The 126,253-nt window shown below is 35.0% G+C and overlaps 2 protein-coding genes and 1 long non-coding RNA gene across 3 annotated transcripts; 2 read left to right on the top strand and 1 right to left on the bottom strand.

Moving 5' to 3' along the window:
• Positions 1 to 14,207: 14,207 nt before the first annotated feature.
• LOC133523711 (collagen alpha-1(I) chain-like) lies at positions 14,208 to 119,925 on the top strand. The gene is made up of 23 exons (XM_061859395.1): positions 14,208 to 14,415; positions 36,345 to 36,676; positions 55,941 to 55,989; positions 57,891 to 57,922; positions 59,247 to 59,384; positions 59,897 to 60,073; positions 60,503 to 60,643; positions 61,550 to 61,667; positions 62,941 to 63,024; positions 66,416 to 66,471; positions 69,475 to 69,681; positions 71,939 to 72,082; positions 74,015 to 74,104; positions 76,586 to 76,817; positions 77,418 to 77,492; positions 77,906 to 78,018; positions 79,637 to 79,729; positions 82,539 to 82,661; positions 84,456 to 84,586; positions 87,064 to 87,243; positions 87,982 to 88,125; positions 114,050 to 114,130; positions 117,515 to 119,925. Exons 2-23 carry the CDS (start codon positions 36,488 to 36,490, stop codon positions 117,588 to 117,590), a joined length of 2,673 nt encoding a protein of 890 aa, XP_061715379.1. The 5' UTR covers positions 14,208 to 14,415; positions 36,345 to 36,487; the 3' UTR covers positions 117,591 to 119,925.
• LOC133523704 (uncharacterized) lies at positions 89,528 to 96,124 on the top strand. Its single transcript, XR_009800270.1, has 2 exons — positions 89,528 to 90,556; positions 95,851 to 96,124. It is a non-coding gene; the product is annotated as an uncharacterized LOC133523704 (long non-coding RNA).
• On the bottom strand, positions 101,693 to 110,711 carry LOC133523703 (uncharacterized). Its single transcript, XM_061859386.1, has 3 exons — positions 109,843 to 110,711; positions 102,454 to 109,743; positions 101,693 to 102,354 (listed from the first exon to the last, which is right to left on the bottom strand). Exon 2 carries the CDS (start codon positions 108,470 to 108,472, stop codon positions 107,201 to 107,203), a length of 1,272 nt encoding a protein of 423 aa, XP_061715370.1. The 5' UTR covers positions 108,473 to 109,743; positions 109,843 to 110,711; the 3' UTR covers positions 101,693 to 102,354; positions 102,454 to 107,200.
• Positions 119,926 to 126,253: the final 6,328 nt, after the last annotated feature.

The following is a 126,253-nucleotide window of genomic DNA, read 5'->3' as shown; positions in this document are numbered from 1 at the left end:
CGGGTGGTTTCAAGGAACTAATTTATTACTGAAGCGGTTTAAACATATTTGTGCCATTGACCACTTCAACTAAACGCGATTTTAAGAAATAATTGTATGAAGTTTGCTAAAAAGGAAATGCCTTCTCAATAAGTAAAAATAACCTCTGCTTTCGCCAGTCATGCAATATACAGCATTTGTTTTTATCACGTACTGCTAGTTGAAAATTTCATTGAACCGTATATTATGAATGTGTAAAACGGTGTCACGGTTGAAAAATATGTTATCGTGAAAATATCGTGTCACACGACATGAATACTGACAAATTGATTAATGGTTGCTTTATTTTTTACAATATAAAGCAAGTACCAGCTTGTAAATATTGTTCGCGAAAATATGGGAAGAATACCCGAAAGTTCTATAAATCATTGCATGTTAGAGATATACTTTGTATATTTAAGTACACTTAGTTCTAACAAATATTACTTTGTCGTATTCAATTACAAGGGTTAAAACTATATTTATAGGAGGGGTAAATAAATTATAAAAAATTGAACTTCATTTACAATCGATTTAACGCTATGCAGTGCATTAACTCGTCCTTTTGTACAACTTAAAGTGTCAAAAAAGTGGGTTAAGTGATGATTAAATTATGGGACTGATCAGAAATTGATACAGTAGGCAAGAAAAAAGTTTCATTTTGATTTTGATGTTAAGTTAGGTAATTAAAAAATTAGGTAAAATTTCATATATTAAGTCCTAAATAAAAAATTCAAAACATATACGTAACGCATTGGTTCATTATAGAAACCTACATATAAAGTCCACCTTAAATACTTAATTACTACTGCGACGCAGCGATCCGAAGTGGATCTTGGCTTCCGACACAAAATACTGCCAACATGCTTCTTTTTCCAAAGGCGTTTCAGTCCAGTTGAATTCGTCTCTCCAGCGGTACCTCTTAGGGCGCACAGACGGTCTTCGGCCATTTGGAACTCCAAAGTACGCCCTCCAGACTGCACGATCTTCACTCATCCTTGCCCTACTTACAAGACTTAACTCAACAAAGCAATACAAATACTCGGTCAAATAACGCAAAGGTAGATAAGTACAGTTATGTGCATTTGTTTTACACGGCGGCAAAGATGTTGTTTAACCCCTCGTGCTAATAAATTGATACTCGAGCAAGTGAAAAATCCCAAAATTGAAACAAGAAATATTGAGCGTTACGAGGATTTCAAGGCGTGATGTTTAAACAAACTTTGCTACCAAGTGAAACACATTCTTTTTAACACATCAACGCGCGAAGAAAATATTAACTGTAAAATGTTACAAATCCTATCCTAATGAAGCCTATCAAATATTTATAATAAAAAATCGCCTTCCTACGGCCGGATTCGAAGAATAATTAAGACACGTTTCAGATCTTGGAAAGATCTTTAAAAGATCGATAAGTAAACGACATGTCAAAATTGACGTTTATTTCGATTCCGTTGTGATTCCAATAAGATCTATCTACGATATTTCTAACGTCAAAGTGACATTGATTGCCCGAATCGAGCTGCTTCTGTCATTTATACGTCATACAAACGATATCTAAATGGGAACTTATCTAAACCAGAACTAATTATCGTTATCATATCTTATTCTTCGAATCGGACCGCTATTCTAGTATAGAGGATAAAATCCAACTTTCTCATTAGTTTATGATGAATAAAGATAGCCTTAACTTTTTTTAGCTCGTGCTAGCTAAGTGAAAGATATCTATTTCCTGACTTTAGAATATTTTATCACTATGTTCTAATAATAAAATAATAATAATAATTCAGCCTATATACGTGCTATTGCTGGGCACAGGCCTCCTCTCGTGCGCGAGAGGGCTTAGGCTATAGTCCCCACGCTAGCCCAATGCGGATTACAGGAAATTTCCATTGAAGCAAATTAAATTCATAAAATTATTCTATGAATTTTGCATTGTTAATGGCATGCTGTCATATAACGCCACAAGAAGGCAGTGTCTAAAACCTCAGAAGGTTTAATTTGCAAATGAAGCGTTTTTTATCTAAAGCCCACTTTTTCCTTATTGAACGGCGAATTAATTAAAATTTAATTATTCCGCAAAAGATTAGAACTTCATTTCGGCCATTTGCATAATTTACTGCATAAAAAAACCGCTTTCCATTAAATTCAATAAGTGCTTAAAACTCAAAGTTTACCGACGGAGTAGACCTTGGCCTGAATTAGTAATTACAATTTATATTTGATCTCAATTACGAATTATTCTGTAATCAACAAAGTTTCTTGAAGCTGTCTTGTTTGGCGATGCTCTTCAGTAAGCGAGCGTATACAACTACAATTGGTTTTCAATAATTATTCATTCGTTGGTATTATACCTCTAGTATTGCATAACTGCATCCAGTTATCGAGTATATCTTTCAACAACGCTAATATTCGCTTCTAAATGTCCAGACAAACTAAAACTATTTCGGCGTTTAAACTGAGCAAAATTCAACATATTTTGAAATTACTAGCACTAATTTTAGCAAGGTACGGACACTACCGCACATTACCCCTCGCCGCAGCGGTCGCCGTACCGAGCTCATTTCCCGCATCCGCGCTAGACTTGTAGGGATGTTGGTGTTCCTGACTTTCCTCCACATTACGGGAATATATAATAATCCTTGCTCATGGGGACAAATATGAACGGTGTATTTCAAAATACATAGCACGATACAAGTGCTAAAAAAGGAAAATCGAAACGAGTGGCGATAAATTAAAATACGACCGCAAGTAGTGTTTACACATTCGCTACGAACGTTTTCGTAGCGCTACGCTCGTAGCCAATCCCAGCGTTTTCCCGTTTTGTAGAGGAAAGCGACTACGAACAGGGTTCCCGGTACTCAATGTGTTCGACACGAGTTGCGAATTACCTATTCGCAAATGTATAGTACAACGTTTCACAGTAGGTACATATGGCCCTTTAAACTTTCGACAGAGTTACTTAATGTGTTAATTATTGCAGTAGTGTGGTAAAGTAGCGCCAGATGTATTGTGAAGTTTATTTATAAACCGACACGCAATTATTTATTTTTCAATACCTTCAACACTCTGTTATAATTAATTATCTTGTTAACTATTTACTGATTATCGTTAAGAACTTTAGTAGGTATACATATCCGCCTTGTTTGGGGTAGTTAATCACCAGTCACATTTTTAGTTAAAGCGAAATTTTCTACTGACCAAATTGGTTTGCCATATTATAAGTTGCTTTCTACTTTTTCACAAAATTTAAACATCTAATTACGAATATTAATATCACTAGCATAACCTATACAACTTCTGACGCCGACCACCGCTTACCAAGTCACGTAAACATCTTGTTTCAATAATTAAATGAGGCCGAGATGCTAGTAAGATGCATTTGAGGCTGAACCGGTGAGCTCCATCTTAGGCCCTGTCTTCACTTTCCATCAGGTATGACTAGAGCCAATCGCCGATCAGTTTTTAATTAAAAAAAAGAGGCGTAGTAAGCTCCTTGATACAGCCAATTATAACTATTTTTTAATGGATAAATTATACTGACCACATCTTTTGTTTTTGGAAATATCGTAATCCCGGTATTTCATAAAAAATACTGGTATTATAAAACGGGATCTCGGTATTAGAAGCCCTAATTGTTACCCGAAATATTTTCTGTATTTGCGCATGTTATTCTAGACATATTTAAAGAATAAATTTGAGTTATGGGTAGTAACGCAACGAGAGAGTATCATTATTAAGCTTGATACGAGTATAACAATACTAAGGATAGCATTATGTAAATAAAAGACAAGCTTGGTAATTCGCCTTGGTATAATACCTACTCAATGAAAACATTGCTCAGCCAAAATAATGAAGCGTATACAGTATTTCCAGGAACAGGAAAGGCACGTCACTATAAACTAGCTGCCCAATCCTGTTCAACGTAAAACTATCCCCTATAACAATAACCATAGGGTTCACAAAGATCACTCCGTTGTCTCTGTCTCGTAGCTTTTAAGCCGAGTTTGCAAGCCCTCTGAAAAATGCAGTTTTCAATTCGAAAGCTAAAGAAAACTTTATATGAGCAAAGTTGTCTTTGGGATTTTTGTTAATTCATTTCCGCTGGGTGTAGCGTGAGAGTGCTATATTTTGTATAATGTAACATTTTTATGTTGAGCATTTGTAAGATTTTATATCTGGTTACCGTAAAATGTTGGACTATTCGTTACGCTCTTATTATTGTATTATATGAGAGTGATTGGAACTTCCAATAACGATTTTTTTCAATAAAGGCATTTCTCTAGATCAATATCTAGCTTTTGTTAGCCCCTACACCATAATATTACCGAAAAACATAAATAAATATTGTTATGGTACTTGTATACTTTGTCACATCGAAGTAGATGCAGTGTAACTTGGAGGACTATTCAGATATTAATTTCTTGTTACCAAATGGTTAGATATGATCTGCCAGATGACAACTGAACAGTGGCATTTCTTCAACTAGAAATCATAGTAGCTAAAGAGAAATATCAGTAAACTATCAACTTACGGCCCGATTCGAAGAATGATTAAGACACGTTTAGGATCTTGGAAAGATCTTTAAAAGATCGACAAGTGAACGACATGTCAAAATTGACGTTTATTTCGATTCCGCTGTGATCCCAATAAGATCTATCTACGATATTTCTAACGTCAAAGTGACATTGATTGCCCGAATCGAGCTGCTTCTGTAAATTATACAACATACACTAAACCAGAACTTATCGTTATCGTATTTCATTCTTCGAATCGGGCCGAGTGATAGTTTGCTTATATTTCTCCACACCTGGTTGAAACCAGACCTGGTTTCCGGTTGACAGATCATATCTACTCGTATATTCATGTGATAACAGTAAATTAAAACAGTAAATCCGAATAGACCTCTTGATCTTTGTCCCTGTTGTACGCTGTTGTTGTCTGGTTCTCGTTTTTATATTACTTAAGTAATAATCCTCATTTTTGGGCTACGAATCTTTAATGGTACCTACATTCAACTAGAATAAAAACACTTGTGTTACATGTGAGCCCTGTAACACGAGCACATATTAATTATAACGTATATTTTACTCCTCAAGTGATAAAACTTTTGATAAACAACTTTTTAAAATTACAAAATTTTTAGAATTCCTATTTTCCTATTAACAGCTGAAGTTCCTTCAATCTGGAAGACAGCCATTGTTCGCCCAATCCCAAAAGTAAACGATCCTAAGGATCTTAAACACTTGCGCCCTATAAGTATTTTGCCGTACCTGTCGAAGATCTTGGAAAAAGTGATCTATTATCAGGTGTCCCAATATTTGGAATCCAATAATATCTTGCCCGAAAATCAGTCGGGCTTTAGAAAAAAAAGAGGTACTTCTACAGCTTTGCTTAATGTAATTGATGAGGTTCTTCCAGCGCAGGATATAGGACATGGCACAGTAATGGTTTTACTGGATTTTTCGAGGGCGTTTGACTGTATCAATATTAATCTCTTACTCTCAAAATTACGCTATTATGGTTTTGATAATCACTCAGTACGTTGGTTCTCCAATTATTTCGAACACCGTAAACAAATAGTCAAATTAACTGAAACAGACGGGGTTTCCTCAATGTCCAGTCCTTGCCAGGTGAAAAAAGGAGTGCCTCAAGGATCCATTTTGGGTCCTCTTTTGTTCATCCTGTATAGTAGCGACATCATCAGCTGTATAAAACATTGTAAATATCAGCTTTATGCCGATGATTTGCAATTTTTTTTATCTTTTCATCCCAATGATACTGCCACAGCTATCGAGAAGGTCAACGGCGATTTAAAACGATTGTCAGAATGGTCCTCCACCAACTGTCTAGTGCTAAATCCATCAAAAACCAAATTTATGGTTCTTGGGTCTATAAATCAGACTAAGACTATTATAAGTAAACGTCCAAATATTATTGTTAATGACGTGATAGTTGATCGTGTCGATGAGGCCCGAAATCTTGGACTATTATTTGACACAAATTTACGTTTCGAAAATCACGTGATAGAAACCGTCCGGAACTGTCTTTATCGCCTAAAAATATTGTACAATTTCCGGAATCTTCTCAGTGTCAAACTTCGAATGAGACTCTGTGAGTCCCTCGTTTTATCTAAACTTCATTATTGCCTCACTGCTTACGGCCCATGTCTTCTTGCTCGTTCACAGCGTCTCATTCAAAGAGTGCAAAATGCGTGCGCTAGGTATTGCTTTAAAATCCCTCCCCGGGCACACGTTACACCATACTTAAATAACTCGGGTCTTCTAAAAATGACCGCGCGTCTGGATCTTATGTTCGCGTGCTTACTCTTTGATACCATACAGACAAAACTGCCCACCTATCTATTTAAAAAACTTGTATGGCTCACTAACAACCACCATCAACCTAGAACGTCACGAGCAGCCGTGCTACAAGTCCCTAAACACAAGTCCGCTGCTTTTAGAGGGAGTTTCCGCTACCGTGCAACAAAATGTTGGAACAACATTCCTCCCCCAATTCGTAATTTAAAAAATAAATTCAATTTTAAAATTAAATATCGGTTACACCTTTTAAACCATCAAAAACTTCAAGGTTGAAACTCCCTCGTAGATGAAGTAGTCTCATTTATTTATTTAAATTCAAATTTTACAAAATCTTAGGGTCAAATTGTAACATATAAATTAAATCTCAATAATGTAGCTACCTACTATATCGAATACACAAAAGCACACGCCATTACACACACAACACAACATGAGCATAATTAGGTTATATTAATAAGAATTAAGCGTTGTACAGTCTTTTTTGTTTTTGTAAGGTCCTGGCAGAATATCAGCGATGTGGCTTGCCGCGTCATCATGCTGAGCCAGCGCCTATTCTCTGCCACGACACATGGTTTTGCATTCAAGAATTGTAAACTAGTTTTAAGAATAATTCTAAGCTGCATGTTCTTCTTATTGTCTATACCTACCTACCATGTATGTTGTGGAAACGAATAAAGTTTTTATCTATCTATCTATCTATCTTCCATACAAATTTATTATTGTCTTCAATGTAGGCTAACATCATAGTAACTGACATTGCTTGTCACGCTTTACACATAACACAATTCGCAGTAGGGAGCGTGCATGAACTGTAGGAGGCAGCACAGGAGCCGTCAGATTTTTGGCGCGAGGCGTAAATGTGATGTTTATTGTTCCGATGTAGCCCACAAGATGGCAGAACCTACTATGCACAAGAAAACACGTGACGTGTATATGTGCATGTTTATGGTTCCGATTCAGGCCACAAGATGGCAGACCCTCCAACGCGCACGGTCCCTGTACCTACAATGCGTCTCAGTTCGAGGAGTACAGTTTACAGTTTAATGTATGGCTTCTGTCACAAGGCCCGGTATGCTATTTAATTTTTTTTGTGTAACCCGAGGTAGTTGTTCTTGTTCTAATTGAAACAAATTCGTATCTAAAAGCATTTAATTTAGCAAAGTTTCTAACTCAAATGACAAGCTACATGGACAAGAAAAAACCGAGTGAAACTTTTTCCGTCTTAAAGAGAACGTCCGAACCCGCACGTTTTATACTCGTACGTCGTGCACTTTGAGAACTTTTTTAATTTTCTACGTAACTTCAGCCAATACTTTTTTCTAAAAGATCACACAGAGACATTAACCATCTGGCTTTTTATTTGAACTAATTGCACTAAAGAGAGTTACAATAGTTATATGTGAAGCAAGAAAGTACCCTTAGATTTTGCTGCAGGAGCTGATTTAGATATAAACGATTCACTCGCAAATGTAGCGACACTAATATCTAAAGACTACACATACATAAAATTAGCTTCTTTCTCGAATCGGTATGCACAGATAACTGATTTCCAATTACTGCGATCTTGGCATACTTCTTTCGCTTCCTTCACGTCCATAATATTACAATAATATGCCTCATACTCTTACATGCCCGACGGCTTAGAGTATATTTTTTTAGGATTTCCCCAATGTAATAGCAGAAAGTTCCCTTACAATTCCTGCTTTCACTTTACTTCTACTATACTAAAGTTTCACTAGCTTTTCACAAGGCACTGTAGTCACTAAAAATACCCTGCAAGGCACAGCAAGTCGTGCTTCTTGCCAAACTTCCCGGCTCGTAAGTGCCAATATACGCGATTGTGAATACCAGTACGCAATTAAACAATAATGAATAAAAACCTCATCTTTTTCGATAACAGACCTATGTATTTCACACGATTGTATTGTCTGGGAGCCCTCAGTGCGGCCGTCAGCCCGACACACGATACGGCACGGCGTCCACGATAAAGCATTATTTATCGTCGCCACTGACACGCGCCTCCATGAATGTTTTATTGGACCACAATTGTATTCGTGCCTCGATTTGATCCGTAAATTGAGTGCTAAACCTTGATACTGCAATCCATGTTTTCTAAAAGGAACTTTTTTGTAAACAATATTTGGCTAGGCTAAATATAAAAAGGGGAGAGGTTCGACAGTTCCTCGAAAACCATTAATTTTCGCTGACTATACATAGAAATCACATTGGTAGCCCATAAGATCCCGCCACACGACACACGACACACGACACTCTGTAAGTATGTTACAAATAAACAGTGTCCTTCAAAAAAAACTAATTAAAACATATACTTGACATGGTCAAAATCCGTGAGGAATCATTTGAATAAAGCAAAAACTAATTGTTGAGTTCGGGCCGTACATATGTATACCGTTTATATAAATAGGTATAGTCACACCAATCTAAGTTGGCAACGATTTTGATGGCCAAGTGTTAAGTGAACGTCATAATTTCATAGATGTTGGACGTTTAAAATAACACTTGCGCTGTCTGGTCTATCAAAATCCCTGCTAACTTATCTAGGTCTGATTCTACATTTAATTTGTGGAAGGTAGTTTTTTAACAACAATAAACTAAACATATAAGTAATTTTAATAATAAAGCATACATAGCATTGTTATGGCAGGTGTCGGACGTCTTTGCAATAGCCCAGTCTCATTGTCCACCCAAACTTCAATGCTCGCTGAGATCGGTTTATAGGTGTCTATTTTTGCGCCTGTGAACGGGTTCCTGCAGGCATTCTAAATGACATTAAAGCTCTCCAAAGTGGCTCTACGTATTGGATCTATGTCCCCACGCAAGCTTATCAAAAGACCGGGATATATAGGTCCGTTAAATCCAAAATGGAGATAAAAATAAGTGATGCGAATGTCTGAATCATAACCAGTCCGTAAACTACTAACTTATGTTTATTACCGACTATTTTTGTTATACCTTGTATTAAATCGTCATCTAGTACATTTCAAGCCCTATTAGTGCTTACTGTAGTACCTATTTATAATATAGGTTTTTAGTTATTTAAATCTTTACTACCATAAACAATTATTTTCAATGTACGAAAAACTCCGCTACTCAAAAAGTAGTCCATTAACTAGTCAGGACGCAGTAAACAAACCCCGAGAATCCATTTCGTTATAACTTTTAACAGGCAACTTTTAAATCGGTTAAAACTGGCCCAAAGTTTGGTGCAATCGCGTTGCATTTAGCATTGTTTCGGTCCAGAAACGGAGTGTCGTGGCAGACTTCGTGAAGAGCGAAGTATTTCAGTTGCAATAGAAGTTCTGGTCGTCTAATTACTGATAAGTTTTGTATTATTTGTATGCAAGATTACTACCTAAAAGAACTCAGTAAGATTTTAAATTCTAGAGAATGCAGCGTGATAATCCATCTCCATTAAGGTGGATCGACGATCTGAATAAAGTCTCAGTGAACCGTCGGAGCATACCTTAAAAAATCTTCTATACTACGGCCACTCTAAGCTCCTTGCACTGCTCCTCGCTCTGCTCCTCGCGCGGCGGAGGTGGAGTAGCAGCATGGTTACATTTTTATCATCTCTCACTATGCCTGTCACTTTCAAACTTACATTCTTGTTATAACGTGACAGACATGGTGACATGCGGTAAAAATGCGACCGTGATTAGCCCGCAGCTGTACTCGCGCGATTAACCGCGACGCTCCAACTTCATATTGCCGGTACTTTGACTCGCGCTATAAAAACGACGAAATGGAAAGCGGTGGGCATGACGAGGAGCCTGACAGCGGCAGGTGGCCACATTACGTTTGCTTACTTCCTTCGCTACTTCCCATGCCACTCATCGAGTATGTAGCTGGAGTATTAAGCCACATTTGCCCGAATTGAGTAACGATCGGTAGCGAAGAGCTGGCCTACACCAGCAGCACACGCCGTCCTCCAAAAGACGTTCCAGTGACCTCCCCACATCGCTGGGGAGCGACCCGTCACAGCCGAAAGGCGGAAGCAACCACTCATACCTCCTTTCCAGGGAGGTATCGAATAGCATTAATTACGCGAATATGTAGGCTTCTAAGTGTGAACATAAATACGCGCTGTATGTACGCACACGGTAATAGAAGTAGTCTGCGTTATTCCAATATATTTTAAGCACACTTCAATTCATAGATACATACTCGTACATACAGTGTATTATAACACAATTACAATATAAGTAAACGCGATCCAAATTGTCCACATCTCGGTATTTGGTACAATACTAACATTTGATTTCAACAACTAAACCAGAGTTTACACAAACACTTACGGCTTGATTCGAAGAATGATTAAGACACGTTTAAGATCTTGGAAAGATCGATAACAAAGCGACATATCAAAATTGACGTTTATTTCGATTCCGCTGTGATTCCAATAAGATCTATCTATGATATTTCTAACGTCAGTGACATTGGTTGCCCGAATCGAGCTACTTCTGTCAATTATACGACATACAATTACAATCGATATCTAAATGAGAACTTACCTAAACCAAAACGTATCGTTAACGTATTCCATTCTTCAAATCGGGCCGTTAGTATCTTTAGAGAGGTCACTTATTAATCCCATTCCACAACAAACTCAATTTAAATCCCTGTTTAACCTACCAACTCGATTTAAAACGGAATACATATTTGTCTTTGAGAAAATGAAATCAATGGAACTTTTAGGTTATTTAGTTAACACGATACTTAGGTATTAAATTAATTACCTTTGAGGTTTGTAAGCATTGAGGTTTGGGTAGGTACATTCCTGTAAGTTTTCGATCGAGGGTCCTTTCGTTCAAAGAGAAGGGAGCGAGAATAACAAGGTCAGAAAACCGCATATTTTAGGTAGCATACAATAGAGAATAATGTTGAAGATGTTTCCCTTTCATATCAAAGGGCGCTATTAAGTATAAAAACAATAAGTAATTTTTTGAAATACTTTTTTATGGCACAATTTTCGAAACATTCATAGTAAAGAATGCACGAAGGCCTAATTTAGGAATTTCAATTTACTAATTCTGGTTCTTCTGCTAAGTAAATAGTAAAAATATCTAACAGGATTAATTTATCTCACTTAAACATTTTCTTTACAATACAAATAATTCACGAATCCAAAAAACTGAAATCATATCATCTCCGCATATATAAATTATTTGTCTATAACAAAAAAAAACTAGTTTTTGTTATCTAATGTTAATAAAAAATAAAGTCTATTTTTTTATTCCGTAGACTAAATTGACAACCACAAATGTCAAACGTATAAATAATGTGACCAGCTTAAAACAAGGAATGAACAATGCAATTACACTACTTCTAACCACCAAGACCACAAAAAATTCCTTAAATTAAATATTAAAAGATTATGGAACAGCCATTGGGTAAATAATAAAATTAGCGCCTTATATGAGATAAGGAAATCAGTTTTCAAAAAGAGTACATTGTATGTAATAGAAGGGATCAGGTGGTTATGAATAGATTAAGAATAGGACATTGCAATGTGACTCATTTATATCTTATAACCAAGGAAACTAAAAAGAAGTGCTTAAGGTGTAATAGTGATATATCTATCAAACACTTGTTAATTGACTGCCCGATGTATAATACAGAAAGATTACTTGTTAACCTGCCCAAATGTTTAAAAGATTGTTTGATTGCCTCAGAATGTACTGTAAAATTTCTTAAACTAGTTAACTATTATGACTTGATTTGATATAATTGTATATTTATAGTGGTCGCTAATGACCTTAGCTGTTTGAGCGACCTTAAATAAATAATTAAAAAAAATAGTGCTGATCTTTGATTTCGGTTTGTGAATAACCGATAAATATTAAATTAATTTTAGATGCAAAATAAACAATGAATGAAGTCTACTCACTCACTACATGATAGGAAGTAAACAATAAATAAAATCTACTCATTACTAATCCACTCAAACATTTAATAATTGCATTAGGAGCTCCGAGGAGACTGTTAATCTTACAATAAAATCGCTTTTATATATTAGAAATATTGTGTATAGACCTGGATACAAACTTTTTAAATGCCTCAAAATGGTGTTATCTTCCTATATAAGTAATTCCCAATAGTTTTTTTCGGTTAGTACCGGTTGTTGCACATCACTATTTATAAGACGTAAAAAACTAGCAACACATGAAATGTCATTTTAGTCTACGGGATGAAAAATAGACTATACCTTCACCATAATAATTTGACAAATATTTATAAGTTTAAAATGAAATCTTCAAAGATGATTAAACAGTTTTTCTGCAAGCTTACCTTGCACTCACTTGAACAGAACATAGTGTGGAAGTGTATTACGTTATACTTTCATACAAATTGGACATTAATGATGACATCGCCTCACTTTGCAGAAGCCATGTGGAACCTTGGTCCGACTCTAGTTTTGAGCCCCAAGCAATAATTTTAATAACAGTATCACGAGTATAGTTACTACAAATATGTTGACAAATGTAAAAAAAATCTTAATATTATTTCCGACGTAATTTTATCAAATAACTTAATGTTTTATTCTGTTATCATTTGGTCGAGCAATCTTTCTTGTTCTGCGTAATTCCTGACTGACCTTTGTAATGGGATCCACAGTTCAAACATCCAGTATTACATTCCAGTAATAATGATCTGGATTTTTGTGAAAGAAAAACCCGCATTTACGCTCGTTACTGCGAAAAATGAGAATTATATCGCCAAAATACTTATATGATAAAAAACGATAAATACAATAGCGTTGTAAACAGTAGGTATACATTTAAATTATAAACGACTATCAAAATGCCTAAATACGTAGTTTAGTAAAATACTTAGGTATTTGACTTTGCATTTTGGTTTGAAGTTTGGAGATTCAAATGTATTCAAAATATGGCAAAATTATGTATTCCAAATATTATAAATTTTATTTCACATAATAATGTGTTACAAATGGTTGGTTAGCAATCCGTTTACTCTCATTCGAAAATAGAATGAATTATGAACAAGAATTAAACATTCCTTTATATTATATCAGAAAACAATTCCAGTTTTATTTACATGCTAGACTTCGTCTCTTTTTCTGAAAAAGAAAAGCCGCAATTATATTACGTAATATTATGATTCGTATGCACACATCTTTTTTTAATGATTTTCTTGCCAAACTAATGTTTTCACTGCTTGATTCTGTTGTCACCATCGTAGTCTAGAGATTATTACAATATTATACAATTAATAACAGTCCCGTTTCAATAAAATACACTCCGCTTTGTTCTGGGTCAAAGTACTTTAAAAAAAACGACGATCTTTAAAAAGTACAATTATTATGACAGTGAAAACGTAGTAAGATTTGTCACAAATCAGTCTGTTCTATTGTACTTAAATAAAAAGTTTCGTGACCGAATTATTAACAAAAGAACTCACGAAAACATATAGTTTACTAATATCAGAACAAGCAAACATCTACTTTATTGGTATACCTTAAAAGAAAAACACTCTAGGGTAAATATATATTCTACTTTCACAGGTGTTATTATTGCTAATGGGCGATTTTGGTAATCATTGGGTATCTTTAACACTTTATTTCCAAGCCAAAAAAGTATAACATCTTTCTAATAAAACCCCACATTAAAATTTCAAGAGATTCATCCTTGGCATTAGCTTCATATGATGGCACTGAGAGAAGAGACGAATTAAAATCGAGCTTTATTCATATCTAAATTAAGTAAATTATTTTCTTATAATCTGATTTATATTCATGATTTTCTATAAATTGTGTTATATAATCGATTCTCGAAATCTGTGTTACGGAGTAATCTAAACTGTAGCGCGGATTGTAGCACCCCGCGTAGCCAGTGCCGCCGTAGCGACGTTGCGAGTCGGACGCACGGCTACGAGCTACGAGACTGTCTCGCGCGGCTCGAGCCAGCTGAGATCTCGAGCCTTCAAATAAAATATTTAAAAAACAAACGTGCACAGTGTACTCTTGTGTGTGTTGTGAAACGTGACTTTGGGCATACTTTTATTTATTATGCCGTGATTGTTTTTCTAAGCACAGGTAGCGTTTTAGGGTGGTCGTAAAATGTTTCCCGCAAACGTTCTTACTTAAGGTCTATTTTGTTTTATTCGGTGAACGTTAACCATTTGGAACAAATGGCCTGTTAAGATAGCAGCACACGAATTAAACCCAAAGTTAAATAAAGGCTGTAAGTTTTAAGGATTTTCACGTCGTTTTCTGATTTGGGTTCGTGCTATAAAATTTATAAATTTACTTTTACTTATGTTGATAGGTACATTCTTAACGTAAAAAGACATCAATGTAGCTAAATTTTATAGCAATATTTAATTAATTCGGAAATATTTTTTCTCATATCCTAGTATGTACCTACTAATTGGCGTAGTAAATAACTTCTTCGACATATGTTGGTGTTCGTTTTGAATTTGAATGGATATTTCATATTAATAATGTTTGGGGTTATTTTTTAATTTTTAATTTATATATACTTTATTGCACGATATAAAATTGTGCAAATGGCGGACTTAATGCCTTAAGGCATTATCTACCAGTCAACCATTGGGTCAAAGAGAAACTTGGTTACTGAATATACCTATTTCGTTTTGTGTGACTGCGAGGCTTGCTCACCAGAGGTCTTAAGTTCGAACCCCGACGAACGTACCAATGAGTTTCTAAAAGCTTAATTAGGTACGAAAAGTTTATTATTGACCAGTGCTTACGATGATATCAATGGAACCTAGTTTCCTCTGTGGAATGGTGGTAAGAACATGGCGGTCGGTCTTGCAAAACTTTTAGTACCTACGCTAATTCTTGGGTTTACGTTGGCAATCGGTCCTAGGGCTATTTAGTATGTAACTGGAAAAAGCGCTAAGACAGGAAATGTATGAGAAAAAATATAACTCTTAAAAACAAAAGTTAACTGAGAGCAATCCCTTAATCGGATACGTTCACTTTTGTGCTGAGTATTCATTGCCATATTTATATTTTTTGTGTTATATACAAATCAGTATTAATCCATAAGTACGTATTTTAAAGCTTCAACTTTAATAAATAACACATTTTAATGATTTAATATTAAATGACTTCATATTAACAGCATATATGAGTATATCGTTGTATAAAATCTTGCCTTAATCTTGGCGGAGGATGTGCAAATGCTTATTAATTATGATATTTTAAGACCAAGGAGAGCGTTCAAGAATCAAACAAAATATAATCTCAACGTTTTGCCGTATCAGGCTGTCAAAGAGAAGGCAGAGGACTGCCAAACATAGAAATCCACCGACAAGAGTTTTACTCTTAAAATATATGATGAAAGTGATATTTTAATAAAAAAAATCCTAATTAAAACATTAAATATTATCATTCATATTTTGGCACTAAAATCTTACTGCCAACTTGTGCCAACTGTACTTTACACTATGAAACAATTACTTATTCAGACGATTTAAGAATAAATAAATAATAATAATAAAAAATAAGTATTCAGAGATACTTGTGATAAGAGACACCGCTCTTCCGCAGTAAAGTATCTTAACTAACAAAGGTGATACAGAGTAACTTAAAATACAGAAAATGCTATATTACTACATGATGAGTTGAGTAGAAAATAGAAAAGAAAATGACTTAATAAATTTACAGGGTAAAGATGCCAGGTTTCCAGTTCACTTAAGAGGGGAGTAGGGGGAGAGGTGTGTGTATGTGTGTGTGTGTGCGTGTGCGTGTATGTGTGTGCGTGTGCGTGTATGTGTGCGCGTGTGAGTGTGCATGTGCAAGTGTGTGTGTGCATGAGCGTGTGTGTGTGTCTGTGTGTGTCTGAGTACACGCGCGTGTCCGTGTGTATGGGAGAGTATCTGAAATGTCTATAGGTATAATCTATGATAGCAAAAAGTGTATATAATAAAAAGCAACAGGATTTATCATATTACACAGAATTTGATTTTATGATTAATGTATGGTATCTTACTTAAGTTAAGAGATCTTCAATTTCGAGATAGCTTTTATCTTTAAGCCAGTTGATTAGCATTGTCTTACACTCTTTGAACCTCACAGGGTAGATGTTAATATTTTTATTTAACATATTATATAATCTTGTAGATTGAGCAGTAAACTGCCTTTTCGCATATGCTGTGTTGGTGATAACTACGAACAATACGAGAATACCAAAGTCAATGGGATTGTGTTATTTTATTAGGTACTTAGTTAATTACTTTAAGTTAAAATCTGACTAATGTTATTGTATTCTTTAATTGTAACTTAATGATCTTAAGTATGGCAAGTTTTAGACCATGCAGATATCAGCGTATACGTTGTGCCCTTACTAAAAACAACGTTTTGAATTGGCTACGGCTTTTATTTTCTGATATTTTAATATTTCTTTGAGACAAGTTACCTTTATATAAAAATCTACGAAGACAAAACGTGCTACAGTTAAAATATGATTTGAATATTTTGAACCAAGCAACAAACTTATGTATGTATGGTAAGGTAGGGTAAGACTATCACCGGGACAAGACGAACACTTGTATGGAATCCTCATACTGTTCGTCTTGCCCCGAGCAAAATAAACTATGTTCGTCTTACCCTACCTTACCTCACATTATATCGTATTATACCGGGTGTGGCCTACAACACGAGCAAATAATTTAAACATATATTATACTCCTCAAACGATGACACATTCATTTATTTATTTTTTTAATTATGATTTCCTTAAGCTTTCCATTTTTCATACAAATTAAATATTATCTTCAATGTACGCTGTTTTCAGTGTCACGGGCGTTGCTTGTCACGCTTTTAACATAACAAAATACGCAATACATTGCGTTGTAGAATAAATTTTAAAGTGTGCTAAACATCAAAATACAAGTTATTTTAAAAAGAAGCTAAACAAATGTTTTAACGACGATTCTGGCCTAGTGGGTAGTAACCCTGCCTATGAAGCCGATGGTCCTGGGTTCGAATCCATTCCATGTATTTGTGTGATGAGCACAGGTATTTGTTCCTCCTGAGTCATAGATGTTTTCTATGTATTTAAGTATTTGTATATTATATATTAATTGTCTGAGGACCCAAAATATAAGCCTTCTTGAGCTTACCGTGGGACTTAGTCACTTTGTGTAAGAATGTCCCTATAATATTCATTCATTTATTTTAAATGATAATGAGTTCGAGAACCAAAGCGTATATTTTAATTTTCTGCTCGTGTTACATGCCACACTCGATATAGGTACGACTATTAGGTGAATGGTTTGCGGCTTTTAAACAAAAGGTACCCAAAAACATTTACAGTCTGATATTTGACACATATTTACATACATTGCTCTTACCAACATGTTTACTTAATGGATGTTGGTATTAGCGGTTTACCCATACCAATTCAGTATCTGTATGAGGATTGGAACTATTGGAAGTTTTACATTATTATTTACTCAGATGCCAATTCGAACGTACACTTTGACATCAGCATGATATCTAAATAATATAATTTAATTATGAATACTGCGTGCATTTTGCTCATACTTATCCGTACATGTATTGGGGCGAGCGAGACGCACAGGCGAATGATAATGTCAAGACTTTTTGACGTTAAAATGTAAGTATGAATTAGACTCCATGACTGAATCGCGGCTAATTAGGTTTTTTTTTAAATATTTACGACGCATCGAGGACGGCATTGTCCCAGTGATCTCCAAGAAATACTAAAACTTATACGCGATTAAGTCATATTTAAATATATTAAAATAGTTATGAAAAAATTGTGATATTTAAATCATTGTGCTATTGTTAGTTGATGAAATAACTGCAAAACAATCTCGAAAAATACAGGTGCAACTTGAAAGGTTGATTACTATAATTTTTCATTTTTTTTGCTCATTACTAGGTATGTTTTTTTATGATCCTAGGTGCCATGTTTGAGAAACCTAGCCTAGTTCGGTATCCTTTCTCTCATAGGTACCTATGCTATTTCTTCGTGGCAGTGGCGCCATCAGATTCGCCGTTTACATGAGTAATATTTTCTCCAGGTTTTTAAATATGTATTATATACATTTTTACTTAATACTTACTTTTACATAGGCTACGGAGACTGCCCACAATCAGGCGGGTCGTATGCTTGTTTGCAACCGACGTAGTATTAAAAAAAGAAAAACTTGCTTAACTTTGTAAAGGGTACAGTCAGCATCAAAACTAGCGTATTAGACTATAGTTCGTGTCATCCACGATGACGCGCAGATTTGTCAAATCTAACATTTTATAACATACAAATAACATTTCATAACATATAAATAACATTTAATAACATATAAAATACAAGTCAAGGCACGCGTTGTCATGAATGACACGATCTATACACGTCAAAATTATCTACCGTACCAGAGCCCCTAGTGTAAATTTATTCGATAGCGAAACGTTATGTACGCGTTTGTGTTAAGTTTCATTTTGTATGGGATTATGAAACAGCGCGCCAAGCGGGACGTTTTGGAAACTCAAAATCCCATACAAAATGAGACTTAACGCAAACGCGTACGTCATGTTTCGCTATCGAATAAATTTACTCTAGGGGTACAGTAAGGAGTAAGATGCACACTGTTTGCTAACGTTTGTTTATTTTTTAATAACTGCAGTAATTATAATTTAATAGGGTAGCTAATAATTTCATCCTTCCTAGCCAAATAAACGTAACTACTGTACCTAACTTAAAAACAAACAAAGAATAAAAAACGGTAAAAATAAACTAGCGCATTTGGCAAAAATCCGAAAACTGCAATAACGCACCTGCACTGGGCGCTAGCAGTGTTCGGGTCAATGGATATTTAAAATATTTGCTCTACGAGAGAATTGTGAAAAGCTATTTTAGGAGCAAATGAAATGAAATTTTACGTAAAAGAAATACTTGCGTAGCATTTTACAATACGCTTAATCATGTTTAAAGATAATCTGGCAAAGAAAACTCGAAAAAAGTAAGCATGAGAATATTTTATTTACTAAGCTTTAGAGTGCCAAATGCTATACGAAACTAAAATCAGGCAGCATGTGTTTAGTGATAAAAATGTAACACGAGTACATAGGCTACGGAGACTGCTTACCATCAGGCGGGCCGTATGCTTGATGGCCACCGACGTAGTATAAAACAAAAAAAAAAAAAGAAGTCTAATATGATTTCAACACTTTTATGTCGAAGTCTAGTCAATGGTCCCACTTTGTCATTAACCATAAGGACGAATTTGCTAAATATACGAATAACCTGTCAAAGCGTCCTTATGGCAAGCGACAAAGTGGGACTTTTTGCTTGGAAACAATACAAATAAGTATCAGATGATCCTCTCTATCTCCTTTTAACGCTTATCCCGGTTGTGCCCTCAGGTACTGCGTCACAGCCCAGAGTTGTCTTCCAAACTTTTTCTATACTATGGCATCTTAATAGATCCTATTTGGTTCTAATACATGATATACTTACAACAAAATAGCTACTAAATAAACAAAATTCGACTTTTACTTCAAATTAAAATGAACAGTATCTATATAGTATTTTTCAGTTTCAATTTGTTTTTAAAAGGATGATTTTTCAGCTACATTATTCGTATTCTTAGAATTACGTTCACGAAATTCATTGAACATAAGGAAGATAACAAATCTCCTATAAAAAATAATACGACATCTGCTCGAGCGAGCGAAAAATTCGATACAAAGACAACATGGTTCACCCCGTTTACGAATCGTAGTATTATTACACGCATATTTCTGTTTTATTACTCCGTGATTGTTATTTGTTTAATGTGTTTTTATTGTTTTTCAAAGGATATGGAAACAAGCACTGCGTAGTTATTCCCTCGTGGAGTGGTGATTTAATGACCGTGATAAATGTATGATATTCATAGTACCTAATCAAGCAATTGAGGTTATTTTTATCCATTTATAATCGAAGGTGACAAGATGACTACTTTTGATGAAATATAGTTCCATTGTTTAAATAAATAAAAAAACTCATTACCTATTCAAAAATAAATATTTTACCTATATGCCCTTACCGGGATTTGAATCCAGGACCTTCGGCTTCATAGGCAGGGTCACTAGCGACTAGGCCGGACCTGTCGTCACTCATCATCATCATCATCATCATCATCATCATCGTCTCCTAGCCGTTTTCGGCCACAGCAACTGCTTTCTACCGCTGAGAGTGTCGCTGGTGCGCTCTCAGGTGGCTGACGTAGCCAATCTTAGCAGCGAATGTGCGGCCACACTCGCTGCAGGTCAGCACCTCTCCGACGTAATTATATGTTATGGCCATAGGTGGTCTGGCCTTTAGCTCGTCACGCTTATCGTCAAGTTCTGTGCGTCGCCTGGCTACGAATTCACGCACTGCGTCGTCACTAACCAGTGATCGGTAATATAAAGTCAGCGTTATTTTACTTAATGAGCATCAAGTCTTTCTTTAGGTTTACGTCGTTGTATTTGGCAAAAATAGCAACAATCGTAGTTCCAAATATACATTATACATATGACGTAGGTTTGAAATCGTTATACTAAAGCATTCAACTGGACTAACAAATAATACAAAAGAATATACGTATACGGGCAAGGTTAAATAAAGAATAACTAACAAACGTCGCGCGGTGATATTCCCTAGTTGGTTTTCAAACACGCAAAGTTCTTCAAATAATACATCTACTTGACACGCGCCAGTCATAGGGTGAGCCTTTGTTCCTATAGTTATCAAATGCCAGAAAATCATTATTTATTTATTTATTTATTTCAAGAGAAAACTTAAGTGGTAGGTATAAATATTTTTTCGCCAAACAGAGGACAGTTTGTTGAAATCATAAATAGACATTGAAAAATATCTTTATGGAAACATTTTTTTATTTTATATTCAAACATTTACCTTTGTCTCATTAAATTTGATTATAAATGACAGCGAGATGTTACCTTCGAGAATGTCTGCCTTTTATAAAGTTCAAATAAAATGTATAGGTAAGCTTGGAAGTAGAGATCGCGATACTTGATCGCGGATATTTGTTTATCTGCAGCTTATTTAAAAACTTAAATTAATAAATATTATAGGACATTATAACACAATTTGACTAAGTCCCACAGTCAGCTGTATGTGTTGTGGGTCTTAGACAAAGAATGTATATGTAACAAATTAATTTGAATAAACAGAAACGTCTGCGAACAATGCTTTTAATCCAAGGCTGTAATATTTCCAGTTTTTCTCTAAATTGAATATATAAATACTTAAATACATAGAAAACACCCATGACTCAGGAACAACGTGCTCATCTCACAAATAGGTCGTCAAAACTTGGTCGTTAAAAACTAAAAACCACGATGTTTTACAGGACATTTGCCTTGATTGATAAAATACAATTGAAATAATTAATAATAGGTGACTTATTTATTATAATATTCAAATTAGCACCCGAGCTTGATGAAATAGAGATGTGACAGACAGAGTGGTTTGTTAAGGGTACTTTTTACCCTTTTAAGAGCAGGGCATTTATGTAAATTTCCATTCATTCCCAAGAGACCCGTTCCGATTGTTCTTTAGTATGTCTAAAAAAATATCTCCTATTTCTTCCAACAGAAATCGATACAAATGACGTAAAGAAAAAGAACAATCATTAGTGAATTTTCAACGAACTATCAAATCAAAGTTGCTGGTAATAATAGCTCATGTAGTACCTATTTACGTAAAGCGATCCGCATTTCTATATATAATTCTAGTATTTTTATCGTTCAGAATTTTGTGTACGATATTTAACACAAAAGACGACGACCATTTAAACAATATACTTATATTAACAAGTGATTTATTATTCAACTTGATTTGAACATTAGTGTTAAACGTTTATGTAAAACTTTTCAAATATACTTCCCTACATTTATAAATGGTTTACAAAACCACGAACTTTTGACATCTAATTGAAATACAAAATGTTAATCCATAACCCATAATTCATGATTCGCTAAGTGAAGAATTTGCGGGTTTAGGGAAAAATCAGCAACAAGACGCTTCCGCAATCTCTATTCTTTTTGATTTTGAACTCCTTCTTATCGCAAAGTTGCACGTAACATACTTGCCGTTTGGCATCTTAAGTAGCTCAATAGAATACTGTACATTGAACGTCTGTATGTTTGAAGTTTATGTTTTGTCATATCTGTTTGTGATAGTTTTGAAGGGGGAAATACGGGTAATAGAAATTTGAGACTATTCAAGTTATGATTTGTGTTTTGTATAATTGACGCTATTATTTTGGTAGGACCAATTATAGATTCTGTCATTCACGACGCGGCGTGTCTTGACTCGCACTCGTCGTAGTGAATGACACGATGTATAATTGGTTGACTAGTATTGTCATTTTATTAAAGGTTAGATTTGAGAAATCTGCGCGTCATCGTGGATGACACGAACTATAGATAAGTATCGATCGTAAAGATGCAGTAATATTTCATAGTAACGTTATAGTCCAAGATCCCAGAGCCGCCAGACCTTGCTTATTTTCTCATGAATAAAATGTATGGGATAATATAGTGTTAGCATGTACTTTTTAATATATGTATACTTGCTATATTGGCCCTACGGCCATTTGACCGGTACAAGGTGCTAAAGGTTGGTAAAAATGGCTGATTTTTATGCATGTTTTAGAAAATATTGATAATCAACATTGCCAGACTATTTCCGCCAGCGGTAACTTTTACCAGACGCTTTGAAATCGTCAAAAAGATAAAGTTTCACATAGACAGATATACACTTTATGTGGGTCTAGTGGATGGTTGGACCCCTCCAATTGGTGTGGCTACTTACAAAATATAATAGGAGTAGTTTCCTGAGTATTATTATATAAAAATCAAAAGTGAGAAAATAAGTAAAGTTACAATATTTTTTGACAGCTTTAAAGCATCTAGTAATAGTTACCGCCGGAAAAATGGTCTGGCAACGTTGGTTACAATTAAAAAAATATATTATATTAGTATGTAATTATATTACATACATAAAAATCAGCCATGAGAATTCAAGAAAAGTTAGTAATATTTTTACCTACATTTAACACCTTGTACCAGACAAATGGCTGTCAGGCCAATATAGCAAGTATGCAGACATTAAAATTACATACTAACACTATATTATCCCATACATTTTAGTCATGAGAAAATAAGTAAGGTGAGGCGGCTCTGGGATCTTGCTCTATTAGATCTATTAGATGTCATTAGATAACACTTATTATTTTTTTAATACAACTGGACTAATTATATGAATAGTTGTTACACAATAATACAAAATATATTGCTTATTTTCCTTTGCTAAAATTTATACGATATTGAATGTACGTAAATGGTTGACTGGTAGAGAATGCCTTTAGGCATTAAGTTCGCCATTTGTACTTTATTTGTTATATTGTGCAATAAAGTTTAAATAAATAAAAAATAAAAATAAATGTGTGTATGCACATAGTCTACAGTATTATACAGTTATATTATTTCAAGTGGATCTAACTCCACCCTTCCGAATACCTAATATACATTTCAAGCCGGTTTTTATTCCCCTCATCCAGTAATATCTGTCACGTAAAACAGATTACACCGCGAATAAACCCGAATGCCTGTCATAATATCCACGGTTTATAAAAACACACCTCATAACAGTTTTAGGACAGAAATCCGCCAGATTTTCCTGCGAACGACCCTTCAAAGTAAGAACACTTTGAGTGCTTAATTATTTAACTTTGAGTGCTTTTGACATTTTACTGTAACCGTTTTCTTCGAGATGGTTATTTTATAAGCTTAATGACTGCTGTCGCATTAGTTACCTATTTTATACTGTTATTCTTTTTTTTCCGCATTTTTTCAATTACCATTAATATGTTTTGGGGCATTTTTATTTCTTTTGCCGATTTTATTTTTCCGTCAGATTTAGATAAAAATAGGTAAGTTTGAAAACCTTTTTATTCTGGTCGGAATAAGCATGATCTACTAATTTGGGACATTAAAAATTAATTTTAGCTCAATATACTAGTAATTACTATTAAGGTAGAGACAGACAAAAAAGCTTAAGCTGACTTTTAAAAATCAGAAGATATTTAGCATGTCTTTTTTCTGGCAAAGTATTCCATGACCATAGCTCGGAAGGTATAGAAGTTGTTATACAATTTTGTAGTATATGAGGGAGGAGAAAGAATCTGAATCTGAGAACATCTGATAGAAGACAGATACTTGAAACGCTTTTTGTGATAAGGTGGTGTAGCGGGGTTGAATAGAGTGTCATAAAGGTTGCATACGAGAACATGAAAGTCACGGCGAAGACGAATAGGAAGCCACTGGAGCTGAGAACGAAACTGTGATAATTGGTGATATTTGCACAAGCCAAATATAAACCTTATACAGAGATTTTGGAGGCGCTCGAACTACTATTCAGCTGATCCTCCGTAAGGTCTAGATAGCAGGTATCAGCAAGATCTAAAATAGGGGATAAAAGGGATTGATCTATTGCAATCTTAGTAGCGTAAGCCAAGAAAATTTCAAGACTCCGTACTATGTAACTCAATGAATCCAAACTTATTTCCGAATTATCTTCCTACATAGAAACATGTTATTAAAATCTTTCCAGTTTGGTATTTATAAAAGCATCAAGTTTTATTCCGCGGTGAGTCTTTATCACTCGCGGCTAAGTGCAGGATATCCTATCGCGAACTTCGTAAACTTTGCGAGGAAACGTTAGCCGTAGAGTAACTTTGTCTTTCAAATAGAATTGAAGCCAGTAATAGGTATAATACAATATTTGATGCTTTACGGAAATAAAGTAAGAAAATAGGCGATTTTGATGATCCTTATTAATTTATACTTAACGTAGCTTTTATATATATATATATATTTAAATGCAAAAAAGATTAGTATTTATTGCTTAAACCTGTCCAAACTATTCCTTTTTAGGGTTCCGTAGCCAAATGGCAAAAAACGGAACCCTTATAGATTCGTCATGTCCGTCTGTCTGTCCGATTCTGTCACAGCCACTTTTTTCCGAAACTATAAAAGCTATACTGTTCAAACTTGGTAAGTAGATGTATTCTATGAACCGCATTATGATGTTTACACAAAAATAGAAAAAAAAACAATAAATTTTGGGGGTTCCCCATACTTAGAACTGAAACTCAAAAAATCTTTTTTAATCAAACCCATACGTGTGGGGTATATTTAGGTTTCTAATATCATTTTTTTCTAAACTGAATAGTTTGCGCGAGAGACACTTCCAAAGTGAAAAAATGTGTCCCCCCCCCCCCTGTAACTTCTAAAATAACAGAATGAAAAATCTAAAAAAAATATATGATATACATTACCATGCAAACTTCCACCGAAAATTGGTTTGAACCAGATCTAGTAAGTAGTTTTTTTTAATACGTCATAAATGGTACGGAACCCTTCATGGGCGAGTCCGACTCGCACTTGGCCGCTTTTTTTAATGTTAAATTTCACGTATTTTTGTAGATACATTATATTAGAGCTAATTAAATGAATACACATTTATTAATGTTTTAGTAGCAGAAATTAAAATGCTTTGGACGTAATAATTTATTTAGATACTAAATGAAATTTTAAAACAGTTTTTACTTTAAAAATAATCTTTTTTTTTTTTGTTGGATCAAGTATCAACTATTTTAATTATAATTACAAGATAATAAATTACGAGAATAAATTGTATCGATAATATAACCCCTTTTGATTACAGTACTTTCAGAAGGTGATGAAGAAGTCGTGAAAGCTACGAGCATTTTATAAGTATATTAAGTTGTTAAAAAAAGCAATACAATGCAATGCAATTGCTCTATGCATGGAAATGTTAGCCGTTTTTGTTGCGCTGGACATATGTTTTAGAAACCTTCATAGCTCAAAAACAACATTACTTATAGGTAAATAAATTAAAAAATATATCATTAATTTTGGAATGCTTCTAATCAAATCTGTAAAATATTGTTATGGTAATCATATGCAATATAAATTAACATAGTAATAGCTACTCCGCGTGCCAGAATGTCTCATCTACTCTATCCCTTATTCGTTTCGTAGTTATATCCGTGTTCATCACACAAATAAATGCTGTTGTGATTGGATTAGCAACCCACACTACCAACTAACCAGGAAGCAGCAGCACTGCCATAAGGCGAATTAAAATTGGCTGTTAAAGGTAGGCTAAATTAGTGGGTGGAGGTGGTGTAGTGAAACTAATCACGTATAATGTTATACAATCGAAAACATTTTCATATACAATGTTACAAAGACGAGACCATATCGCTCGTACTGTCATAAAGTTACCAGATCTCATGTATAATTCCTATCATCCACGACGACTAATAACCGGAATTTTTTAGATATCATAAAAATTGAACTATGCACTTGAATTTTTTTATTTTTACTAAGTTTATTATTGACATCACATCCCGAGATTTTGTTTATTTGGTATAATCCAAACTCCAGTTTAAAAAAAAATGACGAAACACATCGAGAAAAGGTAGGTAGTGCCCTTGCCCCAAGAGAACTTTGCTCGTCATGGCTTACATCTTTCTCAACGACAACTGGAAATCAATTACAAGGTAGATACCGAAATTAAAAGTATTTAACCAAGAAATGCATTAATCATTGCTAAGTAGAATATAAACTGGGTGAAAACGGATAAATTTCTAGATCTAAATTCACAGAGCATCCTCAGCTCCGCTCTCAACAATCCGTCCAAAATTTGCATCGTCCAATTCTTCGCGAATGCCCCTATTTCCAAGAAAAGCACTCGTAATCCCAAGTACGGATAGCATCCAAGACGCTGGAAGGATCGGGCTACAGATAAGAAAGTAAATTATAGCCACACTGTTGACCGTAACGATCCTTGCCACCAATCGATTGTCCGAATGGTGTCGACTTTTACGAGTTCCCTGTTTGTGTTGATGACAGTTTTAGGGTCCATGTTGGAGGGTCAGCGATGCTGACACACCGTTTTTATCTTGTTCAGAGATGTGATTTACTTTTGTAACAATTTGCCCATCTGAAAATGTTAAGATCGTCTCGATATAAGATTGTTGGTTACGCAGAATTTGCCAAAATAAATCCGTTAGATTGAACGCACTGCGACTATATCTACTTTCCCTATATTTCTATCGGCTATTTTTAAAAAGCTTTTGTATGTCCAGCATTTACCTTGTTAGGTCTTAGATACAGACGAATTATATTACAAACTTGGTGGAAATCTGGAAACCAAAGTCGTAAAAACGGAATAAACAAATGACCAAACTCAATAATAACAGAGGTATTGGTGCACCCGACTAATACCAATTAGTTAGCTCTGCAGCCTACAATCGTGTGTATTTACATCGAAGCCCACTTTAAATGAATTGTGACATCCGCTTCTATTGTGAACGAATGCGTGTTTTGAGTCAACATTTTACATAGAAACATGTTATTAAATGTTTGTTATCCATGTTATTAAATAAAATAAAAATTTGCAATTTTATAGTTTCTAGTTTTTGGGGTACGACAGTAAATTGGTAGTATTTATTTTACGATAGAATGCTGAAGGCACCGGTGCAAATTCGAGTTGGGGCATTCTATACCTTGTATATTTTTTATCATGGCATCAGGAAGTCAAATTCAAACTTATTGGGGTAGGATTAAATGGTTTTTCGGTGAGATGAGTAGTGTTGCGGTCGAACCAGTATAAAACAAAATGTAACTCACAATACACTTTCGTATTCCATCGATAACAGTCCAGTAATACTGTACTAATAAGTAAAAATACTTTCTAAAAATACTATTCTTATAAAAAAGACTAGGGGAATGATGGCGAGATAAGTCAGTCTCTAAATTCGTAATAATAATCGGAAATAGATAGCGTTACGAACGTTAAAAACTCAATATGAACTCTCATGTGAACCTTCCTTAAGATAAAGGAGAAGTAAAGTTTTAGCAAAATATTTATTTTACGAGTATTCTTACCCTACCAGGATATACAGTAGTAGGCTAAGGCCCTGATAGTACAACAGATACTTTGGCAGTATCAGTACTGATGACATACGATAATTTTGATACAAAAAAAATGCATATTTTCATCTTATGCCGTGAATTTTTGCTGGGTCAAGACGGAAACGATTTGTAAATCCTAAAGCACAGCCTCATTGAAATGTAATAAATCAAATTAAATTTAAAAACAAATCCATCGTTTGTGTATAATACTTGTATTTTTTGTTACTAGAGGTGGGGTAAGATTGACAATTGACAAATTGAAGACGATAATGCCACTAGTAACAAATTTGTCCATAGTAATCTCCACTACGGACACAACTAAATGGCAAATGGAACAATGTTGTCAACACCAAAAATATTACACGTGTTCCAATTCTTATACCTGTTTTCAACTTACCCCAACGCATCATAATTATTATTTTGAAACCTTTTGCTCGTACTTTTATACGATAGCAAACCCCGTACAAAAAAATTTGGAAGTACATTTGCAATGAAGGGCTGTACCAACCTCAGGTTGACGGACTGGCCAACTTCACTCAGCAGAGAACTATGAAACTTCCCATACAATAAAATTGAGTGAACACTTTAACGGTGACAGACGGTTTGGTGCAACCGACCCTTATATCAATTTGCTACTGATGTTTATGTAAATAAACTAAATCAATTGGCCTAGACAAACTGTCTCGGAACTAACTAACCAAGCAGAGTTTACAGTGTTACACAGGGACAAATGTTCACTGAGAGAATATGTAATTAAATTGGCATATTTGCAATCAGTCTGATTGTATTAAAAATATTAAAACGGGTCACTCACGTATTTTAACTCGAAAACGCTCGATATGTTTCACTCCATACCGCCGGACGTCAGCCGTAGCCGTGGGTGTCTGCGCCGGTCCGTTAACGTAAGCTCCTGACGACACTCCTCGGTACGGATTGAAACATGCCGAGCTTTTTCGACTTAAAATACGTGAGTGACTCGTTTTAATATATTTAATATGTCTGTGTCTCACGGATGTGAAAAATAACTATTTTTATACTATTAAGTTATAACTGTGTTTGATGTGGTGCCTCGAGACGCTGAAAAACTATATAATTTTTTTTGTGCGTTTAATATTTCCAAAAGTGCACAACCCAAATTGATAATATATTTTTAATGAATGATAATGTATTATTATTGCTACTAACATGTAGCAATAATAATACATTATCATTCATCACGTCGTTTACTAACAATGTTGTATGGAATCTAATATTCTGAAATAAAGATAAATATGTATTTTTGTAAATCTGTTCCCGAAATATTGGGAGTAATAATTTGTGTACAGTCACCACCAATAATTGATTATTATAGCCTCTATTGTCAAGACGTTAGGTGCGTGTTCAGATATTTTTGACCACCTCGGCCGCTTTAATATATCTGATGGCGACTGTACCTGAAGTTGTTCAAAGCAACCCTTAAGCCTTTTATTTACGGCTGGAATAGTTTTTAACCATTTTCTTAATAAATTTGAGACGAGAAAACTCGATTTAATTTTTTTTTATCAGCCAGTTCATTGGAAGCATAAAAAGAATCAAAAGATCTTTCAATATAGAAGAGCGTTTGTACGAGTACTATTGAAAAGACACGCTCTATTAACTTTTCAATGGTCTGATGTAACCATTTCACACTGGTCGATGTCACCCCGATTTTACTTTATATTCTTTTCGATTTTAATTTAATTAATTAACTGTTTCAATTAAAATGTTGAGATTCAATTTTAATTTAGAATTAGAAGATCCAATATTGACACATCTGATCACGTGGTATATTTATAAAAAAATCAAATAATAATTATAATTATTCAAAAATGTAATTGATTTGAATTAGATTTTTGAATGATTTTGTATATAGCCACACAGATTAAGCAACGTGGTCTAATTGTTTTTTTTAAGCGATTACCGCCGCCCATAGACACCCATTAAAGATGGGAGTGCGCTTTTTCTTGAAGGTTTGAAGATTGTACTGGTCCGGAAATAGGCGACAGTACATTTTACACTTTAACTATGCCAGGCAGGAAGTTTTTGGAGAAACACACGGTTGAGAACTGCCAACCGTAAATATGGAAATGTTACACCCTACACGTCTCCTGAGCGTCGGCGTTGAGTTAAATCTATGCTGGTGTTCGACGCAACGTTGGCGCAATAGTTTCCATAGCGCTGACAGGACGCCGACGCTCAAAAGACGCTGTGTGTGGTGACCCTTACTGATGCGGTTAGATTGAAATCATCATGTTAAGCTATGGACTGATGGCTTGGATATACTATGATATAAAGAGTCATAAATAGATAAAATACTCTTTATTAGCAAATCTCAGGAAAAGAAACCGTTTAAAGAACAACAATTGATAATGATACTATATTAAGGGCATGTTTCACAATGTCTAAATAAAGTATCGGATAGCTAATTTACAAATAAATTAACTGACAGATAAAATTTCATGCAAACCGTAGCACTCTATCTTTCAGTTAAGCTTATTTGAAGATTGTGAAATGACACGATGACTTTATTCGTCAGATAAGCGGCGAGTAGCTTATTCAGGACTTTACTTGGACATTGTGAAACAGGCCATAAGTAAGTACATTTTTGAGATATGTGGTAGACCCCCAACTTTATTAAATTTTGCTGTAATTTTATTTTGATCGTATGGTTTTGGAAGTCTTTTAAAGATACATTTTTAAGAGAGTTTACATTAATACAAGACATGATAATACACAACGCTACAGCACTTTTTAAATTGATCATTTTCCTGAATTTGTACGAGTACTTCACGTGGAATTCCTGACAACCGAATCCAATCCACTCTAGAATTTTATTTGGTCTTGTTGTGCAAACAAACAAATAACGGCCAAGTCTAAATAAACAACTATATCCGGTGAAGAAAACGTAGGGTTAATAATATATTGCCCTAGATTTTTTCCATTAAAGATGAAAATATACACTTTTATAACGGCACAACGTTATGAGAAACATTGATATTTGAAGCCTATCCTAGTAGAAAGTAATACTATGTAAAAATTGTTATGAAGTACATAAACATAAGTAGTTGAAGGTTTTTTCTACTCATCGATTGTAATGGTTGAATTAAGATTTCGTATACAAAACTATAATTCCATTATTTTCATGTATGGGCTCCAAACTCAACTATAATATTTATTTCGATACGCTGTAGTCAACTATAAAAAAATACCAATCACGTGAAGATGCGCTCCCAAAGAAAAGACAAACGGGTGACAATAGTCACGCGTTTATGTCTTTTGTACTACATTTTTGTCTACTGAGATACTTACCAAATTTCATTAATTCTGTAGGTTTTATAGTAAACAAAGTATTATTTTAGGTGACTCGTAGAAAAAACATTGTATACAATAGTGACATAATGAAGCTTTTCAATCCCGTGCTCTACTTAGGCAACTCAGCAAGGTTCGTTGCCTAAACTTGGTTTTCGACTGAAAAATCTCTATATTATAATAATATCACGACTGTATAAAATACTATTATCACATATATATCTTATAAAATAGTAGAGAAAAACAGACTTTTTTCTAGTAGGTAATTTTGTATGATTATTGTTACTACTGAGGTCCATGATCATCAATATCATCATTGTCATCACTTTATCAGACATTATAAAGAGTACAACCTCACTCGTAGGAACATAAATATATGTACATGTAGATAAAAAAAAAACCGGCCAAGTGCGAGTCGGACTCGCCCACTGAGGCTTCCGTACTTTTTAGTATTTGTTGTTATAGTGGCAACAGAAATAGATCATGTATTTTGTGAAAATTTCAACTATCACGGTTCATGAGACACAGCCGTAATAAACGCATGGACATCGGGACAGGTATGGAACTCTAAAAACGGCTCCTTAATAGACAAGAATAGATAAATTGCGCCGTATAAAAGTTTAAGAAAATAAATACGTTTCATACATTTTAATTAAATAAACGTCATTTTCATGTATTTGCATCCCACGTCTTGTATTCAAAACAAGAACAAAGCCGTTAAACAAATACAAAGAACGATTAAGCACTGGTTATAATAAGCCACAAATAAAAAGACAAGACAAAAGAACAGTAACACCAGCCTAAGTAATACAGAAAGCTATAATATCCACTGCTTATGAAGAAATATTCTCAAAGGCCCCGCTTTATTCTTAATCCCGTGCAAAAACTGTCCTTTATATTGTACTTTATTGTGTTAACGCATGGAACAAGTCGCATAAAATAGATTATGGCGGTTTTTTCATGTTTTTGGGCGTTATTGGATGGCGTGTTTGTCGCTCTAATGTAAGGTAGTCTTGGGAGCCGTCAGCATAATAGCAGCTATTTTTGTAATTGTGGTTTTTTATCTATTCCAATATGAAAGAAGTTTTTGATTCGGCAGAAATCTTTCTACACCCTTTTAATATTTTTTTTAATACTACGTCCTGTCTGCCTGATGGTGAGCAGTCTCCGTAGCCTATGCACGCTTGCTACTCCGGAGGAGGAGGAGGAGGCGCATGTAGCGCGTTACCGACACTAACACTCCGCACCCTCATGCGGCAATCTTACTCACTGTAAATATATTTTATTGATTCATATTTTATGGGTAGGTACTGCCTGCGCTGAGCTTTAAAAGTTGGCAGTAATATCGTCTTAGAATACAAGTGTAACAGGGTCGGCAACGCGCAGGTAATTTATCTGGTTATTTGCCACTGACGTGGTATAAAAAAAGTACAGGTAAAAATCAAAAAAACTATAAAGTAAGAAAAAAAAAGTTTGTACGTAACCCTCAGTCGGCGAGACCGGCTAGCACTTGTATGGTTTTTTCTTCACTGAAAGTATAAAATATTTTCTCTACCATCATCATGGAAAACAAACAATAAAAAAAAACAATGAAAATAAAATGTAAGCGAAAACACAACAGCAGAATGCCTTAATAAAAGTAAACTTAACTGTAAGTAGGTTTCATAAAAGGAAAACAAATGTTTTCTCTCCCTGCAGATTTTTCTAGGGCAATCGGAAGCTGTCTGTGAGCGTTTCAAGTTTTTGCGTTTGCTAAATTATATAAAAATCATGCAGGGATCAGCAAACTTGGAAAGCAAACGCAGGTAATACGCTCCAATGATTTAGCGTCTCAAGTTTGGATTTCCTTGTTTGAGAACGTTTGTAACTTTAAGGAGATGCTAGGGCTTATAATATGTATTTTATAAAAGATGTATGTTGACAAGTCCTCGATTAAATTTAAGTAAGTGATAATAAGTTTGTATACGTGGGTCAAAAACATTCGAAAAAACCGCCATCTTTTCTGCGAACATTGCAATCGTTAACGATTTGGATACATTTTTCTAGGACTTATATCATACGAATTATAAAGAGTTACATGCCGATATGGATAAAGTGCGAAGGCTAGGCTCTGTTTATTTTATAATGTCCTCAGGAAAGTCGAATAACAATAACTCATATTACAAAGGTTTTTGACCCAAATGCATAACGCTCATAATACACGGTGTGACAGAAATAGTGAATCCGTTTAAGGGAATAATTATCAGATATCACGTTCTGATTAGGAAAATGTAGAAAAAAAAAATCTGTCGGTAAATTTTTTGGCCTTTGTATGGAGAATTGGCAGACTTGGACAACCTGCCCAATAGAAAAAAAAAACTCACGTCAAAAAATGTTTTCTTCTACATTTTCAATCCACAATCTCAAAGGATGACATAATCTACGTATATTTTTTATTATTTTGTTACTCGCGCCTTTGCCATTTTCGGGGTATCAGTGGCATCACGCGTCATATAATTTCCCGGACTAATTAGCTTTATTAAGCCCAAGATAACGTTTTGTAAAACCCGTCCTACCGCGATAACATAAGCGTACGAGCTCATTTGAGAATAACATCACATAGGTACATAACAGCGAATGGTTGAAGTCGTGTTTTCTTAAGATGTACCTTCATTTTTGTAATGCTGTTATAATGCAATACTCTTCTTCTACTTGTCGACTGTAATTTTTGAATCAAGATAGCATATACCAAACTATAATTTCGTTATTCTCATGTATGGGCTCCCAATTCAACTAAAATATTTATTTCGATACGCTGTAGTCAACCTAAAAAATGACCAATCACGTGCCGCCACGCTTGCATAGAAAATATTAAACGGGTGATAGTAGCGCGTTTATGTCTTTTGTACTACATACTCTATCTATTGAAATATATATACTTACCAATTTTCATTAATTATTAAGGTTTTACAGTAAAAAAGTATTATTTTAGATGATTCGTAGAAAAAATATTGTATATAATAGAGATATAATGAAGCTTTTCATTCTCGTACCTTATTTATGCAACTCAGTAAGCTTCGTTGCCTAAACACGGTACTGGACTGAAAAGCTATCTATTATATCATGATTGTATAAAATGCTATTATTGCACACCTCATATAGTTTACAAGACATGTACAGAATCAAATAATGACAATTGAATCTTAAATTATGTTAATGTGAAAGTTTGCATATTTCTTCTGGGATGATGCCCTTTAGCAGAACCATATTGCAACAAGGTTTTCAAAAAACTAGGCATGTAGATTTTTTTTAAATGGTCGTAGAATTTTGCTTAAGCACCGCAAATACTCGGCCATACTCAACGACTATGAGTTTGCGGCGTTTGCTCTTTCAACGTATCTCCCTTGCGATACAGAGAGGTAACGCCGTCAGTTTCATGGGGTGCATGCCGCAGGCCGATTTATTGGACGGGGTGTTCTCTTTGTTATTGCCTCTCCCTCTCTCTCTCTCTTTTTCCTTTCTTATTTTCTATACGTAATTTAATTTCTTACAAAAGTAAAATTTACCTTTTACTTTATACACGAGTTCCTAAGTTTACCTTTTCCTTCACAAATGTAATTTCATCTGGAAATTTCAAATACAAACACACCTTTTAATGGTAAAATTCCATACTAATCCAACAAAATCTTCTTAAATACCTAAAAAGTTTTGATACCATTTTACGCCTCCACTCTGAGTTGGGGTTTCGTAAAGTTTTTATGTGAAGATTAATTACAAAGGTAGATAAGGTATTCATATAAAAAAAACACCTTTGCTTTTCGTGTCTTAGTCCCACTGAAATATTAAAAAGTTTGTTTCATATTTCAACTTCAGACTTTCATGGCATTAATCGACACGTTACGTAAAACAAAAGGAGAATTCTGATAAACCAGGAAGTTTAATAATCAACAATTCATAAGACTTATAAGTGAAAGGTTGTGTTTCTGTTGAGTGCGACAACTCAACATTAAATTTTATTAATGAAAGTTAACAAATGACGCAAATTACACCATCACTAAAGTAAAACAAATCAAAGCAGATGAGGGTTTTCAATTAATCATTTCTCATGAAACCAAACCGCTTACAGACAATAACACCCCCTGTCGACTGAGCTTATGAAATACAATCAGAAACAATGGTTTCTCTTATCAGGGGTTATTATGTATCATACAATTACGTCGCGTGGAGACGTCTTCTTTGTCATGTTTGAACGCCTATTTACCCTTTATAATGGGTATCTGGGTTATCGTATTCCTTGCTTGCATTCAATAGCTCGACGTCAGTTCTGTCCTTCTTCCGGCCTCTTTGTATTGGTACGCAAACAGTGCGGTCTTGCAGAAATTTGCATATATCAATTTAACAGAAATAGAAAGGGATAAACGGGTCATACAAAGTACACAAACAAAAAAACCTTCCTGTTAATCGAGGTTACGATCCTTTAATTTATTTAGCTTTGAAGTTATCGGTAACTGTCGAAAACAGGTAAAACCGAATAAGGAAAGGACTTTTATGCCTTTATTATGTTTTCAATCTTAGAAGAAAACCAGATTATTTAAAATAAAAAAGATAAGAACCTACTTACGGGAAACGTTTCAGATGTGTATAACGGCCTTCAACCTTTTCAGATGTAGTTCTTAGAAAAACAACCAATGAATCTTTAAAACAAGTGCCCAAAAATGACAAAAATACATAAAACAGTGCGAACTTAAGAATCTCAAGATTGAACTAGAATTAAATAATGACGTTGAGGTGATAAGTGCTCTTCAAAATGGCTATGGTGATATCTCAAGCGACGAAAGCAGCGATTGGGGGGTTTTTGGCGCTAATGGTGTTGGGCGCTGTGCTAGTGGTGGGGGCTGCGTTTGGCTGGTTCGACCCTAGGAGAGAAGATGAGGATTCTCCGGCGAAGATCAGTGCGAGACTGCAGGGCAGAACATCTTTTGTCACGCATCGTGCTGTAAGTATTATTTGTTGAACTAAGTTTACAAACTTAACCTTTTGATCGCCAAGAACACCAAAAGTCGTCGTTACTAATAGTACCCACCGCGTCATTTACAACTAACTATAGGTGACCTGTGGTAACCTTCACACTTTTAAGTAAGGTTTACATTAACTTGCTTGCGTCCGGGACCTTAGCGTGTCAGGGACGTTTTTGTTTATAACGTAAAGTGTTCAAAGGGTAAAAGGGCGTTGGAATATGATTGAATTCTCTTAAAGAAGGTATTATGTACCACTAGATTCATGGTTGACATAGCATTACAGTATATACGAAATATGTGTCTAATGCATCATGCGCGGTCTTTGAAAAAAAAGTATACCTACAACATAATAATTACTTTTAATAATAATAAAAATATAGAAAGAAGAAGAAGAATTGTATTGTTTTGTGTTTTTATATTTTACTTTTATATACATATTGTAAAAAACCTAACGTAAGAGAAAAAATTAAATAAAGGGAATAAAAATATAATAATTCAGCCTATATACGTCCCACTGCTGGGCACAGGCCTCCTCTCATGTACGAGAGGGCTCGGGCTATAGTCCCCACGCTAGCCCAATGCGGATTGGGGACCTTCACATACACCTTTGAATTTTTTCGCAGATTTATGCAGGTTTCCTCACGATGTAATAATTAATTTTATACTCTACAATTTTAAATAAATGTAAACGTCATTGGATACATAAAAACCTTAATAATTTTGTAAACTTAGACCTTGAATATAGCTTCGAACCTAGACACGAAATTTTCTGTGACTTTTAGAACGCCATAATAAAGATACAAGATAAAACTCTTTATCTGACCCTAGTCAAAAAGTACAGCATCTCATTCATACATTTAAATTGTTACGAACGTTTCTATAAATAAAGTGGCGTCGAGGTGTGACCTATTGCGAGGCAGTCTAGTCGGCGGCTAAAAGCGATATATCATTTCTGCCAAAGATAAATGAATAGGCACTTATTTATGTGTGAATAAATATCACTATTATGTCAATTTGTATTAAATGTAGGTAGCATAATGCACAGATGATAACACAACCTAAATGATTATGATATTTTAAATACAACAATTGCTATTTTATTTAGGAACGTGTTTCTCTTGCTTTTTTACGAGATTTCTCGCCCAATATTCATAGAGTATTATATATTCAACGTTATTCAAGCTTGATTGTCTGAAATAAAACAAAATAATGTGAAACAACACCAACTGAAGCTAAAAATCTTCTCCTTTGTTGTCACTTCGTCTTTGAAAAACAGAAATGCATCATTTAAACCAGCATACGGCTTTGTGTGTGTCAAATTACACACTTCTTTTTCCGTCACGAACTCTAAACTACGAGCGAGTCTCACTTTAAAAGTAGTGAACCCTTTGAAATGCAGATCTTGTGAAAATAAAGTTGCAAACTATAAATAGTAATAAAAAATCTAGCACGGTTTTCCCAGCAGAAGCCACGCTAAGACGAGTGCTCAAGGAACGAAACAAATTCATGTTAGTTTATACCTCTAGTATCACGTGTCTCTTTTTTGCCCACACTTCATTTCCTTTTAGTCGCACCGCGAGAATTTATAGCTTATACTGTTGCTGGAAAAAAGGCAGTCTAGGAGATTTTCTGAAATAATTTCACCTTACTTCACTACAAAGAGAGAAATATGCGATAGTTTAAGAAGATCAATATTATGAAGCATTGGGTAATTAAATAGTCGCGTTCATGTATTTAGAGTACTTTTTTATTTAAGCACTTGTTGTAAGTAACGTCAAAAATGCAACGAAAAACTAAATTCTCTAGTTAGGATAGGTTTTATTTTTAAATAATAATAATAAAAAGAGAATAATAATAAACAATGAGAACTAGGTACCTCTAAGTTAAAATAGCGATTAAAAACGCTCAACGCTTAAAGTTAATCGAATACCTACTTACGTCACGAATAATTAAATAAATATCTGTATATTTTTGATGTCGAACAGGATATTGATTTTATATACGGTGTACGACTTTTACTCGCCTAACCATATTAGTTTAAAAAAGAACTATGACACCACAAAAATACATGCTCAAAAAGCACTTTGCACCTCACGATATTCCGAACGTGGTAAACGTTGTAAAGTTCTTTTTGCGTTCGTTATTTTCTCACTAAAATCTCTTTATTGCTCATGGCTAGGATATTCTCCTGACTGACAGCATAAACAACCAAAAGCAACGAGCCTGGCGGTCTAAAGCGATAAGTTTGCTGCCAAATAATAAACGTTGGCACATTGGCAAGGCATGCAACCCACTGGGATTATGTATTCTGAACATTGACGCTTAAAAATTCGGATGAAATTTTAGCCTGCCGCTGTCTAAAAATTTAACCAGCAATATGATAGCACAAGAGAAAAAGTATAATGGAAAATGATGGCCTCGGTATTAAGGTTATGAATTCAAAGTGGTGCTTTATTAGTTTTATTCCTTTGTCTATTTTTGTGCTTATACCTACATAGCTCATCAACCAATGAAATGTACAAAATATAGTTTTATAAAACTTTCTCGTTTGCATGGGCAATTTTATCGCTGTCTATTCTGGGCCTCGATATTACTGCGTAATTTAAAATTAGACGTATTTTTAATTATAAATGATTTGATTATCTATTTACCAGCATGTTCTACTCAATTTCACACTTTTGTATTCACGAATACGATTCAGATCTTAAGTTAAGACGTCTGAAATTATAAAGAAGATTAACTCACTGCACATTCAATTTAAACATTATCTTTTGTTTAAGTTTTGGCAGCTTAAGAATGAACCGAGCTAAGCTATACATTATATATTAATAACGATAGAGTGTGCTTGAAATTTTGATGACATCAAAGATTTTCTCAAAGAAAAATAAAATCGAGGTATTTGCGACACATTGCATGTATATTCAGGAATTTTTGCTTTTCCCACGGTGTATCCTATTCTTAGAAATAATTCAATATAATTTCAGTACCAATCATTAATTAAAAATAAAATATTTAATTGACAACTAAACCTATTTAAATTAGTTATTAATGTGCTGTGTTTAGTCCAGAACAAAGTTAATATTAATTTGCCACAATATATAACGTAAGCGTATAAATTATTATTAATTGAATTGAATTGAATTGAACTATTTATTTCAGGTAATATACCCATATATGTAAATTAGTTACAAATTTTCTTTAACGATAACGTTATTAATGATAACGTTAGGACTTTTAGATTGTAAAAGATAAAGCTTAAAAAAGCTCAATGAAAAAGTCTTTGCTCTCTGCTGTAATAAATCACCATTAAAAACTGATAATACCTGCTTAGTTCAGGTTAATTTTAGTCGAGTCAGTGGCACGTCAGCCTTTAAGAATTTATTAGAAGTTAAAAGTTTTCACTTTCGTGAACAATTTTCAAAGATTACTTATCTACGCCAAACTAGGATTAAGTAACAACTGAAATAAGAATGCGAATCTTAATTATTACAAAGAATATAAGATAAAAAATTTGAACTAAGTAAATGAAAAAGTATTGATCAATGTTAAAAATAAAATTGGCAAACATGAATCTGGATTTAAAAATACAATTATTATTTACTTATACCGGGTGTTTCCTGTAACAGGAGCAATAAATTAAACAGTAGGCTGTACTCCTCAAACTCATCAACATTTTTTCAGCAACTTTTTAAAATAATTTGTTTCGTTTTTATTACACATTGAAGTTAATTCTACGATGCAATGTATTGCGAATTTTGTAACGTTTAAAGCGTGACAAGCAACGTCAAACACACTGATGTCAGCGTACATACATTGAATATAATATTAAATTTGTATGAAAAACATAAAATCTAAAGATTTCATAATTTTTAAAAGTTGTTAATCAAAAGTTACATCGTTTTAGGAGTACAATATACGGTTGAAGTATTTGCTCATGTTACAGGAAACACCCGGTATATTATAGTACCTACTATGTTTATTGAATTACATATCAACTTGTTTCAGTTATCTACTTAAGCAGCAGCAAAATGAAGATGCAAATTTATATCAAAATCAAATTGAGCCTAGGTTTTGAATACAAATTATAAACTTCGTGAGTCCTGTTAATTAAAATACGCTTACACGAACGAGTTTTGCCCAGATTGCGGTCAGCATACAAATTTTACTTTTTAGGGTTCTACACGAAAGGAAACGCTTATTCCGCTTTACCTTATCTCTTTTATAATCTGTGCAATGCCTCGAGAGAAAATTCATGGAAGTTACTGTGTTTTAGTTAACATTGCAATTTGTTGAACATTATGCAAAAAAAGGCACAGAGTTACATCTATTATAAAAGTTGAAGAAGAAGAAGAGAAATCATTTATTAGCACAATAACATAACCTTTTGAAGGATTCACGGTTAGTCGACAGCTCAAATCAATATAAAAGGTAATCACGGTTCATATCCCGGACAATTTAAAGTCTAGTGACAACATAAGCCTATAAACTAACTAAAAATAACTACACAAAATTAAAAGTTGCTTACCATTTGGTCCGCACTCAGCTTGGTGTCACGGTATGAGCCACATGGCACGCTCCGCGACGCTAATTTTCAGTAGAATAGTGATTTCAAACGAACAGTGTAGTGGTAGGTTAAACAAGTGAGAGTTCTGTACAACGACAGGAATATGGGAATAGTCTTTACAAACAAAACTCTCACAAAGTTTTATTGTGCGTTATACTACTCATAGGCGAAAATTTAAAAGTATTATCTGCCATATTTAACGTTGCATGACAGCAGATTACAGTTGCCAATGAGAGAACTTTGGGATATGCTTAAGTCAATTTGTTACTTCATGATATAACGTAACTAGGCACACCCAGCAGCAAAAATGCATGGCCACATTATGAAAGAATACTATTCATAATTGTGTTCATGCAATATCGCAGCTTGCTAAACATTATAAGTAGGTACCCTATCCTACTAATATTTAAATGTGAAAGTCGCAGTCTGTCCGTCTGTTACCTACCACGTCACCGTTAAATCGCTGAAGCAATTTAGATGCGATGAAACTTTGTATGAAGATAGCTTAAGTCTCAGGCAAGAGATAAAATAGTTCATATCAACGAACTTATTTAATTGATTGAAAGATGATGAAAAAGCAGCTCAAACCAAAAGTGCTAATTCCACATAAATGAAGTCTTAGATAGACAGGATAGAAGATATATTTGTATAGTATTGGAATGGACAAAAAAATAAAATAATAATAATTCAGCCTATATACGTCCCACTGCTGGGCACAGGCCTCCTCTCATGCGTGAGAGGGCTTGGGTTATAGTCCCCATGCTAGCCCAATGCGGATTTGGGACTTCACATACCTACACCTTCGCAGATGTATGCAGGTTTCCTCACGATGTTTTCCTGCACAGAAAAGCTAGTGGTAAATATAATTTTTATATTACATAAAAAAACAAGATTGAAAAATATTGTCATTTTTTTCATATTCTTTAGGCCTCAAATTTTTTATCAAGTATCTTTTTTTTTTTTATTTACAGCGAAACCTAATTTCTAGACGTCACTATCTCAACAGCCGTGGAAAAAGGACAACTTAACACGAGCACAATCCATTTATATCGGATTTCGGTTAAGATATCCCTAAGCTCAAGATGCATTATCTTCGAGGAGGCCATTGAAAGCAGACCTTTCCCAAACTGACTAGCAGATCAATTGTACACTTTATACGTACACATTATATACAGTCAAAGGTTTTTATGATTTCAGTAATTGCTTCCCGTATATGCCTTGAGCCCGATTCAAAGGACCATGGGCACTTTTGTTTGAAGCCTGGTCTCAAAACCAACAGAAACAGAGTTCTAAGTCATTAAATAGATAGGTATTTCTATGTACTTCATTTCGTTCTATGGGCACTAACGGAATTCCATTGCAGAACTGGGGTATTTATATTTTAGTCTAATTGTCAACACCCTTATTACCTTAATTACTTGCTGCAGGGTAGAAGTTCGCGCACCGTTGCGAGTACGGCAAATCATTGGCCGCGCTCTTCCAGCGGTGGACTCTATTGCCTAGGTAATAAGGGTGACACATTTTGACTAAAATAGAAATATCTAAGCTCTGAAATGGAATTCCACTTAGTGTCCATAGAACGAAATAAAGTACATATAAATACCTATCTTAGGACTTAATTCTTAATCCTGTTGGTTTTGGACTATTTTGGTAAATAGTCTTTTAACAATTTGTTTTGAACTGTTTTTGATAGAACCTTGACGATTGTCTTGGTGATTGGTGTGCATCTCACGAACGACTTTTATTACGTTTCACATGGCCTAAATCAGCGTCACGATCTCGAAGGTCGTGTCAAAATAATATCAAAAACGTAACAAAAGGTTAGATCAGAATCGAGCGGGAGCTCGAAGTAAGGGATTACTACTCCATTTGATTAATGTTCCCATTTGTTTATTCAACAGTTGTCATTATGTGGCTTCCTTATTTGGGTACCTACAAAATTATATGTAGCTTAAAAGCTATTTCTTTTTTCAAATCTACATAATATATGTCTTTGCTACTTACCTAAATCAATGTTGTAGCTTGATTGGGATTAAAATATAGGTAAAGAAATAAAATGTATTTATTTCATTACCTTTCTTTCATTTCAAAATATAGTACTTTGACCTGCTCAAATTGGCATTTCCATTTAAAGTTGTACCAAATTTTTTAACACGAGCTTTTTCTATTTTTACTAAGAAAGAAAGTGTTTTTAATACAACCTTCTATGACCGTAACAAAACGGACAAAAAAACTTGTATGTAAAAGAGCTCGTGATTCAGAAAATACTTAAATCTAAAATGCAAGTTTTGGGTAGATACAACTTTAAAATATAAATGTCCAACTAGCAAATGATCTTAGTTAGGTTCTTCACATTTGAAAATAAATAAATGTCTAAACTTCATTAATTATATATTAATAGAGACAATTTATTCAAGCCAATTATTATCAAATATGAATTATGTACAATACCAATTATTGTAACATAAATTATACCAAAATCTTCATAATTCAAAAACGCGTGTATAAAAAGATCATTAACAGTAGAATACTAATAATTTATTTAAATCAGTGTGACTACTGATTTTAGTGTAACGGCTTTCGTGACTGACATCGTTAAGTTTCCTTTTGTGTATCACTCAGAACTGAACGTGGTTGTACGGTCCAAGATATAACGGGACGCGACTAATTTTAATCTACTTGAAACTTCGAGCAACACCGGCTTCCGACGCGTCGGAAGCTAGAAGTCCAAGCGAACCACCCTATGAGTTATTGAATTATCATATTACCAACATAATAACTATTTTCTATCATTCTAAGGTCAGAGTCTAACATACCATTGCAAAATTGGTTGTTAAGAGATCTATGCATCTACCTGCCCGTTGGTCAATTATAACAAATCATTTAGTTACGCTTCCATTTTATCACTCAAATACAACAGACTACACTTAGTTGCCGTAAGCGTTAGAAGGCATTATCTATAGTTAATATTTTTACATTTGTAGAAGGGACATATAAATGACAACTGGTGAATTATATATCTACTCGTATATTTATTAAATGCATGCCTGCATGTCTGACTAAACGACTCATCAAAGCAGAGCCGAAAGTACAAAGCTGCAAAGTTGAATTTTGCACAGTAGGTTACTTTTATAATATGTATTACTTTTATAACAAGAAAAATTTAGTCGTAGCACCTAAGGGGTTAAAATGTGGTTGAAGGTTGGTATAGGGTAAGGCATTTTTTAGGATACTAGACTTAAATCGACCGGGATATGAACCGTGATTACCTTTTCCATTGTTATTTTTTAGAATTCCGTAGTCAACTAGGAACCCGTATAATTTTGCCATGTTCGTTTGTCCGTCCGTCTGCAACTTTTCTCGGTGATCGTTAGTGCTAGAAAGTTGCAGTTGGTGGCAAAATAATGAACAAAATCTCATAAACAACTCCAAGAATTGAGCTACTCTTATTTAAAGCGGGTTCACAAAAGCCCAAATATTGAAACTGAAACTTGGAGGAACTGACTTAAAAATGTCACTAAGTCCAAGTATCTGGGGCACTGGGTTACCGATGACCTTTCTCACGACAAATATTTCTTGATGTGGAGTGGAAGCGTAGGGCATTGGCGGTGAGAAGTAGGAATAATAATATTATGTTGGTTCGCAGGTATGGAAGTTTTTTAGGGCATTTTTACCAGACTTCTTATACTTGCAGCCTGTGGTTCAAGTGTATGCAGAGATCTCTCAATGCTTTTTTTGTATAATAATGATCTCCACAACAACCAAAAAATATCCACGTGTAGGAAGTCACCGGTAAGCCGGTAACACCTAGTGTTAGTGTTAAATAATGCTAAATGACGGATTTTTTTTTTAGTTTATTCAGAAACCAAACATTACGTATTCACGTTTTCTATAAAATGGTAATTGTAAATACCTATCTGGTATTGGTATTTGTTTTATTTATGAGCAGACATAGAAGTGTTAGTGGCAAAATAAAGTGATTGACAACTTGAAATGTCTGTTATCGATATTACCTTAACATTAGATATTTTTGAATGAGAAGTTAGCTACCGCGAAATACACAAGATAATTATCTTCTTTTATATATTGGTAGTTTGCTATTCTTTTGCCCTTGTATACTACAGTTTACGTTTTTAATTTTAAGTACTAAATATATGTAATTAATAAAGAAATTATGTAGCGATTTGTAATTAAATATTTATCGTTTATTTACAGCAAGTAAAAGTTACATATATTAATTGTTAATCTATGATAACTTATTGATAGCAGATTTTATCAATGTTAAATTTTATCAAACACTCATTTTTGCCTCAAAATCTTCTAGTTTATGAACCTAATATTTACGTGTTCTTCACGCCTCTTTCCGTTCACCATTGCATGGCTTGTGTATGTTAAGGTAAATATTTTACAGTATATATTTTTCTCCTCTACGACAATTTTTTATTTTATTATTTTTGCGGTGGGTATTAAGTTTGTATTCACATAGTATATTTGTATTCACAAAATGTGTTAGAGACTCATAGACTTCTTACATAGAGATAAGATATTTATAATTTTTCATATAATGTTCTATTTTTGTGTAAATATTTTTTTTTTATGAATATACAGACTAAGACATGTGCTTAACATGATATGGAATGTTTATATGCAGTCAAGTTGAAGCCATGACTTAATAAATATAATAACAAATAGTAAAAATATAATAGGTCTTAAAGTAAAAATCACAAACTAAAATTAAAAATGAACTGTAAATAGAAAATTTGCCCTAAATCACCGTCGACGAAAATATATCTAAACATAAAACTAATGAAAAACTAAGCTTAATCACTGGACCTAATTGTACCTGAACTTTATTATAAATATATCCAAAATATATATAAAATATATCTAACGACAGTTTTAATTCAATTATGTATAAAATAATTGAATTAAAACTGTCGTTAGATATACTAACATTAAACTAATTCTACGGATTCCACTCACTTGTTTCTCACTAGTCACTCGCGCGACATGTTTCGCGATATGTCACGCGAGTGACTAAAAATGGAATCCGTAGACTTAGTTTAACATAAAATAATTACCTACCTATTGATACCAGCTCCGGGCTGCCGCCATTGCAAACTTGCCCATCAAGCTCAATTTTAGTCAATTTGTGTAATGTCCTATAATATTTTTTATTTTTTTAAGCTCGCTGCGTTGCCATGTTGGATTGCGATGGAAAGCCTTTGAAGTAGAAATCATAATGTACCAAATGATTTTTCTGGGATTATGGCTGTTTACTGGAATATATTATATTTGAAAATCTCGATAATGAGAGATTGGCTAGTTCATTACACTTGCCGCATAATAAATCAACCGGAAATGATCCGGCAAACGGCCGGAAGCTAATCAGCATGGTATTTGCAATGCATGTTTATTAGCTATGTGTACTTACCTAATGTTTGTTACATCCATGTGTTTCTGAAAGTACTCGAAAGAGGTATTCGTTTTCAAAATATGTATAGCTATATATAGCTAATAAATCAGGATTTTTACCCTTCTTGGTATTCTAGAAATTTGTTTTGTACGCTACTCTTCTTACAAATGTAGGCGTTTTACAAGCTTTTAATAAATTTGCCCTGTTAGTATGTATGTGTGTTTGTGTGGGTAAAATCTTGGAAGGTAAATTTGACCCACTTCCCGGTTTTCGATTGAGCTGAAATTTTGCATATATAGGTAAGTCAGGTGACAATGCATTATTATGAAAGATGAGTCAATGCGCGCGGGGTTGGATTGGCTGGAAGCAAGCTGAGTTTGTTTCATGTTTTCCTTCTCTGTTGCTTTCTCTTCCGTTGAACAGCAAAAGGATCACGTGCAAGCAAGACAAGCTGGGCCACAAAAAAGTTAGTCGTCTCACTCCCTCCTCCTCCTGTAATTGTTTATAGATACTTTTAAATCATTACTATATGCATATTTTATCTATCACTAAAAATCGTAGGTACCCACTATCTGCACTGTATAATAAAATTCAATAACCTTATATATCCCACTTAAGCTAAAGGGCCTCCACAGAAAAACTCTTCCCCTCACTTCAAAACGAAATTGGCATAAGAATCTTTCGGCGAAACTTAGTTATCCCTTCAGCCTGAGTCTTTTCACGAAAAATAAACAACTATGTGGTATAATGTAACACCGCGTGAAGTTGTTGATAGGAAGCAAATGTGTGGGTCTGGGGTATATTCTAGATATTAAGTGGGAGTGCTTAATGATGGCGTTCCAATAAAGTAGGAAGAAAAAATAAGATCGATCACCTTGGTTGGAGATGGATCGTGTTCGTGGGGTTAGGTAAGGGCAAAGTAAGGGTTTGAGTAATTGGATAAGAAAAAAGTGCAATTTCTTATGTTGTATTAAAGACAATGTTAATTGTTGTGTTAGAAATTAATATAATTGAAAAGGTTAAAAAATACATCAAGATAAAGACTAGTCCTAATTTAAACCTTTTTTAAATACCGCTTACTACTTATTTCTTGCTTCTGTTTTTTATATAATTTTGTTCCTACTCTTAAATATTTCCATTTAGACGTGGAAATCGCTTTCCCACATATCACGGTTTCACTCGCTTCTCCTTAATCCAAAAACACCCGAAAAGGCATACTCGAGCGGATTGTTTCAATATCGACACGGCACGTATGAATTATTTATATGTTTCGCGACTATCTAGGCTTGAACAGAGTGCTCGAGAGCGTGCCTCGCCTACAAGCCGAGATAAGAATATCAAGAAACTATTCAAATGAGTCTTGCATTAAATATGAAAGCTGGTTCGTTTACCTGCTGCGGAATGATTGAGGAGTGTAGCCGACCCTTCGATGTTATTTGTGGATTCATATCCAATATAAATTTATTGTGAGGAACTCTTACTGAAACTGTTTGGAGAATATAGAAGAGGTTTGGCCTGTTGCTGAAACGTGCCTTTCTTAAACTAATACCATTCAATATAATACCTCTATATATATTATAAATTGTTCCCATGTTTTTCACATTTTATTGCTTATATACTGATTAATCTCTTTCTTGGTCGTCATTTGACTAGGGAGGGAATACTTCACTTGTCTTGATGCCAATTGCTGCGGAGACTTCACATGATAGGTATACGTGGAAAAAAGAGGAAGGATTTTTCCCAGTAGTGCCATTCAATGGACTTGTAAAAAAAAATACTAACGTTAAATCATGGCAACCTTACTTTTATAGTTTAAATATGATATAATAGTAAGTATAAAGTGTCGTATATACATACTCGTATAAAATATTTTATAGTAAATAAGTATCAATAGGTATAACTATATTTACAAGGAAACTTGAAGAAAAACGCGCCAAAATACGTAATTTATGTTGTACAATACAAATATATAATAATTATTATAAGATAAACCGGCTAAGAGCATGTCGGGCCATGCTCAGAATAGGGTTCCGTAGTTACTCTTCCGTCACAATAAGCTAAACTGGAGCTTAAAGTATGGTAGATTGTTAACCAAGGGATGAACTGTGGGTGTACTCGTACGTCTTTTTACTATGAAAGGGAAACTTTTTGTGATAACTCAAAAACAGCTAAACTGATCATATCCGCTATAGTTTTCATTTAATATCTTTCTTATGCTCTACTTCCAAGATTGTTTACATATTTTTTGGACCTATGGTTCAAAAGTTAGAGGGGGGGGGACACATTTTTTTCTTTCGGAGCAATTATCTCCGAATATATTCACTTTATCAAGAAATGTTTGTTGAAGACCCGTATTAGTTTTGAAAGACCTTTCCAACGATATTCCACACTGTAAGGTTGAAGAAAAAAAAAATGTTCACCCCCACTTTACGTGTAGGGGAGGGACCCTAAAAAAAAAATTAAGTTTTTAGATTTTATTGTATGACTTTGTCGGCTATATTGATTTATATATCCATGCCAAATTTCAGCTTTCTAGCACTAACGACCACGGAGCAAAGCCTCGGACAGACAGACAGACAGACAGACGGACATGGCGAAACTATAAGGGTTCCTAGTTGACTACGGAACCCTAAAAAGGGTGTATTTTTGCGACACCTACATCGTTTTAATAACTGTAGTTTTTGCACAAAAACTGATTGCCGGCTCAACCAATCATTTTGTGACTTTTTTCTAGTTTTTTATACGCTCATTTATTTTCAAAAGTTAGGGGCGGGGACATAGTCTTACGAACCGGGTATAGTATAAGTAAATTGCAAGCCAAGAGATAAAAAGGCGCCCATTACTGTCAAGATGTTTAGGCGCTCAGGCGCTAAGTAAAACTTCACACAGTTTACAATACCTACAGAATCAAATAAAGACAATTGGATATATGTAACAACAGGTGGTCTTATCGCTAAAGTAAAAAAAACTTAAAGCCTAAGGAAAAGTAAAATGCTAAATGTACTATTAAAATAAAAATAAGAATATGTATATACAAACTGACAAATGAACCAAGCTGAATACACTCACCGCTTAAATATTTTTATTAAATTCTGGTTTACCCCAAAAGGAAATTCAGTAGCTCTGAATGAAAAATTTTACTTCCTGCAGCCCTGTTAACATTTACGAGTAAAACGATTTTAATTAAAGTACATCAGATAGCATTCTCCTTTTTGATTTTGAAATTTTTGCGAGCGAGAGGTGAAATTGAATTGTAAAATTGAAATATCCAACACTTCACAAATGTAGAAACTCTGGAATTAAATCCTTTAAAAGCGTTAGCGGTACTTAAGCCTAACTTTAGATAAATACTACTAAAATGTTTTAGCGAAGTACTTACAACTTTGACTTGGATTGGCAAATAAACATTAGTTACTTGGGAATTGTTTTACGATTAACTGTAGCGCGAAAAGTGCGAAACAAATATCAAAGACAGCTGTTACTTTCACGTTCTAGATGTAGTCGCCATTTATTTAAAATTAAAGGTATTTGTAAATGATTATCATTTATAGTAATAAGTTTGGTATTGCAGTAACAAGCTGGCGTAGGTATCATCATCGGATTTAGCACGCATGAAAAGACATGAACCGTGAGACAACATTCTTCCTTACACCGCTTATTAGTAAAAGACGAGTGCTGTTTAATGTCAATTCATGCGCAATTAAATAGTGACGGCCGTAATACGCCTGCAGTAAATCTGTTAGATACATTTTGATACTTACAAAAGTCTTATGATTAGGTGAAATAGAAAACAATTATAATTAATGTGACATTATTGTTGATTATCGAATGCAACAGGTACCCTTCAAGGAATATATACAGTTTGGATCGAAAACGTTAGCGTTTTTACAGATGCTAGCAAAAGGTCATATACCTTTAAGTCTAAGGAGAGACTTTGCCTCCTTATGTGTGTTCTACCGCTTGTACAATGGGCTGTGCTCTCAAGAATTGTTTGACATGATGCCCACGGCTACTTTCTATCACCGCACCGCCCGCCGTCGGCAGGGTGCGCACTGTGCGGTTTAAGAGGAACTTCCTCCTGCGCACGCTCCGGTTGTGGAATGAGCTACCTGCCGAGGTTTTCCCGAGGGTCTACAGTATGAGGTTCTTCAAAAAAGGAGTGTACAGATTTTTAAAGGGTCGGCAACGCGCATGTAACACCTCTGGAGTTGCAGGCGTCCATAGGCTACGGTGACTGCTTACCATCAGGCGGGCAGTATGCTTGCTTGCCACCGTCGTGGTATAAAAAAAAAAACACAAAACAAATTTAGCTCACCGGTCAAACTGAAAAGAAACGAGTTGCTGGAGGTGGAGGATATTTCTTATCCAGGAGTAAATACTGTGCATAAAATACATGCTTTCTTTTGTATCCACGCCAGAAACCTTTTAAGCTGCTCCTGCAGCCGGCATAACAAATTGATTTTTGCCTCTGAGAGCGTACTTATTGCCGTGGTGGTTTCAACGGGTTAAAACGAGAACATTGTACAGGCAATGGCTATTTATGTTTACACTAAATCAATAGCTTTAGATACGGTAGCTTTATTGATGATCATTTAGTTCGGAACTTAAGTAAATTTTGGTGGCGCTAGGGCTCGGACCCGGTATCGAAATACCTGTGTATATCGTTACCAAAACCGTTATATTATTTCGTTCATCAAAAACCGGTTGATTGATTGAATTCGCAAAAAAAATCCGCCCTCTCTCCTAACCTGTATGAAGAGGGAACTAAATTTTATGGTAAGCGGAGAATGAAATGACACCGGTTCGGGATTACGCTTTCGGTGACGCTCGGTTAAACTCGTTTTCATACGGGAAAGAAATAGAAATACTTTCTAGTTCTATCTTGCTTCGATATTTTATTATAAAAATATAATAAAATAGAAAATAACATATATTAAAAAATCTGCAATTTGTATTGGTAATTTGCCTCATAATAGGCTTTCGTGTAGTCCTTCTTCTCTTCTGACACTAGGTGCTTCAAGAATCATTCTATCCCAGCAGCAATCGGTTCTACAACCAATATGCCCATACTAGACTGCAGCATGCTGCAGTAACTAAGTTAAATTTAATACCTCTCTCAACTATTGATATAATTCATCATATTCAATACACGTCTGCCAACAATTAACGCTTCGATGATCCGCACATAACACGAATAATCCCAAATATCGATTGTTCTCGCGCCCGTGTCAAATGCTGCAAGTCGACTGCGGAATTGGTTGTACTGCATCGCTTTACAGCCACTTGGCTGGAGTGTTATGTGATGTAACGGTGAATTCTCCATTGTTTCAAGTGTAACTGTTGCTGTTAGGTTTGTTCACTGTATAATATGCGTTGTCATTTTTGGCACTGTGATATGTAATGATTAGAATGTAGAATGGCCATGTTTAGGTTGCAATATTAGATGTTTCCATAAAATCTAAATCCAAAATTATTGTTTTCTCAACAGCGATGAACCTGACGTCATAGTCGCTAATCGTATTGATTGTTCGAAAAAAGACCTTGATTTGACATAACAGTCAACCAACTTTTATAATTACAGCACAGTAGCAATAAGTATACAACTTTTAAGAACTATAATAATATAACATGTAGAACTATTGTTTGACTGCACACCGCTTTTTTCAGCCCGCTTTTTTTTATCTCTTTGCATAAATAAAAGATAGTATTAATTGCGTTAACCTGCCTGCGTTAACATTATGTATGTAATGTTATGTTATGTTTGTTCCATTTAAGGGGTTTAATAATCTACTTGGGCACTTTTTCTTTAACTGTTATTACTAACAGACGTAAGACCATGCTATGCGAATAGTTTTGTTTTCAGAGCCCCTAGTGTAAATTTATTCGAAAGAGTAACGTGACGTACGCGTTTGAGTTAAGTCTCATTTCGTATGGGATTTAGAAACAGCGCGCCAAGCGGAACGTTTTGGAAACTCAAAATCCCATACAAAATGAGACTTAACGCAAACGCGTACTAGAAAAAAATATAAATTTACACTAGATGTACTGATATATAATGAGGAAACTGACTAAATATTCGCTAGAATAGTACGAGTACCCTTTTCGCGCTGTCCAGTCTTAATAAAACGAATTTATTTAAAATACATGTTTCATTTTTATTTCCTACTCAGTTCACGAAAAAAAAATCACTTTTCTTATTAAGTGTTATTGTGAGTGCTCTTATAAGTGCTGCAAAAACCATACTAATAGATATTTAGGATAAAAATGAAAACCAGTATATTGTAGTTTATTTGTATAGTTTTATACTGATAGTAATAGCACTTTTCAGCCAGATTTCCAAATAAGACTGGATGAACGTACGAATCATAATCATTTTCTTGGCTTTGCCCTAGCATTTTGTCACGGCTCACTTGGAGTTCCTGGGATTTGTTCTGCAACCTAATCCCATGAATTAGCACAGGCACTAGTTATTACGAAAGTGACTCGACTTAGACCACTTGAAGACGTCCGGTATTTTCACCGGATAATTGTCCGTGTCCGGCGACGATGTCTTGTTTCCTTGGGTGTAGCTGTCGGTAGCCACATACGAAACTGGACGTGGTAGCGTAACACGGACCGTTGTCCTGTAAAAATACCGGACGTCTACCAGCGGCCTTGGTCTTTCAACCCAGAGGGGAATTTCGATAAGTTCTAATAAATTCAAAGAACGAATGATAGATCCAACGTTTTGTATAAATTGATTATAAGTACCTATAGATTCCTATTCCTTGGTAATTACTACCTTGTACGATATTTTCAGACGTAATATTGACGGTGTACGTTCAAATATTTTTTTCATTAAAATAATTTCCATTTATGGTTAACTTTTATATAAATGAACATCAATAAAGATATCTCATTTCATCCATTACGACCGAGATCCGAGATCAAAGAAAATTGAGGCACTAAAGCAGCTCCATAATTAATCGTTTAGATTTATTGGATAGGAATTATGCCTGTTCACGAATACCAACATTTAAAGTAAATATAAAGTTATAGAAGAGAGTCTTGAAACATAATACATTAAAACGGGAATTTTGTTTGGAAGAAAATGGGACAAATATTATGCTCTTGACAAAAGGTAATATTTAGTACAACTTGCTTTTGCAGGCAGCTAGGGTTCTGAAGGTTATAGCATAAAAAAGTGGGGCACCGAATAAGTGCGCGATGTTCGTACGTTTCTTAACTTATGCAAGGGTTGTCTATCACCATTTAACTTGGTGATGGAGCAGCTTAATAGCTTTGCTTCCGTTACAACTCGCGGGGCTTATTTGACTAACTTATTTATAGACAATAAGCAACAATATAAAGGTCGTTAATATAGCACGCAGATAGTTTCAGGCTTAAACGATAGTAGGCGGGACACATTTTTCGTAGAACAGATGGTTGCTGAGACAGAAATCTGCAGTAAAAGTCAAGGTCTTCGAAGTAGCTCAGAGATAGTTTCAGGTTTAAGTGACATTCGACGGGCCACGTTAGAACGGTAGAACCGATGCCTGCTGGGGCGGACAGCTCTGCTTCTTGCATTGCAAGAGCTCAACGAGGGCGCGGGGTGTTAGGGTCGGCATCGCGCATAATAGTAACACTTCTGGAGTGACAGGCATCTATAGGCTACGGTTAACATTTACTATCAAGCGGGTGGTATGCTTGTTTGCCACCGACGTGGTATTAACAAAAACCGGAAAACGGAGCGCGAAATTGCCGTCAACAATTTGATCTAGAGACTTATTTAGTTATGATTGTAATAACTGGTTATTAATGATCTGTCAGCTGACAACAGTAACATGTCTTTTTTTACCAGAAATATCATAAGACAGCTGAAAGATTATATCGAAAACAAATCCAAATCAAATTCATAACCAGTTATTACAATCGAAATAAGAATCCCAGTCAAAATCGAGTAAACCGTTAAGTTAAACGTTGTAAAGGAAGTCTTTATCTTTTCTAGATGTACAAATTATAATAATATTCAAGAGTATCGATTAGATTTGTACGCACAAAAATGCTTGTTAATAGTGCTCCCATGTCGGCTGTTATAAAATGTTATAAAATATAATATGTTAGGGACAACAACATAATATTGATAGTATTTGATTGACCATAATAAAATACTATTTGCTACGAACTACCAACATTACCAACTACAAAATGTACCAACATTATGGTAACATGTTCAAACAGCCAATGTGGAAGCACCGTAAATACATAAATCTATGGTTTAAGTATTACCTACGTCTATGACCTATACACAGTAAAGTTCTACACAACTGTGTAGGTAGCTCACGGATATCCTACGTTCTCACAATCCTTAGCATTATAGTGAGCTTAACCAAGACAATAGTTCATAGAAACTGTCATCATATTGTACGGTCCATTATTTAGACAAGAGGACCGCATAATATATTTGATAGGTACGAGTACATATTATATTGTTCAACATGTGACTTGAACTTATAAGTCCGAATATATTATTCATTAAGAAAATAACTGGGTTATCAAGGTGTAAAAAAAATAGTTGGGACCCGTTTACGGGCTAATCGGTATAGTGTTTTGTATGGACAAAGTAGAAGAAAAATTTTTTTGACGCTAAACGTTTTTTGTATGCAGAATTGGCCGACTTGGACGAACTGCCCCATAGATTTTTTTTTTTCGTATCAAAAAATTTTTTCTTCATCTTTCCATTACATTCTGTATGAAAAGAAATCTTTATTATTTTATTATCATTTTAATTAAAAAAAACTGTTTAAACGCAGATTTTAATTGACATTATGACAAAATAATTTACGAAATTCATGTCCAGGAACATTAAATTGAAATAAAGTATGAATGAGTATATACTTTTTTTTAAAACAGTGCGCAAGATTCACCCATCTAGAGGATCTGCGACACCTAAAGTGTGGTTCAATAGTCATTGCAAATAATTTAAACAAACCGATTTACCTTATTTTTTTATTTTTGTGGACAACCATGATTTTATCAATATTATTACATATACATATCTTTTATTTATATCAATTACTAGTGAAAATATAATTTAATTATTAATATTTCAATGAAACAACCATCGTAAACCTTTTAGATTATATGTCAAATGCTAACAAAATCTGACATATTTAAGTACATTATTTTCAATTTCTATTGAATCTCACTTTGCGTTTGTTTCACTGTAATAAAATTTACATGTCTATGAATTAAAACTTGATAAGGATTTTTTATTTCACAGGTAAACCCAGATGAAAACCGATTACCGGTCGTATCCCATTCATCTCCATGTAAGTAAATCGTTTAATTTTTCTCCCCACTAAGGATTACCCCACTCATCAATCTGACCTGGCACAGCGCGAATACAATTTGTACATAAAGGCTCAAGTATGCGTGAGGAATTCGGTACGCATTCGTAGCTCTGCTCTCGATATCGTAGTGCACAAATCAATAACGACATATGTTCATACAAATGTCTAACGGCCCGATTCGAAGAACGATTAAGGCACGTTTAAGGTTGGAAAGATCGATAACTAAACGACATGTCAAAATTGACGTTTATTCCGATTCCGATGTGATTCCAATAAGATCTATCTACGACACTTCTAACGTCAAAGGGACATTGGTTGCTCGACTCGAGCTGCTTCTGTCAATTATACGACATACTCGTACAAACGATGTCTAAATGAGAACTTATCTGAACCAGAACTTATCGTTATCGTATCTCATTCTTCGAATCGGGCCGATACTCGAAGTTAATATGCACGTCTACGTGAGCGTTTGAATACAGTACGTGTATTCTTTGAAGTGTACTTTATATGATACATATTTAGTCTACGAAAAAAGTTAAAAATACTTCGAAATTCTGTATGGTCAGATTCGGATTTATTTAACTTTGTTTATGGGTAAACTTAAAATGTTCACTCTTCGTACTTGAGTGGTTATCAATATTAAACGCTGATTTTCATCACATTATAATTACAAACGTCTCATGAGCGTCAGGTGAAAAACAGATTCATTACTCATAACTTTTCTGTTATAAGTACAGTAGTTTTCGTAATAAGGAAACGGCTAAGCTACATATTTTGACTAAGGTGTAGAGGTTGTGAAGTTACGGCGAGTAGAGTTAGACGCTTGGCGCTACATTAGATCTGATAACTTTTTGACAGTGGGAGCCAAATGGAATTGTCATGGCAACATTTTACATGAAAATGTTTATGAAACTTTAAATAAAAATTCATTTTATTTGTTGGAAATATAATTATTCTGTATGTCGACTGAGATTATTAACATTTTTATGAGTTGTCATCAATGCACGCCAGTCATATTATAAAAACAAATAAATCAAAAACCTGATGGCGACAGAATTTCAACCTGAAAAAATAAACATAAAGAAACGTTCATGTTTAATAACACTAATCTTTACTGAGGTTCATATAAAATATAAAAGAAATTGTTACTTATATATTCGAGGTTATAATTATATTGATAAAAGAAATTAGGTCGCGAGTGCCACTGAAATGATATATTTAAATATAATTTAAAGAATGTATAAAACACTTGCATTAATAATGTGCCGTATATTTTAAAATTGTTAGAAGCAGCACTCTCAAATTACTGCTTGAACTATATAAAATATTTAATTGTCGGGCTCATATTATTTTTGCCTTGCCTTGAAACCAAACCAGATACAAATCTACCGGTGATTTATAATATTATGCCTACATAGATGCTACCAGTCAATGGTTGTAGACTCGCTGGCGTGTCAATGCTCCCGCTAGTATTGGCATCGTATGTATAGTTAGTTCCCTAACATAGGTATTCGCTTTTCTTTAGAGCTACTCGTAGTATGACAACGTAGGTATTTAATTAGTTCACTGACTGTAGGTACTTAGATTTTGTAAGATGTTCAAATCATAGGAAGAACTTCTGAATATAATTTTGACTTGTTGCAAATATCTTAATAAACATCGTGGGCTGGAGAAACCCAACATATTTTAAATAAATAATAAATGAAAATCCGTATGAAAAATTGTTTCTCTAATATCTGCCGCGACTAAGCAACGCTGCCACTATGTGACTTGTTGGTTTAGATATACCTACTGACAGGTATTAAAGTTTTAAAGGAAACTCGGTTTTTATATATAAATAAAAAAACGCTTTCTTTCAAAATAATTTATTAATTTTGCAGATTTCACGGAAACCGGGGAGAAAGGGGCGCTTGTAAGTAACACATTATAAATACTTATGATTACTTTCCTACTAACCATTCTCATAACAATTAAATAATATAAATAATAAATTCGTATCTACGAGTATCTGGGCCCTGGCCACACTCACTCAAGCGCTGTCCTTAGCCCTAGATCCTATATTCCTTTAGATCCCTGGATCCTTTAGACCTCTAGATCAAAAATGGCTATAATAAACGACGTTATAATTTACTTCAATCTTTTATATTTATGATTTTTAATTTAAACAAATTTGGTATTCTAAAAGAAGTAACAATTGCAGCAACATAATTGCATTTATGTATTTGTTTTCCGCCGCTCATTATTATACTCGTACATTTTACAATACCATATTCTATTTGTCTATGCATAATAAACTAATCTCCTTTGCACGACCTCAACCTACATATTATATAACTATTTTAATGGATTTCTAATGGAAATTGTATTATTATGCTAATTGAATGCGCTGAAAATGTTCGTGGAATCATAATTATAATATTTACTTTAAGAGTCGTTTCCCTCCAAAACCTAATCATTAAATTTTCGATCAACATTGTAATAAGAAAGGCAGAAACGACGATAGTTGGTGCTTACTAGTGAATAAGAATACTATCTCTTAATTCTTCTATCCCCTTACTGTAATTGTACCTATTAAGGTATTTTACTTATCCGTTACCGTCCAAACAATAGAAAAAAAATGTATGTCTTTTGCCAAAATGTCAAAGATATGACGTAAATATATCACTCGCTTTGCAATAATCATAACCACGACTAACGGCCCGATTTGAAGAATGATTAAGACATGTTTAAAATCTTGGGAAGATCTTAAGATCGATAACTCAACGACATGTCAAAATTGACGTTTATTCCGATTCCGCTGTGATCCCAATAAGATCTATCTACGATATTTCTAACGTCAAAGTGACATTGGTTGATCGAATCGAGCTGTTTCTGTCAATTATACGACATACAAACGATATCTAAATGAGTGCTTATCTAAACTAGAACTTATCGTTATCGTATCTCATTCTTCGAATCGGGCCGTAAATAATTTATTTGAAAAGAAGTTCAGTATCCGTGTCCAGTTAAAGGATAACTCATGCTAGACCGGACTGGGACCGGACCGCAGCTTCGGTTGCTTCGTTTTCTATGGAAAGCACCACGTGATCACCGATCAGCCGTCGTAAAAAATTACGTATCGGACGCCTCGGCCCGAGCACGGGGCGGTCTAACGTGAGCTATCCTTTAATGGGGTTTAGTATACTATATACATACGATCCTTATATTTTTTAATATCATATTAATATTCAAACCAGATCCCCTTGTCCGGCCAATGCAAGTGCACAGTTAACGACTTGTCACGGCTACTGTCGACGGTGCCCGGCCTTAAGGGCGCCCCGGGCCCCCAAGGGCCAACAGGCGCGGATGGCACCACTGGCGCACCGGGTAAAACGGTAAGATTATTCACATTGACTTTCACGTTTTTTACATATTATTCAGTCAACCGTTTGTAAGTTAACTTTAAAAACGATATTAATGTTATCATTACTGTCCTTACTGTCCTGTGTGTACTTATTTACTTGGTTCGAAAAATTCGTGCACTATACCATAGCTCTCGCGCTGAATGATGGTTGCTATGACAGTTCGTTTTTATATGAAGCAGCCCTCACGTGGAAGTTTAGGATTAGTTAGAAATAGACATTTCAGTGATAAAAATACGGTATATTTTTTAAAATGAAACCTTCGTGCTACTCGAGAGGTTATAGATATCGATGTAAACTTTAGTCAGTCTTTTTCTAGAACCACGATGACAATATCATCGTCGAAACGTGGAATTATGTCCCGTTTAAGTGAATAAGTAATAAGATTATTTTCATACTCGTACCTACTTGATTTTTCAATAGAACATTTTTTAAATAAACCGAGTAAAAAAGGCGATAAATGTATACTAGTTTTCTTTTGACAGGGACAAATGGGTGATCCAGGTCCTCCGGGCGCAATAGGGCCAAAAGGTGACAGAGGAGAGAGAGGAGACATTGGCCTTTCTGGACCAGAAGGTCAGTCTGGGCCAAAAGGCGAGCCAGGAGTTGATGGAACCCCCGGTCCACAAGGACCCCCTGGACCTCCTGGACCAACAATCATGGTAAAATAATGTTATTACTTAGTATCGTATTTTCAAACACCGATATATTATTTTGGTTGTAATTTAGACTTTATATCTGTGCACTATAGTACTAATTACAACATTTTTTTCCACGTAATTAGTACCATTGTGAGCTAGAATATCGATTTAATATAAGTATTTATTTAAAAAGGTACATTGAACTAAAAAAATATAACAAAATAAGCATGTTTATAGTATTCGCTTTTCTATTATGATTTATTATATCACGTGTCAAATTTTGATTTACAAAGATTAACGAATTCTAAAAACTCACACTTTTCCTCCATAGATTGCACTCTTGACAATTTTGACCTTATGCAATATAATTCAAATACACATTTTTACCTTGTCATTTAGTCACAATGAGGTCTTAGTTACAATATAGTAATTTCTATTCTGATTTCTCAGGAATCAACCGGATTAACCGTAAATGGTCTACAAACCGAGAGAGGGCCAATGGGACCCCCAGGCCCGCAAGGCGACAGGGGTTATCCTGGTAACAAGGGGGAGAGAGGATTACATGGGTCCAAGGGCGACAAAGGAGAGCGGGTAAGTGTACTTGTGTGGTGATTAAATAATATGAAATCATGCACTTTGTGAACACTTGTAGGCTTAACACGAGTGCGCCGTGACAATATCTCGCGAACAAAATACTCTCTTTAATATTGGATAAACTTTCGGCCCAATTCTAACTTTAACATACGTCAAATATTAGGTCTAGATACAACATGGCTCGGATATATCAGTGTAAAAAGTGAGGTTTTTCTTTAAGGAAACGTCATCTTAAAGTATGAAACGTTTTATAAATATCACTGCGGTTGATACGATTTGCATTTATCGAACGTTAATCTCTTGCATTCATTCATTATATAGGTATTTTTATGAGCATTAGCTTGGTGAAAGCATTCCTATAAAATCAATATAGTGTACCTATATTAAAAATTAGAATACGGAATTTATGCCTAAAATCACAAGATTTAATATGCGGTCACGATTGACAAGCCTGTGAAGTGAAATCATTTATAACGCTGGCAAATGTGTTTTAGTTTTTGTTTGGGATTTGATACGAATTATAAACTTTTTGAAAAGGTGCTTTTTTATTCAATGAAAAGCAAACTTTTTCAAAATTTTTAGTTTAAACATAACAATACCATCAAACTAACGTTTAGAGTTAAGCTCGTAAGAAATTAAATAATGTGGCAGTGACTGTTTCTAGTGGTACGATCCACTTACAAGACTTTCACTTTTATGTCGATTTTGTAAAATAAGATTAACCGGTCCTTCACAAAACACTTTGTCACAAAAGGCGAAATCAAAATAAAATCTCTTACGACCCTCGCTAATTTAGTAGGTACGCGTAGAATAAATTCGGGGCTAACGCAATAAGCGCCGGCTTGACCCTCGTAACAGGACGTTATGTTACTTCAACCCGTGAGCTTATAACTGTGTTACTAGGGTTATGTGGGGCTGAGGGGCCCTCATGGAGCCAAAGGCGAGCGTGGACAGCCCGGCCGCGATGGCACGCCCGGTCTACCTGGCCCTCACGGCCGGCCAGCAGAAAAGGGCGAGAAAGGTAACAAACTAACTCAACCATCAAATTTTATGTTACACTATGACCCTTATTTATGCGCGGGGAACTCGTTTGCAAGATTTTAGGGCTATATTGCAACGATTTGGAAAATCTTTATTTTTTACGCCGGACCTTTTGAAGTGTCAAACGTACAGGTTGCTAGCTTTTTATTGCCTTCGCACGTAACTTTTGCTCCTTATATTCTACCGAGACATTTTATTTTTCTGCAAATGACGTTATTTTCTGAAAATGAGTTTTGTTATTCCGTAGTTACAAGTTATATTGCTGTTTGACATAGTTCACAGTATTTTTATTCAATTTGTCAAACTTTATACCTTGATTCGTGTTTTGCCTTTGTTTACGAGTACGCTGTTTATCTACAAATGTTTCTGTATAGTTGGATGAACATCACATAAATAAATAAATAAATAAATAAATAAATATTTGGGAACAATCTTACATAAATCGACCTGGCCCCAAACTAAGCAAAGCTTGTTCTAAGGGTACTAGGCGACGATATGCGTACGTATATAGATAAATACATACTTATATACATAGAAAACACCCATAACTCAGGAAAAAAAAACTATTTTATCACACAAATAAATGCCCTTACCGGGATTCGAACCCATCGGCTTCATAAGCAAGGTCACTACCCTCTAGGCCAGAACGGTCGTAAAATTATATCTATGTATTTACGAGTCTGGTAAATAAAACAGACAACCTCCATACAACCCCACGAGAATCATTAATGTTGTATTTGTCATTAAATATTATTCTCAAGTTTTAGTTATTTGCGTAAGAAAACCTACAAGTTTTCATATCTGTGTTCTTCAAAAGCCGATAAAAAAAGTCACATTTTATCCACAAGAGCGGTAAAGTAATGTGATGTAAATTTTGAGTTCTTTCTTCATATTGGCTGGTGGAATTGACTAAGTAACGATTTTGAATGATAAATATTTCGTAGTGTTCATTTGGATTTGAGTTATAACTTATACTTATGTTTTCTTCCTGTTTGTTTAGTGATTCTGTCACTGAACAAACAATTTGGTGCTTCAGTCTGTACCCAAGTTTGTTTAACCCTCGTGCCTTGACACCCTCGCAACACTCAAGATTCCAATTTTCGAACCATTTGTTACGCTCGTCGTTCAACTGTGGATACTTTCACTTGCTCGGGTATCAATATTAGCACGCAGAGTAAAAACAACAACTTTATCTCCTTATAACTACTACTCCTCACAACTATTACCACTCTTAAATTATTTACTATTAACAGGTGCTCAAGGAACTCCAGGTCCGCCCGGGCCCCCTGGACCTGGCATTAGCGACAATTTAATAGCAACGGGTACTGCAAGCAGTAGTAAGTTACACCTATTTATCATCATCATCATCATCCTGCCCTTTTCTCACCTGCATTTGGGGTCTGGCCTTCTTGTGCGTCTGCGCCAGGACAGTCTGTCCTGTGTTGTGAATGGTGGGATGTTTTGCGTCTTCACGTCTCTTTTGATAGTAGTAGACCACCAGGAAGCCGGAGATCTAAAGACATCTGCCCCCACTAACTTATTTACATGTTATATGAATTATGCCAATATACCTATGTATTTTGAAAATGTTATCTGAAAATTGATAAAAAGTTTGACATATCAGTTTCGGCCCACTTAGTCTTAACTGCATATGATGTATGCTTAAGTAAAATATATATGTTATAATATATATAATGTGCCTAACTATATAAAAAGCAGGTTCTCACTTACTTTATTTCTGCCAAAAAACATTATTTTGAAATACCTAAACCATTTGTTGGCTTTGTACTTATTAGACTTCGGTAGATTATCACAATCGAATAGAAAATAATTTTAAACTTAGGTAATATAATAATCTAATAGTCGAGCATATTGTACGTGTTTTTTTATCAGGTGTAAATCTTTATTACCTATTCAAATATGTACTAAAGACTTAGGTATACAATTAATAATGCGAGTAGATATCATTACAATTTTATAGAACAGTGGCTTTTAGATATAATAGATGTTTTATTTTTGTTTATGATTTTATTAATATTTTAAATATAAGATTCTATTTTCAAATGTTTGTTAATTAATTGCTTAATATTGCTGAACAGATTGAAACTGGCACAAAAATAAAACCTGAATTAAAATAAAGGAAAATATGAATCCGGAATTAATTACGATCAAAACCCCGCCCTTAATCGTCAATTGGGTGAAAATTGACTAATTACCTACATTTCCCATCTGTAACTTCTAAGCGCATTAAAATTATCATAGTAATGTTTACCTACACAAACATATTTATTTTCTGTATCTGTGCTCGATGAAAGAAATGTCAATACGAAAGAATGATAAAAAAAACTAGCCAAATGGCGCAAACATTCAGCATAGCTTTAAATAATTCAATTTATTTACGTACAAGCAAAAACAAGTGGAGAGTAGAAAAGCATATTTTTCATACCATATTTTGTTTGACAAACTCTGGCAAGAAATGAGAAACTCCTCCCGTTTGACGTCATAACACAACTTGTACATTTCCTAGATTTTATCAGAGACAAGTTTATTAATAAAGTCTGTCTATCTTTAAATAAAGAAGTCGTCCTTGTACTCGTAACTAGCGCTAGCTTAGCTACGTAGCGCTTAGAGGGTTCGTAGCAAAATTTTTATATTGACCCTTTGTTAATTATTTTCGCCTAGTCATGATACTAAGAAATAGGCAGGTAAAAGCACTTTTCAAAGTAAGTGAATAAAACTCATACGATGAATCAGTCTCACGATTTTGTGAAGTTCCTATAGCCGTACCACGAGTTGACACTTGACGTTTACGTATGCGACTGCGTAATCTCGATCGCGAGAGGGAATGCGATCAAGTTCACGCAGACGCTAACGTAAATGTCAAATGCCAACTCGGGGTAGCCGTGCTAGTAGTTTAGTAGACAAAGATTGACAGGTCCGCTTAATTTGTTTATATAAGTATATATGTAACTAGAGGTGACCAATCAAAATGAAATTGATAATAAATTTAATAGAACACAAAATATCAGCTATGTAGGTATTGATTTTTTTAACTTACCGGTCTCTGATTTTATCTTATCTTCAGTTATTGGATGCATACCGCGTCGTGTAGCTGGCTTTACAACAGTTTATTTAGTGTCCAAGCTTTCGCAAAGTAAAGAACGCTGGTACGCGACGCATAGCGTTAGGTTTACGAGATTTCAAGAGTATGATATATGGATTTTCACCATAAATCTAGCAATTCAAAATAGTAATTGAAAAAGTTGAGCGTGTGATATTTGCAACGTAACTTGACGCAAATTCTATGCTCTAACATTTTTGACTGGATGAACACGTCATTGGAGCTATAGAAACCGTTATTATTGAAAAAAAAAATCCGGTGTTTGTGACCTTTGACCTTGAATAACTTCCGAAGCGCACACAAGATTTTCTGTATCTTTTAAGACATCTTATAGAGTGCCATAATGAAGATGTATACAAATTTCCCGCTTATTATTTCTCATTCTGAGGAGAAACTCTGTATTTGACTGGATTAGTACAATAATGGTATAGAAAAATCATTTAAAGTATGCGGCGTTTAAGTGGAAAAATTAAAAAACAAAGTAAACGAAATAAAGATTTGAAGCAAATAAAATCAACCTTACTGTAGATATAACTGATATTTATATGTATGTGTGATATTTATTTTATATTAATAAAGATCGCTATGATAACAATTGTAAGAATTAAACTTGTAATTTCATACCTTACAAGGAACCTTTAACAAAACAGCCCAGCAGACGATACAAAAGAGGCTTTTCCGTTAAAGAAACCTTTTCAGTGAGTACCGTTTTACTCAAGACAAAATCCCATTCTAAAATTGTGAAATAATGAGGTCGGTTACCGGTACAATAGGTTCTTACGTAACGGCTGTTTATGTAACTAATAACTCTCGTTGTATTTTATGCGTTTTCCATAACAGAGCACGACCTCTGTAAGCCTCTTGACATTCTCAGTTTTGGTTGTCGGCTAGGAAGAATTTTGTACTCTGTTTTCACATGTAAAGGTTCCATTTTCCATTGATCACGATACAAGTTCGAGTTTCCTTAGGGAATTTCAGATTTCATCTTGAAGACTCGCCTTTATCGCTCTTTATGCTGCTGTGGACTCATAAGTAGCAGCGCATTTCAAATGCGTTACCTACTAAATCACAATCAGCTAAATAAGTATTAGTAAATTAAACGGTGGAATACGCAATAATATCTTAGGACAAGTACTCATGACTTTTTAACTAAGGCTTAGAACGCTTTGCGATTAATTTCTTACGGTTTTGAGTCTAATTTCTTGCGGTCTCAGTCTTGCAAGTGCGTGCGCTTGTAAAAAAATAATCGCAGGGCATTCTAAGCCTAAGATTGTCTTAGGAAGTCTTTGCGCGTTTCGTCATGTAAAATTTTATTACTAAAGCCTTATTAAAAATTAAATTTTCATAGCGAAATTTCGTTTATTTTTAATAATTCGCCTATGCCTCTCGGTCGCGTAAAATCAATGGTGTACGACGAAATACGAGCAAAATGTGACATCATTTTCATATTAAAATTGGCTGACGTATAACCGTTTGAATTTTACACATAAATACGCATGACTTTTATATGCACATTGTGAGTGTTAAACGCAAGTCGTATATGCCACATCTAGTGTGAAATAGTGATCCGTGGGTGGAATATAAATTGGTATACGTAATGTTCGCAGGCCCCCGAGAAGTAGCAGCGCTCGTGAAGGCGGTAAAGGGGGAGAGAGGAGAAAAGGTAATTACTTCCTTGTAAATGTAAATATTAGCGTTTTGCTCTAAGTCGTACCAGTTTTATGTTCTAGTATAAAGCAAACCAAACCAAAGTAGCTGATGTTAAGTGGGCTCTTAGTGTAGATATAAAATCTCCAGTGATAACTTGGAATGTTTTTTTATCATAGTGCAGATAAGGTCATACTGAACAACGTTTTGTATAGATTTACATAGAAATTGGTCGTTTTACGAGTTTTCTCTAAGGGACACCCTTAATTTGATGAGTAGTATTTTGTATGGAAACGGCCGCTATTTGACGGCACCGCTTTCCTAGGAAACCAGAATAAGTTCAAAAAAATAGTTTAAGTAGTATAATGAAGATCTGTCAGACGGCGTGGAAATAGAGAGAGCGGAGATCCATGGCCGTTCGCTCTAATATGCTCGCCCGCAAGTCTGCACGATGTGCGAAACAGGTTAAGGTCACTCTTTTCAGAGTTTCTTCACGTGCAGCTTGTGGGTGAGATATTCTATTAGTACCCTTAATACACTAAGGGTACAATACAACAACGCATTTAGGATGCTGATAGGTTGCCGCACTACTGCAGTGCTTCAGCTATGTTCACGGAGTCCAGGACAGATGGCTTTCACGCCATTATGCGTAAAGGTGCGACATCCTTAATGCGATGCGTGGTCTCCAACAGCCTCCTACGCGTGATGGCCAGCAGGCTAGATTGCCCGTTCTAGCACCACTGGATGAAATTATATGTCCGGTGACAGCGGGCAATCTAGACTGCGCAGTTAGGATAATAAATTATTTTTTGTTTTTGTTTAATACTAACACTATCTCTATTGTTTTGTTACACTGTTACTAACTAATGTTATGGATAATGTGTCGGAAATAAAGTTTTTAATTTCAATCCAATTTCAATAATTTACCTTACAGGAGAAATAATACGTAGTAGCATAACTGGTGCGACCACACAATAACTTCAGCAAAACGATAACAAGTAATACATTTTGACGTACATATAGATTACGTAACCTGACGATAACGCCTGACTTATCGGCCTCGGTTCAACTCACCTTGTGAAAATGTAAAACAATGTCGGCGGCGTGGACCACATAATATAAAGCGACAACTTACTAGTTTTGGGGTGTTAATCTGCTAAGTACTTTGACACGGGAAACTCGCGCTGAAACAATGACGAAAAGCCTTTTGATCACTATTGCCGGAATTGACTTGTAAATGCAATATACATATATATATAAATGAATATTAAATAAATTAATATTATAGGACATTATTACACAAATTGACAAGTCCCACAGTAAACTCAATAAGGCTTGTGTTGAGGGTACTTAGACAACGATATATATAATATATAAATATTTATAAATACTTAAATACATAGAAAACACCCATGACTCAGGAACAAATATCCATGCTCATCACACGAATATATGCCCTTACCAGGATTTGAACCCGGGACCATCAGCTTCGTAGGCAGGGTCACTACCCACTACGCCAAACTGGTTGTCAAATATATGAATCCCTATATCCGTGCACGTGAACGGCTGGGCCAATTTCGCTAATTCTATTTTTGTCGTGTTTGTTATGGTCATAAGAAGGTTCTTATGAAATAAAAAAAATAAGAAAGTGCGTAAGTGCAAAAAAAATGTACGTGAAACAAAGTTCGCCGGGTCATCTAGTTATTTTTAAATGAAGCCTTGAACGAGGGCAAGAACCGATAATGTACATTTAATGGGTCATTACACAAACTTCTATCACAAGAATAAAATTTACTTCTCAAGTTACCTTTATATAATATTTTTTATTATCATCTTCCCAAAAATGTACCGTTAAGAATATATTTTCTAACTAAATGAATGACTGAAATGAAATACTGTCGAAGTGAAATAATAATTTAAAAGTATTCAATATGCCTGAGTTAAATTACTGTAGATATATTATTCCACTTTTATTTTTTGTAAACAGCCATTGCTTTATATTTCAATTATTTTACTGAAAAGCCTTCTACGTTTTAAAGTAAGTTCATAAATTAACACACGCAACTTACCTTCTTTATGCCTTTAGTATAATAAAAGCATACAATATCGACAAACTAATTGATGTAACATTAAAATTCCATTGTTAGCAAACAATTGAATTACATATAACATGAAAAGCGACATTTATGTTGGAGAGCTTTTATGTCGATGAAAATTAAAGTGATATCGATTAGGTACCTACATCTATTATTTTGTTAGGTCAGCTGTATAAAGTCTACATTAACAAATAATGTACGTAACACACAAAATAGCTATCAGCCCATAGGTAGATTATTGTTTTTTAAGTAAAGGGAGTAATTTTCGTTGTTATCGGTATGTTTCGGAAAATTATAGCTTAGAACATTGACCTGACCTGACAACTGTGATGACTGCGTTCACAAATTATATATTATGAGTAAATACATGCTATGAAATCAGCTTTAGTTATTTATATGAGGTTACCTTCATTGTCATACATATTAAGATAAGGTAAAAAAAATAGCATTGACTAGGGAAAACACATTTTCTATATCAGATATACAATTACTCATTTATTACTAACATTTTCATTGAGCAAACTAGTCAGACCAAGATAAGTTGGCAGCGATTTTGATGTTTCAGACGGTGCAAGTGTCTTTTAACCATCCATCTTATGACGTTTACTTAACGCTTGCATACGCTGGGCTATCAAAATCGCTTACTTAGCTTAGTTTGACTATTATCGTGACAACTATGTTAAAAGTTTTCAACTAGTGGTATAGTTATATATAAAGAAACATTTAAACAGTAACACCATAACTTATAGCTAGCTAACTTAATAGAAAATCATTAATTTTAATAATTCTACCTAAGTAAAACTTACCATAAGCTTATTATAATATAGTTTAATTTTTTTGTAAAAAAAAAATATTCCAATGCTAAATACATAAAATATAAACCGCTTAACTATTCTTTTTTCACTGTTTGAATTTATAAACAGGGTGAGAAAGGCACAAGAGGCATGGAAGGGCCACAAGGCTTCCCTGGAAATGACGGAAAGCCGGGAGAACGTGGCGACATTGGACCATCTGGTCTGCCTGGGACGCAAGGCCCTCCTGGCCTCACAGGGCCAAAAGGGGACAGAGGTGAAGCTGGGCCACCAGGCCCAGTAGCTCTTTCGAAGGAAGAAGCTTCAGTGTGGACAAAGGTAAATGACATCTGGTGTATATCATGTTTCATGGCACTCTTTTTCCAGAATTTTAATTTCGTAATAAATACCTACTCTGTTACCCTTTTGATTTCATGGGTTTTAAATTAATGTAAATTTATTTCGGACTTTTACAATATCATTTATTTAATCGTGAATAATCTGCGAAATGAAAAGTTTGTTTCAGTAAATATGTTTATACAAAATTGAACCTCATGGGGAGGTGGAGTGAAACTGGATAGGCAAGGAAGTTAGATTATGATAAACTATCGTGGATCAACATATTTAAAACTGATTTAATAGCAAAATTAACAAAGAATTGACTTTTTGAGAGTTTATTATTTAAAAATGATGAAGTTTGTTACGGATATCATCATTTGTTTGCGACGAAATATGTTGCTCATTTGCATTTGTAGCCAGCTAACGAAGCCTGCTTTGTAGATATCTTAGGAACAAATTGAATTATAGTTTTGTATATTTAACAAACACATTCAATCACATTCATTCATTTAAACACACATTTAATGTTAGTAAGCTTAAGAGATAAATCGAAAATTACTACAATATAACTCATCCGATTTCAGCCCATGTATGCGAGTTAAACAGGATAGCTAAAATTCTATGAGTTAATCAAATACTCAACTTATCATTTTTAATAGGTATGCCGAAAGATAAACTATGTTCGTCTTAATTTGATACGTGTTGAAAATACTACTGACTATTTAGACGCAGTTTTGAATTTTGTACAAAATTAGTCCGTTTGTTCAAAATGACGGGTGCAAATGCTGAACTTACCCCTAAGGAATCACAAAAAAATCATTATCATTACTTCCCAGAGCGAGTCAGCGCTAGTAAGAAGGGCAAATGCATCTACCCATGGACATTTTCTAGATTTTGGCCTTAGTTTGTTCATAAATCATAAACTATTGATAATGTCACAAAACTGTTTTTTCTTTTAAACAATTATTAAATGGCCTATAGTTGCAGACTAGTTTTATCACGTTAGTTACAAATTTTCAGCAGTTACTTTGGACTATAGTGTCTCCAGGGTCTACAAGGACATCGGAATCATAGTCTGTAGTACGCAACACTTTAGACTAATAAAGTTTGATTTTTCGTAAGTCACGGTATTCATAGGTACACTTACCTCCTTTTTATAACCATACTATTTAATTATCAATTAAACTTCTAGCGAAATGCGAAAACTGAAGAAAACAATAATGCAACCTTGAAGCTTTTTTTGTGATACACACTTGTATCCATTTACCGATTTCAGAAAAAAAAATTATATTATGAGGATAAAAATTTACATATAGGCAAAAAAAAAATCAGCCCCAAAAAATATAATATCTCCTTACATTTATAAATACGATGACAAACGGCCCGATTCGAAGAATGAGATACGATAACGATAACTTCTGGTTTAGATAAGTTCTCATTTACATATTTATCGTTTGTATGTCGTATTATTGACAGAAGCAGCTTGATTCGAGCAACCAATGTCACTTTGATCTCAGATCTGAGATCTCATTGGGATCACAGCGGAATCGAAACAAACGTCAATTTTGACATGTCGTTTAGTTATCGATCTTTTAAAGATCTTAAACGTGTCTTAATCATTCTTCGAATCGCCATTTAGCGATAAGACCGCCCGTTGTCACCTCTGTCTTCATGTAATATGTATGTCACTATGCAAATGTTATTTTGAGGTTGTGCAATAAAGAGGATTTGTATTTGTTGTATTTTGTAGAAGACAAATGTATTTTTTTGAGTTGACGATGGTAGTCTATCGTTAGTAATTATTTAAATACAGATAAAACCGTCCACAGGTATCACACTTGCCCCAATGTAAAAATGTTTTACCTGCTATCTGATTTCACCCCCTTTCACGTCGGTTGCAACATTTTGACGTTTGAAAAAATCTAGCCATTACGTAGCAAATAAGAAAAAGGTTGAAAATTAGTTCTATTTGAAAGTTTTTGTAAGATCCAGTTTTATGTTAAAAGAGCAGTAAAGGGAAAAAATCTAGGAAGAATCTTCAAGGAGATTGCCTTATTTAATTTAACAGGTAAATATTTTTTGAGATCTTTCTAGTCTGGATCATGAATAAAATATGAGATACCCTTGAATGCTTCTTTGGATGACAAAATGTAGCACGATATAAACTTCAGCAATGGAACAAACTTAATATTATTTCTTAAATTAAGATTAACTTTGTACTTGATTGAGACCTTTATAACGACGTGTTTCATCTCAGGGCGAGAAAGGCGAAACAGGGCCACGAGGCAAGCGAGGACACCCGGGGCCTCCAGGCCCTAGGGGCCCACCGGGAGCCCCTGGGCCCCCAGGCTCTCCCGGCACAGATGGCACCTCAGGCGACATCGGGCTGCCAGGCTGGACGGTAAGGATAATCGAAAACTTTCCTCTATAAATGTTCACATTTAGCCGAATAAAACAATTAACGACAAGCATTCACTGATTGAGATTAGCTTAGAACAGAGGAATGGTGTAATACAGCAGAAGTCTATACTCAGAGGATACAGGCTAAATAGATAGAAATCAATGGTCAAATTCAGGTTTAATGTGAGATTTTCTTAGCTAAATTCAATTTTTTTTTTCAGTTAACCGTGAAATAATAATGAAATAATGTATAAATAAATTAGTAATAATTTCGTAAAATGTTAGTGATGTACCTGCATTGAAACTTCAAATTTTGACACTACTAAACGATTATATGTATAAGTAGTTTCTATAGACAACTTAATCGAATATACCACAAATCGCCCTAGGCATATTACGCCATAACAGAAATACGCTGCAGGGTATTAATTCAGTATTAATGAACTAAATATTACATTGATGTATATATACACGGCTCAAAGTTCAATACGAGTAATTAAGCGTGAAATCATGTTATTTTAAGCAGACTGTATCGCGGAACAAATTAATATTTAAATCACCTGCTCATTTCATTATGTTAATTATTATTGTAATCCCTCAAAATACTTCAATCATCATATTGTTATCACCGGAATATTTGTTGCGATCGAGTAGTTAAACGAATTAATTGGCAATACGAGTAGGTACATAAATATTTATTACTTACTAATCATTTTGGTTGTTTGAACAATATTAACAGACAATTCATGCATTAATTTAGAGGTAGTAATTTTTAGTTCAGTTTTTAATTGATTAGAAAAAGGAAAAGGTTCAAAATTTCAAATACGTCGGAATCTTTAATAGTTAATTTAAAAATACTTTCTAAATTCTTTCGTATTTTGAGAAAGACTTCGTAACTTTTCGATGGCCTTTTCCGTGTTACTACAATAATAATTAGAGAACTGTGACTCTTACAAATAGTATTTTTACAAGCTTTTATTTAACTTGCCCTTTAAGTATGTATGTATGTTTGTGTGGGTCAAATGTTGGAAGCTTAATTTGAGCCATTTCCCGGTTTCCGATTGAGCTGATATTTTCATTCACTAATAACATACATGACTAAAATCCACGTAATTAACACTACGTACCTCAGGTAACCTCCACATTATCTAGATTTAATGCTTAAGCGTGAATTTAGTATCTGTTTTTTTTTTTTTTTTTAATTTTATTAATGTATTCTGCAGATTAAATCAGGATTCCTTTTTGCTTTCTAATTATAAAACTTTGTTTACCTACTACTTACATTATTTGAATGTAAATATATGAGTAAGTATAATTATTTTGCCCCGACCTAGAGGGTTAGGTAGGTACACAAAAAGAAACAGAAAACATACTGAGCGGGACGGTAACGCGGATCGTAGCGTTGTACGATCGAGCGATTCGAACGTTTAATATCCAATTATAATGTACCTAGATTTTGATGTCAATATGATGTGATTTTGTTAACCTTGGCCCATGCGTCTATCTCGCGCAGATGCATGTACGCACAAGTAAGAGCGAAATACATGCGAGAACGATATCAAAATGGCACCATTTTGTAATCAAAATGTACGTTATAATTGGCCTCCAGATCTCAAAATCGTATCTCATTATTATCGCTATACAATTTGACAGAGATCTGATCAAATTATATTTCGTAAACTATATTCACAAATATCGCAAATGATGTGATGAATCGGAGAACGATCCGGAATAGTATTGCTAATTTTATGTCTTTGCTAAAATCCAGCGCCATGATCTGCTGTGGGATAACGCTGAGTGAGACTCTTTTATCAGGTCACGTGTACTTTTTACGTATTTAAACGTTCCGATTTATAAAGCGTTTGTGACCGCCGTGTGTTTTGCGCTTCATGTTAGCTTAAATTAGATGTGTCAACCGAGATAATCTTCACAGGGACCACCTGGCGCCACGGGCCAGCCAGGACCTCAAGGACAGAAAGGTGAAAAAGGCGACCCTGGCCTCAGCCCGCTCGACCTTGACAAGGTAATCACTCACGACAAATAGCCTAGCGGAACAAAAAACAAAGCAATGACGCGCCGCTAGGGACCAGGCCGATTAATTCGACCCTCGTATTTAATATTTATTTATGACTCACTTTTGATGTTATTTGTCATCACCATCAGAGATATAATTTGCACAAATTTTATACAATTTGGATGATTTTCTAAGCTGAAATGTATATCTAGGAATACTTATGAATAGCGCAAGTCAAGGAAATAGAAAGTTTTCATAGAACTCCAATCTCAGCTGCCTAAATATTCAATGATTTCCTAAAAAATATAATGATTTCCCGGTCGACACAGCACAGTTTGGCATCATACTTTATACAATTTCACTCGCGAAATATAATCACAATATAGTGATATCATTTCTGTCTAATCAGCCGGCCTAGCCAAGGTGACAATCGCTTCGACAACGAAACGCTTCGTTTCTCTCTATAACTTTCATATTAGAGTCAGACTAAGCTAAGTTGGCAGCGATTTTGATAGCCCAAGTGTTAAGTAAACGTCATAATTTTATAGTTTATTTTATTTTATTTTTATTTTATTTTATAAGACACACCAACAGTACATAAACAAAGCTAGCAAAGTAACAAGTATAGTGGCCACGTATAATATCTATGCACCAATAACAGGTGTGCAACAACACTCAAACAGTTCGAGGCTTTTTACACTACATTATTAACTACAACTATACATTAATAGATTAAGTGATATTGAAACATGCATAGGAAAATACTAACTACTACTAATAGTACTAATATAATATTACAAGCATATTAAGTTTTTTTAAACATTCTGCGCTTTAAATTTTGAATAGAATCACTAAATATGTCTATTTCGAAGTTTTGTTGAAGTGACAGATTATTCCAAGTTACTTGCATTCTATGGACCGGAAGTGACTTGCCCAGTTTAGTCCTGGTAGAACCGGGGCGAAAAATAGTGCGACGACAAGACCGTGTGCTAGCTTTCGGTACTGTAAAGTTTAAACCTCCCAACAAGTAAGGTTCCGCGATTTTACCGTTTACCAATTTGTGTAACAGAGCCATGTCAAGGAAAGACCGCCTGAGTTGTAAAGAGGACATTTTAAACCGTTGAAGTCTCTCTTCGTATGTCAGGTTTTTACGAACTCCCTCGTTCCTCGTCTTAAATACTAAAAATCGAGTAAAGGAACGTTGCACTTTTTCCAGTCGATTGATATGCACTGCGTAGCCAGGATTCCAGACTTGACAACAGTATTCAAGACGAGAACGAACAAGAGCATTGAAAAGAGTTTGATAAGTGTCAACGCGTTTGAAGTTTTTGCCAATACGCTTTATGAACCCAAGCATTTTATTACTTTTATTGATAACTGAATCAATATGATTTACAAAGTTTAACTTAGAGTCCAAGCATACGCCAAGATCCTCGATATTGGAAACTTCCCGAAGCACAACGTCATTCAGATAATATTTTGAGTCAGCAGGTAATTTTTTCCGCGTAAATTTAATAAAGAGGCACTTGTCAGCATTAAGAGTCATATTATTTTCCAGACACCAGGTCTTTACGCTATTCAAATCATGTTGTAATAACAAAGAGTCAGTTGTTGATGTAACTACTTTATAAAGCTTCATATCATCAGCGTATAACAGACATTTGCTATGCTTGACAGATGAAACTAAGTCGTTTATAAAGCAAATAAATAGAACAGGGCCAAGATGCGAGCCTTGAGGAACCCCCGAAGTTGCCAAGTACGTGTTTGAAAAGTATCCGTCTTTCACTACTCTTAGCGGTCTGTTAGACAAATACGAGTAAAACCATTTCCACATCTCGCCTGTGACGTTAAACTGGTCGAGAAGCTTCTGCATGAGGATACTGTGATCCACTTTGTCAAAAGCGCTACTAAAATCGGTGTAGATGGCGTCTACTTGGTGACCTGAGTCAATAGCTGTACCAACGTCGTTCACGTAGCAAAGCAAATTTGTAGAAGTGGACTTAGAGCTTATGAAACCGTGCTGCAAAGGAGAAATTATTTCTTTAACATGCCAAGCCAGTTTTTTACAGATTATGCACTCGAAGACCTTAGGAAAAATAGATAAAAGAGATATCGGCCTATAGTTAGATACCTTCGTCTTATCACCTTTCTTGAAAACCGGAACAACGTTAGCCTCCTTCCAGATAGTAGGGAATATGGACAGTCGTAATGACTCGTTGAATACTAATAAGTTGTTTGACGTTTAAAACAACATTTGCACCATCTGGGCTATCGAAATCGCTGCCAACTTATCGACAATGACAGTTCCGTTTCAATCGTCGCTACGGGGCGTAAGCGATTTGCACGTTGGCTACGCGGCTTGTGTAGAAAATACCATCATCATCGTAAAATGCATCATTTAAGATCAGGCAGGTTCTTATCACTAAAAGTTGAACAAATAAATCTCCACTTTTCATGCCAAGGTACAGCAGGCCATTTGTTTCCCTAAAGATAAAAGGTGAAAAAGGCGATCGGGGCTACGACGGGGCCCCTGGCACGCCGGGCAAGGAGGGTCCGAGAGGCCCACCGGGGCCCGCCATCGCGCCGGTCCCTAACACCAAGTACATGCCGGTCCCCGGCCCGCCTGGCCCGCCTGGTCCCCCGGGGCCGCCGGGATATGTGAACGAACTACCTGACATGTTGACCGATAGCCCTGGGATTAATCGCCGGGAACCCGGTACAGGTAAGTTCGATTGCTCTAGAGATGGAATTAGAAATAACGTTCGAATAATGGATGATGCTTTTAGGCCCGATTTGAACGAAATTGAATGAAGTTTTAATCAAAGATTCTACGCTGTATAATTATTAATCGTAAAAGAAAATCTTTTTGGCTGGATTTTAAACTTTGTCTTATTTTTTTTATACTACGTCGGTGGCAAACAAGCATACGGCTCGCCTAATGGTAAGCAGTATCCGTAGCCTATGTACACCTGCAACTCCAGAGAAGTTACATGCGCGTTGCCGACTCTAACCCCCTCCCGCCCCTCGTATATATCACAACCTTAACAAATTTAGAATATTTTTATAGTCTCATCTAACAGAAAACATGAATCTTAGCACAGTTTTAGCTTTTACTTACATGTCAAGTTGTATGCTTTCTGCATGACATCCATGACGAGACTATGTTTGAAGCTATGAACCGGTACAAAGTACTTTGCAAACAAATGTAAAAAAAAATGTTTTTAGAATTTTGATAATAGTTTTCTATTTACCCTAGTAATGTAAAGTTATTAAATTAGTGGTTATTTATGTCGATTTTGTCTTCAACTTCCTTTTCATACAGGAAAACAGCGTGATTCTCTCCATACACTTAGAATATTGAACCAAATGGGATTGCAGTACCGACCAGAGCCATATGGTATGTTATTTAAGCTGACAATTAAAAGTACGTATAATGTTGTGTAAATAATGGATTAATTTCTAAATTAATAATACTTACAGATTAATTTGTGTAACAAAACATTATAGATATACACACATTGGATTGGCTACGATAGTTACACATTAAAATAAAATACGATAAATAAAAATTAACTTTACTTGTACATTTTATTTTGCAATCCAGGATGTACAATAAAATTGTATCCTGCGTTTTGAAATAAACAAGAATCACGCAATATTTCTGAGAAATATAACATGGAACCCGGACATTTTCCAATTTCGCTAAAAGTTTCCGTTGTCAAATAGTATAAAACCATAAAACGAAGTTTAATATCGAAGTAATAACGTACAATATTTAGGAGCTTAGAGAAAATATTTTGTACCTCGCAGGTCTTCGTGATGGCTTGGACCCTCTGGGGGACAACGAGGAGTTCGAGGACGAGGAAGATGGTCGAACTATCGTAGGAACTATCATATTTAAGACAACGGAATCTCTTCTGAGAGTAAGTACCTGATTAAGATTTACGATACCCAGCTCGTAGCTCAAGAAATATTGGAAATAATCGAACAGTATATATTTTAAGGATTGGTATTGAATGAAATTAATTATAGTTCCATTTTTAGAAAAGTTTATGTCACTTTATCGAATTGATTTTGCTCGTGCCGGTCAGATTGCTAAATATGCTTAAATATCTCGAATATTTCATTTGATTTAATTTGTTCTATTAATATTGTAAAAAAAGTATTTCTTATTTCTCATGCATTAGTTTTTTTTATGAAAGAGGGTTATTCTTGTTCTAAAAAGTGGACAAGTTTCTGCACTAGAGCATTTTTTTTACGATAAGCAATTGGAATTTGATTTTAAATGGACTTGTTATATAATTTCCATTATTATAATAATTCAGCTCCCCATTCCATAAATAACGATATTTTTACCTAAATGGTTAATTGACAGCATCCCTAAGAAATGCTATAAAAATATACTTAGTCGTTTTTAACAAACAAATTCGGCCCGATTCGAAGAATATTTAAGACACGTTTAAGATCTTGGAAAGATCTTTAAACGATCGATAACTAAACGACATGTCAAAATTAACGTTTATTTCGATTTCGCTGTGATCCCAATAAGATCAATCTACGATATTTCTAACTTGAAAGTGACATTGGTTGCCTGGATCGAGCTGCGTCTGTCAATTATACGGCATACAAACGATATCTAAATAAGAACTTATCTAACACAGAACTTATCGTTATCGCATCTCATTCTTCGAATCGGGCCGATTTACATATTTTACTTTCCTCGTATTTGAAATGAAAAGTGGAGTGTTTAACTCGGGTGAAAAGCGTCATTTCAACCTCGAACTATTGGCGCTCTCACTGCGTTCAAACGCCTAACTACCTTGTCAGAAATGATTACCTTTCATCTCTGCTTAACAATCTACTATATACGATTACAACAGCTAACCGAGCAACAGTAACACGTATATAGGCTCTGCTTAATTTTGCTTCACGTAATTCAAGTTATGCATTATTGTGTGTAGTTTAGTTACCCTCACACGTATATTAATATCCGTTATATTAAGCCTTCATGTACACAGGCAAATATGATTGCCCATAGTTTCCTGTCAATTACAAAAATCAATCAAGGAGTTGCTTGAGGTTTATTTATGGAAATAATTTATTATGACAGTGGCGATGGCGTGTCTATAAGTTGTTTCCAAAAACTTTTATTGTAATATCACTTTAACACTTTACCAAATGTTTGTTAGTAACAGAATTGATTCAAATTGTTCCTTATTGATATGCATTATTAATCTGGCAAAAGGTAGATTAAGATTATGTTCAATAAAAGTGTTTTAACCTTTTGCTACCACTATTATACACCTTGAATATTACCTGCTAAATAAAAGAAGAATTTCATTTAAATTATCATTACTTTTATTTTATTTTTATTTAAAATTACGTCACAATAATAACCTATTATTTTAGTAAAAAAAAATCTTTCACAAATTCAAATATCAAAGCGTATAAATAACGTCGACTAAACCACAGGGCTATTAACTAAGCTAAAAAGACAGCACACCTATTTTACAAAGCGTAATCCGTTTTATTTGTTCGCAGCTAGGCAGAAACAGCCAACTGGGCACACTGGCTTACGTCATTCAGGAGCAGGCGCTGCTTGTCCGAGTCAACAATGGATGGCAATATGTAGCGGTAAGTGTTATGACGACCGGTCTGGCCTACCGGGTAGTGACCCTGCCTATAAGCCGATGGTCCTGGGTTTGAATCCCGGTAAGGGCATTTATTTGTGTGATGAGATGTGGGTGTTTTCTATGTTTTTTACATACATACATACTTATAATCACGCCTATTTCCCGAAGGGGTAGGCAGAGACGACCACGGATTTCCACTTGCTACGATCCTGACATACCTCTTTCGCTTGTTGCTTGTGTATGTTTTTTAAAGTATTTATATATTATATATATCGTCCGAGTACCCATAACACAAGCTTTTTTGAGTTAACTGTGGGGTTTAGTTAATTTATGTAAAAATGTGTAATATTTATTATTATTTCAGTGAATTTTGACTTGATAATTTTTCCATAAAAATGTTCTCGACATTTTCCTCTCTGGATTTTGACTCTAGATGAATATTTCAGTTCAATGCTTACAGTACCTGTATCTGTATGTTTTGCCTTTTTTGATATTCTTGTTTTTAAAATAACTAAGTTACTTTAAAAAGCGCTAAAAACGACCAAATAAATTCGCTGTAAATAGACGCCTAGAATACAAAATCGGCAACAATAATTACAAAAATATCAAAACGGTCAGACACAGGTAAATCCTTTCTTATTTTCGCATCCAAAATTTCATGAAGATTGGTTAAGTTTTGGAGGAGGAAAATGTCGAGAACAAAACCTCGATTTCCGAGATTTTTACGCATGATTTTTCGCCTAAGCTGCAGTTGTCCTTATTGCACTAATTTTTGGAGCCATCCCCTGCAGCGTGACGGAGATGTTTACACAAAACTCTCAAATCCGAGAAGGGGCTCAGCTGGTATTTCCTCTTAAGAGTCTTATGAACTTACCCGCCGCCAAAAACAATATTATTATAGGACATTATTACACATATTGACTGTCTTACATTAAGCTTAATAAGGCTTGTTTTGTGTATATGTTATACTCTGTATTTTTAGATATTTAAACAAAAGTATGTTTACTTAAAGTAAATCTACCCTCAAGTGGCTTCTTAAGTCAGTTGAGGGTAGATGAATACATTAAATGATCAAAATAAAGTCAGGTCGTTCAGCGACAGATCCAGGCGGTTTTATATTTGGTTGGTTAACCAATTAATGTTATTAGGGACCACCCGAAAATGTGCAAATTGTTTGTTTACTTTTATTTAAATACCTAAATATACAGAGTTAGTTATGAATTATGATGCAACACCTAACATTACCCATCCAGTGTTGGGTAGACCTAGATGTGCACGGGTAAACGCCGAATACAGATAAATGTTGTTTAAATTTTCAGACTTTACCCAAAATACTTGGGTAAAGCTATACCAGGGCAAACTTGAGTTTAATTAACCTTCTAATATTACTCGTAACTCGTAACTACATTACAAGCCTAAAGGAGTATCTTCGCAGCGCTTTGTACGTCATTTTAATAAGAAGAGAAGACTTTTTGTAATAACTCAAAAACGGCTGGACCGATCATGTTCTCAATAGGTTTCAATGAAAGTATGTATTAAAATTTGATTTACGATGTTTTTTGTTCATATTTTTGGACCCATGGTTTAAAAGTTAGTTTTTTCTTTCGGAGCGAATATCTCTATAAAATGTTCACTTTTAACAAAAATAAAAAAAGGTTTTTGGAGACCCAAATTCGTTTTGAAAGATCTATTCAACCCAAGAGAAAAATACATTTTGTACGAGAGCTAAACCCAATAAAAATATTTGTACTTTGTATTTTACCGTTCTGTTACCATGCATGGTTTATGTATCCATGCCAAATTGCAGCTTTCTAGCTCTAATGATCACGGAGGAAAGCCGCGGACGAACAGACAGACACACATGGCGAAACTATAAGGATTTCTAGTTGACTACGGAACCCTGAATGGGGTTACTTATGGGGGGAGGGGGGTATATTTATTACCTTATTAGGTATACAATACTTATTGTTATAAGTATTGTATACTCTTTACCATCATTGGTTTATGTGATTTAGACTACATAAATACGTATTTTTGGAGGGTTCAAAAGTACCTACGGTATCACAACATGATTCGTACTTCGTACGTTCAATATATCAGTTTATGATAGTTACGATTTAAAGTAATAATTATTTCACATCGCGTGAATTTCCAGTTCATGCATAAAAACTTAGTATAAATGTTTAAAACCCATTACGATGGTGCTAATACCGTGAAGTGGTAAAAGTGGTTTTAATAAATAGTTAATTAACGCCTGCGGTCATATAATTGGTGAAAGCGGTCGAAATAACGCTGCGACATGTTACATCTACCCTGCCTCATTTCCATTTACGGTATAAGTAACTCGAATATAATGAAATGTGGAATAACGTAGAATAAAGTAATCGTAAGTGTATGATATGAACTGTAAGTACATTGAGATTACAGCTCAACTAAATGGAATTCGGGGTAACTTATAACAATAAAAACACACAATTTACTAATACTTACGATGCTAGGCCATGTTCGAAAAACTTATACTGATTAAATTATTGGATCAACACAAAATAATAAAAAAAAACTTTCGGAAACACATGGATAGGTAAGATACATATCAGATACCTATTTTTTGTCAAAAAAAAAATGCTCAATTAGTTGGAACTACAGTAAAAAAAAACTTATTATTTATTCTATCAAGATTATGATTTCTGTAAGACGGTTATCGTAGCACAATATTGTTTTAGTAAGTTGGAACCACATTGACTGTTCGCTTTATTCGTGTCATATTTTACCACATTTATCATTCAAAACTATGTGTTTTTTGTTAACAGATGGGTTCACTGCTTGCGATACAAGCCCCAATGACGAATGGACCAACCAGAGTGCCATTACAGAATGTTCTAGAAACATCTAGCTTAGTACACCATAAGAACCCAGCGGGCGAAGGACCAGTTGTAAGTATATTAAATTTGTAACTTGTGACTTTCTCTGATAGATATGTTCCTTATGCACATATAGCATAAAGACCCTTACCTGATGGAAAGCCATTTTTTAGTGATAATTTGTAGATAGATAAATAGATAGATTAATTTATTTCTCATTGAAAATTACATGAAATTTAATAATATAACAATGTTTCTAAATAATATGAATTCACAAAAAGATCGTCAGATTGTATAACATAATAATTCATAAAAAAATTTAGTATTAAGTAAAAAATAAACAACATAATATTTATAGTATGTTCTTTATCTTATTTTACCTAGTTTCTTTAGTCTAAAAATGTAAAAAGTGTCTGGAAGGGGAAGTAATTTCGTTGGCAAATCATTTATCGACACACAATATTTTCAGATAGTAGTTACTATCCGAAAATATTGTGTGCCAAAAATGATTGACTGAGACTAATCATGAGATTAGTTAGTCTCAAAAATTTTCACCACAGCACTCGTGTTTAATAACACTTTTAAAGCATTTTTATTATATATATTTAATGACTCGGTTTGTGGCTGTTTGATTAACTATTAAAAAAAAAACTTTATTGTTTTTCGTTTTTGTTATTGATACATCATTTCGAATCCGTAATCCAGCCCTACTCTTTACCCTGAGTAATTTACGATGACCGCTTCCCATCAGACGGCTCGTCTGCTCGTTTTCTGACTATACTAACATAAAATATATATATATATTTTTGCCAGCCTGCCTAGTGCTAAGGTACTTTATTTACAGAGTCATCCTAAATGAGAAAGTAAGCAAACCTTAAGCTTAAAGAACTATATTTACAGAAGGACAATGGCGTTTTACATTATCAATATCGAATTAAATTAACAACAGTTACTTACATGACCTTTTGTTCTAAAAATTACGTTAATTTATCTTACAATCGTACAGACAAATAAAAAAAAATATCTTATTTAAATTCCAGAGATGTAGGTAATAATAAAGTTACTGTCAGACCAAGCTAATTTCTATGAAATTATGACGTTTATTTAACACTTGTACCCCGTCTAGGCTATCAAATTCGCCGCCAACTTATCTTGGTCTGACTCTATTTAGAATTATTATTTCTATTTATTATTAACATGACATTTTGCTGAAATGATAACATTAAGGGTTAAGTGTAACCTTAACCAGGAGTCCTTTTAACCCGAGGTGTTTCTTTAGGACAAATTTTCTAATAACTACGTTTATCATTTGAATAACATTTCTTAAAACGTTTTTAATTCTTGCTGCTCACTAATCTAGTTTTTAATTAGAAACACTTCTAGATAATAATATACCTGCCTTTAATTAAAAACGTACTTTTTAAATTACAATGGAATATATAATATAGGTTTTTTGACCGCAATTTAATTTCATGGGAATGAAACGAATGGAATTAATAAGACAACTACAAAAGAGACAAAATGTCATTCAAGCAACTTTTTTTATTCGTAATAATGGCTTCTCTGGCTATATAACATTTCGTGCTTTTGATTCCCATGCTTTGTGACGCTCAAGATTCTAAATCAGATTCACTCGCTACGTTCGTGATTCTCATGAATCAATCATAGAATCTTTCGTTTGCACGGGACTCAAAATAGCCACTGTAAGAAGTATTTAACTTTTACTATTAGCATTAGGATTGGGAAAATTGTGTAGGGGACGTCAGAAATTGTGTTTTGTAGACAGCGAAAAAAAACCGTACAAAAAGAACCCTGTTATAAAATACAAAAAAATATAAATAGTAATAATATTGTGGACTTCCTTAGTTGCGACTGGCAGCGCTGAACGAACCTCACACGGGCGACATGCACGGCGTTCGGGGCACCAACTACGAGTGTCTCCGACAGGGCCAGAGGGCCGGGCTCGGCGGCACTTTCACAGCATTCATATCTTCCAGGTATACTCAAACACTGTTGTCATGTTTTTATGACTTTTACCTTACAATATATTTATCACTTTAAAACAACATTGAGAAAACCAATAATTCAGGCTATATATGTCTCACTGCTAGGCACAGGCCTCCTCTCATGCTCGAGAAGATATCTTGCTTGTTGCTATATATAGCTTGCGGATTGGGAACTTCACATACTTTCCTTTGCATTTCTTCGCTGATATATGCAGGTTCCTCACGACGTTTTTCTTCATGAAAAAGCTGGTGGTGAATATCAAATGGTATTTCGTACATACGTTCCGAAAAACTCATTGTTACGAGCCAGAATTTAACCCACGACCTCCGGATTGAAAGATACCAGAGAAAACCAGTAGTAACAAGAATATTAAATATTTTTGTTACTATTTTTTGGAATACAAAAACAAGAACCATTAGCTAAACTAAAAAAAAACTTAACTAACAATTCCAGCAAATACAAACAACCAAACAATATATCTGTAGCACAAAACAATTTACACTATTGATAGATTCATTCCGACCGCAGTTAGGGCAACAAACAATACAAAATCAAGTAGTTAAAACCCCAATGGAAACAATTACACAATTCAATAATTCTGTATCAATACCGCCGGGCTCAAATATGCAAAAATCTGTAAACGAAAATATTGAATATTCTGAGTTTCGCCCAACATTGTGGCTTCGCTATAGAGCTTGTAGTGCTAATGGCTTTTCCATTTTGCATCAATTTCCTGCTGGAAGACTTAATGCAGGATAGTAGGCTTATTAATGTTTGTAGCTACATTTGTTATTCTACAAATCACTTGATTAAATGTAAACCACGGTAACCTACATAATGGTAATGGTTGGTGGTTTGAAATTAAATAATATAACAATTCAACTAAAAATATAAGAAACCTCCCCGTATTATACCAAAAAATCTATTTATACCTCCGTATAATGCTGGAGCGTTTTTTATCAAATATAGGTATAAACAACTACAAGGAATCTTGCTTTCACGTAAGCTGCATCGAAATCGGTCCATTCGTTTGAGAGCTATAAAGCCACAGACATACAAACATTGACCTCAAAAATATAACACCTCTCTTTTAAATTATAAGATTAAGTTAGATATCATATTTAGTTAAGAAAGATAAAAAATATGATTGACTAAAACTGGATTTAATCGCGTCTAAACTAGCCAAGTCCAGCCCTTTATAATTTCAGGAACTTGGCGCCCATACGGGTCTCAATTCTTTTGTCGGCGAGTCAACAACGACAATATTCTTAATATTGAACTTGGCTCTCATTTCACATTTATGTTTTTGTTGGGATGAATAATAATAAGAAAATATCTTTCGACATTGTGGTCCTAGATAACGTCTAGCTTACGTTGACATCAACACTACAACTTTACGTAGATATTCCACATTAAAACAATATATTAAAAGAAAATCAAAAATTAAACTTTTAAATCATATTGAAAAATGTTATAAGCTGACAACACTATATGCGTCAAGTGGGACAAACCTATTAGATCAACATGCAGGCCAGGAGTTAAAAGCTTTTGCTATCGATTTTAAAACAGGAAAATAAGTTATAAAACAGGAACCAAAATTTGATGCTATATCAATATCTGGGTGCGTAGCCAAGATGCCAATCGTTTACGCTACATAGCTAACGAAATGTAACTGTCACTGTCGCACTAATACGGAAGAGTGATACAGACATATAAAGCGTTTCGTTATCGTAGCGCAAGCGTTGTCACCGTGGCTAGGTACCCTGAGCCATCCTAGATGTAATTTTTTGTGGGGGCCTAACATTTGGGGGCGAGTCACCGTCGGCCGGAAATAAAATTGCATACCATTTTATTAGGTAGGCTTCTGGTTGTTTATTCCATAGCCCAGTATTTAGTTCATCGCTTTAACCCAATAATCTAGTTCATTTTAGATTATATCAAATCTCAATAGTCCTTACACTTTAGCGGGTGCTGCTTCTACACGCGTCCTATGAAAAGGGCAAGGGCAGCATCCGCTCGGTGTACCCCTCATATCTCATTAAAGTGTGAAAAGGGACCCTACTACATGTTGATTTCGGCTCTGCGAACGATTCCAAGACAACCGTGACACCGTGATGGGTAAAGACAGCAATAATAAAGAGAAATTTGTGATATTCTGACAAAAGTTCATCGTTTATTACAAAAATACACCACATATTGTAATGTATTTAAAAAAATTCTTGAAATATAACATTTAATAGCCAACTAATTATTGTTGTTTCCAAACTACAACAAAACAACAACCCTTGAATGAATATAAACCAAAGTCGTACAAAGTTGGTCACATCCACACATTCGTGTAAATACTTATTACTACTGTGTCCTTTTTCCAAACAACATTTCGTTACCAATTGCCATACACATATTTATCAGGTTTTTAGTTTTTTAAAGGGCAACGATTTGCCTAAGTTCATTTGTTTTTACCAAGGGTTCAAACCATGGATTCGATCGTGAGCTGGGTGGACCGTGGGATCCCAGTGGTGAATACCCGCGGCGACGTGCTCTTCAACTCCTGGGGAGAGATGTTCGATGGCTCTGGTGCTTTGTTTGCCCACGCACCTAAGATCTACAGCTTCAGTGGAAAAAACGTGCTAATGGACTCTGGCTGGTGAGACTTAAACCATACAATATTGTTATATAGGTATATATTTTTTAGGAATAATAATAATATTTCCACATACAGGTACACATACAGGAAAATAAAGTTACATAATATAAGAGAATTGAAAAAAAAAGAAACAATAATTTAATCAAATCAAAAGAGTTTATGATTGTATTGGGCAAAGAGTATAACCCCCGGGCCGATATAACCGGCTCTGGTTTTCTGTTTTTTCATATATAAAAATGATTATTTGCTGTTTGTAAGTGCCTATTTATATTTTAACCGTTATTTATTTCCACGTTCCTTAAGAATCCATAGCCCCATTTAAATTAAGAACTGTTCAAATGTATTGCTCGGCAGCTATTTGTTTCCAACAAATAATCAGCCTTAGGCTATTTCGTTAATTAGTTGGTTCTAAAGTAGGCAGAAATAACGTTCCACTTGCTAAGATAATCATTCTTTAGCTTCATTCACTTTTAAATATGAAGAATAATTTAATATCAATTAAATATATTTTATTATAAATATATAAGTGTATAGAACAAATGTATTTGTTAATAATAATATTGATTGGATTGGATACTTTATTCCGACGTTTTTGTAGGGAATGCCTTAAGCCATTAAGTCCGCCATGTGTAATTTTATATTGTGCAATAAAGTTTAGCTATTATCCAAAAAAAACATGTGTAAAATTTTAGCCAATAATTATGAAATAAAAGAAAAATCTTTTTCAATCGCTCTCAGGCCAACCAAAGCTGTGTGGCACGGCGCGAGTCCCAACGGCGAGCCCGCAATGGACGCGTACTGCGACGCCTGGCACAGCGGCAGTCCGGATAAGTTCGGATTGGCCTCGTCTCTGCGCTCCAACAAATTGCTGGACCAGGAAACGTGAGTGTTCTTATAACCGCTCGATGCTTAATTTCATGCCCGTTTCGAATACGGCTCACCATACTAGAACGTTCATACTAACTACATAATTATATTGCTGTCCCGCCGGATGCTACTGTGCGAGCGGGACAGCAATGTGATTATTCGCGTGCAATAAAGATAGGAACAGGCGGGTCATTGCAAGACATTATTCGTGCTTAGCGTCCTTACTGTACTCCGCGCCCGTATGACGTATGAACCGTCGATAGTAGTAGGAACAATCTAGTGTTGTTGCTGTTTTTCATTGTTATTTAAATGTTTGTTTGGTCTCCAATTTAAAACAACTACGAACCTTGAGATATGATATACGATTTTTATTGAATTAATGCTGAATGAATCAATACCAGGTTATCAATTTCCCTCGATAAGCCTTCGAGGACAAGGCATTTCGATTAACTTAATAAACAGTCTCAAAGGACAATGGGCACTTTTGTATGGGGAGTGTCCCATGGATGTATACTGTTGAGACATATGTCGTTTTAAAGCTCTTAATCGTAGTATTATTTTATTGTATGGCACCAACCTTAGACCACTTGCAGGGACCGAGCTATATAAAAAAAGAAGTTGCGCATATAAGCAGTTATATTTCCTTATACGTGGGATATAAAAAGTTTTAGCGTATTTTATTCGAAAGAATATAAAAAATGCTTTATGTTTTTTGTATCAACACCAATGATAAAGTATTTAAAGGGACACAATGTACAGTTTTAAAAAATCGTCATTCTAAAAATTACTTGATACACAGCGAAATAAGAGTGTATACAAATGCCATGTATATCATGTGAAAAGTATTTTTATAAGCTATTTTTCGTATAATATAACTGGGGTCAAATCGTTGCAGGGACCAAAATAAAACCATTTAATGAGTTAATTAATTGTAGTTAATTACGCCTTAACTTTTCTACTCAACGCCAGATGTCGCTCTAAAGCAAAATTCTACTTGACGTAAAACATTAATATACATCGCGGTAATCTCGTCAGTCTTACTCCATCATTTTAAAAAGTATAGACTAGTTTATGGATTTCTAAAGTTATGTCAAGATGACTCTGAATGTAATATTGTCAACAATAATTGTCAAAACACGCAATTTAAAATATTCAACATTGTAATTACAAAATAGTATATTTCTAATACGCTATAATTTTCTCCAATCGAAAGGCACTCCATTCCATTGATCTCAGAGAGTATGCTCCTTGATGATCTTCACTATTCATGGGGTAGGTAAGATCAAAGTATTATTTTTTCTCGTATAGCTGCTATATAGCGTTCGACTCCATGGAAAATAAAGGCTCCAAATTATATAAAAAATGTAGCATATATGTGCAATTTAGATAGTATGCAATTTAGATAGTATTTCAGAAAAAAATGCGCCAATGTAAATGCTGAAAAGTTTCCTATCGTATTGTCGAACAAATTCATATCTACTTCTGATCTACGCGACCTTAGAAGTTTGGATTGTCCTACCTAATCATTTTACATTTTATTGTTTTCAGAACAAGAATTATTTTACTTCCCACTGTCTATGTAAGGGGACTTAGAGCGGATTCATACTTTACTATACGTGTCGTGTCGAATGATAGTCCCTATGTCAGTTTCTCCAATTCTATTTTGCGTAGGATAAGTTAAAAAAATAATTAAAAATATGTGTTACCGTATTTTTATTCGTGAAATGTTACCTATATTTCTAATTTAATGATTGTACTATACTTCCAAAAATATGTCTGACAAACATTTTATATGAAAACCATTTTTCCATGTAAAAATGAACTGTTATAGGGACCATTTTTTGAATTTATGATAATTTATTCATATTTTAATGTACTCGGGTAGGTAATATTGCAGGCATTATATCAGCACCAAATAAATGCTGTGAACCAGATATATATTAAGTGGCGAATAACGTTTCCAAATCGCATTTTCTTTGACATATTTTTCTTTTTTTTTTGCTCTTTTTTTCACGACCGGTTTGGCCTAGTAAGTCGATGATCCTGGGTTTGAATCCCGGTAAGGGCATTTATTTGTGTGATGAGCACAGATATTTGTTCCTGAGTCATGGATGTTTTCTATGTATTTAAGTATTTGTATATTATATATTATTATGTCGTTGTATGAGTACCCACAAAACAAGCCTTCTCGGCTTGCCGTGGGACTCAGTTAATTTGTGTAAGAATGTCCCTATAATATTTATTTATTGTTATTATTATTGTATGTCCGGTAACAGAACTCCCCAGGAGCACTCGGGTGTGTAAGGTCGCTACTCCCCAACTTATTATAATTGTTATTACTTTCAGCATTTTTAAGTTGTTCATCGGACACTGAGGCCATTGAAGTTTCAAGCTGGCGGCATCAAAATGGAGTACCTAGGTACTGTTTCATTCAAATAAATGGGTGGTAAGTAATTAAGTACATTTGGTGAAGTGGAACTGCTGATGTTGATCAGAAACGGAACTCTTCCACGCGCGTGATTTGTCTTCTTTGTTAAGTTTGTAGCGAGTAAGTTTCAAGTACCAAGGTTTTTAGGAACCTTTGTGTCAAGGTAAAGGTCTGACGATGGGTTCCATGAGGAAGCGAGGGAACACCTCAAATCTTATAGGCATATAGTCATTTTGGATTTTCATCAATACCTTAAGCTTTTTCATTCCCACTAGTGGCATTTAATGAAGTGGAACTTCTGATGTTGACCAAAACGGAACTCTTGAACGCGCGAGATTTTTCTTCTTTGTTTTTTTTTTATGATATAAGAGGCAAACGAGCAGACGTCACACCTGATGGTAAGCGATTACCGCCGCCCATGGACACCTGCTAAACCATAGGGGTTGTAAGTTCGGTGCTGGCCTTTAAAATTGGAATACGCTGTTTTCTTAAAGTTTTAAATGTCGTATTGGTCCGGAAATACCGCAGGCAACAGATCATTTCATAGTTTAGCTGTATGAGGCAGGAAGTTTCTAGAGAAATGCACAGTTGAGGACTGCCAACCATCTAAGTGGTGAAAATAAAAATGTTGTAGCGTAGAGCGATGACGAAAAGAGGCGGCAAGGATTAATCCGAGCAATTCGATGGAACACTCGCCGTAATAGATTTGTCCTGATAAGTTTGTAGAAAGTAAGGTTGTTAAGAAACATCTGTGTCTAGATCCAGGTCTGATAGATACCTCAAACCTTATAGAAATAGATATAGTTTTTTTTGGATTTACATCAATATCTTTGGGCGTTTTATTAAAAAAAAGCTACATTTAATCAAGTGGAACTGCTGATATGTTCCAGAACGGAACTTTTCAACGCACACGTTTTGTATTCTTTATTAAGCTTGTAGTGAGTAAGGTTCTTAAGGTGTACTTAATACATCAATGTCCAGTTCTGATGATGGGTTTCATGAAGAATCGAGGGAATTCCTAAAATCTTTTAGGCATACATGTAATAATTTCTGGGATTTTATTTACATATCAAGCATTATTATTAAAAAAGTGTCATTTGACTAAAAGTAACAGCTGATGTTGACCAGAATGGAACTCACCAACTCGCACGCGATTTGTTTTATTAGTTAAGTTTGTAGCAAGTAAGTTTTAAGTATTAAGGTTTCTAGGAACATTTGTGTCAAGGTAAAGGTCTGATGATGGGTCCCATGAAGAATCGAGGGAATTTCTTAAATGCTATAGGCATATATGTAGTACTTATTGGATTTTCATCAACATATTATCAACTTTTATTCACAAAAGTGACATATGATGATGTGGAACTACTGATGTTGACCAGAACGGAACTCCAACGCGTGCAATTTTTCTTCGTTAAGTTTGTAGCAAGTAAGGTTCTTAAGAAACATTTTTGTCAAAGTACAGTTCTGATGATGGGTTTCATGAAGAATCGAGGGAATTCCTAAAATCTTATAGGCATACATGTAATAATTTCTGGGATTTTATTTACATATCAAGCATTTTTATTAAAAAATTGTCATTTGACTAAGTGTAACAGCTGATGTTGACCAGAATGGAACTCGCCAACTCGCGCGCGATTTGTTTTTTTAGTTAAGTTTGTAGCAAGTAAGTTTTAAGTACTAAGGTTTTTAGGAACATTCGTGTCAAGGTAAAGGTCTGATGATGGGTCCCATGAAGAATCGAGGGAATTTCTTAAATGTTATAGGTATATATATAGTACTTATTGGATTTTCATCAACATATTATCAAGTCTTATTCACAAAAGTGACATTTGATGATGTGGATGATGTCTACTGATGTTGACCAAAACGGAACTCCAACGCGCGCAATTTTTCTTCGTTGTTAAGTTTGTAGCGAGTAAGGTTCTCAAGAAACATTTTTGTCGAAGTACAGTTCTGATGATGTGTTTCATGAGAAAGCGAGGGAACTCATTCTCCTCAATTCTTATAGGCATATAGTCATTTTGGATTTTCATCAATATCTTTAGCTTTTTTTATTCACATTAGTGGCATTTGATGAAGTGGAACTAGTGATGTTGACTAAAACGGAACTCTTCAACGCGTGAGATTTTTTCTTTTTTTGTTTGTTGTGATATAAGAGGCAAACTAGCAGACGAATCAACTGATGGTAAGCAATTACCGCTGGCCATGGACATTGTTACACCATAGGGATTGTAAGTGCGGTGCCGGAATTTAAGATAGGAACACGCTCTTTCCTTAAAGTTTGAAAGATCGTATTGGGCCGGAAATACCGCATGCGACAGATCATTTCATAGTTTAGCTGTATGAGGCAGGAAGTTTCTAGAGAAATGCACAGTTGAGGATTGCCAACCATCTAAGTGGTGAAGATATAAATGATGTAGCGTAAAGCGGTGACGGAAAGAGGCGGCAGAGATTAATCCGAACAATTCCTCGGAACTTTTAAGTTTGTAGAAAGTAAGGTTCTTAAGAAATATCTGTGCTAGACACCAGTGTCTAGTGTCTAGGTCTGATGATGGACACGTCAAACCTTATAGAAATACATATAGTTTTTTTTTTTTCATCAATATCTCTAGGTGTTTTATTTAAAAAAAGTTATATTTGATCAAGTGGAACTGCTGATGTTGTCCAGAACGGAACTTTTTAACGCACGCGTTTTGTATTCTTTATTAAGCTTGTAGCGAGTAACGTTCTTAAGGTGTATTTATATCAATGTTCAGTTCTGATGATGGGTTTCATAAATAATCGAGGGAATTCCTGACATCTTATAATTTCTGGATTTTTATTTACATATCAAGCATTTTTATTAAAAAGTGACATTTGACGAAATGCAACAGCTGATGCTGGCCAAAATGGAACTCGCCAATTCGCGCGCGATATGTTTTATTTGTTTATTTTGTAGCAAGTAAAGTTCTTGAAGACATTTGTGTCATAAGGTCTAGTTATGAGGATGGGTTCCATGAGAAATCGAAGAAATTCCTCAAATCTTATAGGCATACAATACATACAGTAATGTTTGGATTCTCGTCAACATATCAAGCATTTTTATTTAAACAAGTTAGTGATATTGACCAGAACGGAACTCTTCAACGCGCGCGATTCTTATTCTTTGTTAAGTTTGGAGCAAGCTAGGTTCTTAGGAAACATTTGTGTCAAGGTCCAGTTATGATGATGGATTCAATGAGGAATTGAGGATTTTAAATCGATTTGAATTCACAATTGGGAGGAATTGAGGATTTTCGTCAACATATCAAGTTTTTTTTATTTGAACAAGTGACATTTGATGAAGTGAAACTGCTGATATTGAGCAAAATGGAACTCTTCAACGACAAGTATTTTACCTTAGGCGTGTTTTTTATTTTATTTCGTTTATAGCATGTAAGGCTTTTAAGGAACATTTGTGTCAAGGTCCAGTTCTGATGATGATGAAACCGAAGGAGCTTCTCATATTGTATAGGATAGGCATACATATAGTCATTTTAGGATTTTCATCAATATTACAAGCATTTTTACTCAATAAAGTGACATTTGTTGAAGTAGAATTGCTGATGAAGAACGGAACACCTCAACGACTTCCAGATACTTTATTTTTATTACTCTTCTTTCTTTTTCATTATTCTTAGAACAGGTATTTCTACTAAGTGAACCGAACTGCTACTATTAAAAGTAGGTAGGTAGGTAGGTTAAATAGGTTAAAACTATAAGGATTATTATGTATAAGTAGTCTTTCTTTTAATTAAACATAGGTAAGTAATTCTATTTAAGTATAAGTGTCTTTAAAAAAAACATCAATCGACTCTTATCTGTCACTAGTTCCAGTTTCAGAGTATAAAATCCGGGTACACAGCCACGGCCAGCCGGGTAGCCAGACAGTTCGAATACGGACAAGTTATTGTGAATAAAAAATCTTATCGTCTTGCAAAAGTTATTGTCATAAATGTATAGGTTTCGAATACATGAATATAAAGTTAAAATGCTGGTAAAAGTATTAGTTTTTATCATTAACCATTTTATATCCCAACAAAACTGTTACCCTTACAAAAATAAAATGCTTTCATTACCTAATGTAGGTTACGTTAGGTAATAAATAAATAAATAGGTAGGGACAATCTTACACAGATTGGCCCCAAACTAATCAAAGCTTGTACTATGGGTACTAGGCGACGTTAAACATACTTATTTAGATAAATATATATTTACGTATATACATAGAAAACACGCATGCCTTAGGAACAAATATCTGTATTCATCACACAAAGAAATGCCCTTACGTGATTCAAACTCGGGACCATCGGCTTCATACTTCATAGGCAGGGTCACTACCCACTAGGCCAAACCGGTCGGCAAAAGGTAAAGATAATTAGGTAAAGACAATGAATAATTAAACGTATTATAAATTGACACCAATATCCATCAAATAGTATAACTAGGTATGCTAAGAGCGGGCTTCAGGCCATTACGTCGCACCTTTAGAATTAAACTAATTTGACTCCAAAAGTACGACTACTTTATATATGTAGTTTGGTAGAACAGTAAGAACTCACTATATGTGTCTCTTTTTCATGCGGTGAAATCCCCCCCACCCGGAAAGGGTAGCGACGCCCATTTTATCGACTCTCGAGTCGACTCCAATCTGATACTAATAGTAAGTAAGTACTTACTTAGTAAGCAAATTGTAGTAGTCATCCCTTCTTAGTAAAAGGAAAGTATTGTAAAGATACTATTTTTTAACCGACTTCAAAAACTTTCTGAACGAATGTTGAAAATTAGTTATCGTTTGAAAGTGGGGAATATAGTTCCAAGATGGTCCTATTTTTGACAAAACCACGAGGAATTAAGGGAACTCCCCAAATCTTATAGGCGTTTTTTAGTTTCATCAACAGACTAGGCATTGCCATTCAAAAAAGTGCTATTTGAAGAAGTGGAACTTCTGATCAGGACCAGAAAATAACTCTTTAACGATGCGTATTTCACGCTAGACGATTTGTCTTCTTTGTTATGTTTGTAAAGAAGCTACTTGCTTAACGAGGTTTAAGGAATATTTGTGTAAAGGTCTAGCTTACATCATGGGTTCCATGAGGAATTGAGGCAACCTCTCAATTCTTGATGGAACGTAAAACTGTTTATTGACATAATTGTCGATAGGTATCCCATCTGCTCTAATTTACCCCACTTAACGGTACTTACATGAAAAAAAAAACTTCCCTTAAAAATAGGAAACCGACTTCAAACATAGGTATTAGAAAACAATACAAAAACTGTTATTGTATTTTCAGAAACCATACGGAAATAATGAGGATGCATCGACATAAGAAGAATCGAACATGGGCAAGATAAAGTTCAAGAAAAAAGCAAATATAATGTGTACTTGTGTGTAGTCAAAGAAAGTTGAAAAATAAAGCATAATTAATGGCCATAGAATACAGAACCGATACACGAACATTAAGACTATTAAAAATAGACATATAGGTTGATCGTACTACTCGTACTAATGTATTTCTTTTGTTCAATTATATTATTGCATTAAAGTTAGATTCTCTAGATATATATTATTCATAGGTTCTGTATTCTATACGAGTTGTTTCAGTGTAATTATTGTACTAAATACTGTTGACCGCCTGTCAACAGTATTTATTTCTACATTACTATCACAGAAGATTTTAGGCCCTACAGTAGTTTTTGAATTAGTATTTACTATGGACAAATATAGCGAAATGTGAGTTTTTACCTAAAATATCAATCTTTTGTGAACGTGGTGTAGAGTATATACCGCCTAAGACTGAAGTAGCTACGCGGGCTACGTTTTCAAAATAGAATCGTGTTCATGGTCGGCCCATGGTAAAAATAATTAGGTACACGTAGACCCGCTAAATAAACCCCGTGGACCCACCAGGAGAACATATTGGAGAGACTAGAGATAATACACCGCTTTAAGGGCGGTCGCACTCGGCATTGACATCTGTCGTCTAGATGGCGGGTGGACCTCAGCGAATTTCAAAGAAATATTTATAAACATCCAATGACGTCCGGCTCGGACACCAGATCTTCAATCTCCTGATTCCTGTGGAGTCTCCAGGTTCCATCCTCTCCACGTGTGAGTCCTAGGATTTTTCGCGCTGCCAGACTCCGATGACTCAGGCACGTAGTCCAGATGGGTGAGGATCGTGCAGCCTGGAGGGCGTACTCTGAAGTTCCAAATGGCCGAAGACCGTCTAGACATCCTAGGTAGGTCCCGCTGGAGAGATGAAATGCAAAAAGACCTTAGCGAACTCGGCGCCGTCGACTAGATGGAAACGGTTTTGGACAGAGAAGCATGGCGGTCTTTGGTGTCGGAGGCCAAGATCCACTTCGGGTCGCTGCGCCATAGCAGTAAGTAAGTATTTATAAACATACTGTACCTTCTGTGTACCTAACCCAAAACGAGATATTTAAGAAAAAGTCCACCCGCCATTCTGACGTCAGGATTGCGGTTGGACCTATGAAATCTTGCATTATACCGCACTAAAAGTATGCAGTTATATGGTACAGTCGCCATCAGATATATCGGAGTGGCCGAGGTGCTCAAAGATCTCTAAACACGCACTCTAACCTCTTGACAGTAGAGGCATGTTCAGATATTCGTGGGTACCTTGGCCGCTCCGATATATATGATGGTGACTGTACCTTCAGTGTACTTCTGTAAATAGAAATAGAAACCGGTGTACCTCTCCCCAAAACAAGCTAGGCTAAGCTCATGCACAAAATAACTGCATACTTTTAGTGCGGTATAATGCAAGATTTCATAGGTCCACCCGCCATCCTGACGTCAGGTTGGCGGGTGGACCGTTTTGTAAAATATCTCGTTTTGGGGAAAGGTACACTGGTTTATATTAAAAGTACACTGAGGTACACAGAAGGTACAATATGTTTATAAATATTTCTTTGAAATTCGCTGAGGTCCACCGCCATCCTGACGCTTACCATATATCTAAGGACCGACCTTAGGGGCAATAACGATAGTGCTAGTTCAGTTGTGTCATTCACAAATTCGAGCCAATCGTGCTGTCTAACGCAACTAGATGCGATCAATCGCGTGCATAATGCGAACTCATCAACCAATCACGTTGTGGTACTTGTGGCGTTAGACTGCACGATTGGCTCAAACTCGTGTGCGTAACACCGCTGTACTGGCCCCATTCTTATTGCCCGTAAGGCCCGTCCTCAGATATATTATGTCAACGACACAGTCGCGATTTTAAAAAATCACATCGCTTCTGCTACCAAATTGTTGAGCATAACGTTTTCCTATCCATAGGTTCCATCTGTCCAGTAGGATCCACCAGATTGAAGAGATTGTTACTTAACTGATGGATCGAGATAATGAAACCTACTGAATAGAGCGGGTCGATTGGATATAACAAAGTACGCTTATATGAAACGCTACTCCGGTGTGCGAGTGAGACAGTCAGGCCAATTTGAACTTGCATTTGACAGAAAACTGACTCTATCAAACGCTACCAGTTCCATTGCCGGCCTCTTCGCTGCCTTATATAGTGGTTCAATCTTACCTTGCTTATGAATAATAAGGGGCGTGCACACCGATATTAGAGTAATATCGGAATCATATCAGTTAGTTGCGGGCGTCTCGCTCGCACAAATACATGCGTATAAGTGCGAAATGAACACACGAATGACAGCTAACTGGTATCATTCCAATATTATTCTAAAATTGGTTTAATGTCAGTTGCACTTTCGAATTGGCCTACATAGCGATTTCCTTAGCCTGCACACCGGATCGGCGTGTGGGCCGGCATCTAGCTAATGTAAAGCCACCTCATTAGGTGCTTTTAGCCTTTTGAACGGCAAGAACACCTAAAGATGTGGTGAGAGAAAGCCGCGCGTCCCTCATGCACTGCACTAGCTTTACAGCTTGCATTGCGACCAATGTATGCCGCTCACCGCCCCGCCGGTCGCGTGGGTCCAATCCACGGCCCTAGAAGACGTACTTTACATATAAACAAGAGCACGCGAGCATTTTGCGAGTTGTGTATGTGTACTTGTGTTATCTAGGCGCACAAACGGTTACAATAACAAGAAGTGTACACCGCGTGTGCAGTCCAACACGGGAGCACGGGTGCGATTCGAAAATAACGCGCTAGCGACGCATTACGACATTGATATTTTACCCTTTGAACGCCATAACAAAAACGTTACTCACATGCCAAGGTCACGGGCGCAAGTGAGCTTGAAAGTGCATGAGTATTACAATAGGGACTTTGACAGCGATTATAACAGCTTTGTGTTCATGGCCCTTAAATCATGTCTAGTGACGGCGCCTTTAGGTGTTCTTGACGTTCAAAAGGTTAAGGGCGTTTGCTAGCTGGCGCTAGTGCACGGAGCGGGCAAACACGCGCAGGTGCCTTTGTAAGTAAAATCAGTCGCACGCGTCCGCGCCAGTTAGCGTTGCTCATACTGTAAGAGCTCGTTCCCACTATGTCGGATGTCGTGGCGATTTTTAATCGTACGTTCCACTGGCAGAACATTTTATATGAAGCTGTTCACACTCGTCCGACAACGATTTTGTGTCGGATACGACATAAAATGTCGTGCGTTTTGCCAGCCCTCCCAGCCCGGAAAAAAATCGTGTCGTGTCTCGCTCGCGTACGAGTGAATATAGCGCTGTTCACATTTTGTCGGATGTCGGAACGATTTCGCCCGCGCCGTCCTCGCGGCACCCCCTCACACACCCGCGCGTCGCTGCCGCGTCGTTGCGATCGCTTCTTAATTCAGCTATCAAATTCTGAAATATTCATAAGGTAAATCTTTCCCTGAGAATTGGGTGTACCCAATATCTCCTTTTTTTAACTGCCTCTAATCGTTTCTTTCGCAAATAATACAAAACCACAAACATTTCGTCGACGTTCATCTTGTACTAAGCCTCGCTACCCACTCGAAAAATACACGCCAGCTGCGATCGTGCACGACAGACGACTAGTGGGAACAGTACCGCCGACACCCGATTGAAATCCGGATCCGACATCCGACATAGTGAGAACAGCGGCAACGACACACGATTAAAAATCGCCACGACATCCGACATAGTGGGAACGAGCTCTAAGCCGCACGCCCGCTCCATGCACACGCGCGACGTTGCGGACGCCCTATGCCCTAAACCTTACTTGAAAGTGTGAAGGTTACTCTGACAGCGGCTATATCAGCTATAATGTATTTATGACGCTTTGAGCATAGCTAGTTACGACGCCTTAAGGTATTCTTGGCGTTCAAAAGGTTAAGGGCGTTTGCTAGCTGGCGCGAGTGCACGGAGCGGGTGCACGTGCGCGGGTGCCTTTGTAGGTAAAATTCGTCGCACGCGTCCGCGCCAGCTAGCGTCGCCAGTTACTGTTTTTCGTTAACCCGCTTCAGCTAGCAAACTAATCGCAAATGGTCCGAGATTGGCGCAATAACCATGCATTCCCTTATCTGGATCTGGATGCACCTATTCACCAATGCTTGCTTTAAAGTAACTTGTCGACTCGTCCTGATAATATTTGTGCCACCGTGAAGAAAATCTATGCCGTCACTTATTTTTCAATTTATATGAAATAAAGATGTTAAATGTATTCAAAAGTTTTTATTTAATAAAGTATGTATAAGTGCTCTGTGCATCCGCACCAGCTAGCGGTGCCCTTAGCAAACCAATCGCAAATGGTCCGAGATTGGCGCAATAACCATGCATTCTCTTATCTGGATCTGGATGCACCTATTCACCAATGCTTGCTTTAAATTAACTTGTTGACTCATCCTGCTAATATTTGTGCGACCGTGAAGAAAATGTATGCCGTCAGTTATTTTTCAATTTATATGAAATAAAGGTGTTAAATGTATTCAAAAGTTTTTATTTCATATGTATATATAATGGAACGAAATACAGCTACTATCTTAGCTTGGCAAGCAGTTAAGAGTCGCTGATGCTTTTATTGTATTCACTGCGTTAATTTTAGGTTTAAGATTCTTTATTCTCACTAAGAATTTAACAATTCACTTACATGAGAACTTAAAACTACACAATTTAATCCTGCTTCATATGGCAAACGAAGGAAACGTTGCTTTGAACCGCGACGCAATCTCAAATGTTTCACTTTTACACAATTTTCCTGCAGAGAGACAAAACAAGTATGTACATAGTACCTTTTTACGATTTATTTTATCGTAACATATAAACTTAGATTTATTTTCTTGCTGCTAATTATGGTACTCCAACTACTCCATAAATACATTTACTTACCTACTTATTGCTTAGGAATCTTATTTCATGTTTAATAATAAGTTTATATAACGTTTCTAGCGGGACATAACGCGAACTTTAAAAAATGTAATGCTTTTTCTACCTTTATCACTCGAATATGTAAGAGCAAGAGATATAAATAGACGAAACTTACTAGTTCAAGGTAACCACTCGTTTTATTGTCAAAGTTCCGAATTAAACAAACTTATTCTTCGGTGACATTTTTAGCGTTTATAAGCGACTATACGGATCCAGCATTTGCCGCTCATTCGGTTCTCCTATTGCACGCAAGATGTCAGTACTAGAGAGGATTTGAAAAACCATAATTAAGTAGTTTAGTGCCATTTATTGAGCAGTAATAATTTAAAAAAATATATAAATTACTTTTTCATTATATTTCAGGCATGCAAAGTGATGTAAATGGTTACAAAAGTAACTCTATATGAATGACATTTTTTAGTTCCAGTTTACGCCGCAGCGCATGATCAAAATTATTAATATCATCTTCCCTGGACACTTTCGGTCTTTGGTGTCATATAAGTAATTAATGCTTAATTGAAGACCTTCCAAATAGGATTGTAATAGGTGTGGGTGAGCTCTGGATATGGAGAAGATCTGATTCTATTATTGTTAAAGACCGTTTCCATAGAAGGAAACGTGTTTCTATGGAGTGATCCAGAACTCACCAAACTTCACTACTGAAAAGTTCACAAATACCTTCGGCTAACTACAATCATAGATAGGGTCGCGGTTCAGGCCACTATGGAGTGAGAATAGGTATCCAAAAATTTAAGGTAGGACGCCAGGATACTATCCTCATCAAGCGCATGACATATCCAAATGAAAATCCCAAATTTATTTAATACACAGTTTATTCCTTAAATATATATGACCCGCTACGGTCAACACGAGTTATTTATTAGTAAATAAGTAATACTAAATACTTCTTAGTGACACCACTATTTCTTGAAATTTACACTAAATACATCATAGACATCTCTGTGTCTACGGACAACAATATCAAAATTTGTCTTCCTAACATAACACTGTCTAAAGTAAAAGTTATGCCCCAACCTCCGGGGATGTTTAGCAGTAAGCAATTGCTCACAGGGATTACAGGTTACCTGTTCAGCGTAAAGGGTCCATATTTAACTAAAGGTATCTCATAAAAGTCTTAACTTCACGGACACTGCCAAGAAGAACGCTGCCACCGGATGGCACAGCCTTAGAGAACCAGGGTCCAGAAAAAACCAGGGTCCAGGAAAAACCAGGGTCCAGGAAAAAACCCTAAGAACAAAGAAAATGTTCTAGGTTAAAAAAAATTATGTTTTAACACGTTTAGTTTTATAGAAAAATTATATTTTAAACTGAGGCACAGCGCGATTTAAATTACGGCAATGAAGCGATTAAATGACTTACCGGGGTTTATGCCGGGTCCATTATTTCCTATACCAACGACGGCGCCTGCAGACCGCGTGGCAAGACGAAGAGGTGGTTGACGTTACATTAGGTTTTGCTGGAAAATCCATATAAAACACTATATTAACCCATTTGCGAAAGGACACACTACCTCCGCCTTTCCTTCTTTATATATTTAAAAAGTGTGGAAACTCACCAAGTTATGTTAAATTGAAGGAAAAAGATTAGCAGCCGCCATTTTAGGTAGGCTCTAAGACGCTAAATTATGCACATTTTGGGACGAGCCCTAAGATTGATTGCCGAAAGATTTTCTAATATCCTTCACATCTTGAAGATCGATCGAACAATGATTTATCAAAATTCCAATCCGAGAAACCACAGACAAACTGATGAATGAAAACCTTCTCATTCAATGGTTACCACGACTGACCGGTTTGACTCTCAGAATAATTCGAAACATCAACAATAAAAAGAGTTACTCATTTTGGAAGCAAATAATACGGACTTTATTAATAATTGGAAATTATAAAAAGATAAAAGAACCACAAGTATATGTTTACTGTCGTACAACAAGTGTGACCGACCGTCTGTTACGGAACCATGGACAAAAAAAACCAAATGACATTGACAGCTGTCAGTGTCTACCGCTGAAATAAACAACTGCTCGGTTTTATCGAAATCATACTGTTAATACGTGGTATTTCTATGTTTTAAAATGTATTTCAATTGTGAAATGTATATATCCCAACGCAAACAAAGTGCCTGTGTCCTAGCACAACGCAGGAACACGACATGGATGCGCAAAATGCAACGGAGTGAACGCACATACTGACCTACCGCTCCGGTAAGTTTTGTCCACTCAATATAGCTAAAAGCGTATAGGTAAAGTTGAAAATATCACTACAGGTCTCAGTTCTTGACTGACCCACTATGACATCCGTGTCGAAGACATTTCAACTACCAAATCTTACCAAAACAAACATACCATTTTCTAACCTATAAAGTACCTATACAATATGCTACTCAGCTGTTTATAACACTGGGTGGATACCCCAAAGTGTTACAGTTCATCTTTAGTTGGGTTAAAAAAAATTTTTTTTTCAAAAAAAAAATTTTTTTTTTAATGATATACGCCCAATAGGAAGTGAACACCTTAACCTACGAAACGTAAATAAGAAACCATAGATAATCTATAAAGAAAAACAAGTCTTATAACCAAAGTTATACCTATGACTTGGTGAATGATCAGTTCGACCAAGGAAATCTAATGACTAATTTTGGTTCGAACCTTCTTATTCCTAGTGCGCGCTTTCCTAAACCTAAAAGAAAACGTCAAAGACGGCAACGTTAACAACCTTCCCTTTATTAAAGAAATTGCCTATCATCGACAGTAGTGGAAATATGTAACAAGCTGCATTCTCTAGCTATTACACAATTCCTAAAATTACAAACAAAAGTTCAGTTACAGTATAGAGTTTAGCGAGAACGTAGTCCCTTTTTCAATAATTAATAATATTTCATGTAATAGGCCCGTTTAGGGTTTATAAGTAAAGTAAGTTTCTGCAGTTTATACAGATTATTTAAAGTTTTATGTCTTTATAAGGACACATGAAAGATTAATGTTGGTCCGTGTGCACCCGGTACCAATAAAAACAAAAACATGGAACAAGTACCCAGTCTGATGAAAACCAGCTTGTGCCAGGCTGCATTCAGTTTAGTAGGTACGTTCAATATTTAGTATCACATAGGATATTTTCAAGTGTAAGTATCCAATTGGTGTTAAGACGAGTACCGCTAGGAAGACGGCTCGGCTTCACCAGGACGTACAATGTCTTTTATATGGAAGTTACCTAGAAGTTTTCCTTCTAAGGATTTTAAAGAGTATACAAGAGGACTCAATTTTTTATGAATGACACATTTGTCATAACGGGGCGCTAATTTAGCAGAAAAATGTTTTGCTGCATTTGACAATGGGAAACATCTTTTATAAACGATTTGTCCTTCTTCCAGTTCTACGTGACGCTTCCTCATGTTATAATACCTAGCGTTACGTTCATGGGAGGCAATCAACGAGTTACGCACTTTTTGAAATACAGTTTTGAGCTCTTTAAGTCTTTCAGAAAAAGCACCACTGGTATCTAATTCGAGCGCGTTTTGATCTATGGGACCTTCGCTATTATAAAGGGAACCATCTAGAATCATTTGACGACCATGTGTTAAGAAATACGGTGTATTTTTAGTTACTTCGTGACGAGCTGTATTCAACGCACATTGTATTTCCGATACGTTCTTATCCCAGTTACGGTGATCAGAACGCACATATGAGGCAATGGTTCTTACTAGTTCACGGTTCACTCGTTCCGTTTGATTCGTCTGAGGATGATACCTAGGGTTATAGAAAATATGAGGGACATCATATTTGGACATTAAGTCTCGAAAGTCTTTGGAAGTAAATTGAACACCATTGTCGCAGAATATATATTTAGGAACCCCATGTATAAGGAATATCCCTTTTTCCATACACTTAACGATAGCTTTAGCAGTTATGTTGCGTAGTGGAAACAAAGTCACATACTTACTGAAATAATCAGCACATACGAAGAGATACTGATTTCTCAGATAAGCTGGAGGAAAGGGACCAAGAATATCACAAGATATTGCTTCGCCTGGCGACGATATACGTCGTGGATTACCCATTAAACCAGGACGAGCTAAGTTAACAGGTTTATAAGTTTTACAAATTTCACAAGAGTCGACGTATTCCTTCACGTCCTGAAATAAAGTAGGCCAATAATATATGTCGGCTATTTTGGAATGAGTTTTACCCACGCCAAAATGACCTGCTGTAGGATCATCATGACACTTATTTAGGACTTCATTACGGTGCTCATAAGGAAGTACCAGCTTCCAGTCAAATTGAGCTGTCAGACGATACTTATTCTTAGAGTAACGGAAAAGTTTATCATTTTCAATTTTAAAGTTGGGAAAGAGAGTAGGTTTTTCATACACCTTTTTATATAGATCAAGATACCAAGGATCTTGAATAGTAGCAGAATTTAAAGAACTGACGTGAATACGAGAAAGACAGTCAGGTATGACATGTTCTTTGCCCTTCCGGTGAATTATTTCAAAATTAAATTGACTCAATCTACACGCCCATCTATTTAATCGTCCTGTAGGATTTTTTAAGTTTTGAAACCATTTTAAAGATGCATGATCTGTTACAATATAACATTTTCTCCCTTCTACATATGCACGAAATTGCTCAAGACCATAAATCACAGCTAAGAGTTCGCGCTCAGTAGCTGAATAGTTCGTCTCTGGTTGGTTAAGTGTACGGCTGCAGTAGGCAATAGGATGATCGACTCCATTAAAAGGTTGAATCAGAACAGCGCCTACGGCGTAGGAAGATGCATCCGTATGGATATAGAAGCATTCATTAAAGTCGGGACATTTAAGAATAGGAGAAGACACTAAGGCAGATTTAAGTATGTTAAAAGAATCGTTGACTTCATCTGTCCATTCAAATTTTACTTTCTTACTCGTTAAGCGAGATAAGGGACGAGCTATTTTTGCGAAATTATTAATGAAACGTCGGTACCAACCGCACATTCCCAGAAAACGTTTAATATCCTTAGCATCTTTGGGAGTAGGAAAATTTAAAATTACATCAATTTTAGACGGATCGGTTCGCAGACCGTATCGATCAACTAAATACCCAAGATATTTAAGTTCACTCCTACAGAAGGATGATTTGTTCATATTAATAGTTAAGTTTGCCGATTTTAGTTTTTCAAAAACGGCATTGAGCAACCTTATATGTTCATCAAAATCGGAAGTACAAATAATTATGTCATCAATATAACAGAAAACCTTGTGATCAAAATGAGAAGTAAAGAGATTGTCCATGAGACGTTGCATAGTAGCAGAGGCACCTACTAAACCAAAACACATTCTCTTATAATGGAATAATCCCTTCCCTGGTACAGTAAAACTAGTTTTCTCCTTGGAGTCTTCACTAAGAGGGATCTGATGATATGCCGCACTTAAATCAAGAGATGTAAGGAATTTCGCATCGCGTAAGTTGTCCAGTATATATTGAACGTGTGGTACGGGATACGCATCAGATTTTGAAACTGCATTTACTTTTCTACTATCTAAACAAAGTCTTAAATCTCCATTAGGTTTTTCCACCATAACGACAGGAGAATTCCATGGAGAATGCGAAGGTTCGACAATTCCTTCCCTCAGCATACGATCAACTTCTTTCGCTAAAGCAGCTTGTTTAAAAGGACTAAGTCGATAATATTTTTGTTTTATCGGAGGAGTATCCCCAGTATTTATAACATGTTCAATTAAGTGAGTCTTTCCCAGACCAACCTTATCCGTATCAATTTGATCATAAAGAGATTTAGTAGACTCAAGTTGAGATTTTTGTTCAGAAGATAAAGAATCATATGTAGTAAGTCCTGTCTCTGACGGTAAAACGTCAAGACTAGCAATATAATGAGAATCAGTCTTTTCTATATCAGTAATGAGGCCAGGAGCTAATCCATAGGCTCTCCAAAAGTTTAAACCAAGTACCATTGGAGTAGCAATCTCCGGTTGAATATTAAAATGTATAAGTTTAACTTGACCTTTATAATTTACTGGTATAATCATATATTCAGTGGCTACGATTCGATGATCGTCAGCTACATTCACCATAACCGGTTTAGTATGTTTTTGAATAGGTATCCCACCGGTGGCGAATACTAAATGGCTGTTGTGGCCCAGGAAACTAACACTGGCTCCACAATCTAATAACGCCTTGAAATTCAAGTTAAGTATATTTAAGAGAGCATATACCCTGTCATCTCCCTTCGGAGGATTAAAGAAGATTGTCTTTTCTGCACGACAGGGAGCAGAAGATCTAGAATTGTTATTAGCAGAAAAGACCCTATTTAGTTTTTTGTCTTGGAGTTACATTTAACACATTCTGGAGTTTTCACCCCTTTTTCTCCGCATTTAAAGCAAACGATATCTCGAGAGCTCTTACACTCTTTAGTGTTATGATTGGACCTACCACATCGAAAACATTTCGTGTGAGAAGAGCTTTGTGCCACAGAAGCAACAAAGTTTCTGGAAGAATTAGGGAAACGAGACTGAAACGACTTATTACGAGGTTCTACATTCTTCGACGGATTGTCAGAGGAAGAATCATTAGTCTTGTTTGAGAGAATCGGTTCGCGAAACTGCTTCGCCTTGACTTGCGCCAATTCAATGCGCTTACACAAAGACTTCAATTGCTCTATCGATTCTATGTCGTGTAAGGCTAAATCCTTGGAATACTCTGGGCGAATATTCCGCATCATAGTATCCAGCTTCTCTTGCTCAGGAACCTCCTTCGTCAGACGCTCATACATTCCTAACACAGTTGATACGAAAAAGACAATTGTTTCGGACTTGGCTTGAGTCCTAGCCCGTATTTCCTGCAACAATTGGTGATCCAAATCAGGTATGTCAAATTCCTCTTGTAGAGCCGCGGTGACCTCCTTATATGTAGTAAGTTTCGTACGTTGCGACCGGAACCACGACAACGCCGGACCCTCAAGAACTTCAGGAAATCCCCTATATATACGACTCTCTGAAATTCCTCTGGCATCTCGCAACTCCTCGAGGCGAGACAGAAACGTACGAACGCAGGTGTCACCTTTGAATTTCAAATTCAAGGAATTTATGTTGAAAGTCTTGTCCGTTTTATAAATAATTTCCCTAACAATACGAGATTCGTTAGGAGATTGAAAATCATCATCTGACCCAGACGACGCAGAAGAGCCTTGCTCATTCAACCGATCTAATAAAGAAGTAATTAATGTTTTCAACAGAAGTACCGCTTCGGTCTCCTGAGGTAACCGTGAAACACGACACAAAAGATATTTGCATCGCGAGGATAGTCTATCAATCGCCGACGCCGTTAAGTCTCCTTTCACTTCTAAATCTATTTCCTCTACCTTACGTTGGCAGAGCTCCAATTCGGCAACTTCGTTACTTATTAACAAGTCCTGGCACTTCAAACTACCCTTTTTGGCTAAATCTGCCGTCTGTTTTAACGCATGACATAAGCTGGACCGACGCGATACAGGATTAACCGGAAGTCTGCGAATCGCCAGTTCATGTGCCATTTCGTCTTTATGTAAATGTATGATTTTACATCCCGCATTTAGGAAATCCATTTTTTAAGATTGATATTTAATATCAGAAGTAAGTCAGTGTCAAGTTTTGAATTGTAATATTTTAAAGTAAGTTAAAACTTTATTAGATTTTAACCCTTTTAAAGTATTTTAAAATAGTGAGAAAATTTCTCTTATGTAAGGCTAATTATTTAGCGTAGTATAGTTTTATTTATAAGTTGGTTAAATTTATAAGTTTAACCTCCAACTCAAGCAACAATTTACAACAATAACTTGCAATCCCTTTTACATAAAATAACCTTAATACTAAAATAATGCAAAAATGTTTCACTTGGACATGTCATACTCCATAGGCCATACGTTGGGCATGCCACTGTAATAGGTGTGGGTGAGCTCTGGATATGGAGAAGATCTGATTCTATTATTGTTAAAGACCGTTTCCATAGAAGGAAACGTGTTTCTATGGAGTGATCCAGAACTCACCAAACTTCACTACTGAAAAGTTCACAAATACCTTCGGCTAACTACAATCATAGATAGGGTCGCGGTTCAGGCCACTATGGAGTGAGAATAGGTATCCAAAAATTTAAGGTAGGACGCCAGGATACTATCCTCATCAAGCGCATGACATATCCAAATGAAAATCCCAAATTTATTTAATACACAGTTTATTCCTTAAATATATATGACCCGCTACGGTCAACACGAGTTATTTATTAGTAAATAAGTAATACTAAATACTTCTTAGTGACACCACTATTTCTTGAAATTTACACTAAATACATCATAGACATCTCTGTGTCTACGGACAACAATATCAAAATTTGTCTTCCTAACATAACACTGTCTAAAGTAAAAGTTATGCCCCAACCTCCGGGGATGTTTAGCAGTAAGCAATTGCTCACAGGGATTACAGGTTACCTGTTCAGCGTAAAGGGTCCATATTTAACTAAAGGTATCTCATAAAAGTCTTAACTTCACGGACACTGCCAAGAAGAACGCTGCCACCGGATGGCACAGCCTTAGAGAACCAGGGTCCAAAAAAAACCAGGGTCCAGGAAAAACCAGGGTCCAGGAAAAAACCCTAAGAACAAAGAAAATGTTCTAGGTTAAAAAAAATTATGTTTTAACACGTTTAGTTTTATAGAAAAATTATATTTTAAACTGAGGCACAGCGCGATTTAAATTACGGCAATGAAGCGATTAAATGACTTACCGGGGTTTATGCCGGGTCCATTATTTCCTATACCAACGACGGCGCCTGCAGACCGCGTGGCAAGACGAAGAGGTGGTTGACGTTACATTAGGTTTTGCTGGAAAATCCATATAAAACACTATATTAACCCATTTGCGAAAGGACACACTACCTCCGCCTTTCCTTCTTTATATATTTAAAAAGTGTGGAAACTCACCAAGTTATGTTAAATTGAAGGAAAAAGATTAGCAGCCGCCATTTTAGGTAGGCTCTAAGACGCTAAATTATGCACATTTTGGGACGAGCCCTAAGATTGATTGCCGAAAGATTTTCTAATATCCTTCACATCTTGAAGATCGATCGAACAATGATTTATCAAAATTCCAATCCGAGAAACCACAGACAAACTGATGAATGAAAACCTTCTCATTCAATGGTTACCACGACTGACCGGTTTGACTCTCAGAATAATTCGAAACATCAACAATAAAAAGAGTTACTCATTTTGGAAGCAAATAATACGGACTTTATTAATAATTGGAAATTATAAAAAGATAAAAGAACCACAAGTATATGTTTACTGTCGTACAACAAGTGTGACCGACCGTCTGTTACGGAACCATGGACAAAAAAAACCAAATGACATTGACAGCTGTCAGTGTCTACCGCTGAAATAAACAACTGCTCGGTTTTATCGAAATCATACTGTTAATACGTGGTATTTCTATGTTTTAAAATGTATTTCAATTGTGAAATGTATATATCCCAACGCAAACAAAGTGCCTGTGTCCTAGCACAACGCAGGAACACGACATGGATGCGCAAAATGCAACGGAGTGAACGCACATACTGACCTACCGCTCCGGTAAGTTTTGTCCACTCAATATAGCTAAAAGCGTATAGGTAAAGTTGAAAATATCACTACAGGTCTCAGTTCTTGACTGACCCACTATGACATCCGTGTCGAAGACATTTCAACTACCAAATCTTACCAAAACAAACATACCATTTTCTAACCTATAAAGTACCTATACAATATGCTACTCAGCTGTTTATAACACTGGGTGGATACCCCAAAGTGTTACAGGATATGACTCAATTGTATATACCAATAGTAAAAATTACCCAAACTGCTACCAAGGCTCCATCTAGTGCCAGGTAGAACAAACAAAGCGGCATTTACCACAATTAATTAACGAAAAAACTCGTTTTATTACCGCCCCTGCAAGCATTTGAGTGCAAGTATATATATATTAAAATACCTTATAAAAATGTCTTTTAAATGATATATATGGCTTGAGTATACAAGCAAGTTTCAGTGTTTAATAGCAGTATTTTTAATTCAAGCATATGTTATATCAACTAATTCCAGCCCTGTACGTACTTAAACGTAAGTAGAGGTAAACAGAAATCTAGAATTTCTCATATTCTTTCATACAAAACACCTAACAACCGGCTACGTAACAAGTACTTTGTAAAACAACAGTTTATATTCGCCACTCTTTTTTTTAAATTGCTTAGTCCCTGCACGTTATCCAAAGTTGGTGTCATACAATAAAATAATGCTAAGAGTAAACCCTTTCAAACGAGATATGTCTCAACAGTATACATCCATGGGACAAATTGCCCATTCTCCTTTCACATTAACGTCTACTTCCCTGTCGTTCGGGGAATACTCAGCTCAGAAACAACTGAAGAATGAAGTTATTGTATAAATTAAGTTTTTGCTAGTATAATAACATTTATACACTTTAATTCATTTTTATATTTCACTGAGGTTTTCTAATATCACGGTATCGGTATTTTAAATCATCTTGTACCTACTTGCTTTATTTTTTTTTTGTATAGATAAAAAAGTGCTTTATTTAAGTGAGATTCAGATTTTAAAAACTTGTTACTGATTTTCATACAGGTATTAAATTACTATAAGTAATTTATCTTATGCTAAGTATAGTTCATGTCATCTACTACGATGACGCGCAGATTTGTCAAACCTAACCTTTAATAGCATGGCGATACGAGTCAAGGCCCGCGTCTTCGTGAATGGCACGATCTATACCTACGAACTAGCCCGAAAATTGTATTCGTTAAACTCCGATCCAAAACAGCCCGCGATAGAGTCAGACTAAGACAAGTTGGCATCGATTTTTGATGGCCCAGATAGTTGCAAGTTTTATTTTAAACTTCTATGAAATTATGACGTTTACTTAATTGTATTGTGTTGCTGCAAACTTAACTTGGTCTGATTCTAACTGGTTGCAAGCGAGGATGCAAAGTTGTCAGATTTCAGATTGAAATATTGTACGAGAGTCTATATTATTATTTTACGACAGCGGCAGGTTGGAGTGAATTAAAGACTCGAGTAACAATATTCTTACTCCCGGAGTTACACACAATATTTTTCATCACACTTGCGAAGAAAAAACTAAATTTGATTTTTTTCTTAAAAACGGTGACATTTGAAACATTCGTCCGCCATGTTTTGACAGTTTACGAATCAAGATCTATGTATCCAACGTTCAGCCACAATTGAAAATTGTGAAAAATTATTTTAAACGGCTATGAAATAAATCAATTTTAAAAATGTACAAAAATACTAAATTATAAACGTTAGTATTTTAAAAGTAAAACTCATTTATACCTATTTAATTCGTATGAGTTAGTAACAATTTTTTATAACTCCATAGGGAGTTACAGGTTTTTCTTTCACAATCCATAACACCTGTGGGAACAATGTAGGCATTTGTCCTTCAGTACACTTGCATGAAATAAGATCTTTTTCGAGTAAGTGTCATGAATAAATAATTAAATTTAACTGGCCGATTACAATATTTCAGAGTCCCCTGTTCCTTGTCCTACTTACACAATTTTCTTACAACGCCGCAATAACGTCGTTACTCTTTGTACCTCTCACAACATGCCAGCGGCAAACACGAGCTAATTTAATTTTACATCTTCAAACACTCCTATATTTTCCCAACGTAACCTCCCGTCTCATCTGAAGAGAATTGTAATTTATAGAACGATATGATAAGACAGTTATAATATCTTTTGTGAGTCGTTTTTACTCTTACTTCCGTTATTCGTTCGATATAAGCAAACGGTTGCTTTTTAGGACCTACTTATACACCGTGTTTTTATTGAATTCCGTTAACTTCGGGGTATCGGTAAGTATGTTTAAGGAAACTAAATGGCAATAGTTAATTTGCAAAAAAAATTTTTTTTTGCTTGTTCTAAATAATTTACATTTTTATAAAAAGTAATTAAATGTTTCATATAGCGTTGTTGTAACACGGGCATTACATTTAACTCAACCAAACAATTGAAAACTGTGACATATCAATGTCATTTCGAACATCATATCGTCCGAGATAGTACTTTACGTTTAGGAGCAAATGTATGAACTCGTACTGAACACTAATCAATATGTAAACAGATAAGGCCTTGTAAGATAGAAATTAATTATTGATTATCTCCGAAATGGAGTTAATTAGAATACCGGAGTCTTTGAGAATGTTACTTCATTTAAGCTTAGGGATGCACCCTTGAAATAAACGGAAATCATAAAAAACACGGTGTATATGTATTACCTATATAGGTACGTATACCTAATTTGAGAAATTAATGTACGTATGTAAATATCAGCGTCGGCGACGTCTGAGATTAATAATTGTTAATTTTTAGGTTCTAAGTCAACTTTGATATCATTTTCAAATAAATCAAAGATGTACACGTAGATTTCATCTAAATCGATTGAGCAGTTATTAATTTCCCATAAAAAACTTAACCCCCCTTTTTAGCTTTTATGGGGAAATTTTTGGGACTCAAACTATCTCTTTACCAAATTTCATCAAAATTGGTTCAGCGGTTATTGATTCCCCATACAAATTTCCACCTCCCTTAAGGGATGATTTTTGGGATAAAAACTGTCTCATCTTCCTCGGGACTCAAAATATCTATGTACCAAATTTAACTAAATTGGTTCAGCGATTTTAGCGTGAAGAAATTAAAAAAAAGTATTTTTGCATGCTTTAAGTATATGTTTGTACTTGGGAATGGTGTCAATATGAGTTATGAGACACCCCCCCCCCACCCCTCCAATCCTGCCCAAGGAAATCTTTTGTTACGCTACGCCGTATTTTTTGACGACTGATGTAAATAAACTTCGCCGAAAAATGAAGTTCTTCATTTTGTAGGTCATACATATCGTATCTAGACCTAATATTTGAGTTAGTCAACACCGACGAGGCTAGGAGGCTGTCGCGGACACAAAACTTAAGACAAGCTCTGAATTCATTCAGGATAAAGCTATTATTATTTTTAAAACGTGAGATTTTACGAGACTTTTTTGCCATTAGCCAAAATAATCTGAAAGCATTGTTTAGTTTCCAGTTTAAAATGAACTAATAATCTTTTCCTTGCAGTTATTCTTGCAGTTCCAAATTAATCGTGCTGTGTGTCGAAGCAACCCCTGTGGACACGGTGAGAAGAAAAAAACGATCCAAGTAAGCATTTCAAATATTTTTTTAATAATACCTTGACGACCCCCGATCCCACGGCAGACCAAAAAAGCGATGGCTCGATGTCGTGAAGTCGGATATGAGTGTAAACGGGCTCACACGAGAGGACGCCCTGGATCATGCGAAGTGGAGGAAGACAAGTAGGAAAGCGGACCTTGGCAAAGGCCAGGATAACGCTATGTAGAACAAGAAGAATATTTTTTTAAATAATAAAACTCTCCTTCCTGGTAATTCAGTGTAAAACACGACAAAAAAAAAACATTATTAAAGTTTCGTCCACTCTAATTTTTAATTTACAAAGCTGAAAAGTTGTTGGATTAAATAACTCCACGCTACTAACGTCTGCTCCCGACATACCTACTAAATTTACTTTTGTAGTCAACAAACCAACTTTAATTGCTCTACAAACTTACTCAAAAAAGGTAAAGTCGTTGTTCGTAGAAACTAGAAATTTAGTTAAAGTAAGTCCGTATTTATGTTGCTTCGCGAGTTCAAAATTCTTGGATACACTTTGTACAGAGTTCAAATAAAATAACACTTTTGTTGTTACATTTTTACGGAGGATTATTAGTAGTTTTAACAAAATTACAACAACCTTAAATATGTGTATTGTACAAATTGCTGTCAGTTGTTTATCTATTGCGAGAAATGTTTAAATCAGTCAGCAGCGCTGTAATGCTGTCACAATTATAATTCGTATTTAAAGACCCCGGCTAACGCAAAATTTAAGTTTTTATATTGACTTTATAAACGTTTTACCAAAAGCAAATATCATGAGAAAAAATACATGGAAACTAGACTATATTTGAAAGGACAAACTCTGGCCAAAACTACAAACGCTTGAAGTTGTCTCGATAGAAAAAAAAATCACGCAAACATGTCTAATGTTCATGTACTTCAAATTGTGTATCGTTACTCTGCATACCATGGCAGTATAATTTCAATATAAAATAGCTAATGATATATCACCGCCGAGAAATTGTATATATAAGTATAAGTATCATCAGATTTATTGAAGTAAAACGTTAAAAACTACGCCTTCGACCAATCTTTCGTCGCCGCGACGAAAGATTGGTCGAAGGCCGCGAATGTCGCGCGGCGCATCATATATGTTTTTCCTTTCTAATTTCCTGGCTTTGCGCGCCCTCTTTACGGCCCGGCCGCGGCGCTTAGCCCCCCACATTCACGCGCTCAGTATATTATACAAGGAAACACGCACACGCTCCTGCTTCTTCAGCACAAAAATGCACGTAGCTCATGTGCATACGTGTATACAACGTGTTTTTATCCATTTGCTTTAACTTTAAGGGTAGATTCTTTACCTCTTATTGAGTTAATTTCTCTAAGAAACGAAGTTCCTAACTCTTACCGTTTTGGAATTATTTAAAATCTAAATTTATTCACTAATCTAAGATAAACCAGTGTAAAATCTTCTTAATTCATAACAACATAATTATTTTCTTCTCCTTCGTAAGTAAAGAGTTTTGAATGTTCCTTATGTAAAACAAGAAGGTTTAAATAAATGAGTTCGTTTTAATTCTGCTTTTTCTTGGCTCACATGTGTCACGTCAAATTGACAATACTAATTTGTTATTGTTGTTACTTAATTTATTTTCAAATAAATAATTGTGTTCACTTGCGTTGTGATGCCACGGTTTAATTATACGGCCGAAGAAGAGGCCGACATACACTTTATTTACGGTTTCTGCAATGGAAATGCCGCAGAAGCAGCAAGGGAGTACCGACGTCGATATCCCAATCGACGCACGCCTCGACCTTATACTTTTATGAATGTAAGTATTTTCTTTATTTATTTATCTTCTTAAGTTAATTTTTTATAAAATGCTTACATATTAAAAGAAAAAAACAACATTTTATTGTTTTCGTATTACTTTTCATACTTTAGAAGTACTTTTCTCACTAACCTACTTTTATTACTGTTGCAGGTACATAGACGGTTCCGTGAGATGGGTCTCCGTTCGGCTCCGCATGAACTTGTCATCGATTTGACAGTACAGGATGAAATCGGTTTAATGAATTCAATTATTGAAGACCCGACGTTATCAACAAGACGAGTAGGCCGTATCTTTAACGTACCACAAGTCTGGAGATTGTGAAAGCGATACGGTCTGCATCCTTACCATTACCGCAAAGTGCAAGGCCTTCCGCCACGGGACAATTTCTCGCGAATTGTTTACTGCCAAAGATTTAATGAGCTATTAATACAAGACCCACAACTTATTTCCAAAATCCTGTGGATGGACGAGGCTCAATTTACGAGAGCAGGAATAATAAATTCTAAAAATTATCACCATTGGGCTGACGAAAATCCAAAGTTGGCTCTTGCGTGGCCCGCTAGGTCTCCGGACCTAACACCCTTAGACTTTCATATCTGGGGTACGTTAAAAGAAAGAGTTTACGCAAAACCGGTGGCTACAAGAGAACAGTTGTTGCAACGAATTCGGGAAGAAGCCGACACCATGCGTGTCACTAATGTTAACCTAAATCGCGAGATACGGGCAAGATTAAACGTCTGTTTGAAGAATGAAGGCGGCCACTTTGAAAATAAGTTGCAATAGTAAGTTCCTGTTTTGGTTTCATGTAAATATTTAGTGTCGGCTTCTTCCCGAATACAGGACATCATTTTGTTAATTTATTCGATAAAGACTGTATTGTATGTAAATAAATTTTGTTACACTCAATCTTTAATTTCATTTCTGACTGTGCGACTATGCCATAAACTCAGATAATTAAAATAAAAACATTAAAAATGAAACTTTCACTACCAATTAACAAAAATAAAAAATGCTTTAGCGGGGTTTGAACCCAGGACCTTCCACGGAGCTAAACTTGTTAAAGAGCACTGAATTCTGTCATCGATAAAGTTTTACACTGACGTTAAATGGCAAAAAGTTGACATTAACTTTGGCCTAACTCAAAAGAAGCTTTTACAATAGCCACCAACTAAATATTGAATTGTTTTGTATGGGATACCAAAAAAAAAATTTCTTTGAATATCGTAAATCGGTTTAAGGGATAAGTTTACGTTAAAGTTCCAAGCACTATGTCGAAGTTAAAGCAAATGGATAAAAACACGTTGTATAGCCTAAAATTTTATGCGAATTAAATTAATGAGCAAAAAAATTATGACATAACTCATTTATGACAAAACCCCAGTTATGCTCAGGAATAATTATGACTAATGATTTTTATGACTTACAATTTTATGCATAAAGTGTTATGACAATTAAAAATACGACAAAAGTTATTTAATTATTACTTAATTTACGAGTTTTTTATAAACGAGAGATTATTTTTTGTTTTTGATATTTCTGTTGGTTTTAACAAAAATATGTTTTATTCTCCCAGGTACCGAACAGCGGATAAGCTACGATTCCTAAAAGATCTTAATGATCAACGAAATGATACAAGAGCGACATTATAGATACCAGACTCCTAGTTTCATATAGAACGTAAGAACAATTGTGAAGACTGTACATATTTATAATGTAATTAATGCCAGAGACGTTTCTTGAAGCAATCCTTGTGGAGCATATCGACAATATACAAATATCGAGTAATAACAAATAAAAACAACGTCATTTTGCTTTTAATATGGCCGTTTTACCAATGCAGCGTTTTTTTAATAATAAGTAAAAGCCTATCATCTTTTTTTCATGAAAGGCAAAGGGCACTCTTATCGAGGGAGTTTTATATTTTACTGTAGAAATGTTATCAGTGCCGATTTTAATGAGTTTTCTATAAGTGTTTTTACTTTAACAAGAAATACTAAATTGCGTTAAAGCCGAATAATAGACACTAGGTACAAAATGTAACACATTATTATTAATAAAATAATGTTTCAATGTATTTAAATCAATTTTATGTGAAAATTTTTGAACGCCTTCCAATGATTTTGTAGATAATAGTTTACTTTTTACGATACAAATATGGTACGTAAGTGTTGCATAATGTGTAACTAACAACATTTAGCCGAGTTATTTTGTCGCCCTTTTTATTGTTTTCTACCTACTTGCTCAGACTTTTTGGTCGAAAATAGCCGATATTACTTCCTAGATACTATTATATTTTTATGATTAATTAGGCCATGTTATAAACCAAGAAATTTTAAATTTTTCCTCAATCACTTATTATATTTACCAGTTGCTTAACATTTTTTTTAAAATATATTTATAATAATAAATAGCTGGCGCGGAATTTCATATTTAATTACTTACCGGTTACTGCATAGCCCTCCACGGTACCGGTAATGAGGCTCGGCCCGTGGCTTTGTGGCGGGCTGTGGCTATTATTGGTACTATAGCTACTCTAAGGCCTACTAGGTTTAAAGGAAATCATACTTTCTTGCACTAGTTAGAGCTTAAACATCCATATATGACAATCCATATCAAAAGGAACCTTATGGCGGTCAGCGCTTACGTCACGTAGTACCGCATTAGTATTGGCGCGCCGCTAATAATGGCGTAAGCGCCGACCGCCATAAGGTCCCTTTTGATTTGGATTATCTCATATGAAACCTTCACTTATCCATAAAGACAACCATAGGCAGTGAAAAATATATTGATGTGTCAGCAATTTTAAATTTAAGTAGAATTGTAAATATAGGTTTCTTTTAAAATAAATGTTTCGCAAATCAGGAATTCAACATGTATTTAAAGTTGTAAATATTGTGTGTAAAATAATGTCATTTATTTAACAATAAGTAGGTAAGTCTTACAGAAATTTCTAAGTTAATCTGACAATCGTTATTAAATGTTCTCGAAATAAAGTTAAAGTACATGAAAGAAACTTAAAAACAATTTAAAAGCATAAAGGAGTTTAACTGATTTATTTTATAAACAAGAATTTCAACATAGTCGAAGTAATTTAAGTAACGGTTTCTATCCGAGTGCTTCTAATTTAGTTTATTTTTAATATAACAACTGTGATAATGTTTTATAAGAATTTTCAACGCATGGCCGGTTTATCTGAATTACTTATATAATAGATTTCATAAAAAATAGTTAAACAAATTATATCATTCAATTGAAAATAACAGTAGACTTAGGATGATACAATTTGTGCAGGTATTTTCAAAGATATTATCAGGTAATTCACATTTTACGTTTTGTCCCTATTTACCTCAGCTGTTCCTATTCACACCGGTTGACGTTTATGTACAGACAAAAACTTTATGTAACTGTATTTTTTTTTATCTTAGAAACTCATTTGATCAATATTCTTGGTTAGTTTCATTATTGTTTTTTATCTGTACAATGAAATGTTGTTCTTAAGTAGGTACAATATATGCATAGGCTTTGAAATTTGTATATTATTTTGTTGATGATTTAATATTTCCGAATAGTCAACTGATACTTTTGATACTAGACCGTACATTAACGGTTTCTGACATATCCTTGTTCTGGCTGTAGTAGATTATTTAATAGTATAGTAATAAAAAAAAAACTGAATTATCTGTGAAACCCTATATGTCAAAATTGATTAATGTTTTAGCTCCATCTAAAGTGTTGTCATACCTGCGATTGCCGAAATAATTGTAAACATACTAGTGTAAAATATTTATATTTTTTCTTTCATTAAAATAACCATTTTATCGAAAATAAGTTTCGACTAAGATATTTATACGTTACGCCCTATAGTAGAATCAATTATGTAAAAAATACCTTGTAATTTTTTTAATTGTTAAAAAATGTGACGCTAGGTGAATTTTATTGTACTTCATGAGTACAGGTTGTTTTGAGAATAAAATGATTTTTTAATATATTGTTTTATTTACTAACATCAGACATAGGTACCTATGCGACGGCGAGCTGCGCGGGTTTCAAACAGTAATTCTGGAGACGCGACACACAGTAAGTACAAAAATTAATCCCAGTAATCTACTCGTACATATATCTTTGACCTTTGAGCGTCTATATTCGATGTTTTAATATCCGACTAAGTGACTATTGGCCTCTTCTAGTCCAGGTGCGTATCGTTACATGTTTCATTTATATACGCATCTTTAATGTGGATTACAAATCCATGTCGGCCAAACTTTATAAGTGCTTTAACTTTAGGTAAAGTAATTTTTTGGTTAAAAAGTAGGTAAATATATATATATATTATATTTGAAAAAGTTAGGTATTCAAACTAGTACTGAAAATTTTTTTTTTAGTCTCACCTCAACAAAACGGTCTATTATTGCATTAAAAAACACTAGTTAATCGTGAAACTAAACGAAGGCGATATTATCGTAAATGAGCTTTTTATTATATAGCAGTCACATAAATTACTATAACAGCTAAATGTTGTCATGAAACATACTAAAAGCAAAAACCATATCCCATACCTATCGCAGTAAGAACGTAATTGAAGAAATTTTGTAAAAGTTGGCAGGTGGTACTGGTGGTAGCAACCCCTAAATATTAGTCAAAATTCTCAAATTAATTACTACTTATAATTTTAGTAGGTAGGATGAAATATTGGGTTGAGACTTAAAAAAATATTTTTTTTTTAATCACCCTAATCCTTATTACTTACCTAGTGAAATTGTAAGGGCTTACTCTAAAAAGTCACGTGGTATCTGACTGAACATATTTATCAGAACACCATTGTATAGATAGCATCTAGTTTTAAATAGGTATAAATCGCGTATTTTACGTATTAAGTAAAGTAAGACCAGATATATTGTCTTGTTTTATTACTGTTTTACTTTGAAATACCTGTAGCAAAGTAACTCAAACAGGTCAATGGAAAATGAATAAAAAACTAGTTCATATCATAGTGAAACATTTATCCATAGCGCCGAGTCACTGTACGCCCATTTGTTAAAATAACCCGCAAATATAGATTAAATATTTCTCAAGCGGATAGATACGCCACTCTTGAAAATATAACATGGTAGATAATGTCCACGATATTGTTTGCACGTTTTCCGAAGAAGGAGATTTGTACTACTAATTTTGTGATTGCGTTATTTGCGACATACATTGAGCTACGAAATTGCATGGAGAAATTTTTAATACATTAATTGATAACGTCGCCATGCTCTTTTACGGCTGGTGGTACAAGTAAGCCGAATTACAACCCAATATAATGACGTCCTTTAATTTTTCATTATGCTTGGTATAGGATCTGTTCATGATTATACAAACAAAAGATTTATTAAATATAAATAATAGGCTAGCAAACACATTTGTCAGTAGCAGAAGAAAAAACTATACTCATTACTTTTTTGGGGTGATATATATATAGTGACTTATCGATTTTAGGACCACTTTAAACTGATCACGAACACAGTTTAGTTCATATTATTTTATAAAATAAATAATATACCTATGTATTCGCTATGTGCACGACTGTCACGCAACCTAGCATCCGCAAATCGTCAATTTACTACATCTTATAAAAGTACTCTAAAACTAGAACTTTCACCTATCAAAAGAGTGATTCTTGAGAAAGGTTTAGGTATATGGTTTTGTGTAAATTGGTCGAAATATGACGATGTTTTCGGACAAAATCACGCTGGCTTTAATCAAAAACGCTGTCTAATCCGTTTGAAGTATAAAAACACAATGTAAGGGGGGGTTGTCTCTCTTTACTGGCTCTACAAAAAAGTCCACGATGTTGAATGTCTACGAATATCTTTCCAGGATAACTTACTATACCCATTTTTTATTTTCTATTGGTGAGAAGGTGGACTTTTTATAAGTTTTGCGTTAATCGCTATTTTACTCGACTATTATAGTAACAGGGACAGAGGTGGAGGGTAGAAACAGCCAACAGAGAACAACAGTTCCATTGAACTTCGTATCCAGGCTTTAATATTTTAGATTCAATGCATTTGTCAATAGTTAACATTAGTGTTATTACAAGATTAGAATATTAATAATCATGAACGATGACGTCAGTTAAAATTTCTCGTTTTCGATTGCACACGGTGAATCTCACCTATGTAGAATTATTATAATCTGTGCCACAACGACAAACAAATAATAAGAAATGGCGTATTCGAGGTTATCAAAGACTTTAATGGTTTTATGGGAGTTTATTTCGTATAAAATAGGGTTATGGAGTAAATTGTTTCTTTAGTGCAAATATGGGAGAGTTTATAAAATCAAATTAGTATCAGGTTAATTATTATATAGTGATAGTAACTTTGGAGTAAGTACGGAATAATCTTAACAATAGGTTTTTTTTTTAAACTCTCCTTTAAGTTTAAGAGTACATTCCTGAAAACATTGTTATGACAGGTGCCCGGACGTCTTCGCAATAACCCAGTAGCATTGTCCACCCAAACTTCAATCCATAGACCGTTATACTGTAAACTTTTTCTACAATAGTCCCATGGCTGCTGCGACCGGTTCATGGGTATCTATTGTTGTGCATGTGAACGGGTTCCAGCAGGCGTTCTACATGACATTAAAACTCTCCAAGGGGCTTCTACGTGTTGGATCAAGGTATATCCCCACGCAAGCCTATCAAAAGTCCGGGTTTTATAGGCCCGAATCCAAGGAGATACAAATCCAGAAAATGCGTAGCTTAAATACTATATTAAACTGATATTTTTAAGTTTGTTGTTCTTCAGTTTTTAGATCGCTCTAGTACTAGAGAAATAAAGTTGTCTTAGTACATATATATAGTATGTATATCGATACTTACATACATATATAAGTAGTAGTATACAGTATGTGATTAGCATCTTAGAACTTAAGTAGTATATTGAGATACATTTTGCTTAGAAACACAATGAAAATGTTAACCGCAAAGAGTATAAGTTAGGAGATACGAGCTTTTAAAAGTAACTGTCAACGCTTGTTAGCAGTTAATGTTATAAATAATTCAAAATATATATATATCCAAAATTATGAAAAAGACCTATACTCGTACCATTTAGTTTCCTTAAAATGTACTCAGCCAAACGCCGAAGTTAACGGAAAAAGTGTAACGGAACATGTAAATTAGGTAGAATATTAACCACACATTTTAATATAATAATTTAAAGACGAAGAAGCGGTAGTGGCCGAGTAGATATGACAGCCGACTTTCAATCCGGAGGTCACGGGTTCAAATCCTGGCTCGTACCAATGAGTTTTTCGGAACTTATGTACGAAATATCATTTGATATTTGCCACGAGCTTTTCGGCGAAGGCAAACATCGTGAGGAAACCTGCATACATCTAAGACGAAATTCAAAGGCAAACAGAGATACCTAGAATTGAAGCAGAGAAAAAAAAGAAAATAATATTGATATTGCAAAGTTTAATGAAATAAAATATTTAATTTTTTTGTATGAATTGCGTTTAGTTTAACCATAAACTAATTTATATCATTTCGTATAGGGATCACAGTTCAAACCTAACCTAACCTACATTTTTGATAAGTGATAGCAGTTCGTTTTTTTAGGGTTCACAGTAAAGTTCTAACCTACCCAATTTTTCTGGTTTTATTTTTGGAATTATATCTCTAATACATTATATAAACAATAGTTGTTCTCACTGTGCTTTAGATGAAATTAGCGTTAATCCATTTGATTATTATTAGAAATAAGCATTATACTCAAAGAATATTATAATAAATGTTATTTGATATAATTACATTATAAGAAATAATAGTTTAGTTTATTTATCTCTCAATACAATGTTCAAAGTTAATGTAAAAGGATACATAAGCAATTACTTATCGTATAGTGATCGTCGGATACAATGTGAAATTTAATATTATTACAATACAATATAATGTTATAGAGGTAGTTATATACAATGGTATATAAATATATCATATAATATTTGCCATATCAATTTGTCAAAAATAATTAATAGGAATAAAAAACTGAAATTGTACCATGATACTACAGAGTACCTATCAATGAATAAGTTATATATGGTATTCAAACAATGTCAAGTAGATAATAAAATAAAATAAAAATTATTATACATAATGTGAATATATCATTTGTTGTAGTGTCAAACAATAATTATATCAAATGAGCGTTATCGCAACTAATATTATCTAAAAAAAATGATATCGATCGATACGCACCCCTTTTTAATGATCTTCGTAGGGTGTGTATTGTAATTTAAAACAAATACTTACCTACAAATGACAAACAAATAGCTTCTGTATCAGTTACCTACACAGTTTTAAAAATACTTAACACTAACTTATTTACACGCGGCTAAAAGTAACATCTCATCTTCGTTACAATATTATTACGGTCTTTAAATTATTTCTATTTCGATATCACTCTTATTCTCTTAACAATAGAGTTCATTATTTACTAGCAACACAGGGAAACTGCAATACGACCCATTTTGTTTCAGGTTAAGTCTCTTTAAAGTTAACAGCACAAGTCAGATAGCGAAGAAATGAGTTGGCGCAGTTTATCTATTTTGTTTTATAAAAATTGTATTTCTGCAGAAGTAAGAAACAAGTAAGAAAAATGTTTACGGCAGATTCTAATCTTGAACGAAAGTCTTTGTTATACTTTTTACAGTTACCGCGAAATACTGAATTTAAAATACATTTAAACATTTCGAATCTTAACAGTGTTCTGTCCGCGAAACGAAGTGGTGAGTCAGGCTATAAGGCCATCTCTTTCACTCTTAGTTGGTCTTAATAAGGGCAAAGGAGATAAGTATAACTGCTCCCCTCTCTTGCACATCAATAGTGAATGATTCCTCATGACTTTTTTGAACCCTAAGGATCAGTTGCACCAACCACAATCAGCAAACTGATCGAGGTCACTCAGGAGTGAACTATTTAATTTCCCATGCACTAATTTTTTGCGAACGTTTTAACAGTGACAGACCGTCTGGTGCAATCGACCCTTAGTCAGTGTTTGACGGTCTCGTCAGTAAACGGTTTTATTGTGTAGTGTTACACTTTGCACAATGTATAATAGAAAACGCACTTAACCAAAAATTAATATCTACTTCACAAATTACAACTGATGTGCACACATGTTAGAAGTAAACATAATAACCCGGTTTTTGTGAATACTTACCCGTAACGCCTCGATGTAAACTCCTAGGATGACTCCGTTCGACCGGCCCGGCCGGACCGGGGCGTCCGACACTTCGTTTCCTATAGGAAGCATCACGTGATCGATCACCGATAACCCGTCATAGAAAACGAAGTGTTGAACGAACACTTCGTTTCCTATTGAATAGAAGCAAGAAAGTATCCCGTGATCACCGATCACCCGTCATAGAAAACGAAGTAACGAGCACTTCGTTTCCTATAGAAGCAAGCAAGCAAGAAAGCCTCACGTGATCACCGATCACCCGTCAGAGAAAAAAAACTATCTAACCTGGGTCTTCTTTTAACTGATTTTTTGTCACCAGATAAAACTAGCTTTCACCAAGGAACTATTAGGTTTGGCTGAGAAATCCCAGTTAAAACTAGTTTTCATAAATGCTTTTAAGAAAACTAGTTTTTACTACGTATGGGAAGCGCGTTTTCCTTACAAACGGGTTTTTACAGTTACATTATTATAATAATTCCCACTGCATAAAAATTAAAAAGAAAACAGATAAAGACAAACATTTTTTTCCACCTTTTATGCACACTTATTGAAAATAACTGTATTTATATTCAAAAGACTGAGTAGGTACTTGGTCATTTCACGGTACTCAGTGAAGGGTATTTTGTACTTAAGAATAAATATAATGTAACTCCTTTGAAAGCTATTTTGAAAGGCTTTAGACCCATTTTTGTTGTGTATTGTGTAGATTTATCAATGGAGAATATCACAATATTTATATAGCATAATTGTATACCACATTTTAATAAGCGAGAATAAAAGGCTAAAAATTATTTATAGTTTGCGTTTCAATTCCCTTACAATAAAATCTAAATTACTCGATATGGAAATAGCACAACAGGTGCTTATACATAAACATACTTAGTCAGGTCATAAGTTATGTCACAAAGGTTTTGACTGATAAAATGTAATATAAAACTTTTAATATAAAAAGTCAGCCATGATTTGAAAGCTTGTTTTATACTGGTCAAAACGTAATATAATTAGTTAAAATTTAAGTCGCGACTTTATTTACAAATTGTATACTTTAGGATTGTCGTTAGATGCAAATACGCGGCTGG

Source organism: Cydia pomonella, chromosome 12 (genome assembly GCF_033807575.1).
Source record: "Cydia pomonella isolate Wapato2018A chromosome 12, ilCydPomo1, whole genome shotgun sequence".
In the NCBI taxonomy this organism is placed as follows: Eukaryota; Metazoa; Arthropoda; class Insecta; order Lepidoptera; family Tortricidae; genus Cydia; species Cydia pomonella.
Note: the sequence above shows the minus strand (reverse complement) of the source record. Positions and strands in the feature narration are given on the sequence as shown.

Excerpts from the sequence above, each read along its gene's own strand:
- LOC133523711 (XM_061859395.1), top strand. The coding sequence starts at position 36,488 with ATGGCTATGGTGATATCTCAAGCGACGAAAGCAGCGATTGGGGGGTTT. Across the intron at positions 60,074-60,502 it reads CTCCTGGACCAACAATCATG|GAATCAACCGGATTAACCGT; the intron begins GTAAAATAATGT and ends CTGATTTCTCAG. Across the intron at positions 60,644-61,549 it reads AGGGCGACAAAGGAGAGCGG|GGTTATGTGGGGCTGAGGGG; the intron begins GTAAGTGTACTT and ends CTGTGTTACTAG.
- LOC133523703 (XM_061859386.1), bottom strand. The coding sequence starts at position 108,472 with ATGGATTTCCTAAATGCGGGATGTAAAATCATACATTTACATAAAGAC.